The sequence below is a fragment of the Nothoprocta perdicaria genome, unplaced genomic scaffold (assembly GCF_003342845.1).
Source record: "Nothoprocta perdicaria isolate Ctin4 unplaced genomic scaffold, notPer1 scaffold_17, whole genome shotgun sequence".
NCBI lineage: Eukaryota > Metazoa > Chordata > Aves > Tinamiformes > Tinamidae > Nothoprocta > Nothoprocta perdicaria.
The window spans coordinates 241,169-360,018 of NW_020454871.1; the positions used below are offsets into that span (position 1 = coordinate 241,169).

General features: G+C 50.1%; 1 protein-coding gene across 2 annotated transcripts; it reads left to right on the top strand.

Annotated features, from left to right (window-relative positions):
- The first annotated feature begins 11,732 nt into the window (after positions 1-11,732).
- Positions 11,733-79,513, top strand: LOC112944515 (gamma-aminobutyric acid receptor subunit beta-4). Of its 2 annotated transcripts, none has more exons than XM_026035974.1 (9): positions 11,733-12,169; positions 15,300-15,388; positions 37,901-37,968; positions 57,236-57,456; positions 68,603-68,685; positions 73,195-73,332; positions 74,956-75,108; positions 78,305-78,561; positions 79,108-79,513. In XM_026035974.1, exons 1-9 carry the CDS (start codon positions 12,090-12,092, stop codon positions 79,483-79,485), a joined length of 1,467 nt encoding a protein of 488 aa, XP_025891759.1. In that variant the 5' UTR covers positions 11,733-12,089; the 3' UTR covers positions 79,486-79,513. The 2 variants fall into 2 exon arrangements, with proteins under 2 accessions (XP_025891759.1, XP_025891760.1); XM_026035975.1 differs by having other exon boundaries at positions 11,877-12,169; positions 78,305-78,549.
- Positions 79,514-118,850: the final 39,337 nt, after the last annotated feature.

Sequence of the window (118,850 nt, forward strand, 5' to 3'; positions counted from 1 at the left end):
CCCTACTCTCTCCCACAAGGGAGRGGTCTTCTTTCCTTAGCAGCCTGTAAACTCCATAAGAGCAATAAACAGCAACCCCAGAGCTACTGGGACAGAAATTACCAAGTAGGGGGCTCACCTGATACTTCCTTTTTGAAGGACATCTGGCATTTGCCATCCTCTGTGAACATGAGCAGAGACAGGGTTCCTCAGGGGACAATTCTCTGAGTGTTGGGAAGCAACAAGAGCAGAGCTGTTCCAAGACCAGGGGCAAACCGGGAGCTAAAGTTAACTGTGGCACTGGCAGCATCCTCACCAACCTTAGCAGAGCAGCAGTCCCACAGAAGGCAAGGTGATCAGAGAACCCCATGAGAAACAAGGCCACAAAACAAACCGTACCACCATCCAGGAGGTAGAAGAAAAACTAGCAACAGACAGAGCACAGCCTCCCTCCACCCTCACAAAAAACACTATGAGCCCAAACCTGGGCTTAAATGGAGGCCCAATTAGAGGGTGTGTAGGAGGAGGTCCAGGTGGTGCTGGTCAGGGCAATCAGGATCCAGYTCTAATGGAGTAAAGGAAAACTTCCTGGGATGTCTGTGTCCTGAGGGCTGGGCAATCTTAGCACCCTAGGTGAGCTTTCCTCTTGTCATCTCTTTAGTTTGTGCCATTGTTCTGTGGTTTGAGAAGAGACAGCAGGCAGAGCAGTGGTGTGCAGAAAGAGCCTCACAGAACCAGTGCCCAGATAACAGGGTGATGTGTAGCAGCTGGGGGAGAACCTCCAGGAACCTTTTTCCATGAGACCTTAAGTGCACCCAGGGCTGGTCTGCAGTCCCCTGCTCCAGCCAGGGGGAAATCCRAACCACCTGCTTGGGAGTGAGACTGGCTGTGAGAAACCTGGGCAAAAAGCAGCAGAATGCTTGGCCCAGCTTCAGCCAAGACTAGCAGCCAGCTACACCACCCTGAATTATGTGTGYGAGGATCATGCAAGCCCATCTTGATGCAAGTCTGCTGTGATCTGTTGTGGGTGCAGAGCCCTTTGGGTTTGGACCAGGGTTGTTTCCAGGGTGGTGACAGTAACTAGTGTGTTTCCTACTTTGCTAGGAGTAGACACCAGGAAACCACGGTGYCTTTTTAAGCATTTAGGGCTCCTATGTAAAAGCAGAAAGGTTTTTGGCCATGCAGATAGACCTGCTTGAACTCCCCTACCTCTTCACTGCCCTCTGCACAAGTTCTGATAGAGAACTAGAGTCACCGAAAGCTTAACAAGCCCAGGATCTTGGGATTAAAAAGGATTTWAAAAAAGCAGAATCAGAGGCATCTTCCCCACCTCGTGACTGAGGGTCCAGGCTGGTAGTGAGATGTGCAGGAGGTCCCAGAGCACAAACTTAGCCTGGATCCCCCCACTCGCACCCAGTTCCCTTGGTCCTGGTCAGCAGGGACACGCTGGGCAGAGAGCAGGGGTACAGCAAGAGGAGAAGTGGCCGAACCCTTTCTTTCCTTCACAGCCTGGGTGCGGGCGATGCTGTTTTTCTCCCACCACAATAACATCGTTATTCAGCTTGGCAGCGCAAGGTGGAGTGAGTGAGCGTGCGAGCGCGCCAGGGGAGGACAGTGCGTGCGCTTGGCRTCTTGCTAAGGTATCAAACCCTTCCCGGTCCTGCCCGTTGCAAACTCCTGCACGCTCCGCGCCCCTGGGGCTGGCACCCAGGGACAGGCCCGTGCCCAGCTGCCGCTCAGCCCTTGCCGGGGCTTCTCCCAGCTCCTTCTCCCCAGAGCTTCTGTGCTGGGGAATGATTTACCTCTCGCCAGCTCCTCTGAGATGTCATCATCGGTGCTTGACTTAATCAGGACATCTCGGCGTGATAAACAGCTTTCTCCTGACCCCTGTGCTTCCCCTGCACGTTCAGTGTAATACACAAGCAGCTCTTCCACTCTCTGCAATACCTCCCTGCCTCCCGCCGCGCGTGGGGACACAGAGAGGACCTGAGGAGCTGCTCAGCTGCAGAGCTCCCCTCTGTTCACCCTAGGGCTCTCCTCTCCTCTTCCTTGGCAGCACTAGTCATGGCAGAGCAGTCACTTGACCCTAAGCCACCAAGGCTTCCTTCAGAGCGTGCTTAAATCACAGAATCCTTAAGGTTAGCAGGGACCTCCAGAGAGCATCTAGTCCAACCCCCTGCACACACAGGGTCACCTAGAGCACATGGCACAGGGTGGCATCCAGGAGGATCTTGAAGATCTCCAGAGAAGGAGACTCCACAACCTCTCTGTGCAGCCTGTTCCAGGGCTCTGGCACCCTCACTGTTAAGAATTTTTTCCTTAAGCTCCTGGGGAACTTTTGGTGCTTCAGTTTGTGGCCGTTTCCTCTAGTCCTATCACTGTCCACCACTGAAAAGAGGCCCCATCCTCCTCACTGCCTCCCTTGAGGTATCTATAGACACTGATCAGGTCCCCCCTCAGCCTYCTCTTCTCCAGGCTGAACAGGCCCAGCTCCCTCAGCCTTTGCTCATAGGGCAGATGTTCCAGGCCCCTCATCATCCTCGTAGCSCTGCGCTGGACTCTCTCCAGCAGCTCCACATCCCTCTTCTACTTAAAGAGTGTGATTCCTTGGGGATGTCCTGTAGGAGAGACAGTTTGATGATCTTGGCTGCTTTCTATTGGGGCAAAGATGCCTGGTAAGCGGCCTGCTGGGTTCATGCAGGATCTGGAGGCACCATCCAGTGGGACTGCTGGTCCAGGCCGGACAGCTCTTCTCCTGCAGCATTTCTAAGAAGTTAATTTTCCCCATGAATGTTCCTAGGATGAAAACAGATTCCCCACACTTTGATTTTGTGAGCAGAGAAAGTGTCAGAAATAGTTACCAGCACCTTGGAAAAGACGAAATGGAGATGCTTTGCAAAGGTTCGCACCCATATGTCCATGCCTAAATTTGCAGCATGGACATGGCCTAAATTTAAGTGAATGGCTTTGCAGAAGTGCTTGTGCTGGGTTCYACTTTGTGCCACCTTCTGCCTTCATGCCTTTGCACTCCCTGTTGGCTGGTGCCAGCTGCCGCAGGAGGGGTTGGCTGGTGGAATCAGGTGTTCAGCTATTGCTTCAATTATAGATAGATATTCCTGAGGAAAGAGGCTTTTCCACCCGAGAAAGGGCAGCAGAGCAAGATGGGCAGCTTCCCAACACGTGGAAGGCTTGGTAGGGAGTCTCAGTTCCTCTGCCCACCATGGAGGGAATATGTTGTATCTCCTCCTCCCTCCTGATAAGTTTTCTGGYTATCACCTTCTGGTTATTACTTGTAAAAGTATTTTTTCTTCATAAAATTCAAGCTAYGGCAAGGACAGACAAGTTTAGCAAYGCAGCTAACACAGGCAAATTCAGCGTTATCAGTGAACATCCTGGTCTCTCAACAGCTTCAGCCTGTGAACACCTCCTTCAGACCCAAGAATGCTGAACCTGACTTTTTAAAGAAAGAACAATAGATTCATTTTCTCAGAAAGCAGTTATGGTACAAAATAGAAATGTTCTGCAGAGAGAGATTTTTTTTTCCTCCACGCTCACAATAGATTATCAGTAGATTTTGTTCTGATAAATGCTGCACTGCTTATCCATTTAAATTTAGTACTACGTCATGATAGAAATGACTAAAAAGAGTTAAAGTCAAAACAAACTTTATGCTGACCGTCCCAGAGCAGCTGTAGTTAGGAAGTGTATTTTTTCACCTCTTCTCAGCTAAGGACAAATCACGCTCCAAGTTTCGGATTTCCTGCAGGATGCAAGCCCTGTTGCAATGTGGTTTGCAGCCAGGCTGGGTGGAAAAGCTTCAAGATGGAAAGAGCTGAGCTAAAAGGTTTATCTTAATAATTAAGACTATAGAGCTGAGCGCGGGGAAACCACAGTCTACTCCAGCCCTGCTAGTCACTCGCTGTGCGAGCGTGAGCGAGATACCTTGTCTTATGTTCCCAGAGGCTCCATGGATGGACGCCTCCTCCTGAGGACACAGCGCGAGTCTGGCTGTGCTGAAAGCAAAAAGCGAAAGGCGAGGTGTCCGAAGGGAGGGCCGGGCTCCTCTCTGCGGCACGAGGTGCCTGACACACGGCAGGAGCAGCACGGGAAGGCCATGGGTGCACACATGGGTGCTGGCCAGGCCCAGCCTCCCTGGGACACCAGGCCTTCCCACGCCAGGATGGTTTCCCCGGAGGGGCCCTTGAGCGGATATTTATTGTTCAGAATAGAGGTATGTTAGCCCAAATCAGCATGGAACCGTCTGAGCTGCCGGGCGTTGTGAGGAGAGCAGGGCTACATGGTCACCTCTGGGGCTATAGATCCTGCGGATCCGGAGGGGCTGGGCACAGGCAGGAAGGTCTTTTCCCTGAAGTCCTTTGGATCAAAGCTACGACACRAAACACAAGGAAGTGCAGCTTCAGCTGCGATGGGACAGTCCTGCAGCGACTGCACAGTCCTTGCAGTGAAACCTGCCCAGGTGCCCTCCCGCTCCACTCCTTCCCTCTCCCTCGCTCCCCTCTTCTCCATGCTCACTCACATGCTCTAGGTGACCCAGTGTGTGCAGGGGGGTTGGACTAGATGATCTCTAATGATCCCTTCCGTCCTTAAGGATTCCGTGACATCCCTCTTGGTCCTTCTCTTGCTTTTGCTGCCCTGTCCCGTCGGCTGCAGCTCCTCCCTCTGCCCCGCAGACACCGCAGTGGCCCTGGCGCCCTGCGAGCACCCCCTGCTCTCCCAGCCCCGCAGCCCAGTCCCCCCCTCTCCTCAGCTCCCAGCCTGTTGCCAGGCAACAAACACGGCATCTCCTGGATTCCACTCCCAGCCTCCCAAATGAAACGCATACCCAGGGTGTTTTCCTCGCCGCTTCTCCAGGGAGCGACCTAGCGGGCTCGGGGGAGGCAGCCGGAGGGTGTCCAGTGGCTGTGGAATGCCGGAGCGCTGCGCGAGGCCACGGCTCTTCTGTATTCACCAGACTCGCTTCTTGCCAGACCTCTGTTTCCAAGGCCCCCAGAGCCCCGACCATCATCTCCTTGGTGCTCAGGTTCTCCCCACTTTGCAGCTGCGTGATTCCCTCAGGGAGCTGATCCTCAAATCCCGAGTAKGGGAAATCAGGCCTGCCGATGGACAGTGAGGGCTCTGTCACCAGCAGAGCGCCTTGAGGGACCTGGGTCACCGTAACTCTTGACGGAGCAGAGCAGGTGGAGGGAGCCCATGCGAGGCACCCTATAACCCCGCTGGGCTGCGGGGCCTGGTTTGGCCCCCCCTTTGGGTGGGAATTCCCAGGGATGCGTCCGGTCACGATGTGGGTGGTCAGCAGGGCACAGTGCCATCCCTCTGCTGGCTTTTGTCCCCCAGGAACTGCTCTGCCAGCATCCCTAAACCAGCGTAGGGGGGTTCTGTGTCCTCTCCCTCCAGGGAAGGCCCCCAAAAGCCCGCATTTGGCATCCTCCTGCCCACGCCACACAGCCACACGGGTCTGCTAGAAGCACTTGCGCCAACGCGTGGGACCAGTGGATTGTTTTCGGTCACAGTGATGCAAATCTAGAATAATCCCGCTCACATCAGGGCAGTTTCCACCAGTCTCAACAGCGTAAAAGGGAAAGGGATCTGGGATGTTCTTTTCTCATCCAAGGTAGATGTATCTGACATACAAAATCTTCCCCCTTACACTCTCGTCTGCAACAGTTCTGCAGCTGGCAGTGCTCCCGCAGAGCCTTGCGCCACGTTTGGGCTGGAGCCACGTGCCTCCTCTGGCCACAGCCCTGCTGTGGGGCTGGAAGCCAAAGGCTTGGGAGCAGTAGGAAACAGCAGTGCAAATCTCTTCCCCTGGGATTCACTTAGCACGTTCCCCACTTTCCCCCTGCATGACACTGGCTGTCTGCAGGTGTAATCTGCGGCTTTGGACGCCTTCACAAGGGTCTTGCATGCCTGTCTACAGAGTAAATGCTAAAAATGGCTTCAAAAGTTGAGGCTCATGAAGTCCAGAGCTTACTAGTTGTCAGCAGGTTGATGGACTGTCATACCTACTTCAGGAGCAAGACACGTGTCTTGCTGTCTTCCTTCCCACAATGTATAAATTGAAGTTCATGACAGCAATATCACACTCCTGAGAGCAAATTTTGACACAATTATCACCCTTTGCAGGTCGCAAGAGTCACTCAGCTCTGGGCCACCTGTTTCAGAGCTGTCAGCCAAAGCCTCTTGCAGTCACTGCCACCATGGTTCAACATCATGTAAAAGCACATATGAATATTATCCACATAAATTGCCGAAGTAGCTTGGACCACACAGCAAATCCTAATGAAAATGGGCTGTGAAGACCCTGGCAGAGGTAGGAACACTCTCCCGCTTCAGCAAGCATATTTCATGCTCTCTTCCTGCATTTCCACACCAACAGCCCAACTCCAGAATTACACTTATCCCATCATAGAGAAAAAATGCCAATTAGTGTAGGTATCCAGGCAGCTTAGAGGTAGGTAGTAGGAAATACTCAGATAGGGGACGTGCCTGAAYTCCTCTCCTTTGGGGCCTGCATATCTTATTCGGAGCTGCAGATACCCCCCACCAGGTACGAATCGCTGASGGCCTCAGTGCCAACCTAGGCTCACTCTTGTCTTCTGCACCAGATGTCCGTACTGAGCTCCCATTCAGGAGGGCAAGAGCAACTTGCCACCTCCGTCACTGAGCAAACCCCCTGGGCACTGTGCTGAAGAGCAGACCACTTGACTTTGTCACGGGATAAATTACAGAAAAGGACTCACTGCGCGTCCACGGGAGATGTGGCCTTGAGCTGCCCACGCGAAGGGAAACGGAGCCGAGGCACCTTGTGGTGGGCAGGAACGGTGTCTGCTGCTGCAGCCCCTCGCTGTGGCAGGTGACACTGCAGTGCTTGGGAGGAGGCAGCGCCGGCGGCACGTGCAGGACCTGCTCTGAGGACCTCCCTGTCCGCAGAGCCTGGCTGCAAGGCGCTGCACACCGCGTGGCTCCCCAGGACTGCTGTGGGGATGGATGAGAAACTTCTCCATGTTCCTGGGAAGGAGAAAGAGGAGGTGAAACCTTCCACCCCAGCGCGCAGCTCCGGAGCATGTTGTTTTACCTAGATCCCTGCAGTCCATTTTGCTGCCACTTCAAGCCCTTTTCCTGGATCTCCATGACTAAACCCAGCACCTCTGGCTCCGAAAGGGGCTTCCCTGCTGGCGTAAATGGGAAGGAAAGGCCATGGGAGTTAGCGGTGTTACACCCTTTAAACTGGGGTGCCCTGTGGGAGCCTCAGGCCCAATAGACACACTCGGTGTCACAACAGATCTCTACCATAAGCTGTAATGAGTAGGGAGGCATTTTCTGGCACTTCGCTAAGTGTCTGCAGGGGCTGAAGGGCCTTGTCCTTGCCTTGGGCCCTTCACACTGCCAGTCATAATACGATCGGAAATGCCAGTCCCAAAGGGCACCGCTGCTGCTCCTAACCACAGCTGCRGAAATGCAAAGAGAAAATAAACTTGGGGCCTTGTTTTGTGTTAAGTTCAAACCTGGGCAGGCCTTTGCCACAGATCAGGAGTTTGTTTACAGCCCCGAGGGGAGACTTGCAAGTGGGATAAGTCCATGGCTCSTCACTCCAGTCAGCGGGGCCGGGCAGACTTATACCCACTGAGGAGCCAACCTGCACAGCGCTCAGGAGCCACGAGACATGCAGCCATACACAAGGTGCTTASGAGCTGAAGTTCCACACTCCTCGGCATGCACACAGGAGCAAATTCAGACCTCCCTGGAACCCACAGCTCTGCTAAAGGTGCGTGTTAGCCCTCAGGCTGCTCTAGAGAATGGACTYGCCTACCTGCCCTAAAACCAGCCCTCTGGCCATGCACCACAGGCCCGGCGTGCAGGTAGAGTTGCTGAAATGACAGTCCCGGATGTCCACTCAGTTGCTAGTGGCTGGCAACCCTTGAGTACATGAGGTGACAGCCTGCAGTCTTCTCTTCCAGGGTTGCTGCTGGAAGGTGATGACGTGCTGGAACACTTGCCACGCGGGATGGCTTTGGYAGATATCCTTTCCCACAGGGAACCTGAAAGCTAGAAGTGCAAAGGGTCTCTGGCTTGGTGAGGTCAGGCCTGATGAAGCTGCAGCGCGAGTGGGAAAACAGAAGCAGCAGGGCACACCAGGCACAGAAAGCTTCCTTTGCCTCAGCCCTTCTCCATTTTCACCTCATTTATTTTCTGGGAGTTTTCTGCCTTCCACACAGGAATGCCAGCTCTGAGGTTGAGTATTTTCTCCTTACTGCAGGGCTTTTATTACATAAGCACTTCTGTTTTATTGCCTGGTTTGTTTTGCTTTCTCTTCTCTTGTCATTTTTTCCAGAAGAACAATCATCTTCTGCTAGAAGTTTTGCCTTGGCATAAGTGCCAGCCCCTGCCTTCTACCAGTGTGGCAGATGGGGCAAGGGAAGCTTTCCCACCTTGGATGTGGGCACTTGAGAAAAGTGACACTTACAATGATGACCATAATGTCAAGGGAAAAAAAGCTCCTTGTTCTCTCCTCCTTAAGAGGGCAACATGACACCTCCTTGGGGATGGAGGCAGCACTTCCCAGCTAAGCAGTCCCGGTGCAAGTTGTGTTTTGGATGCTCCTTAGGACGAGCTGTAATTATAGTATTTCCTAATGTAGGAGACTTCTTACTGAAATATCTGCCCAGAATCCACCTGCTGAGCACATCTGTGTATTTGGAGAAGAGGTCTAAAGCACGACTCGTTATTGGAAGTGGTCATTCTCCCTCTCTTTCCCTGAAAGGAGGGCACGATGTGATTCACTGCTTCACTCAGTCACACCAATTCTTCTCTCCCAGACTATGACCCCAAAGGTGAAGACGGCATTCATRCAAACACCAGGAAAAGCCAGGCACCATGGAGAGAAAAGGAAAGACTGGGCTTCCTGTGGTGGTTGTAGACCCCAAGCCATGGTCTGCATTACACTTTTGGTGCAACGCTGCCTGTGACTTGGAGCCAGGTGTGCCATGGGAGGCATGCAACGGAGCAGTGAGTAATAGGAGACTAAAAATGAACAATTTAATAGTGGAGGATAACAAACAGCCATGAACAAAATCCTCTGTGGCTCCTCCAGAGTGATTATAGACACCGCATGCCATTTCTAGCAGCCTGGCTGTTGAGGGACTTTGAATACAAAGTTCAGGAAAAAGATCCACTGCCCTGCACTCKCTGGGGAGTAGGCAGCCCCCGAGCAGGAGAGCACCCTAAAAGCAGGGGACAGAGACCCGGCCTTTGGGAGGGACATGAGGATCCCCATCTTCAGAGCACATGAAACAAAACATCCAATATCCTCTTCATATATCAAATCTGCATCAGCCCTAACGAGCCTTGACAGAGATGGGTGACTAATTCTAAAGCAGTCATTTACTTGGGAACGCTGCTTCAGGTAGATTCAGGGGTACAAAATGGGTCCTTTGAATGCATTCATTGCTAAGCAATTGGCTTCCCAAAGTTTCATGCCATAGCTGAGCGGTCAGATAGTTCACATGACAGGGTTTCTGCTCCAGACTAGATGAACCTGCAAGCACAACGTCACCCTTTGGGAGCATACTTCTTCCTCTTGGTGTGTCCAACACTCCCCAGGAGATGGTCCACGGGGAGCCTATACATGGCGTGCAGCACCCCAACCTCTTCCCAACATGGGACCCTGTGTGCACATACACACTGCTAGCACCTGAGGGGGGCTGACACCGGTGGGCTTCAGCCCTAAAGGAAACCTATAGGAGATGACATCCCCACGCCACCTGAGGCGAGGAGGAAGCGAGAGGCCTGCAGTAAAGGGCTGCACACCCAGGCCTCCTCACCCTGCCTTGCCTGCACCTGCAGCCTCCCACATCCCACCGCGCTGAGCCCGCGGGCTTAGGGCCCGAGCCCAGGRTCCCCCTGCGCCCCCATCCTGGCCCAGGCCGGCCTGGAGGGAGCTCGGGCCGGGCTGTGCAACTCGGGCTGGCAGGGCCCCATGCTTGGACCATCCTGCACGCTGCAGCAGCCGCCGCCCCACTGCAGGGCCGCTCTGTCCCCGTCACTCAGCCCACCCCGCTCGTGCCTGCAGAGCACCCTCCATTCCTGCCTCCCTTGGGCCGAGGGGATCCAAAGCAGCAGCCAGAGCTGAGATATCCCGGCTTCCCTCYGGATTCTCCCACTCCCGCCTGCTCCGGCCCTGCTGTGCGCGCAGGCCCCGCGGCCGCAGGGACGTGGGCGCCCAGGCGGCCCTGTGTGCCCAGGCCCCGGAGCGCCGAGGACAGAGCAGCGCTTCCCCAGCCGGGGCTTCCCACAGAGCTGCCGTGGCCCCTGGGGCCGGGACTCTCCTCACACCAGCGCCTGGCCACTTCCTCCTCAGGCCCTGACCACAGCCCCCCACTCCAAACACTGCCCACACGGCTGCCTTTTCCCAGGAAAAAGTCCTCCATGGAAGTACATTACTGCATGACTGAGCTCCTCCATTATCTTATCTTTCTTCTTTTTTTTTTAAAGTTTTTTTTTTTTAAGATAACGCTCAGTAGCTGGTTCAGAAGGTTGCACTGTGAAGATTTGCCTGACGTTGTTTTATCATTTCAGTGGGCRAAGCCCCAAGGCCCAGCCAACCCCCAACAGCACTTCAGGGAGCTCCCACCCCCTTCCCTACCCTTTTGCTGTGCCTGCAGCACCGCATCCTCCAGGAAAAGCGGAGCTGGGAGCACAGGGAGGCTGTGGAGGTGGCTGGAGGCTTCAGGAGAGGATCCCAAACAGAGATGCCACCAGGCCGCTGTCCCTTGCAGCACGCAGAGGCAAGGAGCACCTCACCCTGGTTTCCTCTCTCTGGCTGAGTTGCTCAGCCTTGGTCACCACTCCTCAGTCACCCCGAGCGGCCCGTGCAGCCAAGTGGCTCCACACCAGTGCCTGCCCCTGCCTGCCAGGGCACCACCACCCTTCCCAGGGCACCACCAGCCTTCCCAGGTCACCGCCACCCTTCCCGTCCCATCCGCCCTCCCGCCAAGCAGCAAAGCGGGGAAAAAAACAAGGAAAAACCATGTTGCCTCTGCAAGCCAGCAGGGGTTAATGTTGTCAGCCATGACGTCAGGGTCCCAATCTGCCCAGAGAGCCCCCCTGCCCATCCCCAAACCCGCGCTCCCCTCCCCTCCTCCTGTGACTTTGCAAGGAGCAGCAAAACTCCACAGGAGCTGCGGCAACAGCAGCAGGGAGACGCTCRGCTCTGCCTGCGAGAGCCGCTTTCTGCAGACGGGCACTTCTTTATTTTCCACGCATGCATATATATATTTAGATATTTCCTGGGCTGCATTTGTTTCTCCTTTTTCCTTGAAACCCATCAGAAACCCCCCCAAGCCATCTGAGTGCCAAGCGCCAGAATTCCATACAAATAAAAAATTTTAAAAAAGGCGTAAAAATAAACCTGCAGAGCCTAGTGGTGTTGCATGGCTCCCCCTTCGCCCCTGCAAAAAAGAGAGGGAGGGGAGAGCAGGCAAGGGAAGGTAGAATCCAGAATAAAATCCCATTGCTAGATAACTCCCGCCTCCCCCCTCGCACACACACGCTCACACACACACACGCACAGACTCTTTCTCCTCCTCCTCCTCCTCTCGCTGAAGGTGGGTAGCAGGAGCCATGCAACATCTGCAGCACCGGATGGCAAAAGAGCAGGGGGAAAAATAATCCAAGTGGAGTGCTCAGGGGACACTGAGTTCCCTTTTTCTTCTTCCTTTTTTTTTTTTTTTTTTAATTTCTTCTTCTGCGTACCTGTGAGATTCAATTTCACATTTTGCTGAGCCCATTTGGGGGCATTTTATTTTTCTTTCTCCTGGGATTTTCTCCATTGCCAGAGGATGTCTCTTGGTGAGAGGATGCTGAAAGGAAGAAGAAACGAATTCTTTGACTGGCATTGAAGGTGGGGGGGATATTTTTCCCCCGCGTTTTTTATTTTTTTTCATTATTCCTTTCCTTTAGGAAATCATTAACGGGGGGGGGTTGGTTCCTTTTTTCCCTCCCCCCCTTTTTTTGGAGGGGCATTTCAGAAGATCCATCCTTCTTTCCCCTCCCCTCCAAAGATTTTTTTTCCATCCTTCGCCTTTGTGGAAATGTGGACATTTCAGGCAGACAGATTGAGTGGAATCGTCTCTGCTTTAGCAGCGCTTTGTCTCGCCTGCTGTGCGCAAAGGTAAGGATTGCGATCCCAGGCTGCAGGGCAGGGGGGCCCAGCCAGGCTGCGCTTGTTTTCCTTGGGCTTCTCTCCATGCATCCGGGCGTGCGGCAGGGCAGGGGGCTCTCCCCCCACATTGCTCGCCCTGCTGCCGTGATTCCCCAGCCCGAGCTGCTCCAGCAGCAGGAGGGATGCTCACGCGGGAGATGTGGAGCGCGGAGCGAGCGCCCTGCGCACGGAGCCCCCCTCAGCCCACCGGCAGCACGGCCCCGCTGCCATCCCCGCTGCGTTGCCGGGGTGGAAAACAGCCAAATGAAGCCTTTTGCTGGGGAACATGGTGCCCCGGCGGGCGCCAGGCTGTGCGCGCACGTAGCCGGACGCACAGAGCACACGCGCAGCCGTTCTCGCCGCCGGGGCGCCGGGCTCTGCGGCGCGCGGCAGGCAGTGCCCGCGGGCAGCCCCGCGGCGCCGGCTCGTGCCCGCTGCTGGCATGGGCACGGCGCAGCCCGCGGGCCCCCCCGGCGCTCCGCACGGCCCCGGGGCGCCCGGCACGCGGGGCTGCCCCGCGGCCCAGGTGTGCCGGGCGCACCTGTTTGCTCCGGCGCACGCAGCGCCGCTGCCCGCACGGGGCCTGCTGGGCAGGCATCTCCGGCATCTCCTGGCACTGCCGGGCACGCCGAGCGTGCGGCTCCCTGCTCCGGCGTGCAGGGCTGGCTCTGCAAAGATTTATGTTCCCACAGTTATAAACAAGCACATGCGCAGCGTTGTGCCCCCCTTATCTGCACCATTCCTGGGTGGTTCACTGTATACAGAGGCTCGTACAGAGACACACTTAGAGGTGCTGCTGGAGCAAAGGAGCACAGAGCAGAGTCCACATCAGCAGCGTTTGCTCAGACGTGTCCTTGCATGTGTGTCTGTGTCGGCTAATGTGCAGGGCTGGGACCCAGCTGGGGCTGGCGTGTGCATCCCTGCACACCTTGCAGGCTGCGCGCACTCCTCCCCTGCGCACATGCCTCGCTCTCCTCCCACGGCGCGCAGCCGGCAGCGCGCGGCGCCCGCACGGAGCCGCTCGGCTGCAAGGGGACGTGTGTGCGGAGAGCACACGCGCGCCCACGCGGAGGCAGGGCTCGAGCGCTCGCCTCCCCGGCTGCATGCACGCGCTGCCCGCGCACACGCAGACCCACGTTCCCRGGGAACAGCATCCCTACTGCAGGCCCACAGCGGGGCAAACACACGGCGCGGYTGCTGCTTGGCATGGGGTGGCCTTGCAGATCAAAGGGAGCACCGAGAGAGAGGAGACCTAGCCCTTAATCGGGATGCCGGTTTATGGCCTCCCTGGGATAACTGGTAGCTGATGGGGAGGAASGTCCCTAAAGCTCTTTGCTTTGCCCCTGTCTGCAGGGCCTCGGCCACACTCTGCTCTCTCTGCTTCGGTTTCCTTGCCTGTAGGAAGGCAGTAATGCCACTTCCTGGGCGTATGGCTTCGGYAAGGCTAAATACAAGTGTCTAAATCCCCTCAGAATATACATATTGTGTCTGTGCTATGCATATGGCTATGTGGAAATCTCTATACCCAGGAATAAATACCTGGAGATGAGCAAATGCTGGTGCATACAGTCAATCCGTGGAGAACCTGTATGCATAAGCACAGTCCAAAAACTCTCCAACCTGCCTAGAAATCCACAGGTGCAAGAAGATTTTGCAAGCACAGGTCCCGCTCTGTGACAACGGGCACCTGGGCGCACCTTGGTGGCCTCGCTTTTCCAGTGAGTAAAGCACTGTGATGAAGAGCTCCCTACCAGGAGCCCACGCAGGATCTCTGCTCCCACACAACGTCCCCAACATACAAGTGATGGACGGGGTAGGACAACCAGGGGAGCTGGGCCCTGCAAAATGCACTGTCGCATTTACTGTGAGTTCACATGAATAATGAACACGCACACAGGCCCACGGGCGCTCCCGACTGCCCCACGCACACGGGTGCAGGGAGGCCTGGGGCACCCGCAGGTACCTGCCCTGAGCASCCGCGTGGGGAGCAGCCGCACGCCCTGCGCCCCTGCGGGGTCTCTGCACCCGCTTCCACGCGGACCTGCATCAGGTCCCATCGCTCGCAGACGCGTCTGGGCACGTGTTGCACGCTCCAGAGCAGTGGCGCGGCCGCATTGCCACGCAGGGAGCCTGTGCGTGCAGGGCAGAGCCAGGAGGGCGTGCGGGGCTGTGCGGGCACCTGMGTGCAGCTGCACGGAGCCCCGCGAGGCGCCGGGCGGCGCGGAGCCTTCGGCCCGGCCCTTGTGGCAGCGCTGACCCTGGAGGACGTGCTGTCCTGGGGGGCCTGCAAAGAGCAGTGACTGCCGCTGGCCTGGGGTCTCCRCTCTCATGGGAAATAGGGAACAGAGGGTGACACAGAGGCTGGATTTTAAGGCGAGAAAACCTACAAACCCTGCAGCATTGGGTACGTTCAGTATTTTTAGCATCCCCTGCTTTCTGCTTCCCCTCCCTTGCATTTGCTTTGAGTGCTCCTAAAAGGAGCCCCCGTCCTGCTGAAATGCCTGGGGGCCCTGGGCGAGCAGCAGCGAGGCCGGGCACGCCGCGATGGCAGGCCCGGGCCAGGGGCCGCGCAGAGCCGCGCTCGGGCACACGGAGCCAAAGATGGACTCTCCTTCTCCCTGCCGCTCTCTCCTGGCCRGCGTTGCTAAGAAGCCACAGCGATGCTGAGAGACACAGAATTGTTTCACATGCCAGCGATTGGCTCTAACATCGTGGCCGTGGGAAAAGGAGTGCTGGTGTTCGGCTGTCCTTCAGGGATAGGGAGAAATATCCGGGTGCCCTGAGGTGGCCCTGGGGTGCACATGAATCTGGGGGAAGAGTGGGGAACTCACTGCATGATGAGCCTGTGTTTGGGTTGTGTAAGGGGGGAGAAAGGGCCCAGCGTGGCGGGGAAGGCGAGCGGGCCTTGCGAGAGGGACCGCAGCAGCCTGCTGGGGCGGCCTRGGAGAGCAGCAAGAGGGCGAGCCGGGCCGGCCGTGCCCTCCAGGGCCCCCCGTGTCCCCGCAGCTCGGGGCGGCGCAGGGCGGCCGGCGGGACGGAGCGCCGCGGAGCGGCTGCCCCTGCGCTGGCGTGACCAGGGCTCTCCTGTTCTGCATTTCAGCCCCTCCACTGGGAATATTTCTGTGGTGAAAGAGATCGTGGACAAGCTGCTGAAGGGCTATGAYGTCCGCCTCCGGCCTGACTTTGGAGGTATGGCGACCCCGGGCGCGGAGCAACACGCTGCCAAACTCCCCCTTCCGCACGCCCATGTCTCCCCAAACCGCGATGCTTTTCAGCCTTCCTCTCCTTCCTTCCTTCTCCCCACTTTTCTTTCTTTGCCTCCTAGTTTCTCTCTTCCTCCTCCTCCTCCTCCTCCTCCGCCTGCTCTCCTCCCTCTGCTCTCCCCTCAGCTCCCACCCCGCTCTCTCCGCTCCCTTTCTCGCTCCCACGTCACTGCCTCCCTGGTCCCACCAAAGCGCCGAGCTCTGTAATGCACCAGGCAGTCAAGAAAAAAGAAACCCTGGTCCAGGCTCAACTTTGCTGAGAGTCAGGGAAGACCAGAAATAATATATGGATATGTATGAATATATATGAAAGAAATACCCCCTCATCCCAAATTTGCAGTGTCTATAGACAGTGACTGGAGCGTTCCCCGTGGCAGGATGTGTCTGAGGACGTTTCCTCGGGACAGAGACACACTGGTTTTCTCTGCTCCAGACATCCTCTGTGATGGACTGCAGGTCACACCGCTGCCACATTCCCGGCTCCTGATGCCAGGTTCTCCTGCTGTGCTCCCTCCAGAGGGTTGGGGTGGCCACCCACATGGCTCTTGGTCAGTCTTTCTCCACTGCCTCTGGTGGGATGCACCCTCACTAACCCCCTGGGATGCAATATTAATTGAAAGCTGGTGGTCTTGCTGATAATCGGTAAAAAATGCTGGTACCTGCAGAAATATTCGTGGGTCACCTATCGCACTCAAGAGCACCGCTGGGGCTATCAACTGGAGAAGCAGGCTGTGGAAAGCCCACAGCTGACCACATGGCGAGCTGAGGGCTGGAGCGCTGCTGGCTTCAGCCTGCCAAGCGGGGCTATTTCTGCTCTTTGCTGGGCAATGCTGCTTCCTCCTCGCAAGGAGTAGTGTGGACTGGGAGGATCTGCAGGCTGTAGGAGAACAGGAACCATATTGAGATGTTCTTCTGCAAACAACTGCTGGGAAGCAGATTCATGCCTGTGGTCTCAAGGGACATGTGCCAGGGCCAAGTCAATGGTGATGCAAGAGAAGAATTTTTTTTTTTTTTTAAGAAAGGCTTGGCCTGAGCTCTTGAAGTCAGGGAAGGCGGGAGTATCATCAGGTTTGGAAGTGTCCCTACATATTCCAGTTTTCTGTGACACCATAAGGYAAACCATCTTCCCCTGTAGTTGAGCTCAGGCTTCCCTGCATTTCACACAAACCTGCCCCTGTCCACTCGCTGTTTCTCTCCAGTGGAGCTTGGCCACATCCCTGCACACCCCATCCCTCAGCCCCACACACCTCCTCTCTCCCGTGGTGCTGCACGGGCTTTCGGGAGAGCAGCACAAACCTCTGCTGCACCCAGGCCCCAGGGAGAGCTGCCGGCTGCGGGAGACGCTCGCCCCTCTGAGGGGATCCCTCCATAGTGCTGCTGCATTTGGGAATTCAGGAATTCACAGCAGGACGCCGCTTTTAGGAGGCTTGTAGCACCCAACAAGGGAGCGGAGCCCCCCTTCTCCCTCCTCTCCTTTGGATGTGCAATACGGCCGGGTTTGATTTAAAGGCTCTGTCTGGGAAACACGGAATGTCCCTATTAGCTGACCAGCACCAATCACAGAAATTGGTGCAGTCACATTTTATGAGGGGGAGAACTGCAGAGATGACATAAAAAACTGCAAGAAAACCATCTTGTAAGCTATTGAGATGATTATGATACAGTAAAGCAGTAGGTGATCCGGCTCCGCGCAGGCACAAAGCAGAGGGGCGAAGGGGGAGCTGGGAAGCCGCCTGCAGGAAAGGGGTCCCGGGCACAGCCTGTGCCCCACGGCACCATCTTGCCCTCTGGGACCTGAAGYGCCCCTTCTTTCAGCTCGGGCACAGCTGCTTGGTGCAAGCGTTGCCGCCTGACCTGTGTGGTGCAGGAGCTGGGCTGGCCGGGCACCGAGCTCCTCCTGACTGCAAGATGGATGTTTCTGGGGAAAACACCGCATTTTATTTCAACTTGCTCTGAATTCCCGAAGTACACACAGCATTTTCCTCACTCAAGCAGAGAGGGAGGAAGACAAGGGTAACCCTGTTTTGTGCGTGCACCTCTCTGCTGCCTTTCACCCTTTCTTGTCCTTCCCTCTCCTCCTGAGCGCAAAGTCTCTGCTGACAGCACCAGTGATGGGCACCTTTGGTGCCCGGTACGCAGTGATGCCCTAGACAACCTGCCCTGCAGGATGTCTGGCCCTCTGCCCTGGAGGATAAGCCTCTCTGGATAAAATTGCCCCTGCAGCATTTACAGATAAGAGAAGGATGGGCTGAGAAGGGAGCCCGAAAGCTGGAAACCTTTAGCATTATAAAGGCWGGAAAAAGAGGTGGATGTTTCTTTGCACTGCCACTGTCCTCAGAGCTCACCAGTTCTCCGAGATCTTGGGCCAAATCTATAGCTAGGATAAATTMTGTGGGATCATTCCAGGAGCTTGTCTAAGTCCTGGTAGCGTTTAGTCCATGTGCAAGCCATGGGGAAGGTGGAGTTTTGCACTCCCACCAGCAGCGCGTGCAGCTGGAGACGTCCCAAAACTAACCTCTTGGGCGAGGGGCATGGGGAGCAGCACCAAACCCTGGTCACAGGAACCTCGCGGTTGTTCTCCTAGGGATCGGCGAAGGTGTCTGCCCTTCAGCCCTGCGTCCAGGCCCACCCGTGGCGGTGGACAGGCCAACTTTGAGCTTGCTGCTCCCTCTGGGTCCCCCCCAAGCGCGGCGCCTTGCTCCAGAGCGCTGGGAGCTGACAGGAATCTGAGAAATGCAGCCCACCGAAGTAACAAACCAGGCTGCCTTCGCTTCCTCCCGTCTCTGCTCTCCTTCCAGTCCTTTTCCATTCCCCCCAGCTTTTTAGAGAGCCTGTGCTCCCATAGCACAGCAGCACCCATGCTGCCCGGGTGTAGATGTGTTTCGACTAGCGTGTGCTCCTCTTTATCCATCCTCTTCCCTTCCCAGCTTGAGCTTGTGGTGCTACCATACCCATTTCTGTCCTCTCTCCATCTCTCTTCCAGCCGAAACTCCTCTGCCTCCCCACATTATGAAGCTTTCTCTCTTTCACCCCTCTCCCTTGACCTGTCCCCTGCTCACAGCCCTGCTGTGGCCCCAGCCCATCCTCACTGCCAGCCCAGGACGTGCAGGGAATGGGCAGGCACGGAGAGCAGGAACCAGCCCACTGGCCTCAAAGTGGTGGCCCCAAAGCACGAATGGTTTCCAGGGCACTGAAGGCTCTGCCCTCAGACAAGRGCCCCCTCACAGCCGCCGCGATGTGGGGCTTCCACAGCCTCAAACGCAACTCGCAGCTCTGCAGTCCTCGTTTTTTGCGAAAGAAAGAGAACTCCGACTAATGCCAAAAGGAGGACAGGCCTGCTGGGGATTGCAGTTCACTTTTTAATTTTGAGATGCCTCGTTAGCTCCGGGCCRAGCTGAGCGGCTGAGAAGCGTCACCACTTACTCTCCTCCCCTCTCCCCCATCCCCTTGGAAACCCATTAGGCCGAGGAGCAGGTCGGCTCTCAGGGGTGGTGCCGCGGGCGGCGACGAGCGCGACCCGCACGCCTGGGGATGGAGCTCGACTGGGACCTCGACTGGCTGGGCACAAAGGGGCAACGCTGGAGCCACACAGGGCTGAGGGAAAATGCTGGGAGCAACTCCTCTGAAAAGCCATCCTGGATCGGACACGGTGGCGCAGAGGGTCAGGAGCAAGGGGATGGCATTGAAGGGGACACTCCAGAGGAGTGTGCAGGGGTAGCAGGGTGCGGAGCGGTGCACCTGGGTGCCGTGGGTCAAAGAGGGAGGTGAAGCTCAGTTCTCATGGGCTGRGCAAGCAGATGGCCTGAAGCTGAACAGGCAGAGGGTTATTGCAGAGAAGATATAAGGGGTTTTGGTCAGAACCGTGAGGGGGGATCTGGAATAGACTTGAAAGAGGGATCCGTGGTGCAGATGGAAGATTTGACCCGTGCTGTAGGTCTGCTGAAGAGGAAGATCTCCATCCTGGTACTGCAAGAAGGACAAGGGTGAGGAGCGAGCAGAGTGTATTTGGGAGCACGCTCAGCGCTAGGGAGCACAGCAGCTTGTCTCACAGGGTGATCACGACAGCTGTGTGGGATCCTGCTGGGATCCACGGAAATGGGCAGCGTGGGGACCAATGCCTCCTTTGGGCTGCTGTGCCGCAAGTGCTGTGTTGCAAGACAGGCCGTGTATAGAAAGCAGCGTGTCCACAGCTCAGGACTGTGTGAGCAGGGGATGCTGCAGATGAGATCTGGGGAGCATTGCAGAGCCAGGGGTGAGGTCGAGATAAGGAGCTTTCAGAGCAGCGCTACGGTTATTGCAAGTGCTCTTAGCCTCTCACTTTCAGAAGCATTAGTTGCATAGCAGGGAAAAAAAAAAAAAACGAAAACCAGGCAAACGAAGACTGTATTGCCTTGGGGCAATGAAGGCAATGAAGGAATGGCAGGAGGAGCCCACTTGAGCTCAGTGACTCAGCTGCTCTCTGTTGGCGCAAAATTTCCAGCCCAAAACTTTGCAAGAGTTCCAGGCAGAAGTCTCTACACCCAGGAGTGGATAGAAGAGGATTCTGTCTGGTTTTCCAGCATCTTTTACAGATCTCGTTAGCTAAAAGCAGGTTGAGGGTATTCTCTGTTCCTTGTCCCCAAGCCACCTAGAGAGTGCAGGAATCTTGATTATTTTTTTCCATCCTGGGGTAATGTGTGCAGTGTCTGCAAATGTCTGCGGAAAAGGGAATGATCAGAAGCCTTTGTGATTGCACAATAAGTCCTTGTTTCAATGACTATGGGTCTGGCAGCATCCCCTGCTTCATTTTTTACTCAAACTTCCCTGAAGAGAATTAGAGCTTAGGGAGTCTTGGCTCTTCAGAGGCACAAAAACGAGCCTGTGCTCTGCTCCTTGTCTGCTCTGTCGTAGAGACCTGGATTCGGAGCTCTCACATCACCCTCGCTGTGTCACCCCTCCTCRGAGAGCCAAATCCCTCCTTAGCTGCAATATCTAGGCCTCCCTACTCTCCCTMGCCTTCCTCTGCTCTCCTCAGCCCCTCTCTCCCTCCTCACACGTGCACCTCATCCCACATCCCAGTTGCTCCCTGCTTGTTCCCTGCATTTCCTCTTCAGGCTGCACAGAATGCAGCGGGCAGGGCATGAAATCCTCAGCCGTTCCCCGCGTAACAGCAGCCCTTGGAAGTCAGAACTGTAAAAATAAATGATTGCTGATGCATAAAGTGTTGCAGTGCAACATCGCCAGTAGTTGAGGGCTCTGGAAGCAGCGGGGCTGGGAGGCTGGGCTGCGCTGGCCGCAGGAATGCAGCAGCAGCAGGCGCAGGACACCGAGCACGGCTCACCAGCCCGGCTGCTGGAGGAGACCTGGCCAGAGCGCTGCTGTGCCGCGAGGGATAGGAGCTTCACACCTCAGTGCCCTCAAGACTGGCAGTGCTGCCCGTTGTGAAGGCTCCCTGACAATGTCCCCAAGAAGCTTGTTTTCTGCTGTGTGTAACCATCAGCCACTCCGGCTGTGGTTTTCGGTTTGCCATACAGGTTGCTTGCTTTGGCTTTTCTGGGAGGAGTGGGTAGGTTTTAGGCAAAGTGATTCAGGCATTTCGGAGAACCAGCCCAGGCATGTAAATGCCACCTTTTTTTCCTCTTTCAAAATGTTGCAGAGCTGCAAAATGGCAGCTCTTCCAGCAGGCCTGGCCCCAGGTGCATGCAAAGCAGGCAGGTGCCCAGCAGCTGCTGGACTGGCAAGATGATTGTGGTCCCACCACCTACTTTGTCTGTGCAACATCTCAGACTGGCCGGTGCTGCTGAGGGAAGGGCTGGGGTCCGTGGGGCTGAGAAGCTTGCTGTGGGAAGGAGGCAATGCTCCCCAGTTCACCAGACACGGGCCCTCCTGGTGGCAGTAGGGTCTGCAAGCCCTTTCCACTGCTCTGCCCACAGTTCCCCTGCTCCCTGTCTGTGGCAAAACTGTCTAGTTCTGAGAGCAACCAGATTCATTTTTCCCTTTCCTTCTGACATGCCTTGAGCCAACTCTCACACTCTGGGGCAGGGAATTGGGACTTCAGTTAGGAGGCACTCCATCCATCAGGACCATGCCCTTCATCTTCATGTTCTGCAGAAGAAAGTGCCCAAACTTGGACACAAGATTAAGCTGAAATTCACACTTACTAGAGTGGGAAGTACCTTCACCCTTCCTTTCTTATAGSCAGGCAGGGGGGAGAGGACAACTCAGGATTTGAAAACAAATAGATGAAATATGGATCAGAGGAAGAGAAGGAGTAGTTGTAGAAGGAGAGGTAGGGACAGAATGGACAAGTAGGCTAGAGTTTAAGGAGCCATTTCATGGGGAGACTGCTGAGGACCTCTGAGGATGGACTGGACCTAGCAGAAGGCAGCGAAGGTATCTTGAGGGGAACAAGGGGGCAGGAAAAGAAGATGTAAACATCACTGGAGAGGGCAGAAGGAAGTGGAAGAGGGGAACAGTGGAAAAAACTGTGAGGGAGAGTGGGAGGATGTGAGAAACCCATGAGAGAGAGGAAGAGGCTGAGCTGTATTTGGGCCAAGGAGGGTGAGGAAATRGGGATGTACAGGCCTGGTGCCCTGACGTTGCCTGGGAGGCTTTTCCCTACCAGGGATTATGGAGGAGGGGACCTTGAGGGAGCTGGGGCCTGGAGTACTGAGCAGCCTGTGGCCTGCGCTGAGGAGAGGGGACACCAACCAGCCAGGGAGAGAAAGAGCCAATGCAGAGGAGAGAGAAGATGGGGACAGAAATAAGGTGGCAGGAAAAGGCCTAAAAGACAGAAGGGACCACTCTGGAGAGTAAGGTTAGGAGAAGACGCTGGGCCACCTGGATTGCAGTCCTCTTCAGAGACCTTAATACCCCCAGGTCCCAGCATTCCTCCATGGAAACAAATGCCAATGTAACCCGGGGCCAAAGCAAATGTGGATATGCCACCAGGAAGGGCAGTAGCCCCACTCTCCTGCTGTTTGACAGGCTGAGGAATGGCTGTTCTTGGTCAGCAGACTTGGCCACAGCTGGACAACTGTGCAGGCCCTTCTTCCTCCCCCATTTACATGACTTCTGGCCCCAGATCATGGGTCACATCATCTCTAGGGCTAATGTAGAAGGAAGATGACAACCTCCTGCTGTTATGTCTTACTTCGTTAACTCAAGTGGCAGGAAATGAAAGGATCCAGTCCTTCTTGGGACATATGTGGATGTTAACACATTGCCACATGACGGAATTTCTATTTTTTTCAGTTTGCTCTTTTTATAGGAAATACATACTGTTAAAAAGATTTTTCAGGGTGTAAAGTCAAACACTCAAGACATCAGAAACACCAGAACTGAGATTGTTTCGTAGAGCCGTATTTGCTCTGCTTGTCAGTGGGCATCGGGAGGCAAGGTCCACATGCTTTTCCCGAGCACCTCTTCCTCACAGAGCATCCAGAGATGCTATTTTTTAGGGAGTTGTTCTTTCTGGCTTCCCCTCAATAGAAAGGGGACATGCTGGGAGCACGGCAGTGGGGACTAGATGAGGAGGTCGTGGCAGACAATTAAGACAGGTTGAGCTAGAAGAGGCTGGAAGGAAGATGCACATCTAGTGCAAAGGGTGGGACTGAGCAAGCAAGGACCAGCCTGGACTCGTGTCTTTTTGATGGCTCTGTATTTGGACCCGCTGCTAAGCAGAATTAGTTGTTTTTATGATTGCTGTCAAGCCCACCAGTASAGCCTGAACGTGTGTGCAGCTCCCCTCTGAGGAGTCAAGAGTGTCCCGCACTGTGGTGTGGCCACTACTCAGACACCTGATTTTCCAGAATATTTAGCAGCATTATATTGAACACACTGTATCATTAAAGCACAGCTCCTATGGATTTCAGCCACAGCTGTGAGTGCTCAGCTCTGGTGCCCCATGAGAGAGACATTCGGAGTTCGGGAATACCTGTGAGGTTTAGGTGTCTTGCATAGCACCAGACAGGAAAACCTGTGASACATCCAGTCTTGGAGAACAGGATTCACCAGCCACCTTCCCTCCTTTCCTAGAGATCTACATCTCACTTACTGCATGGCTATCAGCTTCTTCAGCAAATCAGGCAGGGACCCTACCAAAAGTGCTCTCCTTCACTATATAATCCTGACTCATCCTTAGAACAAATCTATCCTCTGTCAAACAAGGAAGGGGAATGAGCAAGGATCTTGGGGATTGTTTAATAAAGAACTGCCCATTCAGCAATGGGCATCCTTATATCTGATGAACATTTTGAAAGCTTGCTTATTGTGATGTTTTTTGTGTGTGTGTGTGCARTAATATTTTAGGACATTAGACTCGTTCTTTCCTCCAGTGTGATAAAGCTTGGGAGCACCTCTTTACATGTTGAGTATATTCATGAATTCCAATGGGGACTCACAAAATTTTTATTATCCTCCTTCAGAGATTGGAAGATCTGATATAAARTGGCCAGGGAGGTAGTTTTGGGTGGTGTGACCAAGAGAGCAGTGAGGATGGGTTCCCTTGATTCTCAGCCTGCAGTCAAATTAGAGGARGATGTCTAAAGAATTTGTAAGTCTGGTCAAAAGCAGTGCTTAGCAACACCAAGAGTTTACTGGATTTGATACCAAATGGAGGGCATGTAGTCCTGCTGTCATCTATTAAGCCACCACACTTTTGCAGTAATAGAAGTTTTGATTCTCATGTCTGCACTAAATCCTATTCAGTATAATTGCATTTGGTTGCTCTTCATTTTCCTTTTCACCCCTATTTTTTGGGCTTTGCCCAACCATTCCACTCCAGCATGGACACAGACAATTTCCAGGGCTGTTGGAGCTAGTCCCTGGTAGTGCACTCTAACTTGTGAAGGACTATGAGATCTATTTCTGTAATAGAAAGACCTCGTCATCATTTTAGTAACGCATTTATTCCAGGAATTTCGTCTCTTTTCATAGATAAWTTTTTTTTATGGTTGGCACAATATCTTAGAATTATTGATTGTAAAATAATTCCAATAATTCTTAATTGATTATTTAGTTAACAGATCAAAAATGGGTTGTTGTTTAGAGCTAATCTGGAGTGATATCTCACTTGGGCAGTGAAGTCAAATGGTGTTGTTCTTCCTCATTATTATCTACATAACGTCACCGTTTCTGTGAATATTCCTGCCAATAATATTCTGGGGCTGTCACTGAAAGCAAGATGTAAAAAGAGTGCAAAATCTGTCAGCATGAGTCCTTCTGATTASTCAAAATATATTTCCATAATCCTAAATCTATTCTTCAGAATAGCTTTACATATTGCATTGTTCGTTTCTTAAAGCTGCCAATAGCAGTCAGTCAGAAAAATACCTTTTTTTACCTGTATAGCGTAGAACATAAAGGCCCAGTGATATGTTCTAGCTTTACCTCTACATGAAACAGATTGTGTGTGCACATCATTTTTCTCACCTGGTTCAAATTAAAGGTTACTAGAGTGTCAGGCYGAACTGATGTAATATAGCTCTTTAGTGGTAGTCACACTATTTCGTGTGGAAGACTCTAAGATCCATCCTTGCAGACAGCCTTTGATGGGATTTGTTATGTGTTTATTTATGTCTTGATAYCTGATCATGGACAAGACAAATGATGTGCTTAGTGATGGCGTAAGGCCCATTCGAGCAACTCACATCACATACATGAAAAGAGGAGAAATGCTAGAAGGTAGAACCCTACAGCCGGAATAGATCTGTGGAATGAACAAGTATGCTGTAGATCCAGGGATTTCTCTTGTTCTCATTAAATGGAAGACAGCAGAACTCTTTTCAGTCATACGTTATTTCAAGTCAGTAAAAACACTGCTGTTTGCTTTGAGCAGGAGATGAATTTCAGGGAGGTTTGGAAAACACTGCACATGCAGTTCCAACAGGTTATTCTGCTTTCGGCATTTATCCTTGGTTCTGTGTCAGASTTAGGAACTCTTTTTCTTCTCTGATCTTTCTCCCCTTTCCTTTTCTCCTCTTTGCAGTCCTAGTGGAATAGTGCTGTTAAGTAATTGTGCACTTAGAGATGTCTGTGCTTGTGACAGGGGCGAGCCTCAGCCCAGTCTAGCGTGGCTTGAATTTCCCTCCCTAGACCTCAGGACCTCTTAGTGCAAGTCTGGGATGGTTCAGAGTACAGCTATAGTTGGAAAAGAGCCTCTGTAAAAATTACATCTTGTTGTTCCATATTTATTCTCCCTCAGTGGTTTCCATGTCAAATTTGCTCAGTTTACCAGTCAAAACAAGATATTTCTACCTGCCAGCTCTGCCAGCTCAGCCAGGGCTCCGGAAATCAAGCTGTGCTCTCTCTGCTCTGGACATCATCACCAGCCAGAAAGGATTCTGGAATCGGGGCTGAGCGGAATGTGATTTTCATTATGCACGAATATAATTTGTTCTCAGGTAGCATTACTGGCTCCATGTGACAAGTAGCAGCAAGGTTTCTGCACTGTACAAACACTGACTAAAAGGTCTTCCCTGCTTCCTGGGGGCTAATGCACTTCTACTACTCTGTTTTACACCTAGGAGATACCTATGGGGACAGCTTGTTTGAGCTGACACAGAAAACCCTGCGACAGAGCAAGGGATAGGACCAGGAAGTTCTGCTTCGCACTATTACCCTTTATTCACAAGAGCAGACCTGAACACCTTCAGTGCTGTGGTCCACTGCTTGGTCACCAAACCGTGACACTTTCTTCGATTGTGGTAGCCGGTGAAATCCCCAAAGGGAACAAGTACATGTACCCACTTCTCACTGCAGAGAAATAGGAGGGGCAGAACTGTAGGAAAATCTTTCACCTGAAATGGGCCTTAGAATTGTTCAGAAATAGTTCCCTCTGTGATGGATGGGACAGGAGGGCATTCCCCAACATCCATTTCAGGAAATGGATTCAGTTACCTCAGAGCTGGTTGAGTATTTTAGAAATTATGTGTGGAAGATAATATATTCACTGTTATGAACATGTCACGTAGTAGAGAAAGTGGGAAGGGTGTACTCGCTATTGCACTACTTCCAACCTTTACTTTTCATATGCTTCTGTAATGACTTTCACCACAATCTGTTGGCAAAACCTGACACGAGGGCCTTCTGTGTCACAATGTAGGCCTCAGCTCTCACAGCCAGCAGGGTCATTTCAGCCACTAAAAGCAGTTCTAGGCTTTTATCTGCTATGCAGACTGGCCTCTATGAGTGAGCAGTGACCCAGAAGTTGTTTCCTATGACARTTTATTGTCAAATGCTTCCTTTTAAAGCCGAGGCTCATCCATTTCAGTCAGCATAGAAGTGAGTAAGCCAAACATGCCACTAYGCTGACACTAGTATGGGTAAAAGCTGCAGCAATGCCACAAAACAGGGCCTGGTTTCCTGATCCAGAGGTCTTTCCAATACCTCTGTTATCAATCACCAGGCAGTTCCTTGATATTCTTCCTGCTCTTCTCTTATACATTAGCCACAGTGGGAGAACTCACCTGCAGCTCTTCCGTTAAGTAGTTTTGTGTTAGTAAGACTGCAGGAGATGACTCCTCCAAGTTGTGGGAAGCCTGTACCATGGGAAAGGCTGGGATGGGGAAGGGTATTGTGAGGCAGCACTGAGCAGCGCAGCTCTGAAACACGTGAAGAAGGGGACATCCCACCATAGTTGGCAAAGCTCTGAGCAGGACACTGGTGATGGCCATCCCAGAAGAGGAGGCCACCTAGGTTACAGGTTGGAGTTTACTGGTTGGACATTGTTACTGGTGGAGAAATCCTCGTTTTCCAGCTGGGAAGAGGAAGTCCTGCTGGGGAGCCGAGCTGTACGTTATACCTGCCAGAAAGCCCTGTGTGATGGTATCTGGGACAGGTTTTTASACAACACAGGGTCGTGGCTTCATGCTGATCCCGATCATAGCAGACTTACTCTCCCAGTGCTTCAGATTTCATGTGGACCTACACGTTGCAAGACCTTCCCCTAATACGGCCTCAAATCTGCAAGGCCTTGTGCATCTCTGCAGGTCTTGCTCATCTGTTTTAGTAATGCTGCTTCTACATGTAACATCCATTTGAACAAAGCTCTGCTAAAGTTGCACCAGACTGAGACTTCACTGAGAGCAACTGAGCCAATCCAGACATTTTTTTTTTTCTGTTTTAGAGCAGAGAAGCCYTGGCTAGTGCTCTAGTGTCCACCAAGGGCAACTAAAATGTGTGGTTCGAACCCTTGAGAACAGCAGCTGCAGGAATCAAAGGTGTGAGTGACACTGTCTGCTCTGTTCTCCTAGTCAGGAGGGTCTGTATGTTAAGTGAAAATGAAAATATCTCAGCATATTTATCTCAGCTTGGCGAGGAAATTTTTGTAGAGGGGGAGGGTGGACTATGAGCTGAATTTTTCTTCTTATCCTCCTTTTATAGCAAAAATAGAAAAACATTGATCAGACGTTTCCCTGCATGTTTTTCTTCTCTTTTTCATGCTAGCTCCTTGCTAGTATTTGACGCTAGAGAAAAAAAATGATGAGTACTCAAGTTAATAATGCGTGATTATTATGTTGATGAATTGCCGGAGATGAATATATATGTAAAAGCCCTGCAAGATTCGCTCATCCATGAATCCTGAGTGAAAGCAATTATTTTGGTGAACAAATCACAGTTAGCTGTATTTTTTAATAAGTGCTGGGGTAGAAGGTGGCCAGGTAACTTCGGTCCTGGTGAATACCCATGACCCTCTTGCAAACTGATATTTGCTGAAATGACAGGAACAGGAGCCTACAGGGCCAACTGTTCAAAAGTGACCAATTTACAAACTTGATTTCTCCCTCCTACACTTACTCGCAATTCTCAGTCATCAGTGAGTTAAGTCAGATTTTCTCTGTCTTGAGGCTGCGGAGGAAAAGCAGAAAACCCTGAACACGGCATATCCGAGGGACTTGGAAAATGGAAGACGGAAACACGCAGCCCCATATATAACATTTGGAAAGGGGGAGGCTGGCTTGTGTGTGTGCTCCGACTCGAGCTCACGCTTTCAACGTGAATGCCACGGTATTTTGGGCTCTGAGTCACCGCTGTCCCCAYGGGTGACCGCAGGCCCAACTCCGTGGACTCGGGCTTTGCGCCACGCTGGGGTGAAGGAGGGTGTTTAGCACTGCCGAAAAACGCCCAGGGAGGACGGCGGCATCTGACCCCACCACTCCCAGCATCCTGGCACCAATATCCCCACTCGCCCGACAATTCACCGCTTCCCTTCTCTCCCCACCGTGGCCTGCGCGCCCGGCAGGATCGCGTCCAGGACATAGGCAGCGCGGCATCCCGTACAGCCAGGCGCCTGTGAAGAGCAATGAGGAGCTGTGACTAACTCWTTAAAACTGAAAAACAGGGGGAAAGAAAGGAAAACACCTTCCCGTCGCCACTTTGATAAAAATGACAAGCCAGGATATTTTGTTGTTGTTACAAATATTTCCGGGACGGAGTAATGGATTTGATATGAACGGAGGAGCTTGTGTTAACCCATTTAAATTAATTTGGTTCGGCTCATTTTCAGCTAAGGGGATTAGGTGGCTCAGGCTGCCGTAGTGCAGGAAAGTGTTTCCCCGAAGAGGTCACGTACTCGAGCGTAGCCTGGGTCTGCAACCACGTTGGGGACACTGCTCTGGGTGCACAAGGAGAACAGGCCTCCTCTGCCCAGCAGGACAAGTGGTCCCTGAGGAGAGGGTCAGGACCCACAGTAACACCCGTAATGTCCCATAGGTCTCACCTGCAGCCACCCTACCAGGGCTGGGTGCAGGAGGATMCTGGGTGGTGGGACCATGCGTCCACTGCCCATGGAGCAACACCACAGGCTGGACTGGGGTGGGTTGGAGTAGGGTAAGATGGCCTACCCCAGATGTAGCTGGGCCTATGGARTTGTTGGGTGGTTTCCTCAGTGCTTCTTCATGATGTTGTGGGAAAAGCTGTGACTCCAAAGCACAGTGGGGATGTGCTCCCCTGCCAAGGTGCTGCTGGAGGTAGCAGGGAAGGAGGGAACCCTCTCAGGTGGGAAAATGTGAGGCATGGATCAGATTTGCTCCAGGACAGCACCTGGCATGTGTTGGTCTGCTGTCGCCTCTGGTATTATATGCTATATAATCTGCTGAGGAAGCCCTGTTGCCCACCTGCATGTCACCCTTGCTGCAGAGTAAATAAGTCCTGAAGGCTGTGGTGGTGTCTGGTGTCTCTGGTTTTCCCTGGTCAGCTAAGCGTAACCACAGGGAAATGYGATGCTTTGTAGAAATGCGCAAATCTGTGGTGGGGGAAAGAGTGTGAAAGAAAAAACCTCCAAGTTAGCGGTGTGCCCTGGAGGCTGCCCAGCCAGGGAGCCGYGTGTGCAGTGCCCTGGGAGGACATGGGGAGGAAGGGCCTCCAGTGAGGTCTGCTGAGCAACCTGGCTCCAGCAGCAGAGCCCCAGTGGGCTGAGGSCCTCCCTAGGCCGCTCTGGGCCTCCAACCCCTAAAGAAACCTGCGCGTGTCCCCGGCAGCCCCTTCTGCAGTGCACAGCCTACCRTGACCTGGGCCAGGTGTCCTCTGCAGCAGAGGACAGCTCCTATCAGGGAACCTTGGTGCTCCTCGTAAGCATACTATTAAAGCAGTGATTGCTTGGGGCATACTAGTGGTGCCAGCCTGGAAACAATCAAATCGGGTTAGGTGATGCAATTATACATAAATGAGAGCAAAAACCTGCAAAACATATCCAGTTTATGGTAATTCTGGGAACTTATTTTCCCCTCATTTTGCAGTAACCTTAACATGTCTATTAGGAATACAGAAAGCTTGAGAAAAATCTCTTCGTCGCTAAGGATAACACGCMTTTATAACTGACTTCTGAGTATTGACCTAGGCCACTACCAAGAATAGCTAGTATCCTGAGAAGTCAGTGATGTTTTTTTTCTTAATACTGGAAGTGCTGTGTGCATATATACAAGTGCTTTCTTGAACTGAGCCCACTAGTAGAACAGAAGCCGGAAAGGCTTGGTGTCTACTCTCTTGTTCATTTTTTARGCCTGTATATATGAGAACCTTGTTTTTATTCAGCTAGGGTAGCTGTCTACCACCATCTTTTAAAATCAACCTTGATTTAGCTTCCTTGGTAATCCTTCAATACCTTTGGGACAGCCTTTACACTGTTCTTGCAGCCAACTGATTGTTCTCTCCAACTTCTAAATTTCCATGGGATATTTGCAATATCCCACACTAATACCTACTAATCCATTAAAAATACCCATGAGATAGATTAGGTAATCCACTGTGCCTTGCAGATTGTGCTCCTCAGCACTCTGTTTTCCCTAGAATAGGCACAAAACGAATGCTATATCTGCATTGGAAAAGCATTGTTCCTCCAGAAGGATCCTCCAGCATTGGCTCACTGGCAGGCACAGCTTGCTTGCTTGGGAGAGGGAGGGAAAAAAAAATCCTCAGTATCTATTCAAATCTACAGGGACAGCTTCAGTTGACAACATGTTGGAAATGTGGCTGTTACATCAAGGTTAACCTGTAAGTTTGTAAAGAGCGTCACAAGATAGTAGTGCTTGAGCAATCAGTTCTGTCTCCTCCACAAGAGCTGCRTTGCCTGAAGAACTGGCTTCACTGCTTGCTGGGAGGAAAGGCTGCCTCCTATTGAAGCCCATGTATTTTTTTTTGGTGTTTGCATATTACAAGCACCTCCTTAGGTGCTGTGTGCAGCTCTCCTGGTTCTTGAGCTGCCAGGAGGTGTTAGGATTCACAGGCTTGGCTACATCCTCCTCTAGCTGTTCTATCAAACCAGGTGTGCAGTCCTTGCTGTTTTGGTGAGAACTTGCTCTAAAGCTTCCATTTCTAGGGGCAAGTCCTTAATATTTTCCCCATATTWAAAAAAAAAAAAAGAAAAAAAAGTCTTGCAAACTTGCTGATCTGGCTGGCTAAGGCCAAAGCCAGGCTTCCAGCCTGTCTCATTAGGTTGTCTTTAGCTTCCTTGCACAGGAGTGTGCTGTGGCTGGGAAGCCTAGCAAGGTTAGGCACAGTCCTGTTCCCTGTGCTAGCCTGATGTCTTACGAAGTGTCAAGCACTCCCTAAAGAACGTGGCAAAGGAAGGAAATCTTCCAAGCAGAAGGAACTGTTTTCTGCCAGCTTCATTGGAGAATTACTGCAGTCTCCATAAGAATCGGTGTTAGATGCTCCTCCTGCCTCTGCAATACAGTGAACCTCCGTGGAAGCAGGAAGCATTGACAGTCCCATGTGTCCTGGAGAGCAGAGATCTATCTTTCAGCTAAACAACATTGCTTTCCTCATGTGAAGTAAGGGTTCTCACTAGCAGCGGCAAGTCCCTTATCCTCCTGGTGCTCCCAGATACCAGAAGGCAATGCCATATTTGCTGTCCTGCCATAGGACATCGCTYCTCTTTCTGGCAATGCACAACAAGTGGCCCAAAGCGTAACGTCATGGTATGATTTACTCTTATAAATCCAGTGGATGTCATGGAGTGACCCACTAGTAGCAGGGTCCCACTAGGAGAGCTTTGATGCCAGCCTCTCTGTTTGATGTTTCTGGCTGTTGTGCTGAGCCTGGCAAGGCTTTTGTGCGGCCATCGACTGAGGGGGCAGGGGAGAGGTCAGCAATGAGTCAGGGAAATAAGAGCAAAAAACAAGAAGAAGAAAGCTTGGAGAGCATTTAATGTGTATTTAAAGCTAAATTTTGCTGGGAAATTTTAAGCAGATTCTTAAGTGACCTCGCTGAACTCAGTGCTTCTAGGTGTTGCCCATTCCATCTATGCTAGATGAAAGCAGCTCCCCAAACCCTTCTGCTTTCATAATACATGGGCAATGTTTCTTGTTCCTTCAGCATTGTTAACTCTTGCTGTGTTTGTGCTTGGTGCTGTGGGTAAATACGTAAGCTAAAAAAAGGAAAAAAAAMCCCAGAAACTTATTTTTGGAAATGTATTTAATTTGGCTTCTGTGTAGCCTGCTGGGATGGCACCTCCTAGAAATGCCCATCCAGACTGTTATAGCAGAGCCCTGTTCTTGCTTGAGAACTGTGAGAACAGCCATAATGTTGGTAGCGATTTAAATGTTAAAATCCATGTGTATTATGAWGGGAGAAAATAAAAGCGTATTTCCAGTCTCCCTCTCCTGGGAAGTAGGTGTAGATCATTCCCAAGGGAACCCAAGCATGCTGAGAGCAGGCTGGCTTCTGAGTTATCCTCTGGGGGTGTTTTAGAAGAAACTATAGGGGTGCATCTTCCCCACCGTGACTCAGGACTTTAGCCTGTGGGCTGAAAACAAGGATCTAGTTTAGGAAAGATAGAGTGGCTTTTCTTAGGAGAAGGGTGCGCTGCATGCAGGCTAGCGTCTCCCTGTTAGTCAAGGAAGCCTAATGTGGAATTTGAGCTGTGCCCTACACCTCCGATTACCTGGGAGCTCTTGCCTCCTAACTAGCCATGTCTGTAAAATCAACTCCTTGCCGCACGTAGCAGTGACGTGGTCCGTGGCTTTAGGTTTTCAACAAACTCGGGCTGCCCTGAGGTTCTGTGAGCAAAGCGGAGGGCGGTGGCTTGGGTAGACCTTTCTGTGCAGAGGGAGACGGAGATACCGAAGAGTTCTCCCTTGTCCAGCAAAGCAGGGGTAAGAGCCCTGAAGGAAAAACTCCTGGAAGTGACATTGGTCTGTGTACAAGATCCTTTGGCAATGACCTAACTGCTGATCCTGATGCCAGTGAGGGTCCTTGGAAATGCAGGTGGCAAAGAAGAGGCCCTGCAGCCCCATAGTCGCGGGTATGAGCTAAGGTTACCCTCCTTGTGTCTGCCTCTGTCACCCTGTTTTTGCACAATTAGCTTCGCCAAGCAGCACAAGGCAGCTTTGTTGAGCCTTGCTGTTCCTGGACTTTAGAGCCACTGCTGTCCTGCTTCTGGAGGGCTGGGGATAAGGTTCACCATGATCAGAGTCTATGCCTGRGGATGCATGGCATTTTAAGGTAAGGCGCAGTTATTCTATATGTTGGCTTACTGACTGAAAACTCTCCTATTTTTTCCTGGCTGGCCTTATGTAGTCAGCAGAAGACACTGAGGCAGCTTTAATGCTGCTGCAGGGGTCTGAAACCTGCCAGAGTCCAAAGATGCAGGGACCAGAACCACCTCGGATAATCCCATAGACAGGGTCCAGGCAGAGGACACTGGGGCTCATGTTAAGCTCCGTTTAAAGAATCTCYACGCTTGGCCAGAAGAGAAGGAGCTGCATTGGCTGCTCTCTGCAAGGCTGGGAGCTGGGCTGGGCTCCCAAGTCAGGCAAACTGCGCCGTTGACATCTCTAACTTCCTACACAAAAAGAGCAGCTCCCAGGGTGGGTGCAGTGAGGCTGAGGAGACTTCTTGTCATGAATTTGCCAAAAGTGTTTTTTAAGAGAATGCTGCATATTGGAGTTTTTCTCCTCTCTCCTGCACTGCTGAAATGTCATCTTTGCTTCGGTGCTTGGTTTCTGGATACCATACTTTGAAAGAGATGTAGACAAATTGGCAAGATGCCAGCGAAAAACAACGTTAATTGTCRGAGGTTTAGAAAACATGACCTCTGAGGAGAAGGTTGAAGAAATCAGGTGCATTTAATCTAGAAAAGACAGTGCTGGTGGTGGCRGTGCAGGGAGGGGGATGTCATGGTTTCTCAGTACATAAAAGCTGTTGTCAAAGGATGATTGATTTGTTCTTTTGCAGTCATTGGGGGGAATGATGAGATGAAATGAACTGCATTTACAGCACAGAGAAGGCTTAGTTTGAATACTTAGGAGAAGCTTTCTCAAGTGCAGTGAAAAGCAGGAAGAGAGCATACAGGGGAGGTATGGAATTTGTGCTGTGATGTCTGTAAAGAAAACCTTCATTAAAGAGGCTCTAAGCTTACCTGGATCTTCCATGAGGAATTGGCTTTGAACAGCCTCCTGAGATCTGTTCTCAGCCCTCTGTTCCTGCAGTTTGGGCTGGCAGGTAGGCTGGAGACTCATACCTTTCCCTTAGTGACTGCAAGCATTGKCCAAGCTGGCGTTGCCAAGTTTGCATGGTCAGAAAGCATCAGACACCTCAAAATACTGACTGTGGCTCATAGAGCTTGCATTGCATTATCCTCCACTGAAATACATATAGCATTTTTRTTTATCTGCTCACTGTTTTTGAATCTTTCGTGCTGCGTTTATGTTGCAGTTAGAAATCTGATGGGAAAGAAACCCAAGCTCGCTGTAGTCTGGCTCTCTTGGGTAGATTTGGAAGCATCACATCCCTTCCTACAAGCCAGTTGCCCAAGTAAGCATCTAATGTCTCAGGAGACCTACTACACAGGCGCGCTTTGAGCTGTTCCCTCTGCCGTGCTCTGCAGCTGAGCTACCAGGATGAAATCTAGAATGGAGCTACTGACCCATGCTGCCATCAGCTCCGGCTGTAGCACAGGCGAACTGCAGCACTGAAGGGAGAACAGCTTCTCCTAGCAGAACAGGACTCTGGGACTGTAAATCAGGATAAAATAAAAAGTGGAAATAATAATTGGTCGTTGGATTTGTGAACTTGTCTACAAATCTTTTCCAGGCATAAGCTTTTTCTTTAACGGGCTGGTGATGGGGGAAAGGGCTTTATTTTATGCACACATTGGGCAGACACAGATAAAAGCACAGGCCTTTAATACGAGACTTACTTCTTTTGCCTCTTCTCAGATCTGCAAATGCAGAGCTCTGCCTCTTGGTCAAATTCAGATGACGTTATCTTGTGTTTTAACTACCCTACTTTTTGTATCCCTCTTCCCTTAAGCTATTAACATTGGCAGATTCAGTGCCCTTTGTTTGTTTGTGTACTACTTAGAGCCTGAATGTTGGACACCAGCCGGTCTAGTTTCTCTTTGGGCAGTGGTAGGAGCTAGGACAGGTTTTTTTTTTTCCTCCCTGCTGGCTTTGCAAATGCATCCCAATCCTGAGGAGACTGCAAGGCTGCCYTCACACCAGGAGCAGAGAAGGTGAAATGTCCTCCCTCACATCCAGATGAGAGCAGATCCAGTAAAGCCAGGGCTTCACATACCTACGTTGTTGGTGGTTGCATGAAGATCCTGAGCTCCTGCCTGTGGGAAAAGCGGAATGTCCTGCTGCCCATGATGGATGGGGAGTGGAGGTGTGGACAGTGCCTTGTGTGCATGAGCAMAAAGCCTTGCTAAGTATTAGCTGGGCTGAGCTGAGCTCTGCTGCTCCCAACTCCATCGTTCATCTTGGAGCTGGGAGCTGGATCTCTGGATCTTATCCACAGCTTTGACACTGAGTCACTGCATGACCTCAGGCACTCGGATGCCATGGTGATGCACACTGCACAAACGTCTAGACAGATAGATTAGATTGAATAGACTCTGCGTTTGACAAATCCTTGTGTACCACCCTTGTCAGTGCTCCCCTCCTAGAGCCACCCAGTCCAGTCCAGTGGGTCTCTCACACAGCAGTGAGGAGGAAACACTTCTTTCTTCACCGAGGAAGAGCTGRGCACATGACTACAGAGCCAAAACTACCAGCGGTGACAGAGAGGGAATAAAGCAGGCAGGAGGGCAGCAAAATTGCGTGGCAGAGAAGTCCAAGAGCTGGGAGAGCTGCCTTGTTCCCYGTCTTCTGCAACCTGGTTATGTGGCGCTGCCTTTCTTCACATAGCCAATTAGCCTGCAAATTCATCAGGGCGGGAGCTATTTCTTTCTTTCGTGGCTCCTATCACAACAAGGACCTGCTTTCTAGAGGGGAAAAAAAAAAAGATAAACTCTCAAAAAGGAGATTTCTTAAAGGTTTATTGGTGTCCCCTCTGCCTCTGGCAGAATAAAGGGAGAATTGGCTCTCACAGGGACTTTCYCTGGGAATGACTTTTGGTTATTTTCATACCCGGCTGCCTTGTGGGGGTGAATGCAGCAGAGCAGCAAAGCCGTGGCTAGGAGCATGCCCTGGGCAGAGGGATTTTGGGGGGCTCTGCTAGATTGCCCGAGAGTGCCCATCTCCTACAGGGCTGACAGCAAGCTCTGGGTGCTGCAGAGGAGCACTGTCTCTTTAAGGAGATTTGCATAGCGGGGTCTAATTAGGGTTGTTGTTGATTCTGATGTGTTGTCCATATTCCATTAAAGGATAATGCTGCTTAATTTGCAGCAGAGGGTCTCGGTTAACCGTGCACCCAATCATAAGGAAGCCCTAATGACACCACTTCCCTACTTCTGGTAACACATAATTAAAAAACCACTTCATTTCCAGTTGTGTGGTTCTCCCCCAGTCTCCTAATTACTTTCTAAGCCATTTCATGATGATCTGCAAATATTTCAGCACTTAGATCTACTTAATGAGTCCATGGAAGAGTTAATACCTTGAGTGGCATAAAAGCTTGCCAATCCAGTAGTGCAGCTCAAGGAATTGTTTTCCACTTGGCTTGYGTGGGAAGAGGGGCTTTGATTGCAGTGGGAAAAGTCTCTGCTTTGGCTTTGAAACTGGGATGCTAATGGGCAAGGGATGTGCTTGGAAACCTTGACTCAAGGTGTGGAAGACCCTTTGGTGGTTTTCATACTGGGTGCAGAACGTTTTGACCAGCTTAAGTTGCAGTGAAAGGGCTGTCYTGCTGCCTGACTGTGGGAGCTGCTCGTCAGAAAGGCTTAGACAGAACCAGGTGTGTGTCCGGATCTGGATGGAGATACTGCACATCTGGAGGTAGGGAGTGAAGTGTCCTGCTTCTGCCCCACCTGTGGGAAACCATAATACATCTCTTTGCACTTGGACAAGAGAAGGCAACAGGTCAACCTGCAACTACCTGTCACCGTCATGCTTCTTTGCTGTGGAATGAGGGTAAGGGAAGAGCTGATTTCCACAGAAACCTGGGGCATGGATATTTGCTGTGAATCACTCATTCCTGGGAAGAGGATGTATGTGTGCGGAGTGGGGATGTGCACCCCAATGTCAATAGTAAAGTGGGGAATCTGGTCTGTGATTCAAGTGCAGTCCCTATAAAAATGGTCTCATCTCTGTGCTCATCTGGTACCTTGGGTATTAAAACTCTCTTGAGTTGTCAAGCTGAGTACTGCAGAGGAACGAGGAGGGTGAAGGAGTAGGGAGTGGATTATTCTTCCTGCCCTTTTGTTGCATGGGTGTGCTTGGTCTGTTCTTTGCATGGTCAAACAGCAACACCTGGTGCAAGCTCACTGGGAGCCTGGTGATGTCTCTGAAGGCATTATTTGGAATAATCAGAGATAATTGTATAACGAGGGGGTAATTAGTTTCCAGGAATTAGAGACTCAAGCTTAGGCTGCACTACCCCTAGGAGTGAGTTTATAAGGCTAGAAGTTAGAGAATTCTACTCTTCTGTGATCATTTAAGCACATGCCTTGGAAATCCTTGAGGCCTGAAGAATCTTAAGCTGTTTTGAATCACATCTGTGCAATTTTGGTTAATGCTGTAATATGAGGTAAGGGAGGAGACCTAGAATATGGTCCTCATCTGCTCCTTTTGTGTTTCAGGTAACCCTGTCACAGTGGGAATGAGCATCCATATCTCCAGCATTGACCAGATCTCAGAAGTCAACATGGTGAGTAGTTCAAAAATATATAAATAAAATAAATAGCAAGCTGTTCTTCCATTCTCCAGCTGAGATACAAATCCAAGACAGTGTCTCCTTGGAGTCAACTGAGATCTGAGAGTGTACTTTGGAAGAGAAGGGTGCTGACACCTTCTTCATAAAGCTACTTTTGCACATCTTCCCTGCAATTGTTGGAAAAAGAGGAACTTTCCCAATAAAGAATAAGAATCATTTTTTGGTCTCCTTTGGAGATGGTTAGAATTTTTATGAGATGATGGGATGATATAATAGATAGGATTCTTCCTTAGTAAAGTGCAAGGAATTCAAGTATAATTTCTTCTTGTATAGTGTGATTAAAAAAAAAAAAAAAAAAGTTAAACACTTCCCTGGGCTGTAATAAAATAAGTTTCCCTCCATTTTTTTTCTCATTGTACTGATTTCAGTCTGAGCCTTGCTTCTTCTGACCTTCTAACCTGTGTTATTGGTGCTGAATGCCTGTTGGCTCCATAGCTTCAGTGCAGCTCCGAAGTAAAACAATGCTGAAATTAAACCCTTGCAACACAAGGCAGACATGAGATACCTGTCATGTGTTACGTCCAGAAGTAGGTGTGCATCTCCAGTGTCTATGAGCACATGAGAAGACTGTCACTACCTTGCTGACATGAGGTAAATTCTAGTGGGTTAATAAATGTAGCTGTAATAGCTTGCTTAAGTATGTCTGATGTTAGTTGTGAATGTGGGGATAGAGGATCTCGAGTGGCACCTAAGGAGCAGCTGGCACTAGATCTGGAGGAGAGATGCTTATCCCTAACCCTTCTGTCTTGGTTGCGTGGACATCTTTCCTGGTYATTAATGGATATGCTTGAAGCAGTAGATACTTGTTTCCAGTGAGGGAAAACAAAAAAGGGCAATGGTGGCTTTACCATCAGCTCATGACTGCCAACTTGAAAAGGAATTGATGTTTTTATAGGCTTGTTTGTGGGGATTTGGCATGTATTTGGAAATCTGTAGTGTAGAAAGTGTAGAGAGAAAGCCGTGTAGCAGGAATCGGCTTGTTCGGGCTGACTTAAATGGGCCGGAGTTTTTGAAAGCAAAAAGGCCTTTAAGTTGGCAATTTTTTAGGGTGTGAAATCTGTTAATCTGCACTCAAATCTTCTAACCATTTTGGTCACAAGACGGGTGCCCACCCAGGCCTGTGATGTTTCTGCCTAGGCGAAGCCCTGAGGACTCACAGAGGCCTTGCATGGTGCTGGCCTCTTCTCTGACCCTTCCTCTCTCTTATCTAGGCAGTCACCAAGTGACTTTTCCTCCAGGCTCCTCAGCCTTCCAAAGAGCTGAGTGGCGTGGAAAGCTGGCAGGGGTCACACCCAGCAACATCTGCCCTGCTCCTCTCTACTTGACCGARGTAGAAGAGTCCTAGGCCGGTTTAGAGCTCTTGCTGATCAAGTCAATTAAAACTTTGGTCTCCCAATGCTCCTGTCCTATTTCTCTGTTTCTGGACTCTCCTGCCCTGCTTCCCTGGCCCACCAGCTCTTTGGCTGCTGTAACAGGGAGGAGGGGAAGCAATCATCTGCCTAGTTGCTTTGGTTCTAAATTGCTTGACATGTCTGAATGTGCCTGTTGGTGCAGTCCAGCCTGTGAGTTTCCAGGTTCTCCTTTGCAGACATTCCTTTTTGATATACAAGAGGCTTGGAGGAAGATGGGGTCAAACCAAGGCCTGGGGTATTAGTTACGGTAAGTGTAACTGACCTACAGGTTAAACCTCTGCCAAATAATTGCTATTTCTTCTTGGTCTGAGCTATGAAGCAGACTGCTAGGTGCACAAACCTTCCCTTAGTATCCCCCCACTATCATAATTACCTGTACGGCACGTTACACCTCAGGCTGTAATGACAGGAACACTGGACAGCATGCACATATGGGAATTCAGACCTTGGTACAGATCTATGTCCCTATTGCACTGAGTAGCTGTGCTTGAGTTGAGGCTCAGCGTAGAAGAGACAGATGGCTTAACCCAGTTACATCCATCTTGCCTCTCAGGACAAAACTCAAGTCTTAATCATTTCCTCTCCCAGTCTTTACTTGGACCAGAACTCCCCTATGTGATGAGGTAGTTGTCACTGTCTTTGCTAGAGCTGGTGTGAACAACTCGTGGGCCTGTAAGGCCCAGGAACAGTCTGGGCCTGTAGCCTGGGAGCCAGACCCAAACTTACCTAAATGGGGSAGGAGGGAAGGAGATATTTACCTCYGTTGTTACAACTGCCCTGAGCTTCCTCCATAGGTGTGAGAAGAGGACTGGGCAATGCAGAGTCAGGTACAGGGTGAATCTTTTGCTGCAAACGTGCTGCCTGTGAGGGATATTCAAGCGCTCTGCCATACACCTCTTACAAACCACTGTCCTTGGGCATGCTGTTCATTGGGCAAGTAGAGCTGGCAGAGCCATTCCCTTAGCAACACTTTTCCATGACAAGGTTGGGAAGGCAATGCTCTCTCCTTCCCAGTGACGCTCCTTTTCTTCGCCCACAGGATCCCTGGGGGAATGTGTGTGTTTAGTGCTGGATGAAAAGGGCAGTGTTCCTATCTCTGTGGGGCGTGCGGGAGTTGGGCTTCCCGGCGCCCTGGCCTGGGCCCTCATCCACGTGCAGCTCTGGGACTCATAGAATTTGGGGACAGGGCCCCCGATGGGCTCACGGAGCGTTTTTGATAGTTGTGGCGCAGTTCATGACTACACTGGGCAGCCAGTGATGTCACTTCTGTGCTCCGATTACCCCTCCTAGCCCCTGTTCTAGCTTGTCRAGCACAACCTCCTGCTCGTCCTTCCTGTGTATGTTTGAGAGGAAAGGTGCACGTGAGCACCCACCCAGGATCTACAAGTGTCATGGGGAGGCAGCCTCCAAAGGGTTTAAAAATCAGAATCATCTTCCAGAACACATGTTTAAGGAGTGGGAAGGAGTTCTTGTGTGATTCGAGTTTCCAGGATTAAGGGATTTTATGTGCTGCTTTCTTCTGGGTGGCAGGTACCCCAGAGAAAGGGCTGCATCTGACTCCTGCTTTGGACACAGATCCTGGCAAGAAAAACAAGGCAATTTTTTTTTGGCATCCCGTGTGATTGGGGAAGGGACTGTGCAAGGAATAAATTAAAGGCACACAAGTGGAGCGGAGTTGTCCTGGCAACCAAATAGCTTCTATTGTTACACAAGGAGTGTTATTACTTACTGCCCCTTGCCGGATAATTAATTAATCCCTAGACATCTTTTTCTGGAACAAAGGGCCTGTTGCTGAGGCTGGGCAGCCCGAGGGGAGCYCCAGCTYGGCCGTCCCTTCCCTGGGACCCTGGAGCTGCTGCCRGCACCCACGGCAGGAGAACAAGTGCTGCGGGTGACTGGCTGTGGCGTGATTCAAGAAGCTGTTTTCCATAGCTTTCCAGATGGACACCGTGCTGTGGAGCAGCGTAGCTCCACCCGTGCTCTAAAGAGCATGCTTTGCCCACGCTCSCATGGGAACTGTATTCCCAAAAATGATGGTATGGGGGCATTTAATCCTGGAGGCTTGCAGGGTTTTACTGCAAGGGCAGTGCAGTTATGTCTCCACTGGAAGTCCCCCCATGCACAGATTGGGATGCAGTTGCCTGTCCAAGCCCCATGGGCCCTGACGCCTTGATCTACAAAGGTGACGCTTCTCCGTCTGCTTGAGGGCCATGCCTAGACCCCGTGACATGGCACAGCAGATAACGGAGTTGTGCTGTAGTGCAGGGAGCTTCTAGGTACMTCATAATGACCACTATAATGTTCTCTCCAAGGACAAAAAGACCCAAAATGGCATCTTCTTGCAGCCTGAGAGTGGTCAGCCGTATTTTAAGGCTCACTCACTAGAGTAATGCTTTACTGCTGTGTCCTCGTCCTAGCCTCAGTAAGCAGTGCTGAGCTGCAGCCCCTGCTCTTGTCGGCGATTAGAAGGGTTATTGTCCAAGCCAAGATCAGTGACATCAATTGAAATGTCCAGGAAGGACAACATGGGACCGGACAAACAGATATTGGAGAAGGCCTGTTTCACAAGCAGACTCTCCAAAGTGCTGATCTGTGAGGAGGAAAGGCCTAGCCGGAGTCTTTCAGATCCCACACTAATTTCCAAGCTGAGGGTTTACAGGTCGGGCGAAAGGAATCATCCCGACGCTCTGCAGCCACCGCGATCTGCAGGGAACGGCAGCATCGTAGCCACTAATTGTCCTTTAAGGAAAYGGGCTGAACAGATTATCTGGCAAATGTCATTTTGCTACAGATGGTGGAATTGTTGCGAGCGCGGAASAATGTGCCGCTATTTATAGAAACGTGTCGGTATTTGGTGCTCGCTGGACAGCGCTGCGGTCGCACCTCTCGCTGTGGTATCCCACAGGAGGGATCCCGATGAGGACCTCGAGTCCCCCTGCAGTCACAGGGGCACACGGACCTTTCCATGTCATTGAGGTACGTGACCTGATGCTGCCCAAAGTCCCTAACAGACTAATGGTCTGGTTGAACTGTGCTGCTTTGGTGGATCCATCTCTAACTGCATCCAGCAGCGGCCGCCTCGGAAGGAGCTGGAAATCTCCCTCCCGCTCCCGTGTGCCCTTTGAGGGGACAGCTGTGGACTGACCTGCTTAGGCTGGGCTGTAATCGCTGGGTGGTGCCAGGAGAGGTGGTGCTTCCAGCTGCAGCCTTCTCTCTAGGCAATCACTAGGGTCATATTTTTGTTGCACCAGGCAGTTCAACTCCCTTCAAGCATTAATGGACTATCTGAATAAGGAGGAAAAATAACCAAAAGCTTTGTATGCATTTAAAATAAGAGACAGTTACCCTTCATAACGCTTCATTCTTCCTGCCCTATGATCTGTGCAGTCCTAAAACCAGCTCCCGCCTGTGTATCTGCACACTGTAGGCAGCTTGGAGCATCCAGCCGTTGTTGTCATCATGATGTCTTTGTGGCTCCTATAATTTATTCATCCCGAGATGCTCTCCTACATCTGCAATAACATTGTTTCGGTTTGTTATAGCACTAGCTTTAAAGTTTTATAAACCTGGTGACAAGTTGAAAAGTTGCAAGCGGATTATTGTAGAAGGGCTAGTATAAGAAGGGAGGTTTCCAACACARATGTTGGCAGGAATGTTCAAGGGATGATGCTGGGGCTGGGACCCATGTCCCATTTTGCTGGGGACAGTCTGCAGTGCAGACAGCTCCGCGGTTGGCGCAGGGTGCTTTGCAGAGCTGGCCATGGTGCTTTCCTTCATCGCCTCCTCCTTCGTGTGAGCCCATTGCCACATGGATGCCCATGTGTCTTTGGCCTTGTGGAAGGAGCCACCGTGCCTGCTGTTCTTCTAAAAGACTTCTATAAGTCTTTTTTATTTTTTTTTTAAATCAAGTTCTGTCTTGCTCAGAAAATGTTATCTCTACTCAGGAGAGATATAAAGCATATCCTAAGAAAGCCATGAGCTGCAAGGGCTTTAAATTGGCTTTCAACTCAAAACAAGGTGGATCAGGGTGTGTATAAGGCCATTCTTGACTAGGAAAGTTCATCCTAATGCCCGTTGTGCCATCACCAGCAGGACGTCACTCCTTACATTATGCCGAATTTTCCATCCATTAGGCATGTTTGAAGTGCAGTCTTTGCAATGGGATCTGTCTCAGTCAGGCTCAGCAGCTCTCTGTTTTCACTGGGTATAAATGCACACTACCTAATTGAATTTCATTTTCAACATCACCCATATGTACCAACTTTTAACTGAGATTATTCTATTGCCATCTCTTTTTAATGGAGAAATGGCATGTAGGTATTTCCCAGTGAATGTGTTCTGTCCCTGGTTATCCAAAGTTTTAAAATGGGCTAAAGAATTGAATATTGTGATTGGAGGTTTCTGCATTTATRTGCTGCAAGGTGTATGACAGGACGTTCTGGTGCTGTTCCCCTGCTGCCCTGCGACACACCGTGGTATTGAACTGCGTGCGTGTGGACACAACATCCTCGTTAGGATTTAAGGCTTCTGAATATTGAAGCCTGCTGGAATACGGTAAAGCCAAAAGGCAGCTTTGCTGGGCCGATGGGCTGGGGATGGTGCCCTGTGGTGGTGCTGCAGCGCTCTGCTCRTGCTGGGTTGCTGCAGGTTGCAAAGAGGTTATGTGTTTTTTATATGCTAGGGATTTCCACGTGCTTTGGTTTAAATTAAGGCATTGGCAACACGCAGCTGAGAAGGTTGACTTCTTCAGAGCGGGCAGTTCTGCACCTCCCTCTGGCAATGATGGTTTCAATATGACTTAGGCCATGCGGTTGTTGTCACTTCAAGCCCTGGGGAGCAGGGCTGCAATTCAGCGAGTGGTAATCTGCTTGGGAAATGGTGCTGAGGCTCTGTGGTTCATCCAAGGAAGAAACCCACTGAAGTCCTAGAAACATCCTTGTGGCAGCGTGGATGTCAGTGACCCATCTTCTCTGCTGTTGCTGGGTTTGAGGTTGCCTCATCCTTGCAGTGTTGACATCCTGTGATGGACTGCTGGGACTCAGGGTGACTTTCAGCAGCACTTCCATGGTTTTAAACAACAGGAGTCAGGTTTGCAATATCTGACTGTGCCACACCAAATATACCTTTCTTTTAACAGGAATTCCACTGATTGTAATGAAATATCTCTTGAACTAAGGTAGATAAAACCTCTGGCCTCAGRGGATCTCTGCAGTGTGATGGGATGGGGGAGTGGGAGCTCAGCTCTGAACAAACAATTGTCCCCTTCATGCCCCAGAGACAGGGATGGTCCTTCTATAATCGGATGGGGTTTCTGCAAAAAATGGTTTGAATAAAGCAAACAGTCATGAAGTGGCCTGAAATACTCCAAATTCATTGGTTCTGAAATTGGTTACCAAGAGATTGTCCTGGCTTGGAAACTAGAAAATAGGTCAATGTGACTCATATGTCAATATTTACTGCATTTATGGCAATTTGTAGAAGAGAAAAAAAAGTCTYCTTTCTGATATTTTCCAGGATATTACACAGATTATTCCACTCCTATGTCAGAATTTTCCCCATTGCTTTAGCYGTGGTGTTGGTTGCCTCTGCAGAGAGTAAATTCACTCCCTCTCACAGAGCCTAGTTGCTAAGTAACAACCCCAATATCACCATACAATTTCTTCAAATACTGTGGCAAGCTAGGAACCAGGATCTCCACAGAGCACTAGGAACTGCTCCTGAAACTGGAGTTTTGGGGGATTATCTTGGGGATTAGGTGCACGAGAGGCAGGTGGTGGTCCAGGAAAAGAGCAGTCCTGCCAGGCCACTGCCACTGTCCTGCCTGGGTTGTCCTCCCGTGAGTGAGGGGACAGCTTCATGGCTAGCCCCATCAAGGGGCTTCCTATGGTTGTGCTGTTTGGGTGTGTTGGGGTCATTACTGACATCCATGAATTAAGTGTTTTTGTTGGTCAGACGAGCTGTGAGTTGTGGAAACATCRCTGAAAGAAAAGCTCAGGTGCCTCTCAGCTGAAATTTTGGTAAATGCTGGACTGGGGAACAAATCCCTCCCCATGAGACTTTCTACTCTACCATAGTGGTTTCCTCCCAGAAATCCTGTAGCATTCGCTCAGAAATTAATTAATGGAGATTTTGAAGAAAGGTCTTTATCTGCATAACTGGCAATGCTCAGGTATTGGCATGCTGTCGGTGAGTGGACTTGCTAGTTCAGCCTATTCCCTAGAATAGTTCTAGCCTATTCCCTAGGTTTTACAGCACTAATGAAACCTGGTGGCAAGGTTTATTGTGAATGTTCTCCCCTTGCACATCTCTTTCCGTGATGCTCTCATCCCCAAGGAGCGGTTCTGCAAGTCCTCCAGTATCACAGGTTCGAGCCTCAGGAGGACTGAGTCCAACCTGCTGCCGGCGCTGAGGAACGCAGTTCAAATSTTTTACTCACCCGGTGTTTCCCAAGTGAGAACATTTCTGTGCTTTCGCTGGAGAGAATAAGTTCACTCTGAATTTCTCAGCTGACTCCTTCTCCTTCTTGGAGATCTTTAGATCCAAAGTCTCCTTCTCTGGAGATCTTTAAAACCCGCTTGGACACAGCCCTGTGCCACGTGCTCCAGGTGACCCTGCGTGTGCAGGGGGTTGGACTAGATGACCTCTGAGGTCTCTTCCAACCTTAAGCATTCCATGATTCTATGATTCTGGCCCATGGCAGGAGAGAGAGGTTGTTTTGGAGAGTCCATGGTCTGTTTGCAGCATGCTTTGGGCTGAGCAGTGCTATGCGTTGCAATACCCCATCTGCTCCTGTAGCAGCCAAGTTATCTTTAGATCCGAACACGCCACAGTGTTGTATGTAGTGGCATGAACCACTTGAGCTCGCACTCCAGCATTCCTGGAGTACTTAGGGGTTGTTACTGCAGAAGACTTTGCACAGGATAAAAAATGTATTTTTTCTATTCAGGATTTTATTCAGGTTTTTACATAGGCAGAACTCCCACAGCCTATATATGTATGTATATATATAATATATGTAAATATATATCTGTTTAAAAAAAAGCTGTCTGTATTTGAGAATGGCGTTCCAAACTGCCACCTGCTTCAGTTGCATCGCTGCAGCATTGGGGAGTATTACTGCGGAAGCTGAAGTGTCTTCCCACAAGTGAAAGCTTCATCTGCCTTGGTTTGATTGAAAACGAGATTCGATCTTGAGGATGTGACCTGCTGACATCCTGCCATACATACATTTAAGGCGTGTGGCAACGGAGTGCTTGTGTGCAAGAGTGTCAGCGCCTCGATATAGAATCCAGATCCAAATATGAGTGCCTGCGTGTTGCTATTTGAATATGTAAATAAATGGGGCTATTTATAGCTCTATATGTCATGTACACGTTAAGTGCAGGTGGCAGATATGACTTGTGAGTAGCTTTGCTGTTTCCGAATGGTGGAGCCTGGTGGAGGCTCCGCGCAGGCTCCCCGCGTCCCTGGTCCTTGGTCCTTGCCCCTCTCTGCCTTCCTGCCATCACGTTTCTCAGGCCTCTGGAGAAGATTGCGTGTGGGGACAGGAGCTGTTAATATTCCAAGTCTGTGCTGAGTTGCTAGGCTACAGAGAAAAATGAACATTCAAGGGAAAAGGGTGGTGGAAGTGAGAGGATCTGCTGAGCTGTCTGGAGGTCCAAAAAGGCCCTCTAGTCCCATGAAAAGGATTTTTTAAGGGGAGGGAAGGTGGGATGCACATGGGATTACACGCAAGGAGTCCCGGCTGTCCCGGCACAAGTGCTCTCAGCAAGATGGCAGCAGAAAGAGTAAAGCAGTAGGTTCTCTAAAGCCTGTCCCCTTCGGTGTCATTGCTTGCAGGGGATGCAGAGCTGGCCTTTCTGCCTGTGCAAGGGTGCAGGTTGGACCGTGCCCTTTTGAACATCCTCCCTCCCCTTTTGCAAAGCACTCAGTTCCAGTGCGAAGCTCTAGGAAAGCGGGAAGCAAAGCCAGGACGTGCTCCCAGCCTGCAGGTTAAACCTAATCCCTGCCTGTCATTGYCACAGACCTCTACTGCAGCATCTCCTCTAACCTCATCGTGGCTACAAGGAGAGACCGCCTGTGGTCCTCGATGTCCCCATCACTGCGCCGGTCTGATGCATTCACACTTGCACCACGCACAGACCCTTTTGTGCATCGTGAAGCTGGAGCTGAGGTTCAAGGGGCCTGCAAGGTTAACACCACCCTTGGGTGACAAGCGTCTTGTGTCCTCTTGTGGAAGGGCAGCTCTGCCCCTGCTCCTGCCTGCAAGACTGCTATTCCCTCTCAGGATGGCTGGCTCTATCAGAACCCTCGGAAAAATTAAACGGTGCCTTTGGGTATTTTTATTATCTGGATACTTTATTTACCAAGCTCGCATGGGCTCTCTGCCAACAACTTGCAGCCAGCTCTGCAAATAGAGCTCCTTGGCTCCAGGACTGTTGGTCCTGGTACTGCAGAGAGCACTCGCTCAGCATGGACAGGGACTGCAGCTTGTGCTCTGCCATCCAGTTGGCTGCAGAGCCCAAGTCTGCTTGCTTGTGGTCCTGCAGACCCTGCTGAAGTCTCGGCTGCTTTTCTTCATGCGTCCTGTAATAAGCTTGACTTGGTCAGCAGCATCAGGGATTTCCCAGCCCGTTGTGTCTCGGAGGTTATCACCAGTTAACCACACTGCACCCGCCTGTCGGGGCTGCGCTCCCACTGCCAACATCTGGATTGCTAAAGTGAAATGATGTCTTCTGTGGTCCCTCATGCTGGGGAAAATCCTGACCGTTTCCACTGGCTTTGTCTTGGCATAACTGAGGGTCGACTAATCCATAACGGAGGCAGAACTAGACCTATTGTATTAGACCACTTGGTCCATACGCTTGATATAGACATAGGATTGGGCGTCTGTACATGCAGATATTCTGGGTGAGCTGGAATGGATACCCAGGGATGATGTTTTCCAAACTATCYCATCCCAACGGGCTTTTTTTTTGTCCTGTGCTCTCTGGCAGGCAGTGTCTATGAGAAGGACTGTAGAACCTACCCAGTTTGGGCAGGGTTTGACAGGGTTAGTGTCCCCTAAGACTACTGGCAAGATGGTGAAGGCGTTTGTCTAAAAGACMGCCAAACATACAGAAATAGGCGCAGGGAAGTGATGAGTTCTGGGAATGCTTTAGAGAAATTGTTCTTGTTCTTTAGCGTGTTGTTTCTGCTAGAAAGCCTTTTGCTTTTTGATGGTTACTTAACGTGAGCATCGCTCTGCAAGCAAGAGGTAGGAAAGCAACTGCAAGGCAAGAATTCTCTGCGGGTTTGCACCAAGGCTGTGAAGCCTCTTTGAAGGGGTGTAGGTAGCAAGAGTGATCTTCTTGTGTCACCTCTGCATTGGTACAATCCAGTTTTCTTTCTCTACCTTTCCAAAGGCTTTAGAAACTGGTATCTTCACCAGTCACTGTTTAGACGTCTTGCTCAAATTTAATTTAGTCTAATAGGGTAGTTGTTGCATGTTTAATTAAATACCAARCGATTATTTAAGAACATATTTTCGAGCTTTAATGGTTGTTTATTWGATATGTCTGCATGTGTATGCAGCTGGACGCTGGAAACGGGGATGCTGTAAGGCAGTCGGAGTGGTGCGCAGGAAAGGGAATACCRGAAGATGGGCTGGGAGAAGCTGGGTGGGAGATGGGAGAAGACAAGGTGGGATATGGGCAGTTGCACCGTCTTCTGGCTTGGAGATGTGCTGAGAGGGGATACATATATATACARTGTGTGAGCAAGCAGCAAAAGGTGAAGATGGTCATTCTGAAAGCACCATGTTCCCCTGTTGCAGGGCAGCAAAAGCCTAACATGGCATGATCTGTTTTAACTCCAAACCAGAAAGCACGTTGCAACAGAAGCATGCCCTCAACTGCCCTTGAGCAGCTATGCAATGGRCGATCATAACACTTGGGTGGAACTTCACAGAGTGCATTAATGCTCRTTTGCGGCGCAAAGCCTGTGGTAATGGGTAACCTTGTGGATAGCTGGAGAGAGGTAAGGGAAGCAGGAAAAGGGTCTAAGTTAAGATTTTGCCTTAAGCAAATGGGATAAGAATTAGAGTAGGGATTTGGAAGGACTTGAAGCCCTTTTGAGAAGTCATTTGATGCAGTGGTAGAACCTAGAAGATGTGTGTAATGAGCCTGTGTCTCGTGGAGGTAGAGCAAACTCTGTGTGCTGTGCTCGTCAAGTAATTCCTGGGATAGATTTTGCCTGAAAAAAGTAGTATACTGTACTTCTCTGGGAGAGCATCAGCTTGCTCCCCTGCCCTTGTTAACCAAAGCCACCCTCCAGTTTGCTCTTCTCCTGAAAGGGATTTCTCAGATGGTGACTTGTTGCCTGAAATGCCTCCTGCTTTAAGTAGATACCTGCTTTTAGGTGTCCTAGGTACCACCAGGAGTCCTCACCCCAGCTTCCAACCCATCTTTCAAGAGAAGGTTGTGTAAACCCCATCCCTTCAGCTCCGTGGCTGGAAGTGAATTGATGCCTTGCCTTTTACTCAGCTTAATGTATTGCCTTGCTTCTTGGCCTCAGCTGACAGCCTGGGTGGAGCATGCCCTTCTGCTACGTTGGCTCGGCACGGTAGGTCTTAGCACCAAATATTAGATGAGATGATTGATCGACAGGAGCTAAGGAGCTCCCACCTGGAAAAGAGGACAGTTTCTGAAGTTGCAGTGGGGTTTGGAATGAAGGTTAGGTGGCGACTCAGGGTTGGGAAGGCCAAAAAATCCTGCTTTGGGTGCAGAAAGGGCTCCAAGATCTGCCCAACCATCAGTCTTCATGGGGAGCAGAGCTATGGAAGCAGAGCAGCAGAAACTAGTGTTCAGCAGCTCACAGCTTTTACCGGTTAAGAACAGAGACTGCGAGGCTTTGCTCCCTGATAGCTCGGCATACTGCAGGGGCTGATGTGGGCATGGCTGCCCGTAACCCTGAGCAGGGTTGCTGGTTTGCATGTGCTCACGGAGCAGGTGCTGTTCACCCCTGGGCCCATCACCTCCGGCTTTCTCCTCTCCACCTCTGCTTCCAGCACGACTGGGGCTGTACAGCTGAGGACATCTGGTAGCCCCTCCTGTTCAGGAGCTTTGATATACAGGATCAGAAATCTGAAAGCCTTTTCACGGGCAGATCAACCTCCTTTTTGCTTAGGACCCAGTTAAGAGACGTCGTCTCTCTTACGCCAGCAGGATCAGCACCAACCCAAGTGCTGCAGCGATGAGGCAGGGCAGGAGAGAAATAGGGCAGCCAAGCAGCAGTTTACTTGCACGCCCATACCTGTTGAGAATACAGCTGGTAGCTGTCCCAGTTTCTGGATATGCATCCAGCAATTAAACACATGCAAATTGCTACAAAAGTAGATCAAATCAGTGAGGGGAACGTCTCTATGAAAACTCCTTTTCAAGTCCTGCAAGAAAATCAGTTCATGGGCACAAAGATCTGCTGCACAGAGCATATCCTAGAGGCCAGCATGTTTGTCACCTTGCGTTAATGGCAGGGATAGCACATGGAAGGGGCCTGCATTGTCAAAGGCCTTTTGTGATCCCCAAGTCGGTAGTGACACCTGGTAACTCCAAAAGGGGAGAGGTGGGAAAAGGGACCAGGTTTCTCACCCTCTGGGCTGAAGCTGTTGAAGAGCAGCAATATCTGATATTCTAACAGTTGTCGTGCAGAGCTTCAGCATTGTMACTCGGTCATGAAAAGAGAAATTAAAGCAACGCTGTCCCTAAGGAAAGCACAGTAAGTACCAGGGCTGCTTCCTCCTGSCTAGGCAAAGGTGAGAGTCTAAACACACTGAACTTTCCTAGCRCTGGAAGATTTCTATCATGTCTTTACTAATGTCAGATTCACTGGGGCTCGTTAAGGTCTGGAATCCCCTGATTTATCTTATTTGGGTAGAAATCCATTAAGAGGGCAAAGCAGACTGCTTACTTAACAAGCTCATAGAAGAACTGTGGCCCTCCTGCTCTGCCCTTGTATTCCTCTATGTGTCTTACACTGCTGCAATTCCTTGCAGCTGGCTGCAAGCACATCCTGTCTCCTCCCCCGAAAAATAATTCCTCTTATTTCCCCTACCCGCTCTTTGAAATGAAAGATACTATGAAACCCCTTTGTCCTTTAATTTCTCTCCCAAGAATGACAGGAACAGGAGCTGGTGTTAATCATCAAAGAAGTTGGAGCCAACAAACTGTTCATTAGTTGCTGGCAGTGGTGGCTTGGTTTTCAGCAAGTCAGAGGTGCTCCATTTTTCCCCCTCTTTCTGGAGCATCTTGGCTTTCCTGATGTTCTGTTCTGATCTTGGTCAAGGAGACCATATRCCACTTGCTTGTATCGGGTAGGACTTTTATTTGGTGACTTCCCCCTTCAAAAAGCAGATGCTGTRTCAAAATTGGGGCTGAAAAGTCGGGTGGCACAGCTGATGATGAAAGTGTCTGTTTTCAAGGAGCTTACTAATGTGCTTGGTGAAACACGGCCTCCACGAGTAGCTACCTTTCTGTGGGAAGCTTTGAAGGCAAAGGTACTAGTCACTTGTCAAAGACAACACTGGGCTAAGCAAAAGAGACACCCTTTCAGCCAGAAATGCTGTATTCTGCATAAAGACCACATGCTRTTCTATGTACACTACTCCTTCCATTTCTAATGCTGGTTTCTGAGTCTGTTGGGGGTGCCAGTAAGCGTGCACACTTCTTGCTGCTGGTCAGGAGCCTTGTTTCAGTACCGAGGACTCCACATTCCCACAGAAGGAGCCAGTCTGACCCAACCTGCCAATGGTCGGTATCTCCAGGGAGGCCCCTGTGCAGCTGCCTGCCCAGGAAGGTTCCGTCTGGTGCCTTCTTGCTAGAAGCTAGAGCTCTTTCTATCGCAGCAGGAGGAGGCCCTATGTCCTTGGGCTATTCTTTCCTTTTAATCCCTCCCATTTCTAACTCAGACGATCATGTTTTCCGCATTAGTGTCTAGAGCTTCCAAGCACTGCTAAGCTCCCGTCTTCAGTGTGTTCATAGCTGCAAGTTCCATGGGCTCCTTGGGAAGTTATTTCCACTGCCTTGTCTTCACTGTGTTCTTCTGCAAGAACTTAGATGCTGTGGGCATTCAGGCCTGTCTGTATTTCTGTGTTTAACCCACACAGTAGTTTTTTCCCTTCTTGCTGTCTCTCTTCTCTGCAACCCTTAAGTATCTAATAAGGGTGGAACACAGTCTGGGGTGTGCATGTCTTCAAGGTGAGACCAAGCGGTCTTGTGAGGAAAGCCACTAGGGACACGTGGCAGATTTGTGGTCTGCATGCTCCCATGAGAGGTGGCAGGAGAGGGACAAGCACTGAACTCCAAGGGGACACTGCGTGAGGGAGATAAACAGCCTGGATAGTAGAGAGGGAAAAAAAGATGTTTGGAATATAAACTTATGGAAAGTAATTCTCCAATGAAAGCTAACAGTGCCAGCTTGTTTTCCTTGTGCTGCAAAGCAAGTTCCTTTAGCTGTAGCTACCGTGTCCCTTGCGAACCTGGAGAATACCTGTGCATGTTTCACTGTGAATTTGCTGCTTCTGTGTTCTCCAGGAAACATCTTCTACTTTGCCTTSTCTTTGCCTCTTGTGTGTCAACATCTCATCTGTTCACTTCGATTTGGGGTCTCTGATGAGTTTCAGGAAAGACTGAGGTAGTTGATAGGGTTGCAGTTATCAGCCTGCGGTCCCTGACTGCAGATGRATGCTGCAGACGGATGCTAACAGCCCATGCTCCTACCATGCTGGTAGGAGGCCCCTGTTTCTTCTCTCACATGAGGCCCCCAGGTGAGCTCTGAGGCCGAGCAGGCTGAGGGGAAGGACACGGCGGGTCCCAGCGGGACRGGCATGGGGACGACCTCCCCGGCTGCCGTCTCGGCGCCGCGAGGGGTGACCGGGAGCAGTAGTGCTGAGCGTGGCCCCGCACATGGCTGGGTCACCCTGCCGAGCAGCGGGGAGCCCACGAAGGCCATGGACACCGCAGCAGGGAGCCCTGCAGCTTGTGAGCTGCACGGTGCTGCTTTGGGGAGCAAACCAAGGGAGCTGCCCACCCTGGAGATGCCGGTGGAAACACGGAGAGAAACAGCTTGCTTTGGAAGATCCAAGCTCTCTCAGCATAAGCGGAGTGTGGTTTGTAGGTCAGCCAGACTCGCCAAGGCTCGTGGGGCTCTCCTACAAGGCTGTTGCCAGCAGCATTTCAGCTTCCTGCAGTGGGATGCTGGTCAGGAGTGGGCAGACATGGCAAGACAAGCTGCAATAGTAAAGCCTGGCTAGAGAAAGGCTGCAGGGGTCTCTGGGAAGCTTGCTTTTCCTGGGGGTGGAAAATTCAGAAGGATGAGGTAGGAAGGCATAGAACTTCGGAGTAGATCATTCCCTTTCAGTTGTTCCAGTTGTAGAATTTTGCCTTTCCAAGGCCTCTGCAATGCAACTCACACGGAGCCTCCGATGCAGGTGGTGTCCCCCTTRGTCCTCATGTCACCCCCACTCCCCTAGCAACCATCAACGAAGCAGGAGGAAACCTGGAAGCCTCTTTGGTGCCCCTGGAGCTGCACTGGTGCGGTGTGGAAAGGGCCTGAYGACAGGATTGGAAGGAATGTGGGAACACTCCTATTTCTGTCTCCACTGCGAGGTCACCTCTCCACCAGTCCCTCTGGAGACACAAGCCAAGCCCTCTGGAGWCACCCTCTCCACCAAGGGTGCCTGTCTGGAGACACAAGCCTCCTCTGCTCATCCACGGCACAGGCAGCTGAAGAAGCTTAGTTGTGTTGTCCCACTAACATGTTTTGACGTTGAGCTGGAAGAAAGGCCTGGAGGGGTCCATGAGCTCCCCAGGACCTTCAAAACCTCTTTGGTTTTGAAGTTTTTCTTGGAGCCTTCTGGTAAAGGGGCCGATTTTTTTTCTCTGCTGGTGATGCTAGGGGCATACGGGTGGAAGTGGTAGGCTGTGAATGCAGTGGCTACTGGGAGGCTTGGGAAACCCTGTGTTAGTGTAAGTGAGAGAGAAAACCCCAGAACATTCACGGTTTGGAGGAAAATCTTCTGATTCCTGCACTTGCGAAATACTGTGTGCATGGGCTTCACCTGGCCGTTCTGCTCCTAAGGAGAGATGTCACCTGTGATTACTATTTTATCTGCCTCTGAAATGGACACTTAGAGATCGTCCCATGAGCTCTGGAGCCTGGTCACCTATGTGTGATGGGGAGGAGAAGGACATGGGTGTGTGTGCAGGGCAAGGACCGACGGGCCCAACGGAGCTGCCCACTGGTAGATGCTGGAGCAGGGCAAGTAGATGTGGTTTGTCCTGGTCAGAACAGGTGATGTGGGGCTGAAGGYAGCGCAAGGCCTGGTGCGCTTTCATCTCCTGCAGCGACTCCTGTCATAGCCTCCCCAAGGACCTTCCCTCTCTTGGGGCTGCTCCCGTTCCTCCATACAGTGCATGGTGCTCAGAGGCAGAGCCTCCTGCCTGGACATCAGGGCTGCATCCATCAGCACATCCGTGACACCTCTGCTCTGGGCAGGGCTCTGACCTCTGCGCGTTGGACACTTGCCCAGCTCTTCTGTTGCTGCCYAGAAATGCTGCACGCTCGGTGACAGAGCTGAGCGCTGGGGGTCAGGGAGGCAGGACAACAGCAAGGAGAATTTGAGGAGAAAAGGGGTGAAGGGCAGTGCTGGAAACAAGAGGGGCCGTGATTGTCCAGCGCTCCAGACTTCCATGACATTGTCCAGATAAATGTGTTGTATGGGGAAGCCTCTCAGCAGAGAAATGAATGAAGAGGGCTCAACCCAAGGCCGGACGGGCTGTTCTTCCCCAGAACAGGGTCTCCAGAATAGCGTCTCCGTACCCAGCGAGCATCCTTAGCCCACCAGATGAGACCTGGAACTTTTCCCATTAAAYCTGAAAGCCTATAGGAAGTTAATGTGGAAGGTGTATGAGTTGGGTGGTGCTCAACTTTGTAAGCAGCCCTCTCCTTGAGATGGGTGCGATGCCTTGTGTGCCACTCTTGGGGACAGGTTGGAGCCTGCAATGACAGCAGGGTGGCCTGGTTGAGGGCTGAGCTGTTGTGCAGCTCTGTCACGAATTAAGAAGGTGCAGGTCAATGGTGCAGTTTGTTGTGATGTGCAGTTTGTTGTGATGTGTGTTTGTTGTGAGGGGGAGCCCTCACATGGAAATGGTTGCCTTTGAGCTGGGTGTCTCTGGAGCAGGGAGGACAGACACCATAAAGGTGAGAAGCTCCAAGCACTTACTGTCTGCTCTGTGCCCTCACTGCAGTGCAGGTGCCACCCCCTGGGAGGGGTAGCAGGGAGGATGTTTTCCTTTGCAGGGTCTTGACCAAACGAGAAAACRTTGGGGTCTCTGAAAGATGTTCTCAGGCAAAAATTCAGCAATCCCTTAAAAAGCAAAGCAAAACAATTTCCTGGCCAAAAAGCTGTCACTGTGTTTTTGTTCYTTTCCATGCAATACAGAAGATGACAGATAAAGCATTTCTATCCAGATTCCACCAAGGGTTTGCTCTGTGACCTTTTGGATATGCGTGTGGGTCTAGGTTTCTGAATCACAGATACCTGCAATCGCCATAGCAATGCTGGGGGATTAGTTGAGCTTGCTTTCAGAGGTGCTGGATAAACCCGATGTCAARTGACTGAATAAAGCTGGTGTCAAGACAGGCAGCGTGGCCCTGTGCTGGGCCCAGCTCCTGCTGCACGTGCGAGGTCCTCGGCAGTGCCTTGTGTGGTGGGCACGAGCTGAGCAGGAGAAGCTGTGCTGCCCTCTGCACAGACCAACATGGCCTGGAGTCCTCTGGCACTGTGCGTATCTACAGTATAGTATCTAAGAGATCTTCCCATGTAGATACTCACAGTAGATATGGGAAGAGATCTTCTCAGTGGTGGCCAGTGATAGGACAAGGGGTAATGGGTACAAGCTGAAACACAGGAGGTTCCATCTCCAGGTGAGGAGGAACTTCTKYAYTGTGAGRGTGMCAGARCCCTGGCACAGGCTGCCCAGGGAGGCTGTGGAGKCTCCTKCTCTGGAGATCTTCCAAACCTGCCTGGATGCCACCCTGTGCCACATGCTCTGGGTGTCCCTGCTGGAGCAGGAAGGTTGGACTAGATGATCTCTAGAGGTCCCTTCCAACCTTGAACATTCTGTGATTCTGTGATAACATGTCCCCTAGCTCAGGGCATTACTGTGCAAGATCATTTTCGTGCATTTGCAGAATGTTTTTCTGTATAAAGACTTCTGCAAAACTACTTTCCCTGTTAAGCCTTACAGAGCTCAAGACCACTGCTAAGCTGCCCACCTCTGATCTACAAGCTTATTTTCTTAGCTCTGTTTTCCCCACTCAGGCTTCCCCCATAGCAAAAGATACTTGATTCCCAGTCTATTTAAGACCTGTTGCGACAATGTTTTGTCACTGATGTGTACCAACCCCCTTCCTGTTCTATTAACATATCTGAGAGGAATTACTAGTTCTTGTAGGGCAGTGCTGTGATACTGCATCTTTGAAGAAATTGAGTTAGGGCCTATGGGTCTCCACTGGAAGCGAGCTTAACTCGAGGGGTGCAATGTTACCTTGTCCCCTGCAAGGCTCAGGCTTGTCCTTGTTCCTCAGTACAAAGTGTAGCTCTCACAGCCCATGGAGGTGCAGCCTTGGGCACATTAGTGCCAAAAAAACATCCACCCCGACAGAGGACTCAGCATTAGCAGGGGTGAAGGGACTGAGAGTTCTGTTCCTACCCTGGGGCCAAGCTGACTCTTGCATGTTTCTCCTCCCAGGACTACACCATCACCATGTACTTCCAGCAGAGCTGGCGGGACAAACGCCTAGCCTACAACGACCTTCCTCTCAACCTCACCCTGGACAACAGGGTGGCCGACCAGTTGTGGCTGCCTGATACCTACTTCCTGAACGACAAGAAGTCCTTTCTGCATGGGGTGACAGTGAAGAATCGCATGATTCGCCTCCATCCTGATGGGACTGTCCTCTATGGCCTGAGGTAAGTCCAAGGGGAATCTTCTGCCCATTGTGGCTGGGAACAATGACATCTCATTTAAGTTTTCACCTGGTCCTGAAGAGATTCTGGGGTTTTTTTTAAGCACTGATCAAAAAGGATCAAGGAGAGGATCAAAAAGACCAAAACCTACTCAAATATTGCTCAATTTCAAGTATCTAGTCTTTCTCCAAGCTGAAAATGGTTGTTTCCCCATGCTGGCATAAACAAATATTGGGAATGGGAATAGTCAGTCCTATACATTTCAGGTCTCTTGCCGCTCATGTTGCCTAACACTTCCATTTGAAACCTGTTTCAAGTTGCTTAAAATTTTCTGCAAGTTTGGCCTATGGAGRTGGGCCTTTGTTAGTTTGGTATCCAAGGCTGAATTTCATAGCATTTGAGCCAAAACACTTCAGTCATTTTGAGTATGAGATAGGAAGCRTGTTTTTGTACTATTAAAAAAATGTCTCTTGTCTTTACCAGAGCACTTCTAGAGACTGAGGCTTGGAAGTTGATGTTTAGTAGCGAAATAATCCTCAGTGAGGAGGCTTTTTGTGGTGTCTGGAGTAAATTAATGTAGCCAAGTTCACAGCCTTTGGAAGTGCTGTGCTGATGTGCAGTGCAGGTGGCAAAGGTTGCCCTTACTTTATTATCTGGATGTGTGAAATGCCAGGGAATACAGGAAAGTTAAATGGGAGGGAGCAGAGGGCGGAAAGAGAAGTTTGCAGCCATAGGTAAGATTTAGGTGAAGCTTTTGGACCCTACAGCTGAAATACAGGCAGTGATTTTCTCCATCCCCTATTTGTCTGCTTTGAGCTATACCTCTCACCGTTGTTTTGGGTTTTTTCCTTCCCTTTTCAACTACCAAAATTCACAGCTGGTTTTTAGACCTGCCTCCACACTCGCAAATGATGGCAAGAGCAGCTCCGGGCTTACGTCCCAGTGCAGCAAAGCGGGAGGAAAGACCTTTCTCTCTCAAAGAGGGTACACCCACCCCTTCCCATTTACAGCATCAGCTCCTCTRCTGCTTCGTGGCTTGCGGCAAACTCTGATTCTTTTTCTTGTGATTTCCTCCTCTTTGGCTAGCAGGGCTGTTTCTGGGAGGGCAGGGCTGGCTGCAGGCAGGAGGTTGCCCAGGGCCTGCACTGCCAAGGAGTCCCGAGCAAGTTTTGCTTGCCCAGCAAAAGGCATGAAGCCTCCACCCTGATTTAACACAAGATTTCCCGTTTTGTGTTAAAGCAAGAGCAGGGCGAGAAAGCACTTGGACTCGGGGCAGGCAGGAGCGTGAACCCCAGCCACCTGGGGAGGAGGGGTAAAGAGCTTTTAAACTTGTGCTTGCCTCACCAAAGCTCAGGCTGCTCTGTGCTGAGCCAGCCCATCTCAGCAAAGAGCTGCCCCCGCCAGCACGCGGGAAGCCTTTGCGTGCACCTGCACAGCCAAGGAAGCAGAAATGCTAGGGTATAAATATCAGCTTCAATTTAGTCAGCTCAAATAACGAGCGGTGCAAACCCTGCAGCGCAGGTGACAAGTCCTTCGAGGGTTTGCACTTGTGCTAGCTCCGGATAGGAAGCCTGTGCTGGCACCTCCATCACCATTCCCTTCCCCATTCCCTTCCCCATTCCCTTCCCCATTCCCTTCCCCATTCCCTTCCCCATTCCCAACAGCCCAGCAGCACAGAGATGGGAGCTCTGTGCTGGCCTGTGTACATGGGTACCACAAAAGGAAAGTTGCACTCAGGCCCCAAGGAACAAAATGCCAGCTGCTTTGCCCCTGTTATTTCCAGGGTCGTAATAAGAGCTGCCCATGTTGTGTTAACTTTTGGCTGTTTTTCCTGGAAGCTGCTCTCTTGCCSCTGGAGAAAACAGCAATCGCAACAGCCAAGCTCCGAGCCATTTCTGAGCTGCTCTGCTCTTCAGTGGGAGCTCCTGGGGCTGTACCTCAGGTCAAGGTGCCTTGGTTTTCCTGTTCTGGGAGTACACTGGGCCTTGAGGGACAAATCAGTTCCTCCCTGAGTGCTAGAGGTCTCTCTAGGGGTACGAGCAACATTTTTGCCAGGGCTTCCTTTCTGCATCAATTCCTGCACCTGTGATTTTGCTGATAATAGGAGTCATAGGAGCAGTTTTGCAGGTGCAAATAATGGATACACTCACAAATACAGAGACACATGCACAGCAGGTGTAAGAYGGTAAGAAAACAGTGATCACGCTCACCTGTGTACCCTTTATTGACGGAAAATTGTACCTATGCTTGCCTYGCAAAAAGGAGGAAAAATGCAGATCCTCCCTGTATTTTGAAGCCTGCTCCTGTTGGCTTCTCTAGCATCCTCTGGAAGGATTCTTAAACTGGAGCTGCCCGGATGGAAAAAGGCCAAAAGAGGCAAATTCTGCCCCTCCTTGTTTGTTTGCTTGTTTGTTTTTCCGCAAGCAAGATGCCACAGCTCTGCTCCTCCTGCTACCTTCCTGCTAGTCGCTTCCCCCTCCTTTGAGCCGCTCCCGTAGCAAAGTGACTCAAGGATGCTATTTGTGGCACAACAGTCCCTTTTCTTTCCAGCAGTCTCTGATGTCAGAGACCTGGGAGGATGACACCCCAGCAGGCCCCGGCGCTCGGCACATGATCCAGCGACCTGCAGGATCAGTCTCAAAGCCCAAATCAGGCCCAAGGTCCAAGATACCCCATACAGGTGTGGACAGGTATTTCTGGTTCTTCAGTGAGGCCAGATCAGGCGTCAGCTCTCTTGTTTCCACGAGTAAATGAAGCCCTTTCTTCCCCCACTTGGCTCCAGTGTGACAGTTCTGTGTCGAAGAAGCATATGCTCGTTTTTGATAGAATTAGCAAATAAGTGGATGAAGGGAGTGCAGCAGATGTAACATAACCTCGTCTTAGGAAAGCATGCGATACAAAAGCTTGCTCCCAAATTAATTCACACTGGGCTTGGATTAAAAGCGGCTTGCCAAGTCTGCAACAAAAGGGATGCATAAACAGCAACGGACTGAATCAGGGGAGGCAGCTCTGGGGCTGCTGCTGCATGCATGGAGCTGGGGCTGGAATTTCCTAGCTCCTTCCTTCACAAGCTAGCAGATGGCCTGAATCCCAGCAGGAAAAATGGGGRCCTGGAGCCCAGATACAGGCGAGGAGGCGCTCTTATCTCCATGAACATGAAGGATGTGCAGGCTGTGGCGGAGGATACAAACCCGGCTGAGCCAACGGGGCTTGAGGGGAGCACAGCTTAGCGTGACGGCACCCGAACCTGTCCCACAAACACCTTGCTGGAACTGGAAGTGCCCCTCAAGGACRGGGAAGCGTCACCTGTGGCCCACAGCAGGGAAGCACTAAGCCATAGGGAGAGCCCCCGATGTGAAGGGGGGTTGTAGCAGGGACCCCCAAAGACAGGGTGTGCAGTTAGGAGTTCGGGTGGTGGAGCTAGGCAGGTAAAATGGTGAGGAAAGGCCAGCTAGAACCATTTGAATTTAATGRATTTTCCACTCCTAGCGGCTTTTTGTCAGAATTGGCAATGGTTTCATCACATTTTAAACAGAAAAAAAAAGTACAAAAGAATATTTTACTTAAGAAATAATGTTTCAGAAAAATGCTGATGTTTCTCTCCTAATTTATGTGGCAAATTCTTTATTTTTTTTGTCAATACTTCCCTCGCTAATTCAGGATGTCCATACTACCACTGCTGACGTTTGGGCATCATGCAGACTCATCAAAGGCTTTCTCTGGACCTCCAGAGACTGTCCAGCCCATTCCTGCTGTTACATTCCGAGCACTTTGCATGCTCAGTCGTCACATTTGGAGTCATTAAAGGCAACTAGAATATAATATGGACTGAGATTATTTCCTTTTCTAGACCACRTTGCCTTCGTATGGTGCCGAAACGAGTGGCCCCTTGTCAAATGCAAATGTCATCGATATTCTGCTATCTGTTTTCCAAGACCTAAAAATAGAAAATCCCTAACAATGCCGAAATCCTCATGCCTGATCTGAAGCCACGTTCTGAAATGAGCTTAAACCCGTCCTGCGGGGCACTCTGGAGGCTGTTTGGTTTAATTCCACTTAGGGACAAAGCGGAATTCCAGCGGAGCGGGTGCTGTGAGGCGCTCCGAGCGCGTCCCGCAGCCGCAGGGATGCGGAGGGGCCGGGATGCTGGGAAGCAGGMGGCAAGCCGAGGGGACGGCAAGTGAGAGGCGATGCCGGGGCTGGCGCGGAGCCCAGGCGATGGAAACTAAGCAGCTGAAAAACTGCAGAGGAATTTGATGACGGAGAGAAATTCTCTCCTGTGCGGAGAGAATGAGGGATCTCCTGCGAAGGTGGAGGGGGTGTGAGTGCGAGTTTTGCTTTTTCCGTGCCCGTGATAGTCACTGCAAGGAGCTCTGCTTTAGGGACCAGGCAAGAGCAGTGCAGCTTGGATGCACGCAACGGTGCTGAGGCAAAGCAGGGCATGGAGAGCAGTGAGTGCCCTCCTGGGGAAGCCAACCCCCGTCGTCCTCACCAGCGTGAGTGTTGCAATGTTGTTATCCTTGTGACAGCTGAAAATTTACATCTTAAAAACTAGGTGAGAGTGAGGGGAAATGGATTTCATCAGAAGCTTGGTTCCCTGCTTGAGGTTAGGGACRGATCACTACGTGTATTTTGGACCCCATGGTTGGGATGAAGTGCTCAGCTGGAAGAACTAGAAGGAAGCTTAAGAAAGACAAAGTTTAAGAAAAAAAAATGAAGTTTCAGAATACTGTCTTTGAAGCTGAGGAAGAAACTGGAGCTAGCTAGAGCTGAGCCAGAGCTGTTCCTCCTCGCTGAATGTTTGAAGAAAGCAGGCAAGTGCACTCCCAAGTGCCTGGCTCGACCTGCTGCCTGGGGCACATCTCCCATTGCTGGTTATTGGCAAGATAGAGGTCAAGGCACATGTAGAAACAACTGATCGCCACCRTCTCCTCGCAAGCCACTTGAAGGGCTTGCATGGCCAATACCCCCAGTTTGCCCTAGCAGCTTTGTAAAGGCCTCCTGTTTCCCTCCCCTTTGCTCTCCTATCCCAACTATCAGTCTGAGTCCATCACTGGTCTATTTTTACCAAATCTCTGAAATTTCAGTCCCAAGTTCCTGTCCTATTAATTAAGCTTCATCACAGCCTCATGCTGTAGAAGGAAGGGACCTCCATTAGGTGCAGGTCACTCTTCTCCRAAGCAACCACAGCAGATAAACCTCTTGCTAAGCATGTTGCACCTGCACGTTTCTTACCCCCCACTCCTGTTAGCAGCTTGCCAGACACAGCCCAGTCAATATAAAGAGGCAAAAAAAGCAAACCTTGCAGCAGCAGCAGCTCTTTGGACTCTCACAGGACATAGAACTGTTTGATTTAGGTGATTGGYGCCCTGTGTACTGGCCTAGAAGAACTTTGGGAGGTTTTTTTCTCCCTCATCTAATTCAAGTCAATGTGTACAGCTACTTATCAAAAGATGCCTGTGCAAGCACTGATGTTTTTGGAAGTGGAGTGACCTTAGCGGGATTGTGCCAGGGCTTATGGAATCAGCTTTAGGTGAACAGACTCGAGGAAAAATACTCCGTATCGTTCCCTTGCTTTTGGTTCTGAAGTGACCTCCAGGAGTCTGCAAAGACCAGATCATGTTAAAAGAATGGTGTAAATCAACGATGGTTCATAAACCCCCTGGGCCCTTTGAAGTTTGTATTTAATGCCAGTCGGAAGGTKACACCTGCCATCACGTTTTTATGAGAGAATTTCAGAATGTATAGAGTAAGATGATTTTCTCTCCCTTCCCTCCTGTCCCRTTAAAACAACAGTTTTGGCTTTCTCTAAGGATCATCTTAAGTGGAAAGGGACCACCTTGCTGTAGAAATCCTTCCAAGATACATAACTTTCCCTATCTCTGCCCCCAGTCCTGTTGGAGAGCCTGGTCCTGCTGTTTTTGAAATTCGAGGGTATTTTGGGGAAGCAATTTTTTCCCCTTTACTTTTGTTGCTGGCAAGCTTGTTTCTCCTGGAAGGTGAAACGACGGGTGGCTGAGGGCCTTCGCAGTAGAAGTTTAGAGGCAGACCCACCTGAAGTAGGTAAGGAGCAGGATAAAAAAGAAGATGGAAAGGAGACACTCAACCATTGAGATCTGAGCTCAATGCTGCTCTGTGTCTGCTACCTTATATAATCATTCTAAATAAGACAGAAGAAGCCATTAATAAGTAAAGAGCAATGAAGAAAATCAGAGAGGGAATGAAATGGCTCGTGATATGCGTGTCTGTGAGGAACTGAAATATTTGTGTTGGGCTGGTGTGCAGACGTTCGGCACTTCTGTCTGAGCTGCAGGTGTGGTGGAACTGTCTCATCCCACTGCCCTGCTCAGCTCACAGCGGCTGCTGGTGGAATAGGAGGGTGAGGTTGTGTTGTCCCTCCGTGACACAGGTTTCAGGTGGACACTCTCCTTACTGTGACACCCATTTGTGTGACTTGGAGCTCAGTGGCTGCTTTTCTGGAAATGGTCCCTATCTGTTGCTTGGATTGAAGGATACTCTCCATGGTGATGTGTCTCGACTACCTCAGCCTACTGCTCACGTCCTCTGGGTGCGATGAGGACTCAGATGAAATAGGGGGGATGTTCATCCCCCTATGAAATAGGGGGATGTTCATCAGCTCCCGACCTGCCAGAAGTGCTTGRTAACCCTTGACTGAAAATTATTTTTGATGGTGTTTTTTGTTGTTGGAGGGTTGGTGGTTTCTCCATAGCCCTGTCTCCCCCTAGGAGAACTGTGCCCCCTTGGCAGCAGTGCCAGAGGAGCAAGGCAGAGACAACCCAGCTGCATGGCTGCCTGAAAGACATCATCAGGGCAAGGGCATCAGTATGTCCTTTTAGAGGGAAGGGAGGTAGAAGGGTTGCGACCTATCAAGCGCTTGGTTCTGAATCCTTAAGAAGGGGATAGAGATTGACGGAGTAAAGGGCAGTTGGTAGAAGGGGGTGGTGGTGGCCACGTTCAGCAGCCAGCGGGAGGCTGGGAGAGCAGACTGATTCATTGAGAGCATCATGCCAAAAGCAGGCGAGCCTCTGATGGGCAGTGTCTCTGTGAATCTCCATCAAAGCCGGTGAAATTTCACACTACACAAATATGAAAGGGGACAGAGATGGTATAAAAACAAGAGGAGAGGAGAAGGAAGGAGAAGACAGAGYGTGGCCAGGTTCCAGTGCCCATTTGTAATGTCACAGGGACCGTGACATCCGTCCCTGGTGTCCACCCACCCCTCCTGTGCTCCTTTCTCCCTTTCTCTCCTCCTGGAGGCAGTGTGCCCTGTCTGAACCTGTTTACAGGGGGATGATTTCTTCTGTCTCTTCCTCTCCTTTCTCACGGAGTGAGTATCACTCCTTGCTTTCTGTCTTTTAACCTCTTGTTCTTCTCCTGCTCGCCTCCGCCCGGCTCCTTCTCCCCGTAGTTCTCCTCATGCCTCTTCTCTCCTCTGCTCTGTTACCCCACTGGCCTCCTGTCCTTTACTGTGCTCTCCTGTCTCTCTTCGTTACTCCCGTCTCCTCTATCAATGCTCTGCCATCACTCTTTCTTCCTTTCCCCATTTTTCCACCTCTTACTCTCCTACCAGCCCATAAATACGTTTGCCACCCTGCGGTCCCTCGCTGTGCAGTCACTGCCTCATACATCTACCCAGGCACTTCTCCCCGTGCACCATTTGTCTTGCGTGTCAACTGAACACATCTCTTTATGCAACAGCTCAGCGCGAAACAAGGTAATATATTTATAGCCATCAAAGGAATAGGTAGAGATCAGTCCCACGACCTTCTGGATGGGGCATGAATTGGCACGTGCGCTGGTGTGCCCTGCTCTTGCTCTAGTCCTCTTTTAGCTGTAAGAACTGAACAAAACTTCTCATCTCTTTGCTGGGTCCCGTGAGTCCCTATTATGCAGCCACCAGAGGAGCTAGAAATTCTTGTTGGCCCCTCTGTGGCACCAACATCCTGTGTTTTAGGGCAAGTGGGTGGTGAGGTTATGGCCAGGCTGGGCGCGTCCCAGAGGGTGATGGCTGCTGCATGAAGCAGCAAAAGCCAGGCCTGCCTTGGGGTGGTGGGAGTGGGGCTGTGATGCTATGGCCACCTGTGGACCCCGAGCGGCAGGTGGCAAATTTGGTGTCTAAAATGTTTCTGAGAGCTGAGGAATTAAAAATACCCTTTCTTGCTGGGATACCATTGGCTTTAACCCAGTAAGGACTGTTTTATTAAGGTTTAGGAAGCCTAGCAGCAGCATGTGAGCTGAACCCAGCCTCCTGGGCCCRCTGCCCCTCACATCTCACCATGGGAGCTCCAGCTCCAGGTGGTTTCTGTGCTGCTGGTCCCCTGGGCTTGCTAGGTAGCCCTGCACTGTGGGGTATGGCACTGCAGCAGAAAGGCTCTGGAAAAGCAGGTGACAGCAGTGCGCAATTGCACCAACCCAGGYTCCGGAATAAAACATGCAGGGTAGATATTCCCATTCTCACTTGCCCACCAGTGTCGCAGGAAGATCACCAGAAGTTCTGGACCTGGAGCCAGCTGGGATGTCTCTGAAGGATKCAATGTAGATATGTCCACACTTTAACATAGAGAAAGGTTACCCGATTCCCTGGGGCTGGTGCCGTCTTAAGCTGTTTTTCTCTTTTCCGTTCTACTGTCTCTAGGTTCTCTTTGCTTTGAATCAACAGGGCTGAATTCTGCTCTGATGTAAATCTCTGCTGATGTAAATTGGTGTGATCTTGCAAAAACCGGTGGAGTGGCTCTGGATTTATGCTAGCTGCTCGTGTGAGCAGGGTTTGGTGCATGGAGTGTGGTCGCCATCGCTCACTGTGTCGTGCTCTGCATTTCCAACAGGCACTGCAGGTGATAAGCAGATCCTGCTGAGAGCCTAGAGGAGCCCTCCCATGCCAGAAAAGGCTCCCTCTAAATGCCCTTTGTGTGGCAAAGTTAGCCAGCCAGGCAGCAATCTTGGGACAGACGCTATGGAAAGGTTTTAGCCCACAGGGTCCCACAAATGGGGTGGAAAATTTTCATTTAATACATTTTTGCGTCTTGCACTTTAGGGAAAATAGGAGAATGCATTTGTAGCTGCTCTTTCCCACGGGTGCCGTATAATCCATACAGTAGATGCCGTGTGCGGCGCCRGGGGAATGACTCATACCTGTTCGTGACTCGTTGGGCGCAGCGGCTGGCCACGATGGACCCGGGCCTGCCGCCCTGCACCGTCCCGTCAAGGTGCAGCCGCCCCCGGGTGGATCTGCACGTCTGCTCCCCTGCCACACCGTCCTGCGCCCAGCAGGATTAGGGTGGGAGACCTATTGTATTTGCAGCAGCCGAAATGCCACGCTCRGAGGCTGTAAAACCAACCCTTGCAATCCCAAAGCCGCGGTGATGATTTTTAAGTGGTTCCCATGCTGTTCTCCTTCTCCCCCCTGTGCTTTCTCCCACACCCTGGCTGCATCATAGATAAAAGGGTTAAGAGCTCGCCTAGGCCCCCTGCTCGGAGAGAGGGCAGTTGCAGTGTTGTCTCTAGACCCAGTGAGGATATATATAAATTCCCTCCGTCTCTTCGGAGCTATTTATAGCACGGCAGGCAGTGGCAAAGGCTCTCCTCAAGGCTTCATCTCCTACAAACAGTCTTCACAGACAGCAGAGAGATAAATTTAGCACACGAGATTTCTTAAAGAGGCAGCTGCTGCTCCGCGGCGCCCGCCTCGCCTCGGCCCCTTCCCCRCTACCCCGCTTCCCCATGGGGGCCCATCTTTCCTAATCCTCTCCCATCCCTTCCAATTTTCTGCCCAGCTTGACCTCCCCCCTTTCTTTTTCATTGATTCCTCTGGCGTTTTTTTTCCTCCTTTTTTTTTTTTCCCGCTCCTTCACCATCTCATTCCCTCCTCTCTTTCTTGCCTTTCTTCATTCCGCGCTCTGTGCCGCTCTGGCAGGCCACAGGGCTCAGAAGATAACAAAGCTTTCTCGTTAACAGTTCACTGGTTATGCCTACATAGTAAAAAAAAAAAATGTGTAGCTTGATTAATGCCTTCCAGATGGTTAATTGAGAAAAGAGGGGGGAATGCACCAGTCTCTCCCCTCTCTTCAGCGCTGCGTGCACATACAGTGCCTAGGAAGGAGACTGCATTGAAGGGTGAGGGGAGCGGTATATTGGAGGAATAGGGGCAGGCTCTTAACTCCAGGGCAGCGTGGCCGAGCTGCTAAGTTAACTGTTGGGTTGCTCCRTCCCTGCTTCGTAGCCGCCTTCTCCAGGCAGGGTGATCCTCCTTGGTGTGCAGTGTGTAACGTGGGCTCGCACACATCCTCCTTGCTGTTGCAGCCGCTGGCTGGGTGTTTGGTGCTGGGTTTTTGCACTGATTTTGCGCCCCTTGCCCTTGCAGGAGTGTGCTGAGGGCACACGTGGCTCTGCCCTCCCTGCGGGCGCCGAGGCCAAAGCCACGTGGAGCCCCTTTGACATCTCTGGGTATTGTGGGGGGAGAGGAGAGGGGAACACATCAATCTTAGGCACGTTTTGAACCTGAAATCACTCGCGCAAGAGCAAATCTGTTCATGGAGCCAAGGAGTGCTGCATATTGTGGGGAAGGGTTGGACACACCGGTGGGCTCCGGGTATCCCAGAGCACTGGCTGCAGGATGGATGTCATGGGGGCRAGGGACAGGCACAGGGGCCTGACTTCAGGTCTCCCGGAGAGATGCCATGATGAATTATTCCTCTGCGCACCTCCTTGCAGAGCAATTTAATCAGCCCCTTTGCAGCTCTGTAGACATGTGTCCTCTGCCTCTCGTGCACATAGCAACATCTCCCCTCCTCGCCCCTGCCCGTAGCTCTGCCTCCTCCCACTCCCTTTGTCTCCCTCACGGAGAGGAGAGACCGAGGAGGAACTCGAATCCCTCCCCGCCTYGCCTCGCTGGTAGAGATGCTGACGTGAGTCACGGAAGATGCGAGCGCTGCGGCTGCGGGTGAGGCGCATCCAGCCGCCGGGCCGCACACCTCCCTCCTCCCGCCATGGCGCTCCCTGGTTGCCACGGGAACCACAACCCAAATGCCGCCTTTCCTGCCGGCCTCTCCTTCCACATTTGTTTCTTTTCTCCCCCCCATTATTTCCTTCCTCCTTCTTCTCTAATATCCATGTGCTTTCCCCCTTTCAGGATCACCACCACGGCCGCCTGCATGATGGACCTGAGGAGGTACCCCCTGGACCAGCAGAACTGCACGCTGGAGATCGAGAGCTGTGCGTACGCCTTGCGGCCTGCTCCCCATCGCCCCACGTGCCGCTGCCCCTGCTGCCCCACGTCCTCCCCAGGGCACTGCAGGCCCCTGTCCCTCAGGGTGTCCACCGAGCCCCGTGGGTCCCCATTGAGAGCGGCTGCTGCCCCATCAGGGCCCTTGAGCAGGACCCTTCCTCCAAGCCCCCCTTCATGGAGCCTTGTGGGCAAAAAGCCAGGGAAACTGAGGTCCTGTGGTGGTCTGGGCATGAAAATGCTCCTTGCCCTCAGGAAAGCTGTAGGAGCCTCTTCTGGCACCAAGGAGGCCCTGGGTGTCCTGGCCTGACCTTGTGGCCACCCTGCTCTGAGCAGGAGGTGGGTCCGGGGACCTCCTGAGGCCCCTTCCTGCCTGAGTTGTCTTTGGCCCCTATAAAAAGCCCTTCCTGACCACAGTGGTGAAGGAAGTCCAGCTCTCCCTCATAAAAATGCACCGCAGTATCCCCATAGGAGCGGTCCAGAACAGCACATCTCTCGGTAATGATGATGCAGCTTCAGCGATGATTATCAGAGAATTGCTTTTTGCCTAAAAGAGGTCCCGCGGCGTCCGCCGTCAGACAGCTCCGTGCTGCCTTCCTGGCCGGCCTATGCCTGGGAGCCCCCGCTCGTCCCGGCACGGCTCGGGACGCRCCGCGATGGCAGCGCTGGCCGTGGTGGCCAACGGAATGTAAATGGGGTCCTGCTGGAGGCACTAAGGACACRTCGTTTCAGGCACTTTTTAGTATTTTGAGAATAGTTTACTGTACAACCGAGGAAACAGAAGGCAGAGAATTACCTGCGGTCCCCCATGTTGCGATTTTGTTCTTAATGGGACATGTCAAGCCAATTTGTTAGCCAAAGCAACGTTTCCTTGCRGTCGTTCTAAGATCCACGCAGAGATGAAGAGACTCAGCGTTTATTTCCTCCGAGCTTTTGTCTCTCTACACGTTTGGCACCTTTGAAACTGCAGGGCTGTGTGGTGTTTGTTCCCGTGTCCGCACAGCTTGGGAACAGTAGTCCTGTGCGTGGCTTGCTTAAAAAAGAGGAAAAAAAGAAAATCCACCAAAATAACCCTTTAATGGTGCTGGTGTGATGGATTTGCAAAGCAGGGAGCTGGGCCAGTCCCYTTTCCTAGGGCAGGACGGGCGATTCTTCCTGCATGGTGTGGGTCATCTCCCCAATGTTTGGGTGTCCTGCCTCCCCCCATCACTACCTCTGGCACCGCTGCCTTCCTTTGGCCTCCCTGGCCCCCAAAGCTGCAAAATACCTGTGGCAAAAGGGACAGTAGCCAACAGTGTAGCCAGATGTACCAATGAACGATGCCAGAGGGATAACCTGCATTGCCAAAGAAGGTTTATCTAGCAATGATCTTCTGATCAGACAGGATTCYGTCTGTCCTGAACAGCAGCCCTTTCCACGGACACCCCTGCATCACCGTGTGCCAGTGCCCAGCAAAAGTGCCCTAAATTGGGCAACGAGCGCACTGTTAATCTGGTATTTCAAAATGTTCTATCAATACTTTATGGTATATAAATTTGAAATGAGTTGTCTTTTTGAACATTACTTTCTAAAAGTGAAATGGAAACTTGCTTCTCTTTTAAAAGCTAGAAATCAAAGAGAAGTATTTATTTTTAGAATGAACAATCTTTCCCTTTAGAATGACTTTAAAAAGTAGTTTCCTGAAAAACATGTTTGATTTCATATTGCATAATGCTATGATCAAAAAAAAAAAAGAAATAGATCAGTACCTGATATCGTCAGGTCACAGAATATACGGAGTAGGAACTAGTTAACTAAGACATCTCCTAAAATTAGTTACTGTAATTTGACATTTTCATTGCTGATCAGGAAGTAAAATTAAAGTCACTGCTGTTAAATTTGTGGATGATGAAGACAGCAGTCTGCGTAGCTCGCTCGCTGCACATTTGAATATATCCAAATTTGAATGCATCCAGAATACATTTGAATGCAGCTAAATGCGGAGCCCTGTGTCTGGGTGTGGGAACACAGGCCAGACTGAGGGACTCTATCCGAAGGAGTGTCCATAGGGGAAAAAAGATCAAGGCATCCAAGTGGCTGAGAACCACTGCTGGAGGTCTCGTAGCAGAGCTCTGGCAAAAAGGGCTGGAGCGAGTCTGGGTTATATAAACCAGGGGAGCAGTGAGTCAGAGCTGGGAATCGATTGGCCTCTGTGTGTGTATGTTGCTGGTGCGACTGGGAAAGGGACCATGTCTAATTCTGGTTTCCATAATTTAGAAAGGAAGTTGAGAAATCAGAAGAGGTTGGGAAAAAAGAAAAAAAAAAAAAAAAGAAGATGCTGAAAAGTGGTTCAAGGGCTAGAGCAGATGTTTTGCAGTAAGAAACCTAAATAGCTCAATCTGGTTTGTTTACTGCAAAGGAGATGGAGAGGTGACTTGTTTACAGGCTGCATGTACCTCTGCAGAGGGCGAACGCTGGATGAAAGGGCTTAATAACCTAACAGAAAAATGCAAAACAACCACTAGTGCCTGAAAGTCTGAGTCAGATAAATTCAAATATAAAATTGCACTTTATCTGTGAGTGTTTAAGCCACTGGAAACAACAGCCAAGAGGAGTGGGGACCTCCATGGCTCCTTGTTGCTTTCCACACTTGTTCTCAGTACTTGGCTCTTTGAGAGCAGCTTCAGCCAGATACAAATACCAGTTCCTGTGCATCAAACTGGGGTAATTGAGGCAGTGCAACAGCCTATGACACCCTTGCAACAGATGAGATGACCTTCCTGACCCAGCTCCTTCCTGACCAGAAACTCTGCATCTCTGTGGGCTTATGCCCATGAGTGTTTCATCATTTACTGCAGTGGGAGCCAAGCAGGCAGTGCTGGGGAGCAGGTGGAGGCCTCCTTGAACTGAGCTGCACCAGGAGCAGATCTCACTTAACATTTGCAGGACTCTCATTATTTTTTAGCACTTGTGACTAAGTGCAGCAATGATCGAGAGCTCAGGCAGGACGTGGGTTTGGAAACTAAGTCATAGGGTAAGTCAGTTTGGAAGGGACCTCGGGMTGTCTCTTGTCCAGGGCCCTACTCAAAGCAGTCTCAACTTGGAAGTCAGTGGCAGCTCGGGACTTTCTCCCCTGGGAAACTGCAGTGTGTTCAGCTCGGATGAGGGAACCCTTGTCCCTCTGCAGCTAGGGAGAGCAAGTTCTCCTTCCATGCTACGCGGAGCTGCTCTTTGTGCCACTGGGCTCGCTAATAAACCGGGGCTGGTTTTGGTGGCAGCTGTCCTTGGTGGCCGCTAGCCTGCAGAGAGCCTTGCCAGGGGTTGCTGGCCAACTGCTCCTGTGCTGCGAGGGCTTGTGCACTAGGCAGGCTGCTGTGCTGCAGTGCAGGCTGTGCGTAGAGGCTCTCTCTGGGCATAGGTAAAATGCTCTAAAGGAAACCCAGCCCCCTGCATTCCCTGTTTTAGTGCTTGTGTACGTGCAAAGATGCTCCCGTGCCGCTCTGCGTGCTGGAATATAAGGCAGCCCGTGGACTTGTCCAGAAGAAGCCATGGTGCTTCGAAACCTAACTGGCCAGAACCAGCGTTAATTCTCAGTTGGAGATGAATCTTTGTGCTCGGGGTGCTGGGCAGGGCTGTGATCATCGCTGTAGCAAGAGCAGGGCAGCATCGTTTGCTGCTAGGGACCTCTCTCCTGCTGAGGCCAGAGCACCTGAGGAGTCCTGAGCTCTGCTCCTGGAGCTGTATTTGGGCTCCTCAGCACATCCATCCCTTGTTACCTGGCAGCCAAGGCTTGGAGTTAAAGTAAGAGGTGCTGTCAACCCTCCTTGGTGTATTTAACCTCTAAATGAATCCATTAGCCTGCAACAAAAGAGAAAAGCATTTGTTGCCAGCCTGATTCCCTCTTCTTGTTTTCTCCAAGTAATGCTCTTTTCAACTGGCACTTACTAAATGGCTGCTCTCCCAGAAACCCTGACCACTTCCCAGCTCCAAACTTTGACCAAGAGCATTTAGAAGAGGGGGATGCTCCAATGCTCCGATTGCCTTTTTCACTGCTGTTGTAAATATTCTTCTCTTCGGGTTTTTTAATACTTAGAGGGACTGTTTACCAAGTCTGCATGGAAAAGTATTGTGTGATCTCCCCCTTCTGGTAAAAGGCAGCAGTTTTCAAAAAACAAAATGCTGGGCTGGTGCGTTTGTGATGCACAAGTCCCTGTTATGTCAGCTGGGGAGGTTATCTAGCACAAGTCAAGAGATGTTGGACCATTTTACAACTTTTTCTCCTCAATTCTAGTTAAAAGGGGGAATTCTGACCAATTTTTTTTTTTTTTTTTTTTTTTTTTACTGCTTTTGGGGATCATGCTGCCAAGCTCAGCTGATGAACCAATGTATCAGCAGGAGTGGGGCTACACATGCTTTCTGATGGCACAGGCTTTCCTTTGCATTTTCGTTCAGGTCACCTTAATGAAAATGCCATTTGCTCCAGCTTGTCAGCTCATTTCTCTCTTTGTGCTTTGCTGCAGATGGTTATACAGTTGATGACATTGTGTTCTTCTGGCAAGGAAACGATTCTGCTGTCACGGGGATGGAGGTGCTAGAACTGCCCCAGTTCACCATCATCGAGCAGAGGCTGGTCAGCAGGGAAGTGGTCTTCACCACCGGTGAGTCTGCACCCAAAGGATGCCATGGAACGTGTGCCAGTCAAAGTCCATCTGCTTGCTCCTCTGATGGAGCTACTGAAGCACTAACTTAAGGTCTTCGATCCTTACCCTGATCCTTTGGAAAGAGCTGTCCTCTGTGCCTACCAAATTTCCCTTTTTTTTTTGACTGCCTATCWTCAGAGAGTTATAGGATGATGTTTTCTTTTTTTTTTTTTCTTCTGCAGTTATTTCTTAGGCAAAACACCACTGAGCTCAAAACAGAACCTCATCAGAAGGTTCTCAGTGTTTTCATTATCTCTGTGTGATTTGCAACCACTTCTTGAAGACAAGATGGGTGTATCAGTAAGCAGAAGTGTTTTTCTATTAAGAAGCAAGTGGTCTATGGGATGACAGAAACCCATCTGCACATCACAGTCAAAAGACCTGGAGAGAATACCCTTTATGTTTGAAATACTGCCAGTTGAATAGTTGGAGGGGCTTGGTTTTTGGTTACTGTCTTTGCTTTGATGTGGCATGCAGTTCACTGCCAAAGCAGCGTGCCACACACCTGTGAGATAGAATGATCTTCCAGATGTCATGAAAGCAGTGCCAGAGACGCTCAGTGACAGTGGCAGATGGTGCTGTTGCTACAATAGTGCCTGKGGGGCACACCAGGAGAAGAGGCCCTTGCACTTGGTGTTCTGGAGATCCTTCATGAGAGGCAGTCCCAGCCCCTGCAGCAGCTTGCAGTCTAAATAGCTCAGATCTGCAAAGATGAGGAGCTGAAGTGCCTTGTTCAGGCTATGCAGAAGGCAAAGAATGGGGAGAAAACCTAATCTCCTTTGACCATTAATGACTATTGTTCTCTTAATAGTTATTAACAGCCAAACCTCAGTTAAACCAACACATCAGGGCAGCCTGCTACGCTGTTGTAGGGACAGGGGTGGAAAGGAGGAAAGGCTTGGCCTTTGTTTTACAGAAAAGAAAAAAGAAGAGTGATGCTTTGCTTCTGTTAAAACGACCCTGCTCCAGAGCAAGGACTGTAAAAGTATTTATTGTTGTTACTATCCTCATTAGGTTTGCTGAAAGATTAGGAGAAAATTGCAAGAACTTAAAAAAAAAAAAAAAAAAAAAAAAAGCAGATTAACTTAAAACGCTCCATTTGCATATGAATTTGCCCAGCCTGACTATAACCTGTTTTTAGAACAGCATGGGAAATATGTGATCCAGATCTTCATTGCTGTTTGGAGGAAAAGCTAGCTCATGAAACAATGGAAAATCATCTCCCTGCATCCAGATTTAGGGTTAAAGTCTCCCATGTAAGTCTATCTTACTGGCACGTAGCATAATGGCAGTTTTCATCCAAGTACTGGGCGAACACTCTCCCATGGTGTCTGACATAATGATATTACTTAGGTAGAGTCTCTTTACTACTTAATATTCTGAACAAATTGAGCAGACCCTAAAGAGCCTCTCGCTAAAGCTGTTGAATCTGCAAAATCATAGGAAGGAAAGAGCAGAGATTCCTCACTATCACTGACTCTTGAGCACATATTCCAAATTAAATTGCAATTTCTAACCTGGATTCTTACCCTAAATACAGTCTTGCTTTCCTCTCATCTTCCTTTAATATCTCATTGACAGGTTCATATCTCCGCTTATCCTTGAGTTTCCGGATTAAGAGGAACATTGGTTACTTCATCCTCCAGACTTATATGCCATCCATCCTCATCACCATCCTGTCCTGGGTCTCCTTCTGGATCAATTATGATGCTTCTGCTGCACGAGTGGCACTGGGTAAGTACCTCTTCATTATATATTAAAGAAAGTGTTTTCCAAGAGAAGTCAACTAGAACAGCTCTGGGAAAGAAAATACCCTTTTTGTTTGCTCTTGATGAGGGAGCAATGAAAGTAAATCAGATCTGTCAGTCATTTCCTCCCAAAGGATGAACATTTCTTCTTAGAACAAGCTTGGGAATATGTTGCCTGCAGAGACACTTTTTTGTTAGAGAAGTAAGTACCTCCAAAGCTTTAGCTCATATTATTGGAATCAGTAAAAACTGTGCTGTAAATTTCTGTGGGTGCAAGTTAAGACTCTCTAACAAAGACATAATGGTCCCATAGTCTCAGATATATGATACTGATATATCATTCTAGAGAGGGTCCAGCAGAGAGCAACAAAGATAAATAAGGGACTGGAGCAGCTATTATACAAGGGAAGACTGAATGAGTTGGGCCTGTTTAGCCTGGAGAAGAGAAGGCTGAGAGGGRATCTGGTCAATATGTCTAAGTACCTGAGGGGAGAAAGTAGGGAGGAAGGGRCCAAGCTCTTCTTGGGGGTGGCCAGTGACAGAACAAGGGACAATGGGTATAAGCTGAAACCCAGGCAGCTCCATCTCCATGTGAGAAGAACTTCTTCACCGTGAGGGTGCCCGAGCCCTGGCACAGGCTGCCYAGGGAGGCTGTGGAGGCTCCTKCTCTGGGGATCTTCCAAATCCGCCTGGATGTGACCGGGTGCYCCRRSCTCTGGGTGTCCCTRCTKGAGCAGGTGTTGGACTGGATGATCCCTAGAGGTCCCTTCCAACCTCAACCATTCTGTGATCCTGTGATATGCTGTGAGCACACCAGTTTTCTTACTCTGATTTGTACCTGTTTTCTCAAGAAAAAATGGTCTGGGCACCTCTTAATCAACAGGTATTCTGATAGTATGTTAGTTGGATGATATATTCAGAAAACTAGTGGTCAAAGAGCAGTAAGGATGGTGAATGAATGGTGAAAGATGATAAAAATGATTGAAATGGCCTTATACATTCCCATCATATTTCATGCCCCATACATTTTGTACCTGAAGACCTTCATTAGCAGGAGGAATAGGGGACACTAATTTAAGTCCAACTTTTTAAACATGTGCCTCTCTAAACTGGGATGTTTTCCTGTATGAAGGAAAAAAAATGAGGTCTTTTAAGCAACAGAAGGGAAGTGGGGGTGGATTGCAGATGAGGATTTTGAAGAAGAACAAGAGAAAGGGTGGATGAGTGGCATATGAGAATGGGGCTGTGCAACATTGCAGAAAATTTAGAGGAAATAAAAGAGGCAAAGGCAGAGGGAGAAGGTTTTCAGCTGTGAGTGAGAAAAGGTTCAGAAAGGCAATGGAGCAAAGGTGGAGGGTGGGTCTTACAGAGAAGGTCTGGGGACTTAAATTAGCTCTAGGGGAAGGCAGAGGTTTGGATAGAGTCGGAGGAAGGGTGATTTGTACAAAGAAGGGTAAGGGAAAGGGTTTGAATATGGTCTTTTGGAGATGCTGAAGCATAGAAACAGGGAGGGAACAAGAACATTGCAAAATACAAAGGTAAGGAGTTGCACTTGCATTAATGTCACCAGTGAGGAGAGAAAGACAGGACATTGCTGGCAGAGTGACAGTACAGACAGAAGGGTGGACATGAGACACACAGCTGCTGGATTTCTGCTGACATCTGGATTCACAGGAGARGAAACAAGAAAAACCCTGTAGATGATCAGGACTAGAACAGCTCTCCCTGAGCCATTCCTGACAGCTCTCTATCTAACATGATCTCAAAAAGCTGCCAGAGAGGAGACTCAACAGCCTCCTCTGAGCACTACGGCTTCCTCATACTGTTGTAAAACTCATATTTGTTTCTGTTCTAAGTCTCCCTTACAGTTTAAACCTCGGAGCTTTCTGTCCTGTTATGAATTGAAATGGAGAATTAGTTATTCCCCTTTTCTTTGCACCTAATTTCTACATATTTCAGAATTGTTGTCGTTGCTCCCTTCTCTCTACCCTTATTTGAACCAAAAACTCTCAGTTCTTTCAGTCCTTTCAGAAATGACAGTAAATACATGGTAGTGATGAGGGGGAAATAGGACAAACCATGTCCACCATGTCCTGGGAGATATATGGAAACTGTCACTGTGGAGGTGGGAGCTGAAACCAGGAGAACAAATGAAGCCATGGATATTGAGAGAGCTAGAGGCAAAGAATATAATCTGGAGAACTGCCAACAGGGATATGGGGAGGAGAGATACTAGAAGAGAAGGGGATCATCAAGGTAGTAAGAAAAGTAGGACAGCTGAGGTTGAAAAGAGACAAAATAAGATTAGGTAGAAGAAACACAGCAACTGCCCCGAAAGAAGCATGAAAACCCAGTGCTACCTTTTCAGAGCTTGCAGAAGATTGCAGAAGAGACAGATCTGTGGCCATCCTCAAATCAGAGAAAGGGAAAGGTTGAGAAAAAGCCTAAGAAAAGGGATGAAGGCCATGAGAGTAACTGCAGGTACATCATGCTCTTGAAGACCAAGAAGGTGAAAAATGATAAGGTGGTCAATGAGAYCAAGAGATGTTTACTTCAGGATACAGACCTGAAAAGGAGAGACGAAGAGTCCTGTGAGGTGGGTGTAAAGATAGTTGAAGCAATGCCTTGCAAAGCTCGTGAAAGGAATGTGGGAATTGATGTGGTCAAGAATATAGATGAAGGCTATGAGGCAGGCCATAGAGGAAAAGCTGCAAAGAGAGAATCTTTTCTGTCTTTCTGCTGTTCATGGCCCTGGAAAGACAAAAGCAGATTATAAATTCATGGCAAGAGTACTGAGCCATTCRGTAGTGCCTAGGGAAGCCTGAGGAATTCATAAAGTAGAAGAAAGGGAGGAGAAGAGGTTGAAAGACTGAGAGCAAAATTGAATTCCTCCTGCCTCTCTGAGGGAAAGAAGAAGGATGAGCAAGGACTTAGAGAACTGTGCATGGYTGATCCTTATGCTGGTGATACTCAGCTTGGACATTTTCTCCCACTGTTGAATGCTGGTTTATTTTCTGTAGTGATTTATAGCAGATGTCTCATCTTAGAATAACTAGAGTTTTGTTCCCAGTTGTGCTGTTCCCATCACTCCTGCTACCTGGGAGGAGGGACGGAAAGCTGAGCGTGCCATTACAGGAAACCCCCAATTCCTTGATAACAGAGTGCCTGCCCTCTCCTTGCAGGGGTCACCACGGTGCTTACTATGACCACCATCAACACCCACCTACGGGAGACCCTCCCTAAGATCCCTTACGTCAAGGCTATTGATGTTTACCTCATGGGCTGCTTTGTCTTCGTGTTCCTGGCACTCTTGGAGTATGCTTTTGTCAACTACATATTCTTCGGGCGAGGCCCACGGCAGCAGAAGAAACAGAGTGAACGGATCAGCAAGGCCAACAATGAGCGCCACCGTTATGAGGAGAAGAGGGTGAGAGAGCAGGTTTGTCCCCTTCTTTCATTGTGGCAGGAGAATTCAGACTCTCCACGGCTCATTCAACCCTGAGTGACCTGTGGAGCAGCCTTTCTCCTCATCAGTAGAGGATGCCTTGTGTGGCATGCATAGGTCTTCTAAACTTTGCAGGCAGATGCCTAGGAAGACCTCTTCCCAGTGATTATCAGAATTTTCTTTGTCCTTGATCATTTGGTCATCAACCTGAACCAAGTCTCATCAAAACCATTCTCTTGCAAGAGGAAGGTGTACCCATAAGTACCTCTGAGGCTTTTGGTCCTATTCTGTTGGCCAAATTACATTTCACAAGCTGCAAGTGCCAGTAACTGATCCTTCGGGTCCAGTATACCCACCAGTATTAGTGGGTAATATTTTCAGATTTGGAAGTGCAGGTGCAGTGCCCACAGACAACCTAACCAGTGGCACCACCGCACCAAAAACTGTTCAAAATCATCTCATTTGGTCTGATGACATGACCATGGGTGCACCATGCGCAGGGCTTCCTTGCTACCTCTCTCTCTCTCCCCCSTGTTCTAGGTTGACCCTTATGGTAACATCCTCCTCAGCACTCTGGAGATGAACAACGAGCTGCTGGCCACAGACATGATGAGCAGCGTTGGCGACTCTCGAAACTCTGTCATGTCCTTCGAAGGCTCAGGAATCCAGTTCCGCAAGCAGCTGGCCTCTCGGGATGGCTTTGGTCACCACCCAGCCCTAGACCGCCACGTCCCGCTGACCCACCACGCTGCGGCCCGCAACCGCGCCAACTGCCGCCTGCGCCGGCGGTCGTCGAAGCTGAAGCTCAAAATCCCAGACCTGACAGACGTCAGCACCATTGACAAGTGGTCACGAATCATTTTTCCAATCACCTTTGGATTCTTCAACCTTGTTTATTGGTTGTACTATGTAAATTGATGCCTGCAGCCTCCAAAAGAGATAGGGACAGACACTCAGACAATGACAACACGGGAGTGTTGTGGTCTTTTGGGTTTGGGTTTTACTCTTTACTATCATTATCATTTATTCCTTTGATTCATTAGATTTATTCTAAGCTTACTCTTCTCTTTTCAGCACATGTAGAACCACAGAGTGTGGGGAGGGGATGAGGGAGAGAAGGGTGTAAGGGAGGGGTCTTGGTTTCAGGGAGGGATGTGTTTGTCTCAATTTTGGTTTCCTGCCGATGGACTTAACCATTGTAAAAACAAAAACAAAAAAAGAAAGAAAAAACAAAAAAAAAAGAAAGAAAAAAAGAAAAAAGTCAGAAAAACAAAAAAAAAACAACAAAAAAGAAAAGTTTAAAAAAAGGGGGGAGATTTAAAGAAATTGAGTCAAAAAATGGTGTGGGGGGGATAGGTTATCTTTGGCTGTGCTCACTAATGCGCTATCCTCACATACATTTCACTACCAAATTTCATCTTTCCCTTCCCAGTATTATTATATTTTTTAATCTTTCTTCTGTCTCTGCTCTTAACCCCTTCATATTTATTCCTCCATGGATTCATGAGATGGTGAGGTTTCATTCTCATGCCAGAAGATTTCTCTTTTCTTTTTCTCTCTCCCTCTCTCTTGCTTACAAGCCTAAAAGAATCTTTTAAACCAACAAACAGAAAGAATATTTATTTTGGAAGATCTGGGAAGCGGGGGAGGACAGGGCAATTACTGGGGAGGGAAGGGGCAAGGTGGGCATATATGGGAGGGGGGCGGGAGGAGGGAGCTTATCAGAAACAGAGGCACATTTGCAAGTTGCCTTTTTCCACCTTCAGGAGTTTGCAAGCTGTTTTTCCTGCGTGAATGTGTGTGTGTGTGCGGCGCATCGGTGTGTGTGTGTGTGCAGGTTACGGGTCTGTGTGTGTGTGTGCAAGCATGTTTTCTGGGGCGGGGAGGGGGGTTTTGTAATGTCTTTTGTAGAAAGAGAACACAGATGACATTGAACCGGCAGCGTTTTGGGGGGAATAGCAGGGTTTTGCTTGCTCATTGCAACTTTGAGACTTGGAGGTCGGAGTCCTAGCCTCTATCAGAGTCACAGAGCTGGGGTCTGTAGATCAAACCATCGTATAATTGCTGAGGAGAGGGAGAGTTTTGGCTATCAGCCATGGGACCATGTCGGTGTCCCCAGCTGGCATCCCATCCCAGGTAGACTAAGGTGATCCAGATCCGAAAGGAGGGGTTGTTCCTAATCTTTCCCACCCTGCATTTACTTGCTGAGTTTGGGGAGGAAAGCAGATGCAGGACTCTGAACAAACGCAGCCCTTTCCCTCTCTACCTGCTCTTCATAGCCAGACAAGGGACTTCACACTCCAGCCCACTGAATGAGCCTAGCCAGCTGCAAGGCTGAAGGATGAAAATAAACTAGAAATAATAACTATTCCCCCTTCCTAAGAACTTCAGAAGCAAGCGGTGGGCTGGCACCCTCTGATGCAGACTGCTTCTATCGGACGTTGACGTATATCCATTAATATGGGTAGAGCGTAGAGAAGAGCACACTGTGCCCCTTCTTGCTGAAGACCCAACTAAGGGTGCAGTGGAGCTCCCCGGAGCATCATCCCCCTGGGAAATGATGGTCCTCAAAGACTGGGCAGGGTGAAGATTGCAATGAAAGCGCTGAGCTTGTTGGTGCTGGTGGAAGCCCCTAAGTTTATAGCAGCTTCCAGTCCCAGGCACTTGTTATAAAGGGTACGGAAGGGTAACTTGGCCTTGGGCTGCAAGGTCAACATTTTCCAAAGGAGCCAGAGACTTTCAGGAAATCACTGAATTACTGGCCACTTTGGCAACTGCTGATGATTGATAATATCTCCCTTATAGTGTTTATAAAAGCCATGAAAATAATTAATTCACAAGTGCAAAACTTTAACCCTAGGATCAATCTGCCATTCCTGGAGTAATGATGAGAACCTTGTTCTTACCAATGGAGGCTCTTACATGCCACACACACGCACACACGCACACACGCACACACACACTGCCTTCAGTCCAAACATCCCTTAATTTTTCCTGTAGTGCACTCTTCCTTTCTCCTTGGTTCCCATTCCTTGGAAAAGCAGAACGATCCTCTGAAACCAGGGAAGTTTTTCAGAAACTCCTGTTTTTCAGATGATAGATGCATCTAATGCACTTTTTTTTTTCTTATTTTACTAATTTATATCTATACAGTGCAATGAAAATGTGAAACCCTATAGGCCTGACCTAGCAACCCTGAAGTTATGGGAAGTTTTGCCTTGACTTGACTAAAACAGGACCAGGGCCCATCAGAGTAATAGTATTGTTATTTTTATATCAGTAACGTGTCTTATGCATTTTCTACTAATAGAATCCTAAGCCTGAAAGTAGAGGATCCATCCTTCTCAGTTATCCCTGGTCTGTCTCCCTCTCATTTACATGCATGCACACATTCAGTCCAGGTCTGCCTGGACTCACCAAGGTTTTAGCACAATTGTTAAATCAGACTTAGTTTCCCAGCTGCCCTGCAGCACCGTCTCTTGGTGGTTTTCTCATTCAAGAGAGATGCTACTGTAAATGGGTTTTCCAAATGTAGTTACAGTTTATCATCYAGGTGGGACTTGATAGGAATAAGAGTCTGAGGAGTGAGCGGAGCTTGGTTGTAGGAGTAGCGCTGGGCTGGGTAGCTCYGTCTACCTGATGCACAGAAGGTTTAAAGGTTGGCCAAAAGAGGAAAGTCATGATTTCTACTGGGATTTGGTTTGGAAATGGTATTTAAACATTTTAAATGAAGTCATAAGTTGCATTTTATGACATCAGCAATATGATGTAGATGGAAATGTGCATGTTGGTTGGTCATGATTCTCAAATGCAGGCTACCTACTGGTACATTCCTTTTTAAGGTGAGTCTAAGCAGCTGATTGAACATTATTAAAAATATCTAAACACTTACCCTTTATAAATATGATTAAAGTGTAAAGGTTAGTCAGAAGAATAAAAGGGAAGATAAGGAAGGTGGTTATAAGAAGCACTTTAAGACTGGAGAGGGAACAAATGGTCACATGAAAAGTWGCATTGAAGCTGAGGGAGATGACTCAGGAACTCCAGTAATTCAGTAGTTTTTTTAAAAGCCTGATGATAGGATAGGATTAAGAAGGATTAAAAGCCTGGTGATAGGAGTGAGGTGCCTGAGAGCTCTCTCAGATGGTCCAGTGGCCAGCAGTGGCACAAGGGTGATGCAAGGCCCACCTCAGCATTTTGTTTGGGTGCCGAGCCCATATGGAGGGGCCACTGACTAACCCCTGGTACAACGTGGGGCCTCCAGCACCCGGAGCTCAGACACAGAGGTCCTGCGTTTTCTGCYCAAGGCTCCCATTGGTGACTGGGCACAGAATTTCATTGCAACAATCCTAAAGCTTTCCGGGGAAGGAGCACTGCTCAGCTGGTTACTTCACTTGCTCACTTTGGAGCCAGGCTCCTTCGTTATTCCCAGGTTCTCCGTTGGCTGGGTTCTCTTTCTTATCAGGAGTTGTCCTAGTTTCTCTCTTTGAATGTTTCTGGCCTGTCGTTGCCAGGTCAGGCTTATTTCATAGGGTCAGTCTTAGTCCATCCAGACATCTGGACTATTTGGTCCTACACAATAATCTTTGCCAAAGAGTGCATGGTCAGGACTTTTCACAGTTCAAGGACTGCCTTATAATTGTTGGTGACAGGGCAGAAGGCTGAAGAACAACTGAGTCCTGCAAGTTGGCTGAGTAATAGAAAATGTGTCTTCATATGGGGATGAGGGAAGGATTGCTGAAGGCCTTTAGAAACGCCCTCCTCCAGAACTCAAATGGCACCTCCATTTTCCCCCTTCATCACAGCCTCTGTCCACCCCTACGAGAGACAAACCACAAAGCAGTGTGGCATTCTGGGGTCTACTGGTCCGGAARGGAAGTGGTGGAGAAAAGTAGGAGCTTTCATCCAACTCAAGGCTTACACATTCCAAGCCACCATAAGCATAGGGAAAGGAGATGACGATGCTCTGACAGAACGGGTACAAAGCTAGTGGTAGTGGAGAAGTGGAGTGGATTTCCATGCTGCAGCTTGCATGGGAGCTGCCGTCTGCTTTGGCTTCATCAAGGGAGAGYAGAGGGGAAGGCAGAAGGAAGGAGAGCTGCTCCACAGCAGAGCCGCCRGCTTCTGCTCCCGCAGCGCTGAATTCAGCAAAGCTGCCCCTGCAGCAGCCGGGTTCCTTTGCGGCTCGGGGCAAGATTGCTCCTTGCTGGGTCGTGCTTTTGGCCAAGACGGTAGCAGGAGTGTGAGGGAAGCTCCAGGCTGCCCGGGGGAGCTGGGCTGGGGGAGAATGTTTTCCGATTTTCCCGTGTGCACAACAGCCTAGGAGAGGCACGTGGAGGAGGACACGGAAGAGGAGGAATAGAATTGAAATCTCTCTCAGGATATATACATGGCCAACACAAACCTATCGCTTCATTTTCTGATACTGTATAGTGCTGTCACTCAGGGACCTTTAGGAACTAGGACCTTGGGACTGTAATTGTACCTGTCCCCCTCCTATCCCCCCSCTTCACCTTGAGTATTAAGAACTGAAGAGAGAATGAGAGATCAAAAGAGGAAAATAAGAGTCCTGGTAGCAAACCCCTGCTATTCCATGGGTAGAAGTAAAGCTTTGGTTACTAACATTAAAGGAAAATGTATACCTTTATATTCATGTCTTCAAGCATAAACCAGCCCGTAGTGTATATAGGATAAGTTCACAGTGCATGAAACAAACAGGACTGTAGGTCTTAACTGGCATCCAGCTTTCTTGCATGCACATCTGACACCACACCAGCAGCTTATGTCTTGCAAATAAGTAGAGAACCTGCCAAGGCTTGGCACTTCCTCTGTCCAATGGACAGCACATCCACTTCCCAGAAACAGAGCCATGCAGGGAACTGATGGGGCCACTCTGTTTGACCAGATCTGCTCCAGAGGCCCTGGCAGGAGGAGATAAGGGGTGGGGGGTTGCATTGGTTTTGGGTTTGGTTTTTGTTAAATCTCTGAGCTKTTGTCAGGCGCAAGAGAAATCTCTGGAGCTACAGACCAAAGGACAGCGGCTTTAGGGAAGGTGGTCACTGAAATCCTAGAAGAGAAATTGGGATGAGGAAGAGGCTGTTGATGGGAGAGAGCTGTATCCTCAGAAGCAGGGCAGTTAGTTAGGAGAGAGGTAATGACAATGTATGTGCAATAGGTGTGGAGGGAGTGGAGCTCTGAGAAGTGGGGACTTCCCTGGAGCCGAACGGGCTGGTGCAGCTGCGGGCAGCGGGCAGGAGAGCCAGCCCGGGCTGCRGGACCCGACCGGTACCGGCCACTGGGAGCCGGTGAGGTCAGGAAACAGGGAAAGGAGAAGATTCCCGAACTGTGAGCTCAGGCCCTGTAGGCAGGGACAATCATTCGCATCCGGACAATGTTGCAGGAGCTGGACTGGGATAAGCAGCAGAGCCAGAGCCGTGCCGAGTGGGAGCAGAGGCTGAGCTCGATGCCAGTGTCAGAGATCGGCGGCAACTGGGCAAGAAATGCCATGCGGGTTAGCAAATGCTTACGTGGAGAGGAGACTGGGCTTATCGAGCAGGGTGGGGTGCCTTTACACGCAATGGAAGGCATGGAAATCGGGTGGGGGCCGTGGGTCAGGCGCAAGATGTGGAACCTCCGTGTTGGAAGCAGGACCTAACGCAGATGCTGGGAGGGATGGTGGGTGGGTGGGAGGGGAGGGAGGGCACTGCAGACTGGGTTCCGAAGAGCTGTACATAGAGTCGGGGTGGGGGGCATTTTTTTTTTTTGTTTGATTGATTGATTTTGTTCTTTTTTGAAAAAAAAAATGTTTGATTTCTAATGTCTTGATGTAAACCAAATAAAAATGGTTCTGTACATTCAGAAGTAAACTGAAGAAGAGCTGAAAGGTGGCAAGTGTGATAAAGAAGCAGTATCCTCCAGGTTGACACTATAACACATTTCCCCAGACTTTTCTCACAGGGATTGGAGGGCAGACCTGTGTATGTGCTTGCCAAAGGTGCAGCCCATGGCGATGGTGACCTTAGGACTGGCACCCTGATTCTCCTCCAGGTGTAGTAAAGAAAAGGTGGGAGTAGAGGGTGGAAGTGTTGGTATGTAAGAAGCATCAGTGTTTGATCCCACCATCCCCAAGGCCAATGGGGGAGACTGTATATTTGACTCTGATCTCTTAYATATGTTATCTCTTCCTGGAAAGCCGCTCTGCACTATCTTGTACTGTGTCTGAGGACAAAGTGGTGAAAAAATTAAGGTGACCTCAGGAATCACTTGCATGAACCTGCAGGTGGAGTAAAGGCAGCATGAGCTTGAACTTTGAGAGGATGCTGTTTTCTGCCTTATGACCAATTCCAGGGTGGCAAGTGCCAGGAAATGCCCAGCTTCTCAGAGGAGTTACTAAGAGAGCCCTCCATGTGGAAGGATTTTTTCTTAAGCCTCTCTGCAGTTCCGTAGACCTTTGCTTGGGGTAGCTCTCAGTTTGGGAGGAGGCAATGAATAACGGGTTTGGAAGACAGGATGCAGAGCAGGGACCTTGTGTTGTCTGGTGTCCTAGTTGTCTACTTCTTTGGCCATTGGCCTTGAGGAGACTAACTCTTCAGCAAGAGTCTGTGGAGTGCATAAGGTTTGAAGTACTGATAAGTTGACTAAAGCAAAGGATGTTGACAGGATTTGGCCTTAGGGACACCTTATTTCCATGGCAGCTTCCAGTTAGCAGAAATACGTGATAAGGGAATGCTGAGRAGGGAGGATGATGGTGGTTGGTCTGAGATCTAAGGACATCTCTGTTAAAAATCCCCTCTTCGTTTGGATTGGGGTGGCTGTCAAGGATAAAAGACATAAATGGATTGTTTGTCTTTTGTTTGGTGCTTTGGAAAAGCAAAGGACTAGCTTGTCCACATGGAGCAGAAGTGTGGCTTCTGCAGCTGGGCCGATGGATGCAGTACCATTATTGTGCCTGCAGTGGGAATAAAAGAACTTTACAGGGAAGGCAAAGAATGGAGGGAAGGAATGGTCATTCCTCATCAGTAAAGCTTCCCTCCACTGARCAGCCCAGGCAGGACTGGTGGAGACGTTATGTGAGCACAGGTCCCACCACGCATTGTGCTGTAGACTAGAAAAGCCTGGAACAAAATATGGTTTTGATCCAGCCCATGCCAGCCCAGAGCTGCTGGACCTGCTATTCCAGACCTTGCTGTGCGCTGTCCCTCTCAACTAAGCTAGACAGATCTTTCCAATGCCACTGATAGAAAAAACTTAGTAACATTGAATATGCATATGAGCAAGTGGGAGATACAAGAAGGCAGACACATCCGCCACATAGGGACGTACACTTTATAATTTACACAGACTGAGCTCAGCGTTTGTGCTGGCAGAATTTCCCCCAGGAAGAATGAGATGGCGCAGTGATGAGCAACGTTGCTTTGCAAAGAGGGGGATGAGGGCTCCTCCAGCATGTTTCAAAGAGTAGATCGGTATCGTTCTGCCTTCTGGGAGGCTACTCCCTCCTAGCTCTCAGAGCTGAATGACATGTGCTAATTCCCGGGCAGGCTTCGCTACTCAGACTCYAGGTCCAGGCCTCGTTTGGGGACCTTTCTAGGCATCCAGGGAGCGTGTCTGGGCAGGAGGATCCAAGAACTTTTCCCTGATGTTCCCCCCTGCTCCAGGCATGACTTTGACTGCCGTGTGCCATGCAGTTGCCCAGGTGGGGAAGCAGGGGCACGGTCTGGAGATTGGCAGGCTGGGAGAAGCCAGGCCTACAAGGAATGAAGGAAAAGGCGATCGCTTTTGGTGTCGCAGGGACCACACATGAGGGCTGAGACACGGGCACGTCCCTGTCGGTGCTAAGGTTAGCAGAGGCCCCTCTCTCTGTGGCCGCTCTCTTCTCTGCAGAGAAGGGCACTCACTCTGCTGTGAGCTCTCTGCCCCACACCTGCAGGCCGTGCTCGCCCCCACAGAGCAGATCCTCTGTATTTCCCCTGTAGGGCAGAGCTCTTGGGTTGGTCTCTCCTGTCTCACCGCTGTGCCCAGGCCACGCGAGCACCGCAGGCCTAGCGAGGCCTTGTCCTGTGCCTAACRGAGCACGAGAGCAGCCCTGGCACCTGCTCATCTGCTGAAAACCCCACCCGSGCCCAAAGGCTTCACTGGGCCGGGGTCAGTGCCCTTGGTGGAGCAAAAGGGACATGTTTTCGTGAGCGACCATCTAGGAAGGCTCAGCAGCTGTCGMATGGAAGATTTTCTAGTGTATGTATAGTGTATTCATAGCTTGGCAAAAGATGAACAACTGTGGATAACGGAGAGCCCTAAAAGTTAGCCAGAAAAGTCCTCTCCGTTGGCAAATACCTGTGACCCTCTGGTGTGGCTGTTGGCTGGTCTGCAGGAATTTTTCTTTCCGCAGACTATGCCATGATAGTGGGTCTTTGTGTGAGAGCAGTTCCCTTCTCTGAAGGAGAAGTGCCCACTCGTGCTATGCTCACCGCAGGGATTTTATACCAAGAGATAAGAAAGCGAAAGAGGTTYGGCCTTGAAAGCCAGGGCACCCTTCCCAGTACTATCTGGGACCATTTCTGCCAACGCGTCATCCTCTCAAAATGCACTCATCCATCGTCCTCTTACCGACAAAGAGGAGGCAACATCTTCTCTGGCTGGGGGACGTCTTTTGTGGCCAGAAACCCGGACAAACTGAGCAGCAATGACAACAGGAGAGGGAGATCAATGGCAATGCTCGTGTCTGTTATCAAAGGGACTGCTGTGAACCATCTTAACATACTCTGAGTGGCTGTGTTGCATCCTGTACAGCATTACAAAGAAAAAAAAAAAAAAGACAAACAAAAAAACAACAAAAACAGAACGAAACACCCATTTTTATGATCTTTAATTTGCATTTTCTGCATGAAATGAGACCTTGATCCTTGTCTTTTTTCACAAAAGCAGATTCTGCTTTAACTAATGTAAAAAAAAAGGAAAGAAAAATAATGTTTCTAGCAAAGTGACTTAGATGTAGAAATTTTTGTAAAAAAAAAAAAAAAAGGAAAAAGAAAAAAAAAAGGGAAAAATATCAAAGAAATAAAATAAAATGACCTAAAGAGCCATCTTTGTCTACTCTACAGGTGGGATAGTGTGATTCATGGGTGTCACCTTCTGCTTTCGGAGGCGCTTTCCATACAGGAGACGCTCAGACCTGCGAAGCTGGGGAGAACTCGTCACCGGTCACTGCCCGGGCACTTTCAAAAACTGTCTCCTTGGGTCTCCTTGTAGGCAGAGTGGCCAGGAGGGTGAGGGGAGGGACCCAAGGGGCGAGGAGAGCGGCCTTGATTTTACTTTGGGGTTTTGCCCAGGATATTTTTGTTTCTGCAGTGACAGTTTTTGAAAGGTGACRATGAGCAAAAGTAAAAACAAGCAAACTTGAAAATAGTTTACAGTTTTGTACGAACCATGATGAATATTAACAACAAATGTTTTTAAAAATGGTCCATACCAGTGCCAAAATAATGTAATGTGTACATTAATTCCTTCTCCTTTTTTTTTTTTTATTTGAAAAGGTGTTAAAACACTAAAAAAAAATTTCTTTTTTAACAAATGATGTATGTGGACATAAATGTACTTGAAAGCTGTTATCAGTTGGTTAGGAATCTTTCTTGGGCTTTTCGTTTTGATTTTTTTTTTCCTACCCAGAACTGAAGTAACACTTTTAAAATACAACCTTTAAAGGAGAACCGATCATTTTTTTCTCTGCTGGTTTGTATAAAGGAGGTTTCAGTTTTCAAGGCTCTGTCTTTAAACCAAATCTGTGTATTTGGTCTCTGAAAACCAAGCCATCCTCACCTTCCAGAACATTCAAGTCTGTCCTTAAGTTTAGACACAGCTGCAGAGATGCCGYTGGGCGTCCCGAGGATGTCACTGAGACCTAAGCACTGAGACCTGTTGTTACCTGAGTGCTAGACCCGTTCTGCTAAACTGAGCCCAGGTGGGAAGCAGGGCAAACTATGACAAAGCCTAAGGCAGATGGGGAAAAGGAGAATAAAATCCCAGCACTGTTCTTCTGCCACAGAGGTGAGTAGCTTACCTGACTCTGCAGGGAGAAGATCAGAGATTGCCTTCTCAGCGGCACTTAAATCCTATTTCTGCAAGGAAATAAAAGGCTCAAGCCTTGCTAGACCTTGCCGTGCTGACCAGAAGTGGATTAAACAGTATCATTTTCAAAAGCAACTGAGGCGCTTAGGATTGTGAGGCACCAAGGTGTTTAATTTGGATCTGTTAATGGGCTGAGTCTTGGGCCACCCGATGTCTTCAGGGAACAGTGACCCTGGCTTATTTTGGGGAAAACCTGGCGGGTTTTGTGAGGGTGCGAGCGAGGACCTCCGCTGCAGGGAGGGCGTTTCCTGGGAGCGAGGAGCAGCGTCGTGCGGGCGCTGCTGCCCCGGCCCTTCCCGTCCTGTCCCAGCAGGGACGGGCCCCATGGGTGGGCAGCAAATGTGTGTGTGACCCTGCCGAAGGGACAGGAGGGCGGCTCCTCCTCTCCCGCTGCGGAGTKTTTCACTGGGTGCAAAGCCTGCAGTGGAAGATCGTTACCCAACTGGCTTTGGCCGTGACATTTACACTTTTGCCTTTCTTCAAGAGCTTTTGGGACAGCTCTAAAACTGCAAAGCACCAAAATCCTGCTGATGGGCACCCAGGAGAGCCCCTGCGGCCCCCTTGCCCGCTCCATTGGGTCACTCCTTGTGTTTTCCCATTACCAGCCTTCCCACTGCCTCCCATATTACAAATTTTCTAAGACCAGTCACACAAGATGAACATCCAGTCCCCAGTCTTTTGAGTCCAAATCCTGGAAGATCTCAGCATTTTGCAGCTTTCTCACTAAAGCAAATAACGTGAGTTAGACTTTGCTAGCCCCTTAGGAAGAGTGCCATTATTTGTTTGCTTCAGCAAAGAAATAGCAAGAGTCTAGTGTCTCTCACATATTTGAAATTTTCAGTGTCTTTGGAGGACCTCATGTCCAAAACGGAAAATATTTTGACCTATATCAACATAATTTTCACTGTCTCATTTGGGGCAGGCAAAGGAAGGAGGAGGGAAATTCAGAACAAGAAAAACTCAAAGCAAACTTGTTACCAAACCGACATGAAATAAAATATTGCAATATTAGGCAGCTGAAAGAATATTTCATTTGAGTCACCATGAGTTCAAACTTTTACAATTTTTAAAAATATGAAAATTTCAGAAGGAAGAAAAAATAATCACCAATGTTTTCCAGCCAGTTCCTCTGTGCAGCATCTTCAAATGAACCCTGTACCCTTGGAAGTGATTTTCTGCCCAGAGAGAAGGAAGACCCAGGCGGACGTGGCGCGATCCAGCCGTGTGGCTTGCGGGAGCCTAAACAGTCTGTGCTCGATGCTTAGATCATGCTGCTTCCCCCAGACGATGYGCTTTGCCAAAGGAGGGTGGCACTGAAGCAGCTGTCTAAATCGGGCACTGTGTCAACAGCTTAAATATTAAGCGCTCCATGTGCTCTCTGCAGCCCATGGGAAACGCGGCATCAGTCGGAGGATTCAACCTTGAATCCCTCTCATGGATTTTTTTTCCCCGTATGGAGATGTTCATCACGAGCAGCCTAGAGACAGCCCCACCTGCCCACCCAAGATGCCTCTGTCACCCCTTTTCTTGCACCAGAAGGGTGTGTAGAAGGACAGGCCTTTTCCGTGTCTGCAGGATCTACTTGTTGCCACTGACACAGCAGAGGAGTAGCTCCAGCTGAGGGCACATCCCAGGACACCTCTGCTGGAACCTCCTTCTCCAGCTGGGACACTCGTTCCTCATGTCCAAAGGATTATGATGCTGAGGATCCATTTCCTCCTAGACAGGTGGGGCTGATGTCCTTGGCTCCTTGGCCAAAGAAACAAACCATAGAACCTTCTCGATCTTGGGATCGAGCAGCCTCATGACACACGCTGCTGACAAGTACAAGGTCAGGGTCTGTTAACAGGTTAGCATGAGGCTCAGCACAGTGCAGGAGTCTGGGCTTGCAATAACGATGGCACAAATTATGATAGCAAGACCTGATATCCTCTGGTGTTAAATATTGCTCTGACTTGTGTTGTGGCCTAAATCGGGATTTAAGAGTTTCTCTAAAGCTCATATTGTATCAAGGAAGGGCCTGATGTCAACCTGTATCTACTCTAGATGTACCTGCTCCTTTCCCCTGTACATGGACTCATATGGCAGTAGAAGAACTCAATTATATCTTCACRCCATTCTCTTAGCAGATAGACAGGCAAGACCAGTTAATAAACATGATTTGCTGGAATAAGTAACAATAGCCACAGCTACCTATAGATATGAGCCTGTGGTTTTCAGTTCSCAGGCTACAATTTTTGCTATACAGACATGCAAGAAAAATCTCTCTGCGTGCAGAAAAAGCCCGATTTTTGGAGAGAATGAAGTACCCCATGGCGTGATGCAGAGTTCCCAGAGGTGCTGTTCAGASATGGCACAACTAACGTGTGCCCGATCCCACTGGATGGAGCTCTCCTCACCCACCCACTGCCTCACGCTRTATGTTCTCTCACTCTGTAGGTTTATTGATGAGTGTATTTCCAATGAGATGCATTTCTCAGTGCTGTGCAGAGACGTGCTCTCCTTATGCAGCTGCGAAGATCACCAAGGAGCTGCTGCCCAGTTTATTAAAATTCTGAGTTTAGAGGTGGATAGTGCCCATACAGCTAGAGTCTCAACTCTGCTGAGCACGGCTATCCGCTCTCCTGCTGGGGCAGGAATCGCTGAGATGTCTCGGCTCTGCACCTGGTTGGCATCATCTGGCAAAGACATCCCTTCCCACCACGCACCGGCTGGCAGAGCCGCTCTCAAGTCGCTTCCTTTGCTTAATACTGGATGGCCAAGAAGAATACACAAACGCTATTACTATTTCATATTTCTATTTCTAGTCTCTGCCCCTGTTCCCAAAGGCAAGCTCGCTTTTTCCTCTAAAGTTTGAGGAAAATCCGTTCTGCCATTTTGAAGTTAGACGGATGAAAATGAGCCAACTTTAAATCAGAGTTGCCAACTGGTTTAATTTAATTTGGTGAATTAATCATGAGCTTAGCTCTAAGTCCTTCTTCAAAAAAACAAAACAACATGTTCTTCGATTCATGGGAATATATCCAGGGCTGCCTTTGCATGTAAAAACAAAAAGTAGGTTTGAATCAGGGAGACAAGCTCATAAAAGTGACCGCTGAAGCTGGCTCTCAGAAGGCAAATGAAAGGAATCTTATGTTTATTAATCACTTAGCAGGTTTTAAGTTGAAATCAAGCTTTTGGAGGCAGCGGAAAGGTAAACAGTGATTACTGGATGTTTGTATCAGCATTTCTGTCTCCAGCCCAAAATCTTTTGCGCTCGCCTCCCCTGCCAAATCCGTATGTATGTGGGCTCACACACCCCACTGCAGAGCTTAACTGCCTCCTCCGGAGCACTCTCAGAAGAGGAGTGCTGCTCCACTGCACTGCACAAAGAAATCCCCACCACTGAGCTGCTGGCAGAGAAATACTCCTCCCTTGCCTCGTTTTTGCATTTTTGTTGGATGAAGTTTCCACCTGGCTCCATGTTATGAAACGCGGATGATGATTCACACCAGAGGAGCACATGACTGCCCCAGGAGGAACACGAGCAGAGCATGGGGGAGCACCTATAAACACTATAAAGAAGGAAAATGTAAGATCAGGGTTCAGGTCTCCAGACATCGTGCTGCAGGATACCCACCATACCCACCACAGCACGGCACGACCAGGGAAGATTTATGCTCTGGATGAGATACACCGCTGGGGAATTTATAAGGATCCCTACTGCAAAGAAGAGCCTGTTCCCACTCCAGTGATGCCTCAGGGAGAGGACATTGGAGTTTCATCCCACCAGCCAGTTTCATCTATTGGTAGAGCTGGCGCTGGAGAGGGGCAAGCATTGCGCTGTCCTTGGAGGCAGGATGATAAAGCAACCCCTAGGCAACCTGGGGAGAACCCCCCGTATCAGGGTGAGTGGTGGGTCACCTTCCTGCTTTGAAATTCCTGCTTTGAAAGGCTGTGCCCAGAAGGGTGGTCAGCAGGAGGAAGCAGAAGGGGATGTTTTGCCCTCTCCTCACTGTCCTARACACACTCACCTCCCTGCCACCGTGCAGAAGTTTTACACAAAGTCATGCTGAGGGCTACTGGGACTACAACGGGCATCTTCGTATCATCTTCCTTAGAGATGAGTGGACAATATTTTACAGAATAGGGTTATTTCCCTAAAAATGTCCCAGGTCACCACCAGCATTCCTTATGGCTGGACCAACATCTTTGGTGGCAGGGAGGGAGCTGGTGGGAAGGGGACAAAAGGAAGATGAAGCTGCTCACCACGGAGCRGATCTGTGGTAATTTCCCTTCCCCGCAACCTATGCCTAGTAACTTTTGTTAAAGGTCATTTGCAGGAAAATCCTCTTCCATATGCAACTCTCCAGAGCTTGCTAGAGCTTCGCAGAATGCTCGTAAATCACAGAGGCAGCTCCTACCATCAGCATTTTCCCTTTCCCTTGAAAYAGTGGCAGCAGCATCAGCTGCTGAGTCTAAAGTTAATTTTACAAATTAACCTGAGAATCCCCCACGGTTCGAGGACAGCAGCCCTGCTTGCTCCATGCACATTCCTGTGAGGGCAAAGCTTGCAGGCTCTGTGCTTTTCAGAGCTTTCAAGGAGGAGGAGGAGGAACCTTGAATGGTTAAGTGTTTCAGCCAGAGGGCAAGTGAGGAGGACAGAATGCATTATACAAAGGTAAAACATAAAGGAGAAATAAAAACGAGAGAAGAGAAAGGCTCCTAGGACTATGAATGAGATAAAGAAAGGGAATGCACAATTATCTGAAGAGGCAAAAACCTGCAGGACTTAGTAAGGAAGGAAAGAAGAAGTGGAAGAACTGAGTACAGCCACACAGATCACAGGGGCAAGGCCCCTCAGCAAGGCTGATGACTTCGTTTTGTTTTGTGTGCAGTGAATTTTTAGGATCTACCATATAAATATATTCTGTATTAATATATACTGTATAGATGCACATATATWTACTGTATATGCCACACTTGGGGCCCCCACAGCCTCTAGTGACACCCAGCTGGGCCCCAGTCCTGGTAGGAGCTGAGCTGTGCTCAAGCCTGGGCTTGTGGCTCTGGCAGTCTCTACATGTTGGGTTCATCTTGTGACTGCTGGACTATCAGCAGGTCTCACTGCCGTMCTGCTCTGCTCGGGCACCATGGGGCTCTCCCCATCCTCCTCTCCTCCTTGCACATTTCTACTTCAAGGTTGCTTAATTAGATTAATTATTTCTGTAAGTGTGTGGCAAGTAGGAAGGAAGGCGGCTAAAACCAGCTGAAGCAAACACTGATGGACTTGCTTAGATCACCATAGGATCTCTGACCCCATTGCTCTTTGCGTGCCCACAACAGAGTCCTGTCCAGCTGGATAAYGGGGAGGTGAGGGAGGGAGCCAAATTATGGCCAAGCATCAAGGCTGGTTCTGGGTAGACCAGAGAACTGTCTCAGGGCCYGGGAGGGAAGTTCTGGGGAGGTGTCTCCTGGCCATGGCTACATCTCACAAGACATGCTGGAAGCCGCCTGACTTGTTGATCAARCTCCAGCCGGTCTGAGGATTGGGGAATCTGGACTGTGAGTGTGACCTTCTCCTGAGCGTGGGATTTACCCTGCCCTGCTGAGTCCTCCTTTTCCTGAGCTGTGTTCTCTACTTGTCAGGCACACGGGATGTGTTATGCTGCCGAGGCGGACGTTTCCCCCTCTCCTAATGAGGCAAGGCCTTACGGAGACATGGTCATCAAAGTGGGCAGTTCCACACCTGAATTTAGAGTAAAGTGTGCTGATCCGAAGTACTGCAGACTTCCCCTGCAGAGTGATGCACCTGCAAGCATTTAATGCGGCTAAGAAACCTGATGGAAATGCGAGTTCTGATAAACCTTGCTGGACCAGTATGGACACGTTCTCAGGAGCAGTGCAATGCCTGGGCAAAGTCACCTTTCCTCCCTCTGTTTCAGAGCAGCCGAGTGATATAAAAAGCCTCTTGTAACATCCTGGATCCAACGATGCCTGGGATTTTTAGCACTGATAGCTGCCAGGCCAGGACTTCAGTCACTCTTTATATGTATTTTGCCATCCACCATCCCTTCTTGGAGCAAAACTATTGGGTTGTTCCACTAGCAGAGGTGGGTGCAGATGCCTTTCTCTTATCCCTGCTCCACAGGCTCCTCTGATCAGGGCCCTTTCCATATGGTGTACAAGGAAATCCGCTGATAGGCCATCAGGTGAGAAGTTGCCTTGTAACATGCGGCCAAAAAAGTCTGACCCACACACAGCGTGTTACAACTGCTGAGAGCGGATCAGGATTTCTTGTCCTGCCCCTGTTCTGTGATTCTACTTAGTTTCTTCCTTATTTTATAAAAATAATAATAAAAAAATAGCTATTAGGAATTAAGCCCTRTGTATGAAATGTCAGGTTCAGTGCACAGCCACATGCTCTTCCTGCCCCTGCCCTTGCACGGGAATCACTTCTTCGGTGTGACTGACAAAAACGAGTGTGCGGTGCGAGCACAGCCCTACTTACAGGAGGAAATGAAAGTTCAGCATTGTCCCCACTTGGGGTTGTGGCCTTCTGGAACGCACTGTACCAAACAGAAGAGCCTGAGCCATCGTTTCTGCAGAGAGGGGCTCTCTTTTGAGCCACGTGCTAGGGGAGATGCAATCCTGACCACTGTGGAGCACCTGCAGAAGGGCAAGTGGCCTTGCAGAGGTGACACTGTGCGTCCCTTTGCCACGGAGGAGAGGTGACCAGAGGGAGGAACCTGCCTCTCCCTGACTCATATGGTGTGAGCTCTATCATGCAGAGCACTCAGCTTGGGCTGTGTGGCCTGAAGGGACACGTGCCACAGGACAGCTGAGCCCTCGCATCTCCTTGTACTTTTGCTTCCAAGAACTGCTCTTAGGAAGAGAACGCTTCTGCCTTCAATAAGAAGAACGAATATACAAAGCGATAATAGCATGTAAAGCCTTTCCGTGAGGCCTGTGTCGCAGCCGTGGCACTTCACTGCTGCTCCGAAGACCTGCTTGACATTCCGTGCTGGCTGCGAAGCGAGGACACCGGGAACAACGGGGCCGGCCGAGGGCTGCGCTTCAGAGGCAGAGCCCGGAGAGCCTYGGACTCCGTTTATACCTTCGGTCTGCTTCTCTGTCTGCTTTAATAAATGTATTTCAGGCCTCTGCATGAGTCTGGTCTGGTTTTCTTAGGTCTTCTTTCTCTTCACATCTGCCCTCCAGTCCTTAGTGAGTTGCTTTTATTTCAAACTAGGGACAAATTTAGTTATTTTTGGTCTATCCTGGTTTCACTTTGGGTGTCTGGCTGGAAAGGCAGAGCATTAACTCCAAATGGAGAATCCTTGTGATAAAACAATAGGTGGTGGCACTAAGCTGTGCTGAGGGTTGTGACAGTCTCTGGACTAACTGCTTCAGAAGGTCCAGTTTTGTATTTGTGCAGCAATTTGGCGAGAGGCAGCCCCTTTGTGTGGAAGGCTGTGGTATGGCTGGTGCCGAGGTGTACTCATCTACATGAGATCTACATCTACATCATTCATGTACTCATCTACACAGATTTTAATCTGAAACCTCTGGGTTTGGCCTCTGGGAAAGCCAAACCTGTGGTCTGCATCTGCTGCCCCCAAAATCAGGGTTGAGTTGTGCAACTTATTCTTCAGAGAGGACTGAAAGTGCTTCTGGGCCCACATGCTGCTTCCCTGCTTTAATATGACCCTAATTGATTTTCACAGTAATAGGATGAGATACAATGGACACAATTTGCAATAGAAGCAATTTTAATAAAATAAGAAAATAATTCTATGGGAGGGGTAGTCAAATATCAGACGAGGGACCCAGCGAGGCTGTGCGATCTCCATCCTTGGAGATATTCCTAAGGCCACTTCAGAGCTTGTCCTGCTTTGGAAGCAGAGCCCCGCAGAGCTCCCTACACACCTGAGCTGCTCCATGGGGTTGTGAACATCCCTGGATCCTGCCTTGTCTCCCCCACTCCTGTGCTCCCACGCTGCCAGCCCTGGGTGCAGGCGCTGCCCTTGGCACTGCCCCATCCATGGGCAGGGGAAGGATGGGCAGGGACGGCTCTGGAATGGGTTTCAGCAAAGAGAACCGAGCTGGGTGCGGGGAGAGCTCCCCTTATCAGCCAGCTCTGTCTAGAGGCCAAGGAATTAAACGAGAAATGCTCAGAAGTGTTGAGAGGGGAGGAGGAGGAGGTGACTTAATCAGTAGGAATTAGCCACGGGGTTTGTCACTCCTGCTTTTCAGTTTGTGGTGATTACAGTTAAAACACGGAGCTCTGGCTACGTAAGCACTCCGTGCTAAATGGGGATCCGCGTGCTTTTCTTTTCTCTCCTTTTTCCAACCGTGATTTATTTTAGGCTTGGTTTCCAGYGCAAAAGGTGTGGCAAGCGCAAGGCTTTGAAATGGGGGAGGAGAYGTGGGGAGCACCAACCCCAAACCATGTGGGCCCTTCCCGCAGGGAGGCTGCAGGTGTGGGGAACAAACCTTCCCAAAGGCGGCCAACCCTCCTGCTCTCCCTTCCCCTCTCATGTTGCTTTTTAAGCTCTGGTCCAGCAAATCTGGGATTTAACTGGAAGAGATGGGCTGCTCAAGAGCAGCTCATGTGCAAGCTGGGCAGAGGTCTCTGCTCCCCAGGAACGAGAGTCAGCAGTTCCTCTTACCACCAGCCAGGTTTTCAAGGATGAGGTCCCCAGTTTTTGGATAGGACAGCTGAAGAGCTGTCACYTGAGTCTTTTTGTAGATATATTGACCTATAAGCAGCTACCAGCCCGTGGTTGGCACYCTCGAGGCAGATGTGGGGCTGCAATTGCCCCACCAGCGTAGCTGCTCAAAAGCAAGGCGGTGCTTCCTGCACCCCTGGAAGGGAGGAAACCTGCAGGGGTTGCTTGAGCGAAAAGTGAAGGGGAACRATGCCAGGAGGACTCCCGAATGCAAAAGTGAGGAGACCCCTTCATGTGCAACGTGCTCCCTTCACATGTTCAGCATCTCAGCCTTGTGAGGTGCCTGTATGCTGAGGCACCTAAAGCAATAAATATAAACCCAGGCTCCCTACCTCGACTTCTCCATCCCTGCACACAGGATGCAGGTCCTGGGCAGACACCAGTGGTTCTGGGCGTGATGGAAGGACCTGCAAAGAGCAAAGATGCCCCTGTGAGAAGCCACAGGGACCCATCCGTGGGCCAGGAGCCTCCCCACACGCAGCCGAGCGGACCCCGTGCCGGGGTGAGTGCAGCCCGCGCCGCTCTCGCTCCGCTGCGCTCGGAGCCGGGCAGCGCCATGGGAAACGTGTTCATCTTTTTTTCATGAATTCAGCAAGGATTACCACGGGGAGGGGAGGAACAAGCACGTAAAGTATCTTTGGATCATGGCTAGGRAGAAGGGAGGGGGAGGAAGAAAAGAAAAAGCAGAACTGTGGCGAGGGAGGAGAGGGGGCAAGGAGGGAGCCTGCAGCGGTGGTGGGGCTGTTGTCGACCAGTTCCACTACCCACGTGCGTGTCCCTCTTTCCTCACTGATGGGCAGATGGTTTTTCTCACCCGTGTGACACGCAGGAGTTTGCTACCACAGCCCGGAGCTGTGGGGATAGCTCCCACACATGGGGCAGTGGTGTGGGCGCATGGGCTGGCCACCATGCACCCAGTCCCCACAGCACAACCCTACTTTGACACCAGTTTTGTCCTCCAAGCAGCAAGGAAGGGGGGAAAGTCATCTCCTTGCAGGAACAAAGAATGCTTAAGGTTGGAAGGGACCTCAGAGGTCTAGTCCAACGCATAATATGTCACGGTAGCAGCGCGGAGCTGGCGCACAGAGGAGACCCTGGCACCRCTCTGGAGGGCGGCACCAACATACAAGTGGGGTGTCCAGCGATGTCCCCAAGCTCTGGAGAGCGACGCACCTGCAGGTGTTTGCAAGAGAAACCCAGCATGCCAGCTCCTGGAAACTGGCCCCAAAGTGTCCCCAGCCAGCACAAATGCAGTGAGAATTGCATCCARGGCCGGTGCCTTTTCCAAAGCGGGAACTGCCACTAGTGGCTGTTGCAGTCAGGAATGGAAGAGACGAGGCCACTTGCCCCCCAGAAATGGTGGAACTGGAGCTCAGGCAGAGCCAGTTCTGGCAGGACTGGCTCAGAAGATATTTTCCTGTCTAATAAGTCACACCAGCCTTGTGGGGCATTTCCCTGCGTGGGCTGGTCCCCTACTGGGAACGTAACTGAGGCAGCAGGATGGGACTGGCCCCCTGAGCCACTAGCGCTCGGTTCTGTTTGGGAGGAAGGTGGGAGCATCCCCGCGAGCCACGCGGGGCCTCGTTCGGCTGTTGCTGGAACTGAGATGGCTCTGGAGTCCGCAGGGAGAGCAGCTGCTCAAAGGAAAGGCAGCTTCCTTGTTCTCCCGACAAACTCATCTAAATGGAAGCCGACTTGTGAGCGCAGCCAATAATAGCTGTGCTATTTTAATCCACCCGTGTCTCCCTCGCCTCAGCATCAGCGCCGACGTCAGCGGCTCCCGCGGCAGGAAAGACCCCGGGCAGCGGCGGCGGCGCGGGCGGACGGCACCGTACGGATGGCTGCAGCCCCCGTCGGCTCCGCTGCCCGGCYGCTGCTGCTCCGTGCCCGGCACGGCTGAGCGGAAACAAGATCCCCGTGCCCCGGCGAGCCTGCAGCCCGCACAGCCTTCATCAATAAATAAGCATCCCCGTCGTGCCACTGTGGGAATGCTGTGGATGTGTTCCAAGGATACCAGTGTCAGGGAGAGCCAAATATAGCCCGAGTGGCAGAGGAGGGGAACGGGAGGCTCTCGCTCGCTGCACGGAGGCATACAGAGGGTTTCCCCCATGCGGTTCTGCAGCAGAGCCCCGCGGCACGGCGAGCGAGCAGCTCCCGGCCTTTCCTCCACTGCCCTTTGCCACGGGCACCCAGCGCGGGGTGTCCCTGCTCCCGAGGAGGGCTTCGGGGGCACTTCTCACCATAGTCCCGGAGGGCTCTTTGCCAGCAGCAGCACACCAAGCGCTGAAGACACCGGCAAGGGGAAAGGCCCCTCTTGACCTGGCTGCAGTCTCTTGCACCTAAATCTGAGCCCACTTCTCTATGTTACTCCAGAAAAATCTCCTTTTTAGCTATGAAGTAGGGCAAAGCCATCCTTAATCTTTGCAGGAAGCTGCTCAGCTAAACTCATGAAAGTGGTTTTTTGGTGTGGGTTTTTTTTTTTTCATGTTTTTTTCCTCAGTTTGCCTCTTTCCAGCTCCAAGCTGATTTTTTTGAGCTCAAAGTGATTTTTTTTTTCTTTTCCAACCTACAATTTAGCAGAGGGTGGTATTAAAAAAAAAGCCTGCAAACAAAGCAAAGCAAAAGGAAAAACAGGAACTCTTTGCCATTGGTTGTTGTTAATAACCATTTTCAAGCCAGCATCTGTGAAAATGAAATATTTAGCCCAGGATTCGTTGCTCTCTCCTTCTGGTGTCAGCTCTAATCAACGCTGCCACTTAAGAAAATGAACAACCAAAAAAACAGTCTAAGTTTTACCCTTAGGATGATGGTTCCAAGGAGGCAAATTCTGGACTTGGGGTTTGTCCCCATGAGGTCCTTGGTGCAGAGCAGGTAGCCCAGGAGAGCGGCTGTGACACCTCCTCAGGCCCTGCCAAACTCCAGAGCAGGTTGCCCCGGTGCAAACCTACTAGCCCAGCTCCTGGGGAGCCTTTAAACTGACCTTGAAGATTTCTCTCACAGAGAGGTGCAGATTGGCGACTTGGGCTTGGTTTATTTTTGGCAGCAATAACAGCTAAAACCAAAAGTTGGTTTGGGCTTGGGAAAAGACCAGGAAGCTTGAGAAGGAAGTTAAAGACATTCCTGAAAATCATAAAACAGTGGTAGGCTTTTTCATAGAAGAAATAAAAACACTACGCCCAGGAGAAACTTTACTTCTTTAATGTCAAAAGCAAATAYGTTTTCAGCCAAAACAAAAGTAAATTAAATATATTTGACTTCTCTTGCATTTTATTTTTCTTCCATTTTACTATCAAGCTGAAATGAAACCTGGATTCACCAATTACTTTTAAATAACCTAAAATAAATCTCACATCATGGACCTCAGGCTCCTCATCTGCTGGGAGTCGAGATACAGGCACTGCTGACTCCTCCACGTATGTGAGTGCAGGCCCAGCCGTGCCTTATGTGCTACTTGCAGGTAGCCACGCAGGGAGTTCGAGGGTCTGGGTGAAATCTCATAGCTTAAGACAGACAGAATTAAGAAGATCAGCAGGAAAACAGAACACAGGAATTGTCAGGACACGGTGCTTCAAAAGCTCAAGTATGGTTCTTTGGTTCACATTGGAACTTCTTCCATTTGGAAAAGTCACTACCATGAAACTGAAAACCACAGCTGCTCCTTGCAGGAACCAGAGCAGCCTCTTCCCCCAGCTTTGCTTGCAGAGTAGAAGGGGAGCCCAAGCCAGACTGAGCACGGGGAACGGCCAGTATGTAAAAGCTGGACAACACTTGTCCCAAAGTGTTTGGGAAAACACTTTGGGACAGCCTCCTAGCCCTGTATTTTTACTTCATGAGACCAAGTGGTGGCCGGGGCTATTGCAAGAATATGGGTCAAGTGAATTAGCTGGATGGGTCATTGCTCCTTGTGTGGAAAGCAACTGTCTGCATGTAGCAGAGGTTCTGTCTGCACCCATGGCTTGAACCAGCAGCTGATTCAAGTTGCACAATGCTTTGCCTGAGTGCTCCCTGTCTGGGTTAAAAGTGATTACTGGAAGGAGGAGGGTGTTCATTTTAATATTTTCCCCATGGGCTTAAGCTAAATTGCAATAGGGACATTCTCACAGCATTTGCATGAGTTTAATGAAACACGCGTAAAAGCTCAAGTTTAAAGTTTGTTTGTAGTAAGTTTGTAATAGTTTGTAAAGTATTTGTTTGTTGGAACACCACCATGAGAAAGGTGTTCCTAGGTAAGAGGACTAGAAAGGAGCAGGAAAGTTACCCAGATCCAACCAATATCTCACCTACCCAAAGCAATCTGGTGAGTCTGCATGAATGTACCTGCCCTGCTGCACTCACCCATTGCAGTCAGCCCAGAGAGGAGGTGTCTAGGAAGACCAAGGTGGCTTTATCCTGCAGAGGTTGAAGTCTCCAAGGCGCAGCAAGGAGGTGACTGCAACACGTTACTCACCAGAGCTGAACAGGATCTCCTGGCTCARGCGCATGCTGCAGGGGACACCTGTGGGCAACTTTTGGTAGTGTCCAAAGCGCAGAAGCAAAGACCTGAGAACACATTAAATAGCAGGCACGGGAGAAGAATAAGGTGATTCAATTGCATTACAGCTGAAGGTAGATTCAGACTTGTGCAGAACCTGGCACTGATTCCTATTTTTCACCTGAAGTGTTCCTTTCAGTTTCATCAATGGCTCTGATATGTGCTGAGCACTGCAGAGACTATGATCAATTTGTTAGAACAAGTTTATTAAAGGAGAGAATTCCCAGAAGAAGAAATTGGGCATGTGGCACTTGGAATTACCTCCATGAGCTGAGAGGGATTTTGAAAAAAATGAGCTTCTCTCCCCTGGCATTGCTGCAGCTCCGGCGTTTCCGACAGGCTGAACACATCCCTGAGCGGTGCAGTGCAGCCTGTTGTTCTCCTTGGAGCACTCAGGGATTCCTTCCTCTTTCTCCCCACAAATACTTTCTCTGTACCACAAACAGTCAAAGCAAGCTTGTCAAGTGGCTGAGAAATGCTGCTTTGAGGTCGACCCAAACTGTGTGCAAACGAGGTCAAATTCCACAAGTAGTTTCAGCTGAAAGCAGGCAGGACATTTTGAAAAAATAAACTGGATATCAAACTGAAATGTTTTGAAACAGTCTTTAAAATAAAGTTTCAAAAGTGGTGCAAATTTTGTTTAGGCTAACATTAAAAAATGAATGGAGTAGAAAATAAACTAAATGTTTCTCTTTGCACTGAAGGGTCACTTAGGCTTGACCCTGGGGTCCTTTAGGCTCTTTATTTTGTTTTGCCAGGAAAATTGATTAAACCTGGTCCAAGTTTCCTCTGCTTGCTTCAGGCTCAGCCACTCACCAGCTGTCATTCCCAGCTTTCACCCCCTCCTGCCCTGGCTTCCCTCCTCCTCCTCCTTCCCCACGGAGGCCGATGCTCCCTGGCCAAGCCCTCCCTCTGCTCGGGATGTGCTTCTGCCTCCCGAGGGGGTTCTCTGCGGAGGGCCATTTAATTGCCTGGCATAATTCCCGCATTATTCAGAGCCACGTTTGCGTGTACGTATAATAGGAATGAATAATGGATGCTAATAATGCATAATTAATTCCTGCTAAGTGTCTGCTGCAAAGTGGCCGCCGGAGCTGGAGGCGCCATGGGGAAAGGCCCCATCCCCCTGGCAGGACCGTGGCTGCCTGCTGAGAACCATCCAGGCCTAGCTCTGTGTGAGCTCACGCTGAGGACCATCCAGGCCTAGCTCCGCGTGAGCTCATGTTGAGGGCCGTCCAGGCCTAGCTCCGCGTGAGCTCACACTGGGGGTCATCCAGGACTAGCTCTGTGTGAGCTCATGCTGAGAACCATCCAGGCCTAGCTCCGTGTGAGCTCACGCTGAGGGCCATCCAGGCCTAACTCCACCTGAGCTCATGCTGAGGGCCATCCAGGCCTAGCTCCGCGTGAGCTCACGCTGAGGGCCATCCAGGCCTAGCTCYGCGTGAGCTCACACTGAGGGTCGTCCAGGCCTAGCTCCRTGTGAGCTCAYGCTAACTCCTTCTGTAGCCCACGACATCTGCTTGCGTGGCCAGTAAGGGTCCGAACACGGGCCCAGAAGTGTCCCACATTTGCTCCCTGACAAGAAGGCAGAGTGCTGTCCAAGAGGACCATACGCATAGCTGGGGCCGTGATTTCTTGCCCCGTCAGCCTATATGTCCTTGCCACAGTTGAGGACAAGACACACAGCAGAGCTTGGCAATACAGCACAGCCCTCTTGGTCCCTGGAGGGGAGCTCAGTCAGGCCATGGTCCCCGTTACAGGCAGCCAGACCCCAACGCCAGGCAGCACTGACTCCTGAAGGCAGCAGGCAGAGGGCATGATTCACACTTGGGCCCCTGTGTCAAGTCAATAAGCCAAAACCCTGCTCCCGAGTCAAGACCCACACGCGCTCGCAGCCCGCGGCTTGGCGCACGTCGCCTCCAGCTCCCCACCTTGCCAGGTACGAGGTCAGGCTCCTGTTACAAGCATTTTGGGGCGCTTCAGCAATTTACACTTATTATAGCAATTTCAGGGCTGTAAGCGCAGAGGAAAAAGCCTGTAATTCTGTAAAAAGGCACACATAAAAACGCAAAACTATGTTTGGCAAATTCATCGAGTGACCCCGGCAGAGCACCTGGTGCTCCTGGATTTCTCCGTGGATGCTACTGAAAGCAGAAGGTGCCTGCCCGAGGCTTCGAGCAGAGCCGAGGTGCACCCTGGAAATGCCACTGTGCACAAGAGCCACCCACACCTGAGCTGGTCTCGTCCCCGGCGCCTTCCCCAGGTCACCTAATGGGCTGTGTACGTGTAGGGAGAGCAGGAAGTGCAGCTCGTCATACTCTGCATCCATCAGGCAAATTGTATTCCTTTAATATCTGGATTTACCTGCTGGTAACAGACACCAYTTCCTAGATGAGGCTGGCCCAACAATTAAAGCTTCATAGTGTGCACAGGTCTCTGAAAACAGACTTTGGCTTCTTTTTGGTGTCACATGTAATTTTTCCATTATCAGACAGCCTGACCACCAAGCAGGCTAGTTATTTTCCAAGGGAAGAAAAGAACTACAAAAAAAAGACCATCTCTAAGAGGGAAAAAAGGATGCTGCCAACACCCTGGGTGCAGAGYGAGCATTTGGGTGAAGCAAATCCCATCATCCCCACAAAATCCTGCAGGAATCAGTGTAAGAGGAAGGCTAGGGAGTAGGGAAGCTGGGATGTCAGCAGTGGGATGTGATCTCTATGTTGGGAGGAACAGGCCAAAGTCATGAGTGCTCACCTTGCTAGCACCACATCACTGCTCCCTCTTGCACGAAGGTTGGATGCTCCCAGGCCTAGGTGCTGTGATTTCTGCAGCTGAAATTAGAATAACCCTGAGTAGAGAGCAGGAGGGACTGGTGTCCCAAAACAAGGCACCAGGTCTGCATGTCACAGAGGGTAAAGATCTTGGTACGATGGTCCTTCAAGGACRGGCCTGAGGAGAGAGAGCTGCTGGCTTCAGACAAAACTGTCAGTGAGGTCAGGTTTGCCCAGGGCAGAAACCTCTCAATTTTTCTTTCTACATCCCGGGCTAAACTCAAAAACTATTTTCAAATAATTATCTCAGAAAAGGATAGACTATACTTACATGGAGCTGACTAAGAAGGAAATGTGAAGGCCTAACTGAACAAAAAAATGAAGCATCTCTATTTGCTGCTTCTCCTCCCTGCCTGGCTCTCAGATCTCTCCTCCCACGGGGCTGGTTGTCCCCGAGTCCTGCACCAGCCTCGCAAGAGTTTCTCTGTTAGAGTCTCCCCTTGAATCGCTGCAATCCAGGGCATGGGCAACAAGATTTATCCTTTATGCTCACTTCAAGAAATCCTGAGGTACTTGTGGCCATCTGGCAGCCGCTCCTGGATGATAGCTGGGCATATTTTATAAGAGGTGCATGGCAGGGGTTAGTATCCGAATGTCTGGATGGGCTTGACAAGAAAACACATTATGTTGCCCTAAGCAGCACATTGCAGGTGGTTCCCTTGCTTCAATCACTTGAGTATCACGTTGGATCACATTGTACCCAAACTAACCTACTGCATCTATCAATCCATGTGCTTGTGTTGAAGAATTCCCAGAATTGAGCATATCTTCAAATGTTTATTTAAGGTATTTGGCCKGGATAAAGGCTTCATGTAGTCTGTTGGGAAATGAAGTGTTGCCCTTCACTCAGCTCTTCTGCAGACTGCAACAGTGAAGTGATGTGAGTTACTCCGAGCTGAGAAACGGCGAGACAGGCTTGAGGGAAATGGAGGGTGGATTTTTCCTTAAGCCCACGGAAAGGCAGGTGGCTTTGAGAACTCACAAGTTAGCAACTGCAAGAAGGATCTAGGGGTGTTATGTCCAGTCCCCAAACTATCCTAGGCCTGGGAGCAAGCAAAAACAGGAGCTTTGTTGTATGATAMCTGCAGGTATTTCGTGGAGCTGTGTAGTGCCCTACAGCGCTGCTGCACAAACGAGGCTTTCTAAATAAGACATATACTTCTCTCTGGTTTCCTAAAATGTCAAATTTGGAATTAAAAAAAAAAAAAAGAGGTGTTTGATTGGAACCCTTCCAAGTTTCAGGCGTGTCTCATCTCTGAAGAGCTGTCACGGGGGCTGCCTATCACTGCTGAACACCAGCCCTGTTCCACCAGCCCTGTCTGCCACAGCTGGGCTGAGCTAGGGATAAAAGGGAAAAAGCATCAGGCAGTTGTTTTGGGSGGGAATGTTATGTTGGTAGTAAAATTAGGTGACTTGGAGAGGGGGAGCAAAGGAATGAGGTGTCCTTGGAGCTATGTCAGTGTGTCTGCACCGTCCCAGGGGTGCAAGGACATGTCATTTGGGCCAATAATATCCTCTCACTAAAGGAAAGCTGAATGTCCATAGCGGTGTGGGGCCATCAGTTGGAGGGCTGTCTGTGGTGGTTAGGGTGTGCTAGCTCTGCCAAGCCAGGGCTGAGAGGGCTGGCGGAGCCTGTGGTCTCTGCCCTCCTACAGAGAGATCTCTGCCGGTGGCAGGTTGACTTGCTGATGCTCTGTTGATGGTTAGTGGTTGTCATAATAATAATAAAAAAGAAGTTATTTACCAATTTTCATTCCTGTAGAGATTAAAATAATAGGAAAATCAATTTAGATTGCGTAACACTAAGCAAACAAGTAGRTTATCCAAGATGACCAAATTAAGCTGCTCACAGAATTCGTGGTGCCTCTGTTCAGTCGCAGCCACGGGCTCCRAGGAATCTGCAATTATGTAATTATTACTGGCAGCCAAACGTGTGGTGGGTTGGGGTTTTGATGGGGGAGAAAGTTGGATCTGTCGGTGGGAGCAGGGAGAAGTGAAGCACAGATACTCTTTTCAGTGGAAAACAAAGGTAATTCCTGGCATCACACAGGTGTGATAGCACTTGGTGCGTGGCTTGTCTGTTTTATTTTTCTGTTTTCTAGTCAAGATAAGTGCTCTGATATAAATGCTGCTTTCCCAGGTGAAAGGTTGCAAACAAATCCAGATTGGGAATAAGGTCACCACGTATAAATGTGGAGAGTCTATCTGCTCAGAGTGAAAGGCTGTATGGAGTGGTGAGGAACCTCCAGAAATCCTGGAATGAAAAGCACATTCTCCCAAACCTGGATTTGCATGTGGAAGAGGAGCTTCGGGATGCAGCTTGGGCCTCATCAGGCTGCCCCAGCGGGATCCCAGGGAAAAACCAGGGTCGAAGGTGGAGGTGCRAGCCTGGGATCTAGCAACTCGCTTAGCCAGGTGTGGAAAGAGGGAGCAAGCTGCTGAGGCCCGTGGGATGATGGAGTGCACACACGTCGGGCTGCTCACGGAAGGGCATTCTAAGGGGTGTTGCAATGCAGCACACGGCGGGCCTGGCCGCCCCTGCTTCTGCAGCTCGGAGACGCTCGCCGTCCTGCCAAGGTTGCTCAGTGTGTGCTGCATGTTAAGGAGGCGAATCCCACCTCCCCGGTGCGCTGAGGCTCTTGCTGCTCCTGTCGAGCATGTATCACCTCCCCACATCTGTCACCTTGCCCCGCTTCCAAGAGCTCCTCAGCTCCTCAACACAACCCCGGGGTGAAGCGAGGCCCTTCCTGGGAAGAGGTGCTTTCACACAAGCAGSATAACGGGAAACAGCGTGTTCATCCACAAACCAGATTATAATTCCAGGAGGCCAGAAGAATAGCAGAGAGGCACTGCTTGGAATTTGAAATGAGATTTAAAGCAATAATTAAGGATTCTGCCACTGAACGATGCCAATGAACTGGCGGGGAATAAATCAAATTTCAGTTGGAGGAAGTGACCTGGAAATATATTGCTGCCTGCGCCTTAGCCAAGCCTCCTCACTGAAGGGCGTCATTGAAGGGACCGTGAGGAAACCCTGGGCAGAGCCGGGAAGGACTCGGTGGGGAACAAAACCCGTGCCATGGGGGGCTCGGCCGTCTGCTCGGGGGGCTGTACCCCCTAGCRCAGCAATCTCTGCTCTGTGCAGACTTGCCCCTGTTGGTATGATTTTGCCTCTCTTGAAAATGCATACCAAATCTTTTATCAAAAACCCTGCAGACAAGTTAACAGCTGGGAGAAGCTGGAATATGATTAATGTCTCGTGAATTAGCCCTGGAGGTGCTTTATGGAAATAAGATTTACAACACTATTACACGCAGACCTGAATGTGTTTTACATTTTTAAATGAGGAGAATGAATGTTTCTCTCTGCTCTGTTCTCGGCTCCCCTCTTTCCCTCCGGGTCCTTGCAGAGGTACAGAAAGATGGTCCTGGCCAACGTGGGCAGGGAGGCCTTGGCGTTGGGGGAGCTATCGAACTGTGCAGTTAACTGAATGATCTGACTGGCCCCAGTGCTTCATCAAGCAGTGAATCAAAATCTGTCCTGACATGTAGGACGTGATTACAAGTCATTAACAGAGAAATTATAGATGCTACGATAGAAGGAAGAGATCTATTGGGCTGTTTTGTCCATCCTCTCTCTGCCAACACAGGATTGCTCCTGACAGCATATGGTTCAGTGCTTCTGGAATAATTTAGCTCCTGACACCTTCCAAGCAGCACTGTGCTTCAAGCAGTCCCATTTATTTCAGTGTTTTAAATGTTCTACTTAAGAGTTTCCTTTCAGACTACTTAAGTCTTGCTGGAGGGCGACTGTAATCTCCGTAGAAGCAGCAGTAGGTGGAGGCCCTGCCGGGGCGCACGTGCAAACGCTGATGAAGGACGCTCTGTGGAGACCTTTCGCAGGAAGAAAGGCCACTGAGGGCAAGCATCCCCTCCCGGGAGCCTTCTCCAGCCAGGGCCCTCACGCTCAGACCTGTCCTGCTGAGAGGAACGGSAGTTCCTGCCTCGTATCCCCCCACAGGCGCTGAGGGCGCAGCCGCGTTGTCCCTCAGCGTGGCTGGCGGCCATGCACSGGCGGCAGAGCCCCGGCGAGCCCGCCCAGGCCACACACAGGGACAAGCGGCCTCCCAAACCCCAGCTGCCTCCAGCAACGCAGACCGAGTGCATCGTCTGCTGCTGCCTCCACAAGGATCCCAAAAGTGGGATCCCAAAAGCGCTCTTGAGGCCCTAAGTCCAGCTGCTGAGGCCAAAAGGATGGGGGAAAGAAAGAAGTCCCAGGAACGAGTCGCGGGGAGTGTCTGCAGAGCAACCAGCACCACTCTCCGGCYATCAGGACTGACCGCAGCAGAGGAGACTCAACTCAACGGTAGCTCRGGCAACCGTGAGGTAACAAAGCTGGTGGAAAACATGGGGGGTTTATCCCATCATAAGGAAGGGCATAAACCCCGTGGATCTCTTTGGTCTGTATGGGGGTAATTTATATTAGGAAATATTTCAGGCCCACAGTGGCAGCCTCCTTGCCCAGCCCAGAGCCTGCCCATGGTGACCAGCTCAGGTGCTAGAGTCCCTCGAGGGGACTCAGAGGGGCCAGTGGCTTGTCCCGGGCTCGCACGCCTAGGGTACGGGCATGTAGTGCTCGGGCACACCAGAGGCGGCAGCTGGTTGAGGTGTTTTTAAAACAAAAACCCTAGTGTGACATGATTATTTTAGATTTTGTTACCATCTAGTGGCAGAATTTGAGAACTGAAGTCTTAAATCAGCGTTTTTTAATTGTCCTGGAAGAATGCATGGTAAAACCATAAACCCCCTTGCTCTTGCTTCATTCCCCAAGCACGCTAATTTTATCTTTGGCTTGAAATTATGCTTTCATTAATTGCTGGCTTCTTGCAAATTCACATTTGCTTAGTCTCGCTGTGGGAGAGATTTTGTACCCTTGTTTAATAGCCCCAGACTCCTGTGATGTTTCAAGCTCTTGGAAAGTTTAGCTTGCGGTAGCAGACAATTCCCAGGAGCTGAGTGTCCTAGAAATTAACTGGCAACTAATTCAGGATAGACTGGGAAGAGTGAGCTCATCAAGGGCTCTGGGTATGATGAACCTTCAAGGTCTTGACACTAACTTGTGCAGCCTGGAGGGCTGCTGAGATAAATCAGGAGGCCCTGCATTRGAGCTGTCATGGCCCGGTTGTCGGGAGTTTCGGGTGGCTAGGTCCCATTCCCAAAAGGATTCCCTGGAGAGGGGCAAAAGCCTGCCAAGGATTAGCAGGAGCTGCAAAGGGAGCAGAAATATTCCATCTTCAAGCTTAATGCAAGCACTGTCCCATTTTATGCGAAAAAGAACTGAATCCATGACTAAAAAAACTTATATTCAAGTGTAAAAGATAAGTAAACCTTGTCACTGTTCTGTGATTGCCAATCTAGCAAGGTATCCAACTACCTCCAAGGTGCAAATCTCCACTGCTTGATTAAAACACAARTTCCAAATGAAAATAATTTTGTGCTTCAATAGCAGATGATACAAATTGCCTATAAACTTTCCATGCCATCCCTAAGATGAAGTTTACCATATTTTAAACAGAAATTTCACCAAAGAAGAGTAAAAATGCTGATTGACTGGAGGTAGTTTGTTGTCAAACAGCTTTGCTAGTGGTGAACTAAGACACTGCAGTTAGAAGCAAACAAACACAGGCTGCTGACCCATGGTTTTGTGTTCTTATATGATGAAACTCTGAGGGAAACGTGGCTGGAAAGGGAGACAGTTACTCTGGCAGCCTCTGTGGCATAGGAGTAAAAAGGCAAGGTGCAGTTTTATGCATACACATAGTCTTACTGCTAAAGAAAACGTGGTGGAATAGTAAACCTTCCTTACCAAAGGTCTGAGAGAGCAAAAAGGCTGGGACTTGAGAGTAAAAAGAGGTTGGAATTGGTTGTTTGGGACAGACACTGTCAACTCAGTTAGAAAGAGAAAATAGGGAAGGTTCATGTTCTAAACACCAGCCCCCATCTGGCTCTAACCTTTACTATTTCTTATGGTTCTCTAAACCTGTGCTCAGAAATGCTCTTGTTGCACAGAGAAGCTTGCCATGAGGTGCACCTGGGTCTGTGGGGGTGTCCACAAGCTCTTTAAAGAGGAGTGAGTGGATGTGTGTGAGTAAATTTGCACTGACCTTCCTTTGTGGTAAATACGTAGGAAGGTAAAATAAACAATTCTGGCATAAATATGCACCACTTCTACCAAAAATCTTAGCTGTGTCCGCATTGCCACTTGCACTGATGTTCTTGATTGACTGGCTCTGGCAGAAGAGATGTTCTCTTTGGCTGAGGGGAGGCTGGGCATTGCAGTGGGTTTTGGCTGCCTGAGAAGACTAATGGTTGGTGCCTGACCAATTGGTGCAACCTCAGAAAGTCCCAGAAGATTGTGAGGTGGGTACAGATGTGATCCAGCCTGCTTAGACCCTGGCAGATCTGAGCTTGTGTAGAAGAACTCTGGCTGCCAAAGGAGTTTCCCTGGTGGAGATGCATGGGGACTTATTTCACATGTCTCTGTATCGCCTTCCACCTGAAGCTGCCTGTATGGATCATGAAGTGAAACAAGCACTTCTAGGAGATAATTCCTTTTCAAGCACTGTAAATCTCTATTTTAGGAGGAGATGTGCTCTGGAAGCAGAGTAGAAGTTCCTCTATCTCTCCCTTCTCCTCAGCCCTTGGTTTTTCTAGGTCAAGCAAAACATTTATCAGCACTGTGCCTTCACTTTTTCCTGATGATAGATGTAACCTACGTTGAAAGGGCTTCCCTTCACTGCAATAAAGGGAATCTATTTCATTACAGAAATACATCAGATTGTATTTCTATCACATTTTCCTGCATCTCATCTTGCCCTGAGGTTAAGGCAATAAAAGCCACACAGGAGATTCTGGCTCCCTTCTAATGATTTTTAATTTCTCCAAATGCTTTGGCAATTCTTAGCCTCCGTTAACTGATAGCCTGTATTTATGGAACAGCAGCCACAAGCAAGTTATAATTGATAGAGGAGGCAAAAGCTAAAAAGGGAAGTTTTCTTACCTCACAAYGGATTCAAAAAAGTCACATGCCTCTATCCTGGGAACTCAGCTGCCCGGTTGGCTCCACATGGGCTGTTGCTGCGCTGTGAAGAGCAGTTGTACCACTAAATAGAAGATCCAGAGAAGCAGGTCGCTACTGTCCCCTTTCCAACAATGAAACACCTGAAAAATGGGAAGAAGAAGAGTCCAGCTGGACGGGTTTGTCTTTCTGTGAAGAGCAGAACCAATGCAGCAGTCTCCCACTCACACATCCACAGCTTAAGKCTGCCTCACAGCATCTGCCTCTGGACTATGAAGCCTCCTTGCAGGAGAGCCCGAAGACCCAGAAACGCAGCCTCCTCCTCAGCTCCCTTGCAGATGGGGCGGGCTTGGGCACATGGGTCCAACACAGACTTCAGCGTGTCCCTGGGCCAGCTCTGGCTAAAGGGCTCTTGGCACCGAGACATTCAMCGTCCTGCTTCGCGTGCACGTAAATGCAAGGTGCCACTCTGGGGTCTTGCAGTGCCAGCTCGAAGCACTGACAGCCAGCAGAGAACAAAAATTAAAATTGGCTTAAAAGCAGAGGGGGAGGGACAGGCAGGGAAGCAGTAATGAAGAACATTCTTCAAGGTTTGTCATTTAACAGCTTTCTTGATGCAAACATTAGGGAGAGAAGAACATGTTCCTGCTAACTGGTGCTCTGTGGAAATGCAGCATACAGGCATCTGGAGGCCTGCAGAAGCCACGGATGCTTACAGTTTGCTAGTTATGCTCACATTTCGCCTGGTCTGACCTATCTCCTCAGGGCAGCAATAAAAATAACCAGCTTTAGTCCACTACTTGGCTGCTAATTGTCCACTTGTAGATCTTGGTCCCAGCTGGGCCTGCTTCTGCCCAAAGGCAGTTGTGTTCAGTGAGTGCCTGTTTGCATTTGCGGCAGCTTCACAATAGAAGCAGGTGGCTGCCCTTTTTCATGCAAGGCAGCAGGAAACGGGGCAAATGGAAAAAAAAAACAAACAAACAAGGCAAAGCATCTATGAGAAGAGAGGCTCTGGGTAAGTTGGGTAGAGAGCAGAAATCTGCATAGATTTGGGGATGAGAGGCGCTTTCTCAGCACCAGGCAGGAGAAGAAATGCTGCTTCTGCCATTTCTCTGCTAACCACAGCGCTCAGGACCGTCTGCTCTTTGCAATATTTAGCAGTAGGCAACACCTAAGTATTTTCCAGTGGAGATGCAGACCCCATACAGTTAATTTAAGCCTCCTGATTATGATTTATTCCTGTGAGTTACCATGGCTTGACGGCTTACAAGGAGCACGTATTTCCCCTGGGGTGCTGTACACCACGGGTGGAGATCCAGAGGAATCCACACGGGAAGAAAACGGCAAGAAACCACTTCAGTRCTGCAAGAGCTCTCCGGGTAGTGGCAAAAAGGGAACTTTCAAACTACCTGTCACATCCTCTCACCGGCTACAGCCATCACTTGGAAAGGGGACAGCGCAGAGCTTGTCTCTGGGAAGAAASAGTCGAGGGAAAGAGCCACCGACGGAGCTTGTTCAACACCGCTGCTGAGCAGAAGCCAGATTGCTCGTATCAGAGGAAGTTCTGCTATTCTGAAATTGTTTTCCTTTCAGAAATGGTGAAAATGAAACCTCTGAAATGTCCTGTCTTGTGACAACTTGTGTGTGTGACAGAGAGAGAGAGAGTGGGGAGACCTATCAGCCTTTCCAAGGACTTAATTTCACTCCAACACTGTTTTCCTGTATTTATTCAGCTCTGCTATCCCACAGATATTCCAACTGTATGCCTGCAGTTTGTGCACGTGTATATATATGCATATATATATATACATATACATATATACATATATATATATGCATATATATATATACATATACATATATACATATATATATATACACACACACATGAGCAGAAGGGAGAGAATGTTTAGGAGTTGACTGCTCATGGAGGGCTCCCCATAGGCTCCAGGAGCAGCCTTGGGGGCTCAGGAATGGAGGTTCCTCCCATACATCTGAGGACCCCATCCTAGCTCCTGGGGCTGGTTCGAGAGTTCATAAAGAGAGGGGGACTCACCTCTGGGGTTCTGGTGCTTGGGGACAGACTCAAGAGAAGGGCCGGGTCTAGGGTTTAGAAAGGGCAGCAAAATCCTGGGGATTGGGGCTCAGGCTCCTTTCTGAGCTCCCACACACAACAACAGGGCACAACAGGGGAGTGGGAGAGAGACAAGCCCAGGAGACACCACGGGGTCAGTCCAACACTTTATTCAGTGTTCAGCCAATACCTCCAGCTCGGAGCTGGTGAATCAGAGGTCAGCAGGCAGTCAACACACATTCAATATTCATAAGGTAAATGCTCCGACAGGACAAGCCGCCACCAGCGAGGGGACACAGGGAAAGTGAGGAGTCACCATCAGCCAAGACTTCTAACCCCCATAACCAAGTTTTTCTTTATCACGTAAAGAAATTTAGCAAGATAATTAGGTAAATCAGCTCRATCAGGGAAAGAAGTTTTTGTTATCCTACAGTTGCACAGAAAAGTTATGCTACAGTTACACAAACGCGTACAGTACTTGAAGCAACACGGAGCCCCTATGGACTCTATGGGCACAGTGCACCACAGTCCCACCCCACACCCCCCCAGTGCCCCCTGCCCCTCGCTTGGCACTCACCGGCTCCGGTGCACGGGGGCTCCGGTTCGCGGCGGCCCCGGCACTGCCTCCAGCTCCGCTCGGCGCTTCTGTCCGCCCACCCATCCTCCCGTGCCGGCCCGTGGCTCCCGGCGCTGCAGAACCGGCGCGCCGCTGCYGCCCGCTACCCGCCGCTGCTGCTCGTGCTCCTGCTGCGCCCTGGTGCCAGCTCCGGGGTGGCTCSGGTGCCGGCGCCGCCCGCACCCGCCGCCCCTCGGCACCGCTCGTGGGATCCTTGCCGTGGAATGGTGGGATCCTTGCTGTGGATTCATGGGATCCTTGATGCGGATTCACGGGATCCTTGCCGTGGATTCATGGGATCCTCGATGCGGATTCATGGGATCCTTGCCGTGGATTCATAGGATCCTTGACGCGGATTCACAGGATCCTTGCCGTGGAATCATGGGATCCTTGCAACCACAGTCCACGGAACAGCGGCTGGAGAAGACCCTCAAGGCCATCGAGTCCAACCATAATGGCCCTACGCACCTCATCTACACCTACCAGTGTACCTACACCTGCCAGTGCCAGCGATGGTGACTCCATCACYTCCTTACGCAGCCTCTTCCAATGCTTGACTACTCTTTCTGCATAGAAACGTGTCATCACGTCTAACCTGAGCCTCCCCTGGCACAACTTGAGGCCATCTTCCMTTGTCCTATCAGCAGTTATTTTGGAGAAGAGATCAACAGCCACATCAGTACAGCCTCGTTTCAGGTAGCTGTACAGATAGATAAGGTCTCCCTTGAACCTCCCCTTCTCCAGACTAAATAATCCCAGCTCCTCATAAGGTCTGAGCCCCAGCTGCTTCACCAGCTTTGCTGCCCYTCTTTGGACATGTTCCAGTGCCTCAATGTCTTTCTTATAGTGAGGGACCCAAAACTGAGCACCATATTCAAGGTGCTGCCTCACCAGCACCAGGCAGAGGAACAATCACTTCCCTACTCCTGCTGGTGTCACCAAAATGGGGCATCATAGAATGCTTAAGGTTGGAAGGGACCTCTAGAGACCACCTAGTCCAACCCCCTGCACACGCAGGGACACCCAGAGCACGGGGCACAGGCTGCATCCAGGCGGGTTTGGAAGATCTCCAGAGAAGGAGACTCCACAACCTCCCTGGGCAGCCTGTTTCAAGGCTCTGGCACCCTCACTGTCAGGAAATAAAGGAATAAACCTCTTAATACTTCAGTGTCAGTGGAGTATTAAGCAGCAGATATTTTCTTCATTACAGTGCTGGATGCACAGGGAATCGCTCCTGCTTTTGTGCATACTTACTCTGTGCTGGGTTTGTCAAAGCTTATATCCTTGTTACAAACATACATGTTAAAATTTCCCTGAATGATCATACGTAATCATCCTCTTTCCTAGAACTAATTACACCATGTCCCACCCTCAGGCATGCACCAGGGAAAAGGGTYTCTCTCACCTTGGGGAACAGCTGTCCCTGCGTGTCTCCAGGAAGGTGAACAAGCACCCAGGAGCAGCCCGAGTGCGCGCAGGCCTCACCGACGGCATCCCATGTAGGGCCACAGAAATGAAATAAATGAAATGTGCCGCCTGTGCTGCGGGTTGCAAACACTCTGGGGAGAAATCAGAAGCAGCAAGGGTGTTTGGTGGTCCCGCACACACACCCCGTGGCCTCTCCCCCTTCCCCAGCATGCCTGAAAGACCGACATGCTCAACAGCTGCTTGCTGCTCCCCAGCCCCGGGCATCCCGTGCAGTAGCTGTCCCAAAACGGAGCAGGGTCCCAGCAASGAAGCAGGGAGCCTGGGCACTGTCTGGAGCTACAGAAGGCCCCGGCCGCCCTCAGACAGGCTCCCAGCTCTCCCGGGTCCGCGTGCGCCGCGATCSTGAGCTGCTGGGAGCAAAGTCACCTCAGTGATATTGTCAGAAAGAAGTGATGCCCGCTGCTCTTCAGGATGCCGCCCATGGAGAGGGGCAGGGATTATCTACACAGGGCAGCCAAAGGGCGGCCGAGAAGCACCGGGACACGGCAAAAGACTCTCGGGCACCAGCTGGCAGCAGCTGCAGCTCGGTCTGAAAACACTCCGAGTGCTTTGCAAGTGCTCAGCAGCTGAAACACAAACCCCGGATTGCACGGAGGCATCCGTGCTCAGGGCTGGAATGCCAGCCCAGCTCTATCTACCCTTTCCATGCACTCCCGGTTGAGGGGGACACGYGTGGGGTCCTGTGGGCGCCATGCAGTTCACAGCACCCTCCTCTGGCTCTGGCTCCGCATCCGCAGGGCAGAAGCTGCCGCTGTGCCCGGTGCCCAGTGCCCAGCTAGACAAGMAGCAGCTTCTGCAGCTCCCTGGGTCCGAGTGGGGCTGGGGACGTCACCTCACCCTCCCCATCAGCAGCCCCAGTCACGAGCAGACGGTGCCAGCCCCGAGGCACAGGACCCGGAAAAGCTGGAAAGCAAGGATTRCAATACTAAATAAAATCAGAATAAGTCAGATCAACTTCAACCAAAAATATCTTAGTGCTGAAAATAACTCGGCAAACTCTAAAATTTTATTTAAAGACAACATCAAAATATTCAATTTATCCCAAATTCTGGTTTTGATAATTTAACCTTCCCAAATGCATATTCTCAAAGAAAGACTTTTTTTTTTTTTAATGGATAAGTCTCACCCAAGCAGAACAGATGTAGTCTCATTTTCATAGAATCATAGAATGCTTAAGGTTGGCAGGGACCTCAGAGGTCATCGAGTCCAACCCCCTGCACATGCACAGGGCTGCATCCAAGCAGGTTTTAAAGYAGGTTTATTAAACCCACGGGTTTAAGTGGGTTTAAAGCGGGTTTATTTTGCAAGGGACATGAAAGGACCAAGCAAATAATTCATTTTTCTGCCATGAACAGTTCTGAGCTGACATCTCCCCTTCTGTCTCCCCATCATTGTAACAAACTAGTTGCTGAATTAGGCCAAAACATGAATTTCCCGAGCACCCTTAAAATTCCTTTCTCCAGTGAACTTCCCTCTCAAGGAAAAAATAGCCCCAGCCCTGGGGAGCAGGTAGAGAGGGGCAGGAGGTCCCAGATACCCACGTACAGGGTCAGGACGAGCTGGGCAGCAGAAATAGGAAATGATTTTGCGTCCCACAGTCCCAGCTCTTGCCTAGCAGCATTATCCGAGTGCCAGGAGGCCAAACCAGTTTATCCCGTGCTGAGAGGCACCATATGAGAGGCTGGAAGGCAGAAAGCACAAGGCCAGTTCCTGGCCCCGACGCTGAAGGATTTATTCAGTCTGCATCTAAAGACAAGCTGCTCCAGACGCAGAGTCCACAGGGTACAGCACAGCCAGGCTGAGTCTTGCCAGCAGCTTAGGCTCTACCACT